This window comes from Erythrolamprus reginae, chromosome 10 (genome assembly GCF_031021105.1).
Source record: "Erythrolamprus reginae isolate rEryReg1 chromosome 10, rEryReg1.hap1, whole genome shotgun sequence".
Taxonomy (NCBI): Eukaryota; Metazoa; Chordata; class Lepidosauria; order Squamata; family Dipsadidae; genus Erythrolamprus; species Erythrolamprus reginae.
In genome coordinates, this window is record NC_091959.1 from 35,869,834 (window position 1) to 35,987,868 (window position 118,035).

Genomic DNA, 118,035 nt, shown 5'->3' on the forward strand with positions numbered 1-118,035 from the left:
TTTCAGTATCCTTACAAATGTCCCATTTCATTATCTGCGGGGACATCTTTCCTTGGATTGAAGTCTGGCTCAAAGGTCAAGAATGACCAGGATCCTGTTTTTTTCAAAGCAAGTGTCCTTTGGCACATCTCCAGTTCAGCAGAACTCTGTGTTTCCAGGTTTTGCAATTTTACAGAGATTTAAATTGCAATTCCAGTATGTTAGGCTGGGAAAAAGAGATACAGTAAGACCTCACCTATCGCTGGTGTTACGTTCCAGACCCAGCCGCGATAGGTGAAATCCGCGATGGGGAATTTATCGACTGATAGTACTTATTTAAGTATTTATATTGTAATTGTTTGGTAAGTTTTCATTGTTTTAAGTGTTTATAAACCCTTCCCACACAGTATTTATTTTAGATACAGTATTTAAATACAGTATTTACAATTTTAGATATTTTTTTTTGAAAAATCTGCCGATCAACTTCCTCAGACACCCACGAACCAGCGAAGATTGGCGAATGATTTTTCTCATTAATATTTCTTGAAAACCCGCGATGAAGTGAAGCCGCAGTAGGTGAAGCGCGATATAGAGAGGGACTACTCTACAGTTATACCTCGTCTTACAAATGCCTCGTCATACAAACCTTTCAAGATACAAACCCGGGGTTTAAGATTTTTTTGCCTCTTCTTACAAACTATTTTCACCTTACAAACCCACCGCAGCCGCTGGGATGCCCCGCCTCCGGACTTCCATTGCCAGCAAAGCACCCATTTTTGCGCCGCTGGGATTCCCCTGACGCTCCCCTCCAGCGAGGGGAGCCTCAGTGAAATCGCAGCATCACAAAAACACAGAGGTCTGGAGGTGGCGTTTCAAGGACATCAGTGTTTTTGCGATGCTGTGATTTCACTGATGCTTCCTTCGCTGGGAAACCCCACCTCCGAACTTCCATTGCCAGCGAAGCGCTCATTTTTGCGATGCTGGGATTCCCCTGCAGCATCGCAAAAACCCGGAAGTCCAGAGGTGGGGTTTCCCATGGAGGGAAGCCTCGGGGGAATCCCAGCAGCACAAAAACGGGTGCTTCGGCTGGCAAAAGGGGTGAATTTTGGGCTTGCACGCATTAATCACTTTTCCATTGATTCCTATGGGAAACATTGTTTCATCTTACCAACTTTTCACCTTAAGAACCTCGTCCCGGAACCAATTAAGTTTGTAAGATGAGGTATCACTGTATTTAACAGTGGTCTCTTTTAAAACTTTTTTTCCATTTCTGTACTTGAAACAATTGGGAAGGAAGGAAAGAAGAAAGGAAGGAAGGAAGGAAAGCAGTAGATGGCAGCAAAGTGTTATGTGTTAAATCTTTCCTGACCATAAAGGTACAAAACTTTCTGGACAAGCCTGTATCTTCTACACATTCAATATTGATTCTGTACTGCAAGCTTCCCAGTCTGTTCCCAAATTAGTCCTTTACTTCCCTCAAATCATCAATACAGAGCACTGCACACCAAGACAACTAGACACAAGAACAGTTTCCCCCCGAATGCCATCACTCTGCTAAACAAACAATTCCCTCAACACTGTCAGACTTTTTACTAATTCTGCACTTATATTTCTACTAGTTTTTTTTCTCATCATTCCTATCATCCTTTTCCTCCCACTTAGGACTATATGACTGTAACTTGTTGCTTGTATCCTAAGATTTTTATTAATATTGATTGTTTCTTCATTGCTTATTTGACCCCTATGACAATCATTAAGTGTTGTACCACATGATTCTTGACAAATGTCTCTTTTTCTTTTATGTAGGCTGAGAGCATCTGCACCAAGACAAATTTCTTGTGTGTCCAATCACACGGCCAATAAAATTCTATTCTATTCTATTCTATTCTGTTCCATTCTATTTTATTCTAGTTATATTCTTGTTATATTCTTGTTATATTTTGATACCTCTGCAGTAATCTTCTAGTTTTCACTGTTACATGTTTCATTTTTTTCTTTTAACACAGATTGAGTTTAATTTAATTGATCTAGTAATTAAGGCTCCAAGTTCGAAACCGGGAGACTGAGAGTTCTAGTTCCGTCTTAGGCAGCAAAGTTGACCGGTGACTTTGGACCCGTTTCTCTCAGCCCAGCTCACCTCAGCAAATCCTTGTGGAGAAAATAGCAGAGGGGGAGGAGTTTTAGGCAGGTTATTTTATAAAATAACTTGAGTTATTTTATTAAAACAATAAAAGTGAGATGTTTGTGATAATTACAGTGATTTCCCCCATTTCCCATTCCCCAAAGAGGGAGGGAGAGATAGAAAGGAAAGAGGGAGAGATAGAAAGGAAAGAGGGAGGGAGGAAAGAGGGAGGGAGAGATAGAAAGGAAAGAGGGAGAGATAGAAAGGAAAGAGGGAGAGATAGAAAGGAAAGAGGGAGGGAGGAAAGAGGGAGGGAGAGATAGAAAGGAAAGAGGGAGAGATAGAAAGGAAAGAGGGAGGGAGGAAAGAGGGAGGGAGAGATAGAAAGGAAAGAGGGAGAGATAGAAAGGAAAGAGGGAGGGAGGAAAGAGGGATGGAGAGATAGAAAGGAAAGAGGGAGAGATAGAAAGGAAAGAGGGAGGAAAGAGGGATGGAGAGATAGAAAGGAAAGAGGGAGAGATAGAAAGGAAAGAGGGAGAAAGAAAAGAGGGAGGGAGAGATAGAAAGGAAAGAGGGAGGGAGAAATAGAAAGGAAAGAGGGAGGGAGAAATAGAAAGGAAAGAGGGAGGGAGAAATAGAAAGGAAAGAGGGAGGGAGAGATAGAAAGGAAAGAGGGAGGTAGAGAAACTGTAAGGCGAGCCAGACTTTTTTGACTTATTAAATACATTTATGAATATATTGGATATTGATAATGTTTTTAATCTGAGACTGACAGACTAAACCTAAAGTTCTCAAATACATCTTGGTATTTCTAGAGGGAAAGATTTATAATTTGTAATGGCTGTTGTGAGAGGCTAATCTTAGGTAGCTTGGAGTGTTGAATGATTACTGTGTACAGTGAACCCTCGAGTTTCGCGTCCTCGAGCATCACGAAAGGGCTATTTCGCGAGTTTTCAACCCGGAAGTAAACTCCACCATCTGCGCATGCGTGCCTTTTTTTCTATGGCCATGCATGCGTAGATGGTGGAGTTCCCCAGCTGGGAAGCTGGGCGGCTTCCCTGGGTCTTCCCCCAGCAGCAGCGCGAGCAACGGCGTGGGCGGGCGGGCGGCAGGCGCAGGGACACCCCAGCTCCGCTCCCCAGCTGGGAAGCGGCCCCAGCAACAGCGTGGGCGGGCGGGCGGTGCGCGCGCGCTTGGGGACACCCCAGCTCCGCTCCCCAGCTTGGAAGCGGCCCCAGCAACGCGCGCGCGCTTGGGGAAACCCCAGCTTCGCTCCCCAGCTGGGAAGCGGCCCCAGCAACAGCGTGGGCGGGCGGGCGGTGCGCGCGCGCTTGGGGACACCCCAGCTCCACTCCCCAGCTGGGAAGCGGCCCCAGCAACAGCGTGGGCGGGTGGGCGGTGCGCGCGCGCTTGGGGACACCCCAGCTCCGCTCCCCAGCTGGGAAGCGGCCCCAGCAACAGCGTGGGCGGGCGGGCGGCACGCGCGCGGGGAAACCCCAGGCGCGAGCAACGGGGTGGGCGGGCGAAGGGCGGGCGGCGGTGGAAGTAAAAACACCATCTGCGCATGCGCAGATGGTGTTTTTACTTCCGCACCGCTACTTCGCGAAAAATCGATCATCGCTTGGGGTCCTGGAACGGAACCCTCGCGATGATCGAGGGACCACTGTATTTGAAAATAAACTATTGAAAATATAGAATTATGGATGCAAGAACTTGCTCATGTGTGATAGCATACGCCCACACTTACTTTATTTATTTATTTATTTTTATTTTTTATTTTTTATTTTTTATTTTTTATTTTTTATTTTTTATTTTTTATTTTTATTTTTTTTACTTACTTACTTACTTACTTACTTACTTACTTACTTACTTACTTACTTACTTACTTACTTATTTATACTTATATGCCGCCCAGTCCCAAAGGGACTGCCGCTCAGACACTATACTTTTCCGCCCACACTGGAAAAAAATTAGAGGGAACACTGGTCCAAGTGGCATGATCTTTTGCTGTGGAAGGGCAAACTTTGCATAGGTCGCTCTGTGTTGGGGCTGTTTTGGGAGTTTGGGGGTGTACCAAGTGGGCGAAGGGACTTCTCTTTCACTGGGGCCATCGTTGCTGCTTCTGGTGCTTCATTGGGTTCGCTGACCCCACATAGCCCGAATGCTCCACTTTGCCTTGAGAAGTTGTCCTTGTTGGTAAACCAAGAATTGTGGCTTCCTGTTATTACTTGTGAGCCCAGCCAGTTGTGGATTGGAAAGCAAAGGGGTTGCCAGGCCCTCTTATGACCAAGTACGGAAGGGCAGAAAATACATATCTTTTCCCTAAGGGAACAACTGTGTGGTAGGAAATTATGTAGACCAATGGAAGATTTACAAAATACAGTGGTACCTCTACTTAAGAACTTAATTCGTTCCATGACCAGGTTCTTAAGTAGAAAACTTTGTAAGTAGAAGCAATTTTTCCCATAGGAATCAATGTAAATAGCAAATCCATTAGGAAAGAAATAAAAGCTCAGAATTTGGGTGGGAGGAGGAGGAAGAAGAAGAGGAGGAGGACAGTCGCTGCCCAGAGCGAAGGGAGTGTTTCTTTTCTCGGGGTGCTGGCAGAGGTTTATTCCCTCTCCAAGCACCCGGAGAAAGGAAAATGCTTTGTTCTCTCTGGGTTGCCAAAGCCTCCTTAAGAACCACCAAAAGGCTCCTCTGGCAGCCCAGAAAAGCCCGAGATGGCCAGGATTAAAGGGGGAATGGCAGGAAGCTGGCCGAGCCTTCGTGCTGCTCTCAAATTTCCAGGAAAGTTTTCTCAGGTTCTTAAGAAGAGGCAAAAAAAAATCTTGAACACCCGGTTCTTATCTAGAAAAGTTCTTCAGTAGAGGCATTCTTAAGTAAAGGTGCCATTGTAGTTATCTGCTTTCCTGTTTCTGCTAGTAGAAGGAACGAAATATAGTTGACAAATATCCATCGAGGTTGTTCCTGCTCTTGAATTAAATGTAGTTTATAGACCAAAAGGGATGTTTTGTAAGGGAGTGTGGGATGCTTGCACCAGAATCCCCAGTCATGTTGGTTTCTCCATCTGGACATGAAGACTACCGAAGAGAAGGTTTGGGGGAGGCCTGAGAGCAGCCTTGCAGTGTTTGAGGGGCTCTCACAGAGACGAGGGGCTCGGTCTCTTTCCCAAAGCACCAGAGGCAGGAGAAGAAGTAATGGGGAGAAGAACTTGTGGGCAACACGGTTGAATTGAATGAAGCTTGTTAGTATGTCTCGGTGTAGCTAGGCTGCGCGACCTTCGACATACGCAGAGTTTTTGGTAAGAGTGTGGATGTGTGATACAGCCAGTAACGACACAGACTTAGTATGCTAAACAAGTATTATTTACATATATACATGTGGCTGCCATATCATGTTAGGATAGGATTTAATATCTGGACTTCTAACATAACTGTCTTATACACTTTTATTCCATTAGCCAGAATAGGACTGAACGTAAAAACCACATAAGGACAAGTCTGCATTTCTGGTGAACTCTGCTTGAGGAAGTGACTGGCCATAAAGCGGTTCATGGCAGCCCCCCTTGAATAACAAGAATGTGTCAGCAGGATGAGAACTGTGTGATAAAAGGATGCATATTTACATTTCTTGGGGAAAACAGGACGAAAGCAGCAATAAAAGACCTTGCTTTGTGGTAAACAGGAGATAACCATATTCACAACAAAGGAGCCCAGGAAATTGGCCATAAGAGACATTTGTTCAGTAGAAACTAGTTACGTGCCATATGTAGATAGGAAGGACTCGGAAGTTGTGTCATATTTTAGAGTCATGTTATTGGATGTTTGTATACCACTTGACATATATGTATAACCTTACCCAATTTGCATATTCCCCCAATAAAAGGAAGTGCACGGCCCAAAACTGTGTCATTTCACCCAGAGAGAAATGTGTCCAAGTTTTCTTTCTAGGATTCGAATTCGTGAGTGACCCCACGCATCTGGGTTGCCCTAAGTCTCTCTGAAGACCCTGTTCCCCACAGGGATTTTGCAGCATCCGCAGGTGGTGGAGAATGCGGGCAGCTTTATCCTGCTGTTGACACGTGCCTGAGACCCTCATCGCTTACTGGCACCCTCATCGTCCGTCGGTTGGAGCGGGCAATTTTTCGTAAGTATGGGGGGAGATTTGTCCAAGCCGCAGGCCGGTCACGTGAAGGAGCTTGGACAGATTCTCAGAGCTTTTGAGCCTAAATTTAGACAAGACTTTCTTTTCTCTACTAACCGCGAGTTACGCAACCTTTTAACTTATGTTTGGAAACATTGTCCCTCTTATCCTCCTCACGGCTCGATAAAGCCTGCCGTTTGGATTAAGATAGGTACTTATCTTCACCAGGAGCCTCGGGCTCCTGCGCCAATTCTTTTGACTTGGAAGCCCAAAGCAGAAATGAACAACAAACCGCACATAGCAGCACGAAGCAGAATATGTTCCCCACCTCAAGGTAAAGGCAAAGAACGAATGAGCTCTCCAGCATCATCATCGGGAGAGAGTGCTGGCGCCCTCTTATGGCGAACCAGTGAAAGTCCTTAAAGGTATATTGCATCTATAAAGGTACAAACTACAATTGGTAGTTTACATACATGGCAACCCCAAATACTGGTGAGTACCATGTATTAACAAAGCTGTTTCCTCCAAGATCCGCTCTGGAAGCGGGAAACCCAAGAATGCTGATTGGTTGAACCAGACAGCAGCCCTCTGTTTAAAGAGAGAGATTCCCAGCTGGTTTCTTTGCTGGATCTTCTCCAATGAAGAGCTGTTGGTGACTTCTGCCTCTGGGTCTCTTCAGTTCCAGAACTTAACACACTCCATCACTGGAGGGTTTCAAGAAGAGAACTAATAGCCATTTGTCCAGAATTATAAAAGGGTCTAGAACAGGGGTCTTAAACTCACACCCTGCGGGCCAACTGTGGCCTTTGGGACAATAGTTTGCGGCCCGGGTTTGATACAAATGGCACTCACTATTCAGTACTGTGTGTGGAGCTGAATGTGGTTTCTTCAGTCTTCTATATCTGCTGTATTATTATTATTATTATTATTATTATTATCATCATCATCATCATCATCATCATCATCATCATCATTTTCATTTTATTTATTTATTACTGATTTATTTATTTATTTCTTATGAATTTGTTAATTTATTTTTAGTTTTTTAACACAAAATAAGATGAAAAAATAAAGACACTTGATAACATTGGAATGTTTTTGTAAGAGCTTTGCTTGTGGAAAATCTGATGCAGCCCAGCCTCACCCAGCCTCTACCTCCAGGGCCCCCCGGGTAAATTGAGTTTGAGACCCCTGGTACAGAAGGTTGGACTAGAAGACTGCACATCCTTTCCAGCCCTGTCTCTTTTATGTTCTGCTTTGCATTTAAACTTTCTCAGAAGTGTGAGTGTTTTACTGTGAGTGTTTTCCCTCTGGCCTAGGAAAAGAGCCCTCTAGGCAAAGGTGTACGGTTAATGATGTGTAACTCAGGAAACTGAAGTGTAAAATTTATGGCTTAAAATACAGGAAGATCAACAGGACAATAAAAAAATTCACTTGCAAATTGTTCCAGTGGGCTCCAGTTTTACTATCCCAGATGGAGAGGCAGCATGGTAGAGAGGTTAATATTTGACACATGCTCTCTCCACAATTTCAATTCATCATGTATTATCTGAATTGCAACTTACTTTCATCATGTCCAGCAATTGCAAACTCTAGTAGGTAATGGAAAAACAGACCTGGGAGTCAGGTGGTCGAGGCCATAGGTATGAAACGCGTGGCATTGCGTTGCCGTCATGTGATGTTTTGTGACATTCTCCCCCTTCATGGAGCTGGGAACGGTGTGGCCTGCTCATGATGCATCCTGGTCTAGGCTGTGGAGAGCACTGTTCAAGACCATCGTTGGTCATGAAAGCTTTGAGATTTATATATTTATTTATTTGTTTGTTTGTTTGTTTGTTTGTTTATTTTATTTTATTTTATCTGATCTGATCTGATCTGATCTGATCTGATCTGATTTGATTCGATTCGATTTGATTTGATTTGTATGCCGCTCCTCTCTGGCTAACAACAGTATAAAAAGACAATGTAAACAAATGTAATATTAAAAATAATCTTAAAAACCCCAATTTAAAGAACCACTCATACATACAAGCATACCATGTATAAATTCTATAAGCCTAGGGGGAAGGGAAATTTCAATTCCCCCATGCCTGACGACAGAGGTGGGTTTTAAGGAGCTTGCGAAAGGCAAGGAGGGTGGGGGCAACTCTGATATCTGGGGGGAGCTGGTTCCAGAGGGCTGGGGCCACCACAGAGAAGATTCTTCCCCTGGGTCCCACCAAACGACGTTGCTTAGTCAAAGGGACCCGAAGAAGGCCAACTCTGTGGGACCTAACCGGTCGCTGGGATTCATGCGGCAGAAGGCGGTCCCGGAGATATTCTGGTCCGATGCCATGGAGGGCTTTATAGGTCATAACGAACACTTTGAATTGTGACCGGAAATTGATTGGCAACCAATGCAGACTGCGGAGTGTTGGTGAAACATGGGCATACCTTGGGAAGTCCATGATTGCTCTTGCAGCTGCATTCTGCACGATCTGAAGTTTCCGAACACTTTTCAAAGATAGCCCCATGTAGACAGCGTTACAGTAGTCGAACCTCGAGGTGATGAGGGTATGAGTGACTGTGAGCAGTGACTCCCGGTCCAGATAGGGCCGCTTCCTTACAAGGTTGTGGGGATACCCTAGTCCAGGGGTAGGCCAAGTGGGCTCTTCTATGACATGTGGACTTCAACTCCCAGAATTCCTGAGCTAGCATGATTGGCTCAGGAATTCTGGGAGTTAAAGTCCACAAGTCATAGAAGAGCCCATTTTGCCTACCCCTGCTCTAGAATTCAGGGGTGTCAAACTCAATGCCCAGGGCCCTGTTCCAGCCCGTGGGATAGATCTGGCCTGTGGGGCTGGCTTGGAAACAGCAAAGGATGGGTCTGTGGGGCTTCTGCCAGCAAAAATGGTCCCCTGACCTCCATTTTCACTGATAGAGGGTTGCAGGAAGCCGTGGCAGCTGAAAACTGAGCCTGGGAGTCCATTTTCGCTGGAAGAGCCCTCTGGCCACTACTGGTACCTCCACTAGGAGTGAGATGGAGCTGGCCATGCCCACCCTGAGGTCAAACACAACCCAGATGCAGACCTGAGTGGACTCAAAGCAGCTTACAACAACATAAAATTACCATATAAAATTACAGACAACAATAAAAAGAAGTCAAGAAAAAATTCTAAAGCCCTAATTAAAACTCATAGCAGAGTAACTCAACTATACACACGTACATCCCAAGGTCCCACAGAGTTGGTCTTCTCTGGGTCCCGTCGACTAAACAATGTCATCTGGCGGGACTCAGGGGAAGAGCCTTCTCTGTGGCGTCTCCAACCCTCTGGAATCAGCTCCCTCCAGAGATTACAACTGCCCCTACCCTCCTTGCCTTTCGTAAACTCCTTAAAACCCACCTTTGTCATCAAGCGTGGGGGAATTGAGACATCTCCCCCTGCCTATGTAGTCCTAGTGCATGATATGACTGTATGTATGTTTTTTATATTGGGGTTCCTTGCTTTTAGATTTTTAAATGTACAATTGTTATTTTAGATTCTAATTATTAGATTTGTCATTATATATTGTTTTTATCACTGTTGTGAGCCGCCCCGAGTCTGCGGAGAGGGGCGGCATACAAATCTAATTAATAATAATAATAATAATAATAATAATAATAATAATAATAATAATAATATTATTTATTTATTTGTATGCCGCCCCTCTCCAAAGACTCGGGGGCCACCACAGAGAAGGCTCTTCCCCTAGGTCCCACCAGACGACATTGTTTAGTCGACGGGACCCGGAGAAGGCCAACTCTGTGGGACCTGATTGGCCGCTGGGATTATTATTATTATTAATAATAATAATAATAATAATAATAATAATAATAATAATAATATATTAGATTTGTATGCCGCCCCTCTCCGAGGACTCGGAGCGGCTCACATCAGCAACACTAATACAATATAATACAAATCCAATATTAGAGAACTAAATTAAAACCCATTACTACTAAAAATCAATTCTCCACAATCACACCACTCTCGGATGTTAAAGTCAGAAGTGTGGGGGAGAGAGTTAGTCCCCCCCTCATGCCTGGTGGCATAAGTGTGGCTTCAACATCTTGCGGAAGGCGAGGAGGGTGGGGGCAATTTGAATCTCTGGGGGGAGTTTATTCCAGAGGACCGGGGCCACCACAGAGAAGACTCTTCCCCCTAGGTCCCACCAGACGATATTGTTTAGTCGACGGGACCCGGAGAAGGCCAACTCTGTGGGACCTGATTGGCCGCTGGGATTCGTGCAGCAGAAGGCGGTCCCGAAGGTATTCTGGTCCGATGCCATGTAGGGCTTTAAAGGTCATTACCAACACTTTGAATTGTGACCGGAAACTGATCGGCAGCCAATGCAGACCATGGAGTGTTGGAGAGATATGTACGTGTCTGGGCAAGCCCATGACCGCTCGTGTGGCTGCATTCTGCATGATTTGCAGTTTCCGAACGCTCTTCAGAGGCAGCCCCATGTAGAGAGCATTGCAGTAGTCGAATTGTGACCAGAATGTAAGCCACGGAGTGTTGACGAGACGTGGGCGTATCTAGGGAGGCCCACGATTTATTTTATTTATTTATTTATTTATTTATTTATTTATTAGATTTGTATGCTGCCCCTTTCCGCAGACTTGGGGCGGCTAACAACAATAGTAAAACAGTATATAACAAATCTAAAGTTTAATAATTAAAAAAACCCATATGAAAACCAAACATACACACAAACATACCATGCATAAATTGTATAGGCCTAGGGGGAAAGGGATATCTCAATTCCCCCATGCCTGATGACAGAGGTGGGTTTTAAGGAGCTTACGAAAGGCAAGGAGGGTGGGGGCAGTCCTGATCTCTGGGGGGAGCTGGTTCCAGAGGGTCGGGGGCACCACAGAGAAGGCTCTTCCTCTGGGTCCCGCCAAACGAGGGACCCACAGCAGGCCGACTCTATGGGACCTAACCGATCGCTGGGATTCGTGCGGCTGATTGCTTGTGCAATTCATGCAAACGTACCATGTATCGTGCACATACCATTCATGCAAATTGAGATTGACACCCCTGTTCTAGTTGAAAGGCAGGTTGTAAGCTAGTGAATTATGAGCCAGAAGATGGCTCACCCCCTAGCAGAGACCCCCCACTCCCCCCTGCCTCTGTTTCATGGCTCTGCAGCTTCTTCTGGCCACGCGGCACAGGGCAGGTGAGCAGTAAAAGCCACACCTGCAAGGCAAGGATGCCTTGGAGGGCATCAAACCTGTTCAGAGCCCCTCAAAAATTAACCCCATCGATTCTGACATCACCAGTAGACAGTGCTTGCTCTCCAGCTGAACAGCAAGGATGGCAAAAGTAGAGGGGCTTCAGACCAACGTTGCCCCCCAGTCTGCGGGCAACTGGCCCACCTGCCTCTTGCCTCCTGCTCCCGGTTCAGTGGAAACGTTCAGCGCAGCTTCTCACCTGCCCAGCTAAACATTTGCATCGTGGTGTGTAATGGGTGACCAAGCACACATTCCTGAATTGGAGATTCAGACGGTGCTCCAGCATTCTTCCCAAAGGGTTCCACGGACTCCTCGGGCGCAAGTCTCAAGCAGGATGAACGCACTCCAGCAAGTGGTACAGTCTTACGTTTTATTTGGGGGGGGGGGGGGTCAGCTATTGGACGTAGCGATTCTTCCAGGAATCCATAGGACATAGGGTGTGTGTGTGGAGGTTTATTTTGTTTGTCTGTCTGTCTGTCTGTCTGTCTGTCTGTCTATCTATCTATCTATCTATCTATCTATCTATCTATCTATCTATCTATCTATCTCTATCTATCTATCTATCTATCTATCTATCTATCTATCTATCTATCTATCTATTTATTTGATTTGTATGCCGCCCCTCTCTGCAGACTCGGGGCGGCTAACAACAATAAAAAAGACAATGTAAACAAATCTAATATTAAAAATGATCTAAAAAACCCCCAATTTAAAGAACCAATCATACATACAAACATACCGTGTATAAATTCTATAAGCCTAGGGGGAAGGGAAATTTTCAATTCCCCCATGCCTGACGACAGAGGTGGATTTTAAGGAGCTTGCAAAAGGCAAGGAGGGTGGGGGCAAGTCTGATATCTGGGGGGGAGCTGGTTCCAGAGAGTCGGGGCCACCACAGAGAAGGCTCTTCCCCTGGGTCCCGCCAGACAACATTGTTTAGTCGACGGGACCCGGAGAAGGCCAACTCTGTGGGACCTAACTGGTCGCTGGGATTCGTGCGGCAGAAGGCGGTCCCGGAGATATTCATTCCTCTCTCGTCTGGAGAAGCCCAGGAAGCTCCTCACCCTTCAGGTACAGTGATACCTCGTTTTTCGCGGGGGATGCGGTCCAAGACCACCCGTGAAAAACGAATTTCCGTGAAGTAGAGGAAAGATATTTTTTTAATGTATTTAACGAGTATTTGGACTTTTAAAGAGGAAGAGCCTTCTCTGTGGCAGCCCCGGCCGTCTGGAATCAACTCCCCTCGGAGATTCGAATTACCCCTACTCTTCCCGCCTTCTGCAAGATGTTGAAGACCTATCTTTGTCGCCAGGCATGGGGGGGAATAACTATTTCCCCCTCCATTACCACCTTTTTCTGACTGTAATATATGAGAATGGGGTGACTGTGTAGTAATGATCGTTTTTAATATTTACGGGTTTTAAATTCGTTTTTTTTAAACTTATATTGGATTTGTACTTTGTATATTGTATTGTTGTTGTTGTGAGCCGCCCCGAGTCTTTGGAGAGTCTTCGGAGAGATTAAAATCTAAATCTAAATCTAATCTAAAACCCACCCTTTGCATTAAACCGTCATTCTATAATGTTTCTCAGCTGGAACTACATGGGATAGCCTACCAGTTTCTTTAATAGAGTACAATAGAACTGTAGAAGAATTTTATGAATTTTTAATGGATTTAAATTTTTTAATGGATTTAATGGATTTAAGCCCCCTTTGAAAACCCATGAAATAGCGAATCCATGAAAGATGAACCGTGAAGTAGTGAGGGATTATTGTATTTAACGTTCCCCATTCCTGAAAGGCAGGGGAATCCCACAAAATCTCTGAACAACCATCAAATTCTTTTGACGAGGTCAGTCGGGAGCTGCCGGTCTCAGCTCTTCCCTTTGGCCCCATCCAATGTGGCCGGTCACTTCCCAGGGTCTTCCCAGCCGTTCAGGTAAAGCTGTAGGCCCCCCCACACACACACAAAAGGAGGCAGCCGTTTCACGGGCTCCCAGCTGAATCTTGCGAGTTGGGGAGGAAGGGGGCATTTTTCATTTGATTTTCTGTATTTTATCTTAGGATGGATATATGTTTATTCCAGGCATGTTTAAATTCAGTTACTGTGGATTTACCAACCACGTCTGCTGGAAGTTTGTTCCAAGGATCTACTATTCCTTCAGTAAAATAATGTTTTCTCATGTTGCTTTTAATCTTTCCCCTAACTAACTTCAGATTGTGTCCCCTTGTTCTTGTGTTCACTTTCCTGTTAAAAACACTTCCCTCCTGAACCCTATTTAACCCTTTAACATATTTAAATGTTTCGATCATGTCCCCCCTTTTCCTTCTGTCCTGCAGACTATACAGATGGAGTTCATTAAGTCTTTCCTGATACGTTTTATGCTTAAGACCTTCCACCATTCTTGTCGCCCATCTTTGGACCCGTTCAATTTTGTCAATATCTTTTTGTAGGTGAGGTCTCCAGAGCTGAACACAGTATTATTCCAAATGTGGTCTCACCAGTGCTCTATACAGCGGGATCACAATCTCCCTCTTCCTGCTTGTTATACCTGTAGCTATGCAGCCAAGCATCCTACTTGCTTTTCCTACCGCCCTAACTTAATACAATCAGCACTGCGTTAAATCCATAATAATGAGTTCCTTTGTTTTTTGTTTTTTAAAAATAATCTTTATTAAGTTTTAAAATAATAAGATAACAGAAAACAACATAAAGTAAATCAACAATACATAAGATAATGATTAGTACATTCAAATCATATAACATAAGATAACCTAATCGTGGGGATAACAGAGAAAGAAAAAGAAAAAAGAGGGGATAAGCAATAAAAGAAAGAAATATTGGGAAGGGGTAGAATAGAAGTAATAATAAACATGCCTGGGATAAACTTATATCCATTGTAAGATAAAATACAGGAAATAGTATAAGGGCAGACTAGATGGACCATGAGGTCTTCTTCTGCTGTCAGTCTTCTATGTTTCTTCTAATGAAAAGAAAGATGCAGAATGGAAAAGAAAAAAGAGAGGATGACAGAGGTAGAAGAGGAACCATCTACTTGGCTGGTATCGTGGTTCACTACGACATCAGATTTGAAGATGTAGTTGGAGTACTATTTCCCTTCTTGGTGTTTTGAAGATTTATTCCTAATTTGTGTTGGGCACTGCATTAAATCCATAAGAATAAGCTCCTTTGTAACTGAATAGAAATTTAATTTACATAGTTAGAAAAACTACGTACAGTGGATATGGGACCCCTGTTTAACATGCCAGGTTTTTGATATGTAAAAATATCAGATCTAAGACAAATAACCTCAGAATATTTTCCATCTTTAATATAACATGTTAAACTACAATTGAAAAACAAACTGAAATATTTTAGGATAAAAATGATAATTTTAAACTTACAATAATGTGATTGCACAAAATTGCTACTAATAAGCTTTGTTGAAGCACCTTTTGATTTTATGAGAGCATCCAGGGTAAGCAGCATCTCAGCATGGCACCAACCAACCAAGTTTAAAAAAATTGGGAACCAACCAATTTTCAATGGGATTCAAGCCGGGCCTCTGCCGGGCCATTCCAACACTTATCTTTTGTTGGTTTGGAGGTATTCGTTTTGGGTTGTTGTTGTGTTGAAAGATGAAATTCCTTGCCAGTTGTCCCAACTTGCTCAGTTGCAAAAGGTTAGCCGAAAATGCACGTTACTAAATGTTCTGCCGGCGTGTCTCAACCGACAGGGTAATTAGTCCAGGAAGACACACACCACACGATAAAAGGAAGACCCAAAAGTTTTTATAAACAGAAAAAACAGAAACAGTTCCCTTTTTAAACGTCAAAGGGATTTTCTGGTACACACAAGGCACAGGTGAAATGAAATCCAATTGCTCACCCAATAACTGGGAAATTGAGTCCAATTCTAAAGTCCAGAGAGTCCACACACAATCTTGAACAGCACAAAAACCACGATCTTGACGAAACAATGAATCAGATAAACTGCCATGAGGCTAAAACACCAGGCTGCACTTTTATCTGTAGCACTAATTACAGCAGCCCCACCCAACCACAGGTGGCCTCATTTTCTCTTGTAATAATCCTTCAGTTGTTGTCTCCTATGCATCACTCTACCCATGCGTGGATGTGTCATTAATTCTTGTTCAGAATCCAGGGATGATACGGATGATTGATCTCCTCCTGGGCTGTCTGCCAAACTCCCCTCTTCCCTGTCACTCATGCTTCCTAGGTCATAGGAGGCTTCGTCGGCAGATTCCATCGGGAGCAAAACAGGCCTGCGGCATGTGGATGTTTCCCCTACATCCACCTGCACATTCCTTGGGGCAGGAGCTGGGCCAGAGCTAACCACAACACTAAAGCCAAGTGGTTGCAGAAGAAGCAAAGCTGGGTCTGGGGTTTTCGCGCCCAAACCATTATTTCTTTCCCTCAGTTCTATCTGCCCACCTGGTTATCAAAAAGTGTCCAATTAGGTGCTATCTTGCAACCTGCAACTCCTACACTGCAAGAACATATGGTCTTTGGAGAGTCTTTGGAGAAGGGCAGCATACAAATCTAAATAATAATAATAATAATTATTATTATTATTATTATTATTAAGGAGAAGCAGCTAGGGAAATTAGTGAAATACGAAGATCTAAAAATCGAGCTGCAACGACTCTGGCATAAGCCCGTGAAAGTGGTCCCAGTGGTACTTGGCACGCTGGGCGCAGTGCCAAAGGATCTCAGTGGACATTTGAAAACCATCGGAATTGACAAAACCTCCACCTGTCAATTGCAAAAGGCCGCTTTACTGGGATCGGCAAACATAATTTGCCACTACATCACGCAGTCCTAGGTGCTTGGGAAGCGCCCGACTGGTGATGAAATACGAAATCCATAATAATAATAATAATAATAATAATAATAATAATAATAATAATAATAATGACTACATATCTCAATCAGGGCAAATCAATAGATGCAATTTACATTAACTTCTATAAATGACTTCGACTAAGTGGTTCATGACAAACTACTTCTAAAACTGAAATTCTACGGCATCTCAGGATCCCTACATGGCTGGGTAACGGCATTCCTATCAAACAGACAACAATCCTTTTCTGGCTAACAGCGGCGTACCCCAAGGCAATATACTAGGACTCCTCATACTCTATATAAATGATCTTTGCGATCACATTGCAAGCAATGGTGTTCTGTGGGGTGACATGGGGGGGGGGGGTAGTCACCCCACAGAACAATGAGTCAATCCAGACCAGATATTGTCTGATTCTTTCTGGCTTTGCAACCCTCTGTGTTTGGGGGATTAATATTGGATGCTGTTGTGTTGCTTTATGTGGCGCCAGGGACAATAGCTCCGAGAAATTGCCTGGTTGGTCAGCTGGGGAGCGGGAGATGGCGGCTGCTCCCAGACGCTGAACACAGGTGGAGAGACGTGAGCTGGAGATAAATGAGTGGAAAACAACCCAGGGAACAAACCGACCCTCTTAGCGATACACCAGGAAGACACCAGGAAGTGAGAGTAACTGGTGCTGTGTGAAACTGAGGACGCCGAGGGTGCAGGCCGGTGGGAGCGGTCGGCTCTCGGCGCCGGAGGTGGTTTGCGGAGAGCAGAGGAGCTGGGATGCCGGCTGGTGGGCGAAGAGCAGCAGCCCAGCCCCCTGTACGATGCAAGTGGGTGAGAGCTGCTGGTGCTGAGGGGGACGAAGGAGACAGATGGCCGGAATATGCAGGAAGGAGGCTGAGGCGAGTTGGAGCTGCCCTGTGGAGTGGAGTGTTGGCTGGGATTGGATTGAAAGAACAGAGAGGGCAGAGTTGGGGGAGAGTGAACAATGGAGTCCCCCACCCTCCTCTCCCCTCACTTCCAGAGTGGACAATGGGAACTGAGCTGCCGAACTGCCTATTAAACTGGGGGTATTTGCAAATGTTGAGATCGTTGCTTTGTCATCTCCCCCCCTCCCCCCCCTTTTTCCATCCATCTTCTGTACTGTATTCCCTATTCCCTATCGAATAACATTGAAGACACTGCGCCCCTAGTGGATGACTTTATAACACAGCAGTCTTAAAGAAGGATTTACTAAAGACATTATTATCACCCTGACCTGGATTGACTGATTGATTGATGAATTTTGAACTATTTATTCATTTAAGAACTGATTTTATATTAATTGATTCTAATTTATATTATTGTCTCAGATTAATTTATAAATGACTGGTTAACCTTTTTTAATTAATTAATCATTTTTTTAAATTTTATATATCTTTTAACTATTCTATTGGGGGGTAATTTTAATGATGGATATTTGGGATCAGATGGAAGGTATATATGAAGCGAAGGGAATGAATGATGGGATTAACCTGTGGGATGAGTGGGGTATGGATGGGGTAAATGGTAATTGTAATTTTTATAATATGAATGAGTGGGGTGAGTGGGATGGTATGTATGGGAATAATAGGGTCAGTATGAATGCAGAATTTAGCCTACCTGGCGGTAGAGGGACAGGAGGGGTGGGGGTCATAGTTCCCTCTAAGCTGAGCAGTGAGCAATCGCTCACTTAAAATCATCATCAACTCAGAGTTTTCCAAACCTGTCCAGAAGCCGAGAGGGAAAGTGTGAGAGGGAAGGAGAGAGAGAGGAAGAGAGGGAAACAGATAGAAAAAAGAGAGGAAGGAAAAGAGAAAGAAAAAGAATGGGAGTAAGGAAGAGAGAAAGAAAATCAAAATCTAGTTTGAAACTAGCTCAACTATTTAAGTGGCATTTTGATATTGATAGAGTTGCCCTATTATGAGCTCACTGTTATAGACAGACAGTACACTGTTATAGACAGACAGTTTTCGGAGAGGGGCGGCATACAAATCCAAATAATAAATAAAATAAATAATAAATAAATTTTATTTTGAAATTCTCTGAGACAAAACAGGGTGGGGGTTTTTTTTTGTTTATTTATTTATTTATTTATTTATTATTTCTGTGCCGCCCGAATGGACTGCTGCTCAGACACCATACTTTTCCGCCCCCCCCCCAAAAAAAAATTAGAGGGAACACTGGTGGGGGTACCTTTCTCCGAGGTGACAGAGGGCCAGAATATTTCAGTCTTGCTGGGGAGAGGTAGATATGGCGGGAGCCACGGGGCTAGCCGTTCTGGAGGCAAAAGAGATCGCTGCTTAATAGTGATCCTTTGTTCCGGTCCCATGAGCTCAAATCGGAGCCCTGGTGACGAGTGCAATCCGGGCCCTGGACTCAAGCTGCTGCTGCTCAATGCCAGATCGGTAGTTAACAAAGCCCTCCTCATCCGGGATTTAATCCTGGATGAGGAGGCCGATCTGGCATGTGTGACTGAAACCTGGCTGGGCCCAGAGGGAGGAGTTCCTCTTTCGGAATTATGCCCAGCCGGGTTTCAGATATGGCATCAGCCTCGACCTCAGGGAAGGGGGGAAGTGGCTATTGTAGCCAGGGAGAACCTTCGCCTGCGTAGACTCGTTGCCCCTGAGATTGCGGGTTGTGAGTCACTCCTTGTGAAGTTGGATTCAGGGGTTCAGGTGGGCTTGTTACTCACGTACCTGCCTCCCAGCTGCGTGTCAACAGCCCTGCCTGTGTTGCTCGAGGAGGTGGCCGGGTTGGCGGTGGAGTTCCCCGGACTTATTGTCCTGGGGGACTTCAATCTACCGTCACTCGGCGGTTCCTCTGGATTGGCACAGGAGTTCATGGCCACCATGACAGCCATGGACCTGACTCAAGTAGTTCAGGGTCCAACTCACGAGGGTGGGCACACAACCGATATGATATTCCTCTCGGGGCAATTGAATAATGGTCTGAGACTAAGGGGCTTAGAAGCATTGCCTTTGTCATGGTCAGACCATTTTCTACTGCGGCTTGATATCCCGGCTCCAATCCTCCCCCGCAGGGAGGCGGAACCAATTAAGAGGTTCTGCCCCAGACGCCTGATGGACCCTGAGGGCTTTCAGAGGGCGCTTGGGGTTTTACCAGATTCACTTGTCCACAGCTCGATGGAGTCTCTTGCTGAGGCCTGGAACAGGGCTGCAGTGGAGGCTCTCGACCGAATTGCGCCTTTGCGGCCTCTTTGTGGCACTAGACCCCGTAGAGCCCTGTGGTTCAACAAGGAGCTCCGGGAGTTGAAACGCCAGAAGAGACATCTAGAGAAGTGATGGAGGAAGATTAAGTCTGAATCTGACCGAACACTTGTAAGAGTTTTTATTAAGACCTACAAAGTGGCGCTCAAGGCGGCAAGATGCACGTACCATGCCGCCTTGATTGCATCAGCATTGTTTTGAATTTTCAAACGTGTGTGTGTCTGAAATTTGTACCTGTGAATTTTTGGGAGGAGTCTACAGAGAGCCCGACAGAACAGCACTAGAGCGGACCCTAAACTCCTACCGAGAGCGGCTGAGCACAGAAACCATGCAAACACTCCAGCGCAGTGACTGTGGTGCACCGTGTTGCCGTAAAGCAAACAATTAGGGGTCTGTGGAGTGGGTCTGGGTGTTTGGGTGAGGCCAGGGTCTGGGTCTTTACAGTATTGGGTTGATCTGAGTTAATTATATTAGCCCAGCCCTCTAAAACCATCCCAATTTGTCATGCTGCCGCATGGCAAAATTAATTGCCCACCCCTGCTCCAGAGGGTCCCCTGGGCAAAACTCAAGAGTCAGGCACAGGGCAGGCCAAGGCCAGGGCCTTTCAAAGAAACTGCCCAGAAGCCAGCTTCGCGGGGGTCAGCTACTCTCTTCTCTCCCCCTACCCACTTTCCCTTGGAGTCTAGCCCAACAAGGGGCACTTGGGAGTTTTCCGCTCTGCCTCCATGATCATGTGTGATTGTTTCCCAGGTTCGAGGTAAGATCCTGATTCTGACCATCTGTGCAGCTGGGATTGGTGGCACTTTTCAGTACGGCTACAATCTCACCATCATCAACGCCCCCACTAAGGTAAGGTGGCCTCCTAGATCGCCTCTCATTGGAACACAGGCCCCCAGGCAGTAATGGGCAGCCAAAACTTTTACTGCCACACTGTGGGTATGGCTTATTTTCTGGGTGTGGCTTGATGGTCATGTGCCTGGGTAGGAGTGGCTTGCTGGCCATGTGACCAGGTGGGAGTGGCTTGAATGATCATCCTCGTTAAGTCCTCAATTTACAACCTCACCAGTGTCGCTTGCTGGGGTGACAATTTGCTTCGCATTTCCCACTTTTTTCCTCTTTCCTCCTTCCTGGCCTTGGGAGGTGGCCGCGTGAGGCTGGAGGGGAGTCTGGCAGGAGAGAGGGAAGCTCCTCCGAAGCCAGGAAGGAGGAAAGAGGAAAAAAGTGATGAGCGCACAGCTGCCCTGCATTTTCTTTCTACATCTTTCAATGCAAATTGGGGGCTCTGGGGTGGAACTCCATTTTTGCTACCCCACTGCGTCCCCCCACCCCGTACGGACAGTAGCCCCTCCCTCCCGCTTGTATGCCATCCAACTCCACACAGACTCTGAGCGGCTAACAGCAATATAAAACAATAGATGTATTTTCTTCCTCCCCCTGTAGTTCATCCAGTCTTTTATTAATGAAACCTGGCTGGACCGCACAGGAGCTGCCTTGGATGCCAAGATGATCACGCTGGTCTGGTCCTTCATTGTCTCCGTGTATCCTTTGGGGGGCCTGGCTGGAGCCCTGATTGCTGCCCCCATGGCTGTGAAGATGGGCAGGTGAGCTGGGCCAGCCTCTCTCAGCAGGAGGGGGGGTCTCCTAGGGTCTTCTAGAATTGGATTCAGCCAGAAGCATAAATGCTGCCAGTGCTGCCCACGCCTTCTGCTTGCACCTCAGGTGGGAGGTGGCTGTGTGAGGCTGGAGGGGAGCCGGGCAGGAGAGAAGGAAGCTCGTCCGAGGCCAGGAAGGAGGAAAGAGGAAAAAAGCAAGGAGTGCTGACACAGCAGCAGCAGCAGGGAAAAAAAGGAGAGATAAGCCGAGACCAGTAATCCAGGAAGTGACAGCCGCCGATCAGCTTCATTTCCGCCGCTGGAACTGTGTTCCACCCCGTCCTGCCTGCTGCCCACCCCTGGCTGTGACCACCCAGCCATGCCCACCTGGCTGCTGAGTCATCCCCTCCCACTAATGGGGGAGAAAAGGCCACCAACATGCCACTCCCTGTGGAACCTCTTGCCACTGGAAGCCACTTGCCCCTGTGGCCAGGCGAGGAGCCCCAGGAGCAGCCGTGATGCTGGGGGGCAGCCACAAGAGGCCCAGGAAAGAGGCAGACGGACCGAAACAAGCCTTTGAACCTTTTCTCCCTTTGTTCCCCTGAAGGAAGAAATCTTTACTGCTGAACAACGCATTCGTGGCCCTGGCTGCGCTGCTGGCGGGATTCAGCCGGGTGGCGAAATCTTTCGAAATGATCTTGCTGAGCAGGTTTTTTGCGGGCATCAATTCTGGTACGTTCAAGACATTTCACATGCAGCATTGTGACAAGCAACCTCTGCTCTCTGACCAGGGTTTGTTCCTTGAAGATCAGCCGGGGCTGCAACCTGGAGCCTGTTCTGTCGGGCTCTCAGGTACAAATTTCAGACACACACACACGATTGAACATTCAAAACAATATTCTTTATAATGAAAATTCACTTAAACTAAGCCCTCTTTTGGTATAGCAAAGAGCACTCGTCTCCAAACAAACTGGTAATTTGTACAAGTCCCTTATCAGTTCTGTGATACTTAGCTTGCAGCTGTGAGGCAATTCACAGTCCTTCTTCTTTCACAAAGTGAAACACATTTTGCTCTGGTTTAGTTTCAAAGCGAGGAAAAATCAGCACACAAAAGGTCGAAGTCAGCAAAGCAGTCACGAAACACAATGATCAGATAATCCTCCACAATGGCCAAACCCACAGGCTGCTATTTATAGCATCCTGACTAATTACCCCAGCCCCACCCAACCACAGGTGGCCTCATTTTCTTTGATAATAATCTCTCAGTTGTTGTTGCCTATGCATCGCTCTCCGCATGTGTGGCTGTATCATTAACTCTTATTCTGAATCCAAGGAGGAGCTGGATAATTGATCTCCTTCTGAGCTGTCTGCCACACTCTCCTCCTCCCTGTCACTCATGTCTTCTTGGTTAGAGGAGCCTTCATCAGCAGATTCCACCAGGGGCAAAACAGGCCTGCAGCATGTGGCTGTCTCCCCCACCTCCACAGTCTTTGGGGCAGGAGCTGGGCCAGAGCTAATCACAACAGAGCCAAGAATCCATCAGAAACCATCTGCTTTTCTTTCTCCATCTTTGCCTTCCAATGCAAGTGGGGTGGGCAGGGGGAGGATCTCTCTGTTGCTTTCAATACTATTGACCTCGGTATCTTTTCTGGCTGGCTCTGTGGATTGGGCATGGAGAGACAGGACTTTGGGGTGGTTCTCTTCGCTGGGGTGGGGGGAGGTTCCACTATTGTTGGCTAGGATACATTGATGATACCCAATTGTGTCTTTTAACACCAGACTGGCCAAAGGAGTTTGTCAAGATGGAGGGAGATTGTGATCCCCTTATATAGAGCGCTGGTGAGAGCCCATTTGGAATACTGTGTTCAGTTCTGGAGACCTCACCTACAAAAAGATATTGACAAAATTGAACGGGTCCAAAGACGGGCTACAAGAATGGTGGAAGGTCTTAAGCATAAAACCTATCAGGAAAGACTTCATGAACACAATCTGTATACTTTGGAGGACAGAAGGAAAAGGGGGGACATGATCGAAACATTTAAATATGTTAAACGGTTAAATAAGGTTCAGGAGGGAAGTGTTTTTAATAGGAAAGTGAACACAAGAACAAGGGGACAAAATCTGAAGTTAGTTGGGGGAAAGATCAAAAGCAATGTGAGAAAATATTATTTTACTGAAAGAATAGTAGATCCTTGGAACAAACTTCCAGCAGACATCAAATATATTTGATTATCCACATAACTACAGCGGGCAGGTTAATTTATGTCCAATATTGGAAGAATGAAGCTATTCCTGAGGAGGAAGAGATCATAGAAAAGGTCATACTTTGCACAGAAATTGATAAGTTAACGTTAGAAATCAAAAATAAGGAAGAATCTGACGTGTACAAGTGTTGGGAGAGGTTCTATTGGTGGTTAGAAAAAAAGAAAAAAACGTGGTAAATATACAATCAGAATAATATTTAATTGACAAAGCTATTGCCTGGTATTAGAATTTATTGTTAATATAAAGATATAGAATGTTTTTTTACAATTTAAGATGTGTATTTCCCCCCCCAAAACTGGCATATGCAAATAACTTAACAGAGCTATAATAGAATGTTAACATAGTTGGAACCATTTTTCCTGTAGAATATGCTGCAAATCTGTCCAAATACTGTTCGTTTTTCTTTGTTTTTTCTTTTTGTTCTTTTTGTTTTTTTCTTTTCTTTTTTAAAATGTATTAGTGTCGTTTTATGTTTTGAATGTATATATACATACATATATATACATACTAGAGGCAAAAAGGAGCTGTGACGTTCCTTCAATATACCAGGGTGATCCAACAGAACAAAAAAACATATAGCCCTATCCTGGTACAAAGCTGAAGGGATCAGATCTGGTGGCCTAGATGTTAATTCTCTGCCTTACAAGGCAGAAGCCCCAGGATCAAATCCCAGTAAGGGTATGGCTAGCTGATGAGGCTAGAACAAGGCCGAAATAGTGCTATCCTAGTCTCCCTTAATTTTAAATATTCAGCAAAAACATGTGATATATATAATAAAAAAAGAAAGTTCACTCATTTAGCATGGAGAGCCATGGCTGACCAATCCCTGTTGCCAAAACCCAAGCGGTCATAATAAATGTCATAAAACAAATATGTTTCCTTTCCGTACAGGGGTGGCCATGAGCATTCAGCCCATGTACCTGGGGGAAAGCGCGCCTAAGGAGCTCCGGGGAGCTGTGGCCATGACGTCGGCATGTTTCACAGCCCTTGGCCTGGTGCTTGGCCAGGTGGCCGGCCTCAGGTGAGACACGAAGGTCTGGGGGAACCTGGGGTCATCGACAAGGCACACCCTTTGCCAGGGGCCTGCTGTAGGGCAGCCAGGGCTGGGCTGTGCACTGCATCTTAAACAAAACTCGAGCAATGGAAAGCCACCAAGTGGACAGATGCCCTGCCTTGGAAGCTCCTGCCCAAGCCCAGGAAGCACAGGGAAGGGCCTGTGGCCTCTCTTTTGTATGGACTTATGGAGAGACATTGCCGTGATGACAATTGGCAAGTAAGTTGACATTGTTCAGTTCTGGAGACCTCACCTACAAAAAGATATTGACAAAATTGAACGGGTCCAAAGACGGGCTACAAGAATGGTGGAAGGTCTTAAGCATGAAACCTATCAGGAAAGACTTCATGAACTCAATCTGTATAGTCTGGAGGACAGAAGAAAAAGCGGGGACATGATTGAAACATTGAAATAGGTTAAAGGGTTAAATAAGGTTAAATAGGGAAGTGTTTTTAATAGGAAAGTGAACACAAGAACAAGGGGACACAATCTGAGGTTAGTTGGGGGAAAGATCAGAAGCAACATGAGAAAGAGTAGTAGATCCTTGGAAGAAACTTCCAGCAGACATGGTTGGTAAATCCACAGTAAATGAATTGAAACATGCCTGGGATAAACATATATCCATCCTGTTCTGCCGGTGTGTCTCAACCGCCCGTAATTACAGGGTAATTAGTCCAGGAAGACACACACCACATGATAAAAGGAAAACTCAAAAGTTTGTATAAATAGAAAAACAGAAACAGCTCCCCTTTTAAATGTAAAAAGGATTTTCTGGTACACACAAGCACAGGTTAAATGCAGTCCAATTGCTCACCCAATAACTGGGAAATTGAGTCAAATTCTAAAGTCCAGAGAGTACACACACACAATCCTGAAGAGCAAAAACCACGATCTTGATGAAACAATGAATCAGATAAACTGCCATGAGGCTAAAACACCAGGCTGCACTTTTATCTGTAGCACCAATTACAGCAGCCCCACCCAACCACAGGTGGCCTCATTTTCTCTTGCAATAATCCTTCAGTTGTTGTCTCCTATGCATCACTCTACGCATGCGTGGATGTGTCATTAATTGTTCAGAATCCAGGGATGATACAGATGACTGATCTCCTCCTGGGCTGTCTACCAAACTCCCCTCTTCCCTGTCACTCACGCTTCCTTGGTCAGAGGAGACTTCGTCATCAGATTCTACTGGGAGCAAAGCAGGCCTGCGGCATGTGGATGTCTCCCCCACATCCGCCTCCACATTGCTTGGGGCAGGAGCTGGGCAAGAGGTAACCACAACACATCCTAAGATAAAATACAGGAAATAGTATAAGGGCAGAATAGATGGACCAGGAGGCCTTTTTCTGCCGTCAATCTTCTATGTTTCTATGTTTCTACATCTTTTAAATGAGAGCCTACTTCTGTTTCCATAAGTGACTGTGGATTTTAATGCAGGGAAATCTTGGGAGCAGAAGAGAGTTGGCCTATCCTTCTAGCCAGCAATGTGGTGCCTGGGTTGATCCAGCTGGTGTTTCTGCCCTTGGCTCCTGAAAGCCCCCGCTACCTCCTGATTGACCAAGGAGACCAGGATTCATGTATCTCTGGTAAGCAAAGGTGTCCAGACCAGCAACGTGCCCTGAGGGATGCCCAGAGAGCAAACAGTTATGGGGTTGTTGGTTTGGTTGGTTGGCTGGTATTTATCAAACAAAAATGAGAACAAGAAAAAAAAATACAGGGACAGGGACACCAGGCATGTTAGTGCATTAATGCACACCCCCTCTAACTACTGTTCTGTCGGGCTCTCTGGTAGACTCCTTCCAAAAATTCACAGGTACAAATTTCAGACACACACGTTTGAAAATTCAAAACAATGTTCTTTATAATGAAAATTCACTTAAACTAAGCCCTCTTTTGGTATAGCAAAGAGCACTCGTCTCCAAACAAACTGGTAATTTGTACAAGTCCCTTATCAGTTCTGTGATACTTAGCTTGCAGCTGTGAGGCAATTCACAGTCCTTCTTCTTTCACAAAGTGAAACACACTGTGCTCTGGTTTAGTTTCAAAGTGGAAAAATCAGCACACAAAAGGTCAAAGTCAGTAAAGCAGTCACGAAACACAACAATCAGATAATCCTCCACAATGGCCAAACCCACAGGCTGCTCTTTATAGCAGCCTCACTAATTACCACAGCCCCACCCAACCACAGGTGGCCTCATTTTCTTTGATAATAATCTCTCAGTTGTTGCTGCCTATGCATCGCTCTCCGCATGCGTGGCTGTATCATTAACTCTTGTTCTGAATCCAAGGAGGAGCTAGATAATTGATCTCCTTCTGAGCTGTCTGCCACACTCTCCTCCTCCCTGTCACTCATGTCTTCTTGGTCAGAGGAGCCTTCATCATCAGATTCCACCGGGGGTGAGTGGGTGGCAAAACAGGCCTGCAGCATGTGGATGTCTCCCCCACATCCACAGACCTTGGGGCAGGAGCTGGGCCAGAGCTAACCACAACAACTACTTACCATATTTTTCAGAGTATAAGATGCAGCTTACTTTTGGTGGAGGAAAATAGGGGAAAATAAATCTGCCCACCAGGTATTCATCTGGCTAGCGTCCTTAATCTGGTCAGCTTCAGCACATTATTGTATTCCCTGGTTAGGGCTGGAAAAACCTTTTTCAGAAGGAATAGGAATGAAAACACACCTGCAAAGACTTTGGACTGGAAACCCCCCCCCCCCCCTTCTTTGGAGTGAGTAGGAAGCCAGGAACATTGTTAGCACCAAGTTAGGGCTGCGGGGAAAAAGTTTTTTTTTTAAAGCTACATTCGGAGTATAAGATGCACCCAAATTTTCAGTCTCTTTTAGGGAGGCAAAAGGTACATCTTATACGTCAAAAAATATGGTAAGTATGATATAAGGTCCATGGAAGTCAATTTATGACTGAAACTGTAAAAAATTGGAACAACTGAATCAGGTAGAGCAGTGTTTCCCAACCTTGGCAACTTGAAGATATCTGGACTTCAACTCCCAGAATTCCCCAGCCAGCATTTGCTGCCTGGGGAATTCTGGGAGTTGAAGTCTAAATATCTTCAAGTTGCCAAGGTTGGGAAACACTGAGGTAGAGCATTCCAGACTTTGACCTTTCTATTACAGAAACCATATTTTTTACAATCAAGTTTAGAATGATTTACATTGAGTTTAAAGTGGGTTTTGGTGCACGTATTATTGCGATTAAAACAAAGGAAGGCATTTACAGGTAACACATTGCTACATATAATTTTGTATGCAATGCCCAGGTCGGACCGCAAGCATCACAATTCTAAGTTATCCAAACTGAGGATTTCAAGCCTCACAGCCTGGGGGATTCTCTTGTATGCAGAAGAGTGAGGGACTTTTCCTGAAGTACTTCTGAACCCGCATGGGAGGCAATAGAGTTGTGGGGGAAATCGGACTCATTACATGAGGCCATTTTATGTCCTGTGGCCATTTCAGTAATCGTTGTAGCCAGTAATGGGCAGGCAAAAGTTTTACTGCCACACGGTGGGTGTGGCTTATTTTGTGGGTGTGGCTTGATGGTCATGTGACTGGGTAGGAGTGGTTTGCTGGCCATGTGACCAGGTGGGAGTGGCATGAACGATCCTCATCGTTCAAGTGAAGTCCTCAACTTACAACCTCCCCAGTGTCGCTCTCTGGGGTGATAATTTTATTCGTGTTTCCCAGGCTCTCCTTCCTGGGTCGCCCCTATCCACTCAGGATGGATAGCTAGGCAAACAGGTGCCAATCAGCTGTTGAGAAAAGAGGGGGAAGGAAATGGCCCCCCTGCCTTTTTCCGAGAAGGAGGAAGAGGATGGGAGGGGGGGATAGTCAACTGGAGCTGGGCACACAGCTTCATTTCCGCCGGTGGAACTGCGTTCCACCCCGTCCTGCCTGCTGCCCATCCCTGGTTGTAGCCCGCAGGCGTTGTGCTTTCCCCCAAAGGGAACTTCACATGAGGAAGGTGGTCCCATCTGGAGGTCAACAGTGGAATCTGTGACCCAGATGTTCATTGCTAATGTTTCTGCGGCAAGAATAATATTTGCACAATATTGGAAAAATGAAAATGTACCAACAGGGGGAGACATAATACAAAAAATAATAGCATGTGCGGAGATGGATAAATTAACAATGGAATTAAAAAATAAGGAAGATTTGGAATATTATGAATCTTGGGAAAGGGGGGGGCATGTGTGCGCATGCTAGCACATGCACTCACCCATTTGGGCAGGCAAACCAAAAAGGTTTCACCCTCCCTCTGCTAAGGCAACCCATGACATGGGGCTACCTTTGAAGAGTGTTCGGAAACTTCAGATCATCCAAAATGCAACCGGACAAGCAGTTTTGGGCCTTCCAAGACATACCCATATCTCGCCATCACTCCGCGGACTGCATTGGCTGCCAATCTGTTTCCGGACACAATTCAAAGTGTTGGTTATGACCTATAAAGCCCTGCATGGCATAGGACCAGACTACCTCCGAGACCATCTTCTTCCACATGAATCCCAGCAACCGGTGAGGTCCCACAGAGTTGGTCTCCTTAGGGTCCCGTCGACCAAACAATGTCGGCTGGCAGGACCTAGGGGAAGAGCCTTCTCTGTGGCGGCCCCCCCCCTGGAGATACGCACTGCCTCCACCCTCCTTGCCTTCCGAAAGAGTTTAAAAACTCATCTCTGCCGCTAGGCCTGGGGTTCCTTAGATCTTCCCCCCTGACCAATGAATGTTTCCTGGTATGACTGTTGTATGAATTGTTAATGGAAGTTTTAAAATTAGAATTTTTAAACGATTGTTTATGTTATGAATTGGATTGTTTTTGTACTGTTTTATTATGTGTTGTGAGCCACCCCGAGTCCTCGGAGAGGGGCAGCATACAAATGCAATAAAAATAAAAATAAAATGAATCTGAGACTTTCACGTTTCCCAAGAAAGCCAGGGTCACTTTGGGCTTCTTGCAGCTTTGCAGCAACTGAGAGGCACCAGCGACCTGGGATGCGAGGTGAAAGAGATCCTGGCGGAGCAGGCAGCCCTCCAGGGACAGGCGGCTAAAGCGCCCTGGGAGCTGTGGAGTGACCGGGCGATGCGTCGGCAGTTTATCACGGTGGTGGTGCTGAGCAGTGCCATGCAGCTCTGTGGCAACGATTCCGTAAGTCTGGGGGGCTCCCCGCTACTATCCTGCACGCTCTTTTCCCCAACAGGACTGCGAACCGAAATGGGATTCGCCTACGGAACAGCTGGCTTCTCCGCCAGGAGACCGCTGACACAATCCAAGGGGCAGATTAAAATGTGTTCCAGATAGCATCCTCCCCGGCACCCTTTCTTGAGATGAGCTTCAAAGAGAGTTGGGAGATTTTTATTAGAAACATAGAAACATAGAAGATTGACGGCAGAAAAAGACTTCCTGGTCCATCTAGTCTGACCTTATACTATTTCCTGTATTTTATCTTAGGATGGATATATATGTTTATCCCAGGCATGTTTAAATTCAGTGACTGTGGATTAACAACCATGTCTGCTGGAAGTTTGTTCCAAGCATCTACTACTCTTTCAGTAAAATAATATTTTCTCACATTGCTTCTGATCTTTCCCCCAACTAACCTCAGATTGTGCCCCTTGTTCTTGGGTTCACTTTCCTATTAAAAACACTTCCCTCCTGAACCTTATTTAACCCTTTGACATATTTAAATGTTTCGATCATGTCCCCCCTTTTCCTTCTGTCTTCCAGACTACAGTGTTCCCTCGATTTTCGCGGGGGTTACGTTCCAAGACCTCCCGTGAAAGTCGATTTTCCGCAAAGTAGCGGTGCGGAAGTAAAAACACAATTTTTGGCTACGGACAGCCAAAAACTACCCCCACGCACCCTTTTTCAAGGCAGCGCAAGGAGCCGAGCTTGAAATTAGGGCAGGGAGCGACGAAAGTGCGGATGCCGGCAAAGATTGCTTTGAATGTCGGCTGCCCCCGCCCCCCCAGCGCCTCCGGCCCCCTCGCCGCTACCGCCCACCTGCCCGATCCACCCCTCTCACCGGCTTTCTTCGGACACGGGTCCTCCTGCAGCAGCGCTGGCGGCTACGGCTTCTCATCCTCCTCATTCGGCCGGTAGCCGCTCTGAGCGCTTTGAGAATGCCCGCCCCGCCCCTCTCACAGTCCCTTAGGTGAGAGCGCTTTTGTCCCAGCTATCAGCGAGGGGGCTGCAGGAGAGGTGGGGGCAGGCGTTCTCACAGAGAGGGAGAGGGAGAAAGAGAGAGAGAGCAAGAGGGGGGAGAGTGGAAGGTAGAGAGAGAGAGAAAAATGATAGAAAAAGGGAGAAAAAAGAGAAATGAGAAAATGATTGAAGAAGAGAATGACAGGAAAGAAAGAGAAAGAGAGAGAGAAGTAACTCTTGGTGATGACGTATGACGTCATCGGGTGGGAAAAACCGTGGTATAGAAAAAAACCCGCGGAGTATTTTTTAATTAATATTTTTTGAAAAACCGTGGTACAGCGTTCCGCGAAGTTTGAACCCGTGAAAATCGAGGGATCACTTTACACAGATTGAGTTCATTCAGTCTTTCCTGATCAGTTTGATGCTTAAGACTTTCCACCATTCTTGTAGCCCGTCTTTGGACCGGTTCAATTTTATCAATATCTTTTTGTAGGTGAGGTCTCCAGAACTGAACACAGTATTCCAATTGGGGTCTCACCAGCACTCTATACAGTGGGATCACAATCTCCCTCTTCCTGCTTGTTATACCTCTAGCTATGCAGCCAAGCATTCTACTTGCTTTCCCTACCGCCTGACTGCACTGTTCACCCATTTTGAGACTGTCAGAAATCACTACCTCTAAATCCTTCTCTTCTGGAGTTTTTGCTAACGTAGAACTACCAATACAATACTCAGATTGAGGATTCCTTTTCCACAAGTGCATTATTTTACATTTGGAAACATTAACCTGCAGTTTCCATTGCTTTGACCACTTATCTAGTAAAGCTAAATCATTTGCCATATTACAGACGCCTCCAGGAATATCAACCCTATTGCACACTTTAGAATCATTCTTTGCTGCTTAAATTGCAATATGTTTTTTTTATGCTTTACGTTACCATTTTTGTCAGTTTCCTACCTCAGATAAGCAGATTAACTTCCCCTCCTTTGCGTAGCAATAAAAAATAGAGACTCGGTAGCGACACTTGCCGTTTCTTTATTCCTGCAGATGTACTTCTACGCCTCCTATGTGTTCCAAGAGGCAGGGATCCCATACGACAAGATCCAGTACAGCGTCATTGGCACCGGGAGTTGTGAGCTCATCATGTCCATGACTTGCGTGAGAATTTTATCTCCTTTCTTCCTTCCCAGGGTGGTTTTTCTAGATCAGGTGCCGAAAGTGCGTGCACACACACTATTGCGCCTGTGTGAGTGCCCACACCCATAATTTAGTGCCTGGGGAGATGAAAATTGCCTACCCTGCCCCCCCGAGTCCCTCTGGAGGCCAGAAACAGCCCATTTCCCAAAACATGTGATAAACAAATATATATATATATATTTCTATATTTACAGCAGCACGAAGCTTATAACTTCAGCCTGATGATGGTGAATGTGATTTCACCGAAACGTCGCAGAGACACTCAAAACATTACACAGGGCAAAACCCGAACTCAGAACAATCTACATATACATACATACATACATACATACATACATACATACATACATACATACATATTCGTAGGTTTTCACAGGTATATGTATGTAGATTGTTCTGAGTTCGGGTTTTGCCCCATGTAATATTTTGCATGTCTATGCGACATTTCGGTGAAATCACATTCACCATCATCAGGCTGAAGTTATAAGCTTCGTGCTGCTGTATATATATATGTCACATGTTTTGGCTGAATTTAAAAATTAAGGGAGACTAGGATAGATCTATTTCGGCCTTATTTTGGCCTCATCAGCTATCCATACCCTCACTGGGACTTGAACCTGAACCTTTGCCTTGTAAGGCAGAGAATTAACCTCTAGGCTACAGTATCCAATCCCTTCAGCTCTGTACCAGGGAAGGATTACATATTTTTGTGTCAAATCACCCTGGTATATGGAAGGAACATCGCAGCTCCTTTTTTGCCTCCTAGCCCAACCCAGGGCCATTTCCAAGGCAGTTAATTTATTAATTTAATTTTCTCCCTTAATTTTCAAATTCAGCCAAAACATGTGACACATACAGAATATAGTTTGTCGGCTATTAATTAATTTATTTATTAGATTTGTATGCCACCCCGAGTCTACGGAGAGGGGCGGCATACAAATCTAATAAATAAATTAATTAATAGCCGACAAACTATATTCTGTATGTGTCACATGTTTTGGCTGAATTTGAAAATTAAGGGAGACTAGGATAGATATATTTCGGCCTTATTTTGGCCTCATCAGCTAGCCATACCCTCTCACTGGGACTTGAGCCTGCAGCCTTTGCCTTGTAAGGCAGAGAGTTAACCTCTAGGCTACAGTATCCAATCCCTTCAGCTCTGTACCAGGGAAGGGTTACATGTTTTTTTGTTACAAGAAAAGATTCCTTGGAGCTGTTCTAATCCCAAACTCTACAGACCAAAGTCAAGAGGAGAGGATCGATCAGTCGGTCTCTAGAAAGCACCAGTCTATCAACCTCCCCAAATTTCTTTTTCATCTGTTCAATGGGGGAGGGAAAGAGACTCGCCTGTTCAATTGGGAGGGGGGGTCTTTCTGGGGAGTGCCTGGGTGGGCCGCCCATTAAGGGGCTTCCTTGTAATGCTGCTTTCCAGAACCTTCTCATCGAGTGTGTTGGGCGACGGGTGCTGCTCATAGTGGGGTACAGCCTCATGGCCGCCTCGGCCATCCTCTTCATGGTAGCGCTATCTCTACAGGTAAGAGGGGCTCTTTGTTCCTTTGGGTTGAAGGACCCCAGGCCTTCTGATCTAGCAAGGGTCACATGCAGGGCACTTTCTAATCTGCCCATTTCCCTCCTACCCCCCACCTGCCCACTTTTGGCTTTCCAGGACCAACTCAGCTGGATGCCTTATCTCAGCATGGCCTGCATCTTTGCCTACATCCTAAGCTTTGGCATTGGACCAGGTGAGTTACAAAAGCACCTGAGATCTCGACAGGGGCGTGAAAAATCCACCCTAGATGACCTAGGAAAGGTCAGAAACTGGGCTGATGTTGCCATATTTTTATCTTTCTTCTTAGAAAGCAACCTTTAATTTGCATGGTTTCTCTAGCTGGTGTGACAGGAATTATACCCACGGAGATTTTTGATCAGGCCGCCCGCCCGGCTGCTTACACCATCAGCGGTTCTCTGCTCTGGACCAACTTATTTCTCGTGGGCCTAGCGTTCCCTTTTGTTATGGTAAGCGCTCTCTGTTTATATCTCTGCAAGGCATCAGTTAGTTCACGTGGGATGCAGGAAATTGGAGCGACCATCAGCGGAAAGTATTGTCCTAGCGGTGGATTCAAGCTAGCCCCTTGCTCAAGACTAGGTGTTCCTCCTACACTGAATCCAGTTGTGATTCAAGACAAATTCCTTTTGTGTCCACTCACACTTGACCAATAAAGAATTCTATTCTACTCTACTCTACTCTACTCTACTCTACTCTAGTCTAGTCTAGTCTAGTCTAGTCTAGTCTAGTCTAGTCTACTCTACTCTACTCTATTCCATTCCATTCCATTCCATTCCATTCTTGTTTCCAAATTCTATTCTATTCTATTTATTTATTTATTTATTCATTCATTCATTCATTCATTCATTTATTTGATTTTTATGCCGCCCTTCTCCTTAGACTCAGGGCGGCTTACAACGTGTTAGCAATAGCACTTATTAACAGAGCTAGGCTATTGCCCCCACAATCTGGGTCCTCATTTTACCCACCTCGGAAGGATGGAAGGCTGAGTCAACCTTGAGCCGGTGATGAGATTTGGACCACCGACCTTCAGATCTACAAGTCAGCTTCAGTGGCCTGCAATACAGCACTCTACCTGCTGCGCCACCCCGGCTCATACTATTCTATCCTATCCTATCCTATCCTATTCCTCCTGATTGCTACACAGTCATGTGACCCAGGCTCTCCTCCCCTAGCCGGTGGGCGCTACTTTCTCCTCACTTTGTGTAAGAGAGAGCAGATCGCTCTCCGAGGATGACTTTACAGCCAAACTGGCATGCCCCTGTCGACAGGTGCTTCGTATGCTGACCCCTTTCTTCTCTCCTCTCAGGAAAGCCTTGGCTATTACTGCTACCTGCCCTTCTTCACGGTCTGTGTTGGAACAGCTCTCTATGTCTGGTTTTTCCTCCCGGAGACGAAAGGAAAGAGCTTCCTAGAAATCTCAGAAGAGTTTATTAAGTGTAACTTTGGAGGTCAGCCCTGTGACAGCGCTTGGGGGTGTCCAGAGGAGATTGTATCCACCAGGCTGTAGCTTCAAAAGAGAGAGAACAGCTCGCAAAGAACATAAGAACATAAGAACATAAGAAGAGCCCTGCTGAATCAGGCCAAAGCCCATCGAGTCCAGAATTCTGTGTCCCACAGTGGCCCACCAATTGTCCATGGGGATCTTGAGCAGAAAGAGAAGGCCAGACCCTCCCTTTCCCTTGACCCCCAAGAAATGGTACTCAAGGGAATCCTGGCTGCCTCAACCAACATAGAGGCGGCACATGGACATCCGTTTCAATAACCACCAATACACTTGGCATCCATGAATCTGTCTAATCCTTCTTTGCAAAAACTTCCTGTGTTGGAGCATTTACAACTTCTGGAGGCAAACAGTTCCACTGGTCAATCATTCTGACTGTCAGGAAATTTCTCCTTAGTTCTAAGTTGCTTCTCTCCTTGTTTAATTTCCACCCATTGCTTCTTCTTCTACCCTTAGGTGCTTTGGAGAATAGCTTGACTCCCTCTTCTTTGTGGCAACTCCTGAGATATTGGAAGACTGCTATCATGCCTCCCCTGGTCCTTCTTTTCATTAAACTCGCCATGCCCAGTTCCTGCAACCGTTCTTCATATGTTTTAGCCCTCCGGTCCCCTAATCATCTTTGTCGCTCTTCTCTGCACTCTTTCTGGAGTCTCAACATCCTTTTTACATCGTGGCAACTAAAACTGAATACAGTATTTCAAGTGTGGCCTTACCAAGGCATTATAAATTGATAGTAACACTTTGTATGATTTTAATTCTGTCCCTCTGTTAATGCAACCTAGAACTGTGTTGGCTTTTTTGGCAGCTGCTGCACACGGCTGGCTCCTATTTAAATGGCTGTCCAAGATCCCTCTCACAGTTACTACTGTTGAGCAAGCTACTACATATACTGTATCTGTGAATTTTATTTTTCTTATCTAAATATAGAATCTTATTTTTTTCACCATTAAATTTCATTTTGTTTGATAGCGCCTTATGTTCAAGTTTGTCAAGATCCTTCTATATCTTGAGCCTATCTTCTGGAGCGTTGGCTATTCCTGTCAGTTTGGTGTCATCGGCAAATTTGATGAGTTCCCCATCTATCCCTTTATCCAAGTCATTGATGAAGATGTTGAAGAGTACTGGGCCTAAAACAGAGACTTGGGGTACTCTACTGCAGAGGTCCCCAACCGCCGGTCCGCGGACCGGGACCGGGCCGTTGGGGGTTTTCAGCCGGTCCGCGGCGGCGCTGCCCTCCCGGCAGAGAACATTATGCAGGACGGGGTGGGGCGTCGGGCGGTGACGCAGCCCTCCACACTTCTCCACAGGGCGGGGAGAATCAGGAGGCTCCTTTGGCGGCTGGGGGCTGCCTGGCTTTGTGATTTTGGCTGGGGGGGGAGTTAGGAAGGTCCTACTTCTCCCCCCCCAGCCAAAAATTCAAAGCCTATCTGCTGGATACGGGCGATGAGTGGGACAGAGCGGCGCGGAAGCCTCTTGCAGAAGCTGCCACAGCCACCGGCTTCGGCGCCGTTCGTCCCGCCCATCGCCCGTATCCAGCAGAAGCTGCTGCCCGAGTGCTCTTGGCCGGCGGGATTCAAAGTGCTGGGGTGGGGGTGTCCTGACAGCCCCCCCACCCCAGTGCTTCGCCTCCCGCTGGGACACCCCCCACCCCAGCACTTTAAATCCCGCCGGCCAAGAGCACTCGGGCAGCAGCTTCTGCCAGACACGGGCAATGAGCGGGACGAACGGCGCCGAAGCCGGTGGCTGTGGCAGCTGCTGCAAGAGGCTTCCGCGCCGCTCTGTCCCACTCATCGCCCGTATCCAGCAGATAGGCTTTGAATTTTTGGCTGGGGGGGAGAAGTAGGACCTTCCTAACTCCCCCCCCCAGCCAAAATCACAAAGCCAGGCAGCCCCCAGCCGCCAAAGGAGCCTCCTGATTCTCCCCGCCCTGTGGAGAAGTGTGGAGGGCTGCGTCACTAAGCTCCACCCCTCCATAACCCCACCCCCATATGACCAAAGCCCCCCCCCCCCCCACCGGGCCGTGGAAAACTCGTCTAACTTAAAGCCGGTCCCTGGTGCTAAAAAGGTTGGGGACCTCTGCTCTACTGCATACACCCCTCCATGTAGATGTAGTTCCATTGAGCACTACATGTTGAGTGCGGTTGGTTTTGAATCCATCTGGTGGTGTTGCTATCCATCCCACATTTTTCTACTTTACGTAGTAGTAGGTTATAGTCAGTAATGGGCAGCCAATTTTTTTACTGCCACGCTGTGGGTGTGGCTTATTTTGTGGGTGTGGCTTAATTGTCATGTGACGGGGTAGAAGTGGCTTGCTGGCCATGTAATCAGGTGGGAGTGGCTTGAGCGGTCATCAATGATCATCCTTTCCAGTGTCGCTCGCTGGGGTGACAATTTGCTTCGCGTTTCCCGTGCTCTCCTTCCTGGGTCGCTCCCCTGCCTTAGGCTGGGTAGCTAGGTGAACGGGTGCTGCCCGAAGCATAAATGCTGCCAGCGCCGCTTCCACCCACGCCTTCTGCTTGCACCTCAGGCGGGAGGTGGCCGCATGAGGCTGGAGGAGAGCCGGGCAAGAGAGAGGGAAGCTCGTCCGAAGCCAGGAAGGAGGAAAGAGGAAAAAAGCAAGGAGCGCAGACCCAGCAGCAGCAGCAGGAGAACCGAGCTGAGACCAGTAATCCAGGAAGTGACAGCCGCCAATCAGCTGAAGCTGTGCACGCATCTTCATTTCCACCAGTGCAATTGCGTTCCATCCCGTCCTGCCTGCTGCCCACCCCTGGTTATGGTCTACTTTGTCAAATGCTTGATCACCGCCTGATCTTCAAGTCTTCCAACGATTTTCCTGATACTGCATTAAGTCATACTCCGGGTGTTGGATTCCAACTTTTCAAACTCTCTTCAGTTAGCTGACCTTTTCCACATTTCTTCCTAGACAGCAGTTTCAGCATCCCCCGGTTACTGATCAGCCCAAAGGATTACTAAAGTCCAGAGGAGGAGTCCACCCATCTCCAGATCAGATTCTGGCAGTATGCTAAAGAGGAATGAGGGGTGGGGGAAATGGTGACCTCAAGCAGTTTTAATCTGCTTGTTGAAATTGTTAATCTAGCATTGCACGTCATCCTCCAATAACCAACAAGAGTAGAAATCACTGAGTTCTGGGTCATAGTTCTCCTAAATGTCCAGATTCAGTTAATGAAACTTGATCAGCCTGACAACTGCCAGCTGGACATCAGCAGGATCCCTTCCAGAAAATGACAGCCAGTTTCCTCTTGGAGTTTGTGAGTATACCGCCCATTGGGGGTTAACCTCCAGGTCCCCACTTGGAAAGCTAACCCTAAACCAGGGGTGGGCAATTAATTTTGCCATGGGGCCGCATGAGAAATTGGGATGGTTTTAGAGGGCCGGATTAATATAATTAACTTAATTCTACCCAATACTGTATATTATTGGGTAGAACTGAGTTAATTATATTATAATTATAAATTATAATTATATATTTTATATATATATATATATATATATTATTACATATTATAATTATATTATAATTATAAATTAATTGCCCACCTCTTCCTTGCTTCCTTGCTTCCTTGCTTCCTTCCTTCCTCCCTCCATTTCTCCTTCCTTCCTTCCTTCCTTCCTTCCTTCCTTCCTTCCTTCCTTCCTTCCTTCCTTGTTCCCTCATTTCTCCTTCCTTCCTTCCTTCTCCAAATGGAGATAAGCTTCTGTCTGATTTTCTCTGCCTTTTATTTCTGCTTTTGGGCAGTTCTTTACTTCTCTTTCAAAATATTCCTTTCAGGTGCCTCTCTTCAACCGACCTACATTGTCAGTTGAGAAAACATAGTGGAGGCTTTGCCTGAAAGTAGCTTTGGATTCCTTTTCTTCCTCCTCCCCACTTTTTCCCCCTGAGAGGTGGGGTGGTGGGGTTTGCTTTAAATTTCTTGGAAAGGCCAATGAAACCACTGAACAATTTAAAAAATGAGCATTTATTGGACTTTTGCAAAAGGGCATGGAAAGATAATTTCTCCTTCTTTCCTCCCTCCATTTCTCCTTCCTTCCTTCTTTCCTCCCTCCATTTCTCCTTCTTTATTTCTTTCCTTTCTTCCTCCCTCCCTCCATTTCTCCTTCCTTCCTTCATTTCTCCTTCCTTCATTTCTCCTTCCTTCCTTCCTTCATTTCTCCTTCCTTCCTTCATTTCTCCTTCCTTCCTTCCTTCATTTCTCCTTCCTTCCTTCATTTCTCCTTCCTTCCTTCCTTCCTTCCTTCCTTCCTTCCTTCCAACCTCCGTGGGCCGGTCAGAGACAACGGGCAGGCCACACCTTGCCCAGGTCTGCCCTAAACCCTCATCTTTATGGAAATGTGCAAGAATTGTTTCTTAGGCAACTGGGCTGAAATATGTTTTAAGTTCTAAACAGCAACATGCTATTTAAAAATGGCTGGGGGCAGATACCTCCCTGGTTCACTGGGAAATATAGGGTGGAGGTAAGAGGTAGGGAATAAATCTACTCCCTCTTCTATTCGATGAACTTTCTGTCATTGGAAGATGGCTGTTCTAGCATCATACAATTGTCTTTTCTATAGGTTAAATAGCCAAGAGCCACCAGCCATTCCTCTTAAGGCTTGGATTCCAGATCTGTCACCACGACAATATCCTCCTTTTGGATTCACTGTCATGGGATCAGTTGGAATCCAACTAAGAGTGGAACTCTAGCTTCATATGATCTCTACTCCGTGTCTTTCTGAATGTTCCCCAAAGAAGTCTGCTATTTTTAGCAAATTATTTGGCTTTAAAAAAAAAAAAAATCTTCAATTTGGAGTATATTATTCCGACATTTTAAAATGTTTTTTAAATTATTAGATTTGTTATAAATTGTTTTATTGTGTTGTGAGCCGCCCCAAGTCTACGGAGAGGGCCGGCATACAAATCTAATAAATAAATAAATAAATAAATAAATAAATAAATAAATATTAGAACTCCCAGATGTTTTTCTCATAGGCTGCTCCCACATCATACAGGGGGTCCCCGACTTACGACGTTGATCCATTCTTACGTCGCGTCGTAAGCCAAATTTTGGTGTAAGTCGGGACATGCCTGATCTTCCTCCACTTCGCTCTAACGCTCTTTTGCCCGATTCCCCCCAACCCTGAAGCATGGCCAGCTACACTGAGTTCGCATGTTGGAAGGGCCTTGCTGCCCCCGGGTCGCCACATCATGACGTCACTACCATGCCTAACCAGCTATTTTAGGCGACTAAAGAAATGCCTGCTTGCTAAAGTGTTTCATTTGTGCCTTCTTCCCACCCTCGTGCTTCAGAAAGCACCGAAGCGCAATATTTGATTTTTTCTATTATTAATTCATCTTGGGGTGTGTCTTCATTTTTCCACCATTGAGCAAATGCTAATCTAGCTGCTGTGGTGATATGAATAATTAGTTTACCTGATTTTTAAGGACCTTCTGTCTAAGAATACCTAAAAGAAAGCATTCTGGTGTTATGTCTAATTTAAAATTTAAGATTCCGTCCAACCAGATTCCTATTTTTTTCCAGAAAGCCTGCGACTTTTCACATTGCCACCATATGTGAAAGTACGTGCCTTGTTCTTTTTGACATTTCCAGCAAGTAGAAGACAATTTTTTATTTAGTTTAGCAAGTTTTATAGGGGTAATGTGCCATCTGTGGAACATTTTGATCAAATTTTCCTTATATGGGGTGACTAAAGTCAATTTAAAGCTCCTGCTCCATATAAGTTGCCATTTTTCAGATTTAATTTCGTATTTAAAGTCAGAATTCCATTTTTTAATATTGGCTTTTATTTTAGTTGTATCAAATTCATTAGTTGTTAGGCAGCAATAAAAAAATTTAATTAGTTTTCCGTGTGGTCCTAGAAGTATTTTGTCTAGCAAGTTATTTTTTGTGATACCCAGCGAATTTTTATCATTAGTAAATTTTGATTGGATTTGTAGACATTCCCACCATTCTGTCTTTTGGCCTATAGTTTCTAGTTCTGTTCTTGATTTATTTATTTATTTTTATTTATTTATTTATTTATTATTTAGATTTGTATGCCGCCCCTCTCCGCGGACTCCATTAGTATTTATTATATCTTTGTATCTTATTATATTGCTCTTTTTATGTAAGTTAGGGTGTATATAAGCTTCTAGAGGTACGTACCATGTTGGAATTCCTTTATAGACTTGTTTCTTAATTTTTAGCCAAGTGTTTAGCAGAGGTTTTCTAATAAAAAAAAGAAAGCACCGAAGCCAGCGAATGCGGTGAGAGCGAGCCAAGCAAGCACGGCATGGCAGGAGGAGGGAGGCCGGAGGATAGCGTTACTAATAGCTGTATGGATACCAGAAAGTATGCTTTTAGGGATCTAGAAACAACATTACCCCAAGCAAAAACTTTATATTATGACGCATATAAGTACCGCAGTCAGAATTTCAATAGCGCAAATGTGGAAAAAGGAACAAATCCCGTCCGAAAATTTAATTATTGAGAAAGTATATAGATGCGCTGAAATGGATGAGCAAAGACATGCTAGGTGTTGAGGTTCATAGACATCTGGAGACAAATTACTTACAGAATTCATGACGTTTGGCTGACCAACCAAAATTGACCCATTGTAAATATAAAAAAGATGTACATATCTCGCTATGATGAAGGCACATATTTGCGACGAATCCCCACTGCTGCTGTGCAGAATCTGGCCACCTGTGCTGCAATTATGGCCTGTTCATCTTTAAGCATCCACTGGAGATAGGTAGTGTCTGAGTGGCCAGGATACCTTGCAATTAGTGGCAAAATATGTTTTTTCCTAATGTCTGTATAAAAGGAGCATCTCAGGAGCATGTGTCCCTCAGTCTCCACCTCGACCAGGATGTTGTCTTTCCAGGTGCAGTACCGGCAGCTGTTCCAAATGGTGATTGTGTTAGGAATGAGTGGGACCCTCCTTATTGGCTTCCAGGTCTCTGTGATCACCTACCTATCCCAGGTAAGTCACAGAAGTTTTTGCAACTCAGTATCCACAGCCCCAAAAGCACAATATGGCCTTGAGAAAGATGGCAAGGCCTCCATGAAGAGATCATCTACGCAGCTGAACACACAAATCCTAACGCACTCTCCTTTCCTCTTGGTGTCCTTCTCCAGCTACACTCTGCCGCTGGAGTCATCCAACTGTTGCCTCTGCTGGGCCAAAGGTAACCTCTCACGGGCTCTTCTGTCAGTCAGCCACCCACCCTCCCTTCAGCCATCAGATCAGGGAGGCCTAGAGGTGGCATCACATCATGCATCCATCCATGAGCTTTCACATGACTTCTATCTGGGGCAGAGGGCAGACTCTGGTTTTTAAACAATGAATATCCTGTGCAGTAGAGAGTTGGACCCCATAAAATAACAGCTGGCCGGTCACCACTATGATGAGCCCCAGTCTCTCTTTTTTATATATATAATTTTTAATTGATTTTAAAATATAAAGTATACAACACACACACAACATACAACGAGTGCTCAATGATTGGTGCCCACCACCAGACAAGATTCACACCCCTCCACCAGAATGGGGGCATATCTTATATATACCATTTTAACTCAAGAGCAATATATCTATTTACATATTATAAAGTCTTCGGAGAGGGGCGGCATACAAATCTAATAAATTATTATTATTAATTATTATTATTATAAAGTGATTTCAATTTATTCCTTATAGTTTGGTCTCGAATTCTACTAACCATATATCATCTTACCTTGTCCCATCATCCCATCAGTTGTCGCAAATCAGTTTCATTAACCGAATTCATCCTCTTGTCCATAATCTCAAACTGAATACGATCCACCATGTACCGGTACCAATTTTGCATTGTCCATTTTGTCGCATCCTTCCAACCCAAGACTATGACCGTCTGAGCGCTTTCTATCGCTGCTTGTTTTATTTCTCTAAATTCTCCCATCGCATTGCTTTTAACTAATACTGCCATTTCCTTTGTAATTGTCCATCGTATATTTAACATCCTATTAATATCCTCTTGCATCTTTTCCCAAAAATTCTGCACTACTGGGCATTCCCAAAACATATGCATGAACACTCCTTTATCTTGACACCCATGCCAACAATTATTTTTAATATTCTGCTGGAAATATGCAAGTTGAACGGGTGTGTGATACCACTTATGTAATATTTTCCTTCTCATTTCCCCAACCCTTGTATTCTTAATTTTCCTTATATTCTCTACTATATTTCCCATCTCTTGCATATTTACTTGTAATTCACTCTGCCACCATTTAGTCAATTCTTGGGTCACATATCCATCTGACTGCATTAACATCTTATATATATGTTACTTGCTTGCGCCTTGGTACCTGTTTTGTCAAGCTCTCTGGTAGAATCCTCCCGAAAATTCACAGATACAAATTTCAGACACACACACGTTTTAAAATTCAAAACAATGTTCTTTTTTGTACCGAAAATCCAAATAAACTAAGCCCTCTTTTGTTATAGCAAAGAGCACTCGTCTCCAAACAAACTGGTAATTTGTACAAGTCCCTTATCAGTTCTGAGATACTTAGCTTGCAGCTGTGAGGCAATTCACAGTCCTTCTTCTTTCACAAAGTGAAACACACTTTGTTCTGGTTTAGTTTCAAAGCGGGGGAAAATGAGCACACAAAGGTCGAAGTCAGCAAGGCAGGCACGAAACACAACGATCAGATAATCCTCCACAATGGCCAAACCAACAGGCTGCTATTTATAGCAGCCTCACTAATTACCCCAGCCCCACCCAACCACAGGTGGCCTCATTTTCTTTGATAATAATCTCTCAGTTGTTGCTGCCTATGCATCGCTCTCCACATGCGTGGCTGTATCATTAACTCTTGTTCCGAATCCAAGGAGGAGCTAGATAATTGATCTCCTTCTGAACTGTCTGCCCCACTCTCCTCCTCCCTGTCACTCATGTCTTCTTGGTCAGAGGAGCCTTCATCAGCAGATTCCACCAGGGGCAAAACAGGCCTGCGGCATGTGGATGTCTCCCCCACATCCACAGTCCTTGGGGCAGGAGCTGGGGCAGAGCTAACCACAAAAGCACCCTCACTTTTTTCTCTTATTATTTTCTCTAACTCTATCTCTTCACTAAATAGTGCTTCTTTATTCTCCCTTTCATTCAGATATTTGCATATTGCATTTATTTGTAGCCATCTTCCCTTACCCAACCACCATTCTATACGGATGAGACCCAGTCTCCAGTTTATTAGAGATGCCGTGTTGGCAACATCTGGGAAAATATGAATCTGAAAGCTTCCAGATTTTCTCCCCCAAAAAGAAAGTTCAAACCCCTGCCCAGCACCCACATGTCCATCACACGATCCAATCAGGCACCATCCAAAACTGAAGATGCCTCCCAGTCACTTCATCGCAGCTGCCGGGCACAACGGCCTTGACTTTCTGGAAGGAATGTTATTTAAACTACTGCATATCACCCACTCCATATTTTCCCACAGTCGAAAATGTAGCAGGCCTGAATACAAAAATGTAAAAGATCGCTTCCAGCCAGCCTGACGTGAGACTGAACCTTACAGTGGGCTACATTTGTTGGGACTGTTGTATATCACCAATTTTAAAAAATGTTTATTGAATTAAGCCATTTCCTTTACTGACACCATATTCTAATTCATGTTATCTATCCAGGTTATCAAGTTTCATATAATGTAAACCAATACATGAAAAACTGATCCAGGTTGTGTTATGCTCCAAGATTTGCAACCAGTCCAGCAGTTGAACTGACTCTCGTTTGTTTTCCTAGGACATCAAGAGTTTCATCAATGAGACTTGGCTGCAGCGACATGGGGTGTCTCTCCCGCCAGACCGGCTGGCTGTGTTGTGGTCCTTCATCATCTCCATCTATTGCCTGGGGGGCTTTCTGGGCTGCTTATGGAGCGGATCACTGGCTATGAGATACGGAAAGTAAGGGCTTTCCCCCAAGACCAAGTTTTCATGATGGGCTCTTGTTTGATAGTTGTGAGATTTTCTCATATATGTTGGTGACTGTATGATACCGACCCTGTCCTACTGTCCTGTTGCTTAATTTACCTGCACAGTGGTACCTCTACTTAAGAACTTAATTCGTTCCGTGACCAGGTTCCTTAAGTAGAAACGTTCTTAAGAAGAAGCAATTTTTCCCGTAGGAGTCCATGTAAAAGCAAATAATGTGTGCAAAACCATTAGGAAAGAAATAAAAGCTCAGAATTTGGGTGGGAGGAGGAGGAGGAAGAAGAGGAGGAGGAGGAGGAGAATCACTGCCAAAGGAAGAAAGTGAGGGGAGGGGAATCAAAAAACTTCAAAACTTTAATGCTAAAAAAAAAAAGAGGGACTCTGAGACGGCGAGGAGGAGCACGCGCCTCCCATACACTGGCTGCTGCTGCTGCTACCTGTTTCCTCTTCCTTCCCATGCTGAAGGGCTCCCCTCTCCTCTCACTCGCTCGCTTTGTAGCCACTGCCTTTCCTTTGCTGTGGTAACTCCTTGGCCCAGAACGAAGGGAATGTTTTTTTCTGGGCGCTGGGAGAGGTTTATTCCCTCTCCAAGCGCCCAGAGAAAGGAAAACGTTGTGTTCGCTCTGGAGGGCCCAGAGCAAATGGAGTGTTTCTTTTCTCTGGGCGCTGGCAGAGGTTTATTCCCTCTCCAAGTGTACAGGGAAAAGAAAACGCTCCGTTCGCTCTGGGCTGCCAAAGCCTCCTTAAGCGCCACCAAAAGGCTCCAGAAAAGCCAGAGATGACCGTGATTAAAGGGGGAATGGCAGGAAACTGGCCGGGCCTTTGTGCTGCTCTCAAATTTCCTGGGAGATTTTTTCCGGCTTGGGTTCTTAAGTAAAAAATGGTTCTTAAGTAGAGGCAAAAACTGTTGAACACCCGGTTCTTATCTAGAAAAGTTCTTAAGTAGAGGCGTTCTTAGGTTGAAGTACCACTGTACCCACTTTCCTTTTGTTTATGTCTATACCATGCCTGCAATCTTGTATGTGTTTTGACAAATAAATAAATAATTAGAACTGAAAGCCTTGAAACAATAGCTTGACTCACAGAGAAATCACTCAACAGTGGGAATTTACACAGTGGCTGGGGTCTCTAATTAAGTTGTTTAATTGTGGTTTATTTCAGAAAGAAAACTTTAATTTGCAACAATTTTATTATAATCGCGGGAGCTCTTCTGATTGGTTCCAGTAAGATGGCCGGGTCTTTTGAAATTATTCTAATGGGCCGTTTCCTTTATGGCATCAGTGCAGGTAGGATGGAGAGGGGGGCCCAACCTCTGACTGTCGGGGAGGCCAAATTCATCCCCTAAATCAGAAGGGACAGGTGTGTGCAGAGACCTTTGGGTTTAAGTGATTCTTCTTCATGGCAATCATTAAGTGTTGCATCTGATGATTCTTGGCAAAAGAGCCGGGGTGGCGCAGCAGGTAGAGTGCAGTACTGCAGGCCAATGAAGCTGACTGTAGATCTGTAGGTCAGTGGTTCAAATCTCATCACCGGCTCAAGGTTGACTCAGCCTTCCATCCTTCCGAGGTGGGTAAAATGAGGACCCGGATTGTGGGGGCAATAGCCTAGCTCTGTTCAAAAGTGCTATTGCTAATATGCTGTAAGCCGCCCTGAGTCTAAGGAAAATGGTGGCATAAAAATCAAATAAATAAATAAATATACAATTTTTTTTAACATATGTACACTGAGAGCATCCGCACCAAAGGCAAATTCCTTCTCTGTCCAATCACACTTGGCCAAGAAAGAATAAAGTCTTCTATTCTCTTGAAGGACTCTGCCTGAATATCCATGGGCCATATCTCGGCGAAATTTCCCCCAAGAAGTTCCGTGGCTTGGCCACCACCACGGCAGCCATATTTTTCTCCCTTGGAAAAGCGTTGGGGCAAATCTTGGGCTTAAGGTAAGTGCACCACCCAGGAGTCCATTCAGCCAGACAAACTCCTGCCCTCCTCCCCCCTCCATTCCCATCGAAGGCCAAAGACCTTGAACTGCCCAGGGCTGCGGATGGTTCTGCCAATGGGTCCTCTCGTTTCCTTTAGACCAGTGGTTCTCAACCTTTCTAATGCCGCGACCCCTTAATACAGTTTCTCTTGTTGTGGTGACCCCCAACCATAAGTCTAGCACCAATTCTCCAAACAGAGCTTTAAACTGATTGGCAGGAAGGTAAGTAGAACCCACCCCCCAATGTAAACGCCTGATTGGTCGGATTGTAAAAATATGTTCCAAGGCGCCAGAGTAGAAGCTTTCGTTCCTAGCACCATGGGAAATTTGTCTTTTCCGATGGTCCTAGGCGACCCCTGTGAAATGGTTGTTCAACCCCCAAAGGGGTCCCGACCCCGAGGTTGAGAACCACTACTTTAGACTGATTTGCAAACTCCCCTTGAGGCAGTGATGGGCTACCAAAACTTTCACCACCACACTGTGGGCTGTGGCTTATGCATTTTGTTTCAACCCCTTTCAGTGCAAATTGGGTGCTCTGGGGTGGAGCTCCATTTTCGATACCCCACTACGTTTCTCCCATACACACACATCCGGGCAGTAGCCCACCCCTGATTATCTACTATATAAAGTGTATGTACACACACGCTCTTCTAAAATTGTACACATTCAACCTCATTTACTGCAATAGGAAAAACATACCTAGAGCCCAGAAGGGAAAAAAGAAAAAAAATATCAAAATTTTGCTACCAGTTCTGCATACATGTAGGAGCCCATCACTGCTCTGTGGGATATGTTGCTCTCCCCTTTGGGGTACTCAAGGGGTCCTCAGTGCTCGGTGCTGCTCTCGGGTTTCTTTGGCCAAAGGGAGGGTGCCCACTTCACCCCCTTCGCTCCTTTGGCTCTCTCCAACTCCACCAGAGAGAAAACTCCGTCTCTTTCTCCACCATCTCCCCAGAGACCTTCTAGGCACCGAGGCTCTGTGGCCCCTCCTGCTGGCCCTGTGCGGCTTCCCAGCCCTGCTACAGCTGCTGCTCCTGCCCTTCTTCCCGGAGTCTCCTCTGTATCTCCTGAGACAGAGGAAGGATGCCGATGCCTGCCGAAAAGGTGATCCACACTGTCCGCTCGAAAGGACCTCCTTGTGCTTATTATTATTATTATTATTATTATTATTATTATTATTATTATTATTATTGTCATTATCATTATTATCGTTATTATCGTTATTATCGTTATCGTTATTATCGTTATCGTTATTATCATTATTATCATTATCATCATCATCATCATCATTATCATTATCATTATCATCATTATCATTATCGTTATTATCGTTATTATCATTATTATCGTTATTATCGTTATTATCGTTATTAGCATTATCATCATCATCATCATTATCATTATCATCATTATCATTATCATCATCATCATTATCGTTATCGTTATTATCGTTATTATCGTTATTATCGTTATTATCGTTATTATCGTTATTATCGTTATTATCGTTATTAGCATTATTATCATTATTATCGTTATTATCATTATCATCATCATCATCATTATCATCATCATCATTATCATTATCATCATCATCATTATTATCATTATCATCATCATCATCATTATCATCATTATCATCATTATCATCATTATCATCATTATTATCATTATTATCATTATCATTATTATCATTATTATCATTATTATCATTATTATCATTATCATCATTATCATCATTATTATCATTATTATCATTATCATCATTATTATCATTATTATCATTATTATCATTATCATTATCTGAAGACTCAGAGCGGCTCACAACAAAATACAAAGCACAAATCTAATATTAAAAACAATTATAATAACCCATTATAAAACAGTCACACCATCCAATTAAACCATACATAAAATGAAACAGCTAAGGGTCAGTTATGTCCCCCAAGCATGGAGGCATAGGTGGGTTTTCAGTAGTTTGCAAAAGGCAAGGAGGGTGGGGGCAGTCCTGATATCCGGGCTGAGTTGATTCCAGAAGGCCGGGGCCGCCACAGAGAAGGCTCTTCTCCTTGGGTCCGCCAGACGACATTGTTTAGTCGATGGGACCTGGAGAAGGCCAACTCTGTGGGACCTGGTCCGTTGCTGGGATTCGTGCAGCAGAAGGTGGTCCCGAAGGTATTCTGGTCCGATGCCATGTAGGGCTTTATAGGTTATAACCAACACTTTGAATTGTGACTGAAACTGATCGGCAGCCAGTGCAAGCCGCGGAGTGTTGATGAGACATGGGCATATTTAGGAAAGCCCATGATAGCTCTCGTGGCTGCATTCTGCACGATCTGAAGTTTCCGAACACTTTAACTATGCTCCAAATGCTTAACTAGTGGAGGCCCAGTAATGGGCAGCCAAAATTTTTACTGCCACACTGTGGGTGTGGCTTATTTTGTGGGTGTGGCTTGGTAGTCATGTGACCAGGTGGGTGTGGCTTGCCAGCCATGTGACCAGGTGGGAGTGGCTAGGACGATCAACATCATTCAAGTGAAGTGTTAAGTCCTGGACTTACAACCTCACCAGTGTCGCTCTCTGGGGTGGCAATTTCCTTCGTGTTTCGCGTGCTCTCCTTCCTGGGTCACCCCACCGCCTCAGGCTGGGTAGCTAGGCGTTTATGAGCAGCATCTCTCTTAATTTTATTCTCAAACTTGAGTAGGTTTTTAAGGAGAAAAACTGAAAGTGTTTGTCAGAAATGCTTTTCAGGAAAGAGAAAAATCCCCATTGATGGCAATGGATGCCAGTGATTCAGAAAACGGGGGAGAGATGCTTGCCCCTCTTACCACTACCACCACCACCACCCCCGGCTAAAATAGAAAGTATGAAAGTGTCATATTTTTGTTGCAGTTTTAGTATTGAAAATGCAGAGGGCTTAGGGTTAGTAGTTTAGTTTAGTTTAGTTTAGTTTAGTTTAGTTTAGTTTAGTTTAGTTTAGTTTAGTTTAGTTTAGTTTAGTTTAGTTTAGTTTAGTTTAGTTTAGTTTAGTTTAGTTTAGTTAGATTTGTATGCCGCCCCTCTCCGAAGACTCGGGGCGGCTAACAACAATAAAGAAAACAATGTAACAAATCTAATATTAAAAAGTAATCTTAAAAAAAACAACCCCAATTTAAGAGACCAATCATACAAACAAGCATACCATGTATAAATTCTATAAGCCTAGGGGGAAGGGGAAAAAAATTTCAATTCCCCTATGCCTGACGACAGAGGTGGGTTTTAAGGAGCTTGCGAAAGGCAAGGAGGGTGGGGGCAATTCTGATATCTGGGGGGAGCTGGTTCCAGAGGGTCAGGGCTGCCACAGAGAAGGCTCTTCTCCTGGGTCTGGCCAAATGACATTGTTTAGTCGATGGGACCCGAAGGCCAACTCTGTGGGACCTAACCGGTCGCTGGGATTCGTGCGACAGAAGGCGGTCCCGGAGATATTCTGGTCCGATGCCATGAAGGGCTTTATAGGTCATAACCAACACTTTGAATTGTGACCGGAAATTGATCGGCAACCAATGCAGACTGCGGAGTGTTGGTGTAACATGGGCATGCCTTGGGAAGCCCATGACTGCTCTCGCAGCTGCATTCTGCACAATCTGAAGTTTCCTAACACTTTTCAAAGGTAGCCCCATGTAGAGAGTGTTACATAGTCTCTACTCCTTTTGAAAATTGAGACAATATTTGTTCTCCTCCCGTTTTGCGGGACCTTCCCATCCAGGGTCTGCCAAATTGCTTAACATAAAGCAATTGAATCTGCTGGAAACCAAACCTACATTTTGGCGCAGTATCAAATATGGAGCTCTGCTTGCCAGATGTAGTTACAAAAAAGTGCAAGGAATTTTTCTTTAAAATGTTATCATGGTTTTGAGGTGGATTTTTAAAAAAAATCTGATTAATACTGTAGTTATACAGAATCTCCACAAATATAACAGAATATAAAGGGTGCTTATAAAACAAATATCCAGATAATTGAATGTGATATTTCAAAAGTCAGTTCCAATTCTATCCAAAACAAATAAGGCACAGGAAACCAGAAAGAGGAACTGGGTTCTGGGTATAAATTTATTCTTTATTTTTTTTTCAACATACAATAAAACAACCAAAGCAATAAAAAACACAGAATCAATGCTTAAAATAATAATTAATGATATTTCTTTGTTATGTTAAACATTCAGAAAGAAAAACGCTAATAATACTTTCAATGTGTACTTTTTCATCCTCTTCTTTGCTAAGTTAATTAAAATTAACCATACATGAGATATATTTCATCTACAAATAACGATATTATAAAATCTAGTCCCTTATATTCCCAGTTTCTAATAAAACATAAACATCTTAACATCTTAGCTCAATATCTAATGTAATCCTTTCATCTCTGTTAACTCCTTACCCAATGCTGCCACCTGTCCTTATTTCGTCATCTGGGTCTTTAATAGATTAAAATTAAATCATCATGTATTTCTTCAAAAGCACACAACAGATTTAAACTTAATATTAACCGCTCCAAACTTGACTGTAAAAAATATGACTTCAGTAAATGAGTTGTCGAAGCGTGGAACTCATTCCCGGACTCCATAGTGTCATTCCCAAACCCCCAACACTTTACCCTTAGATTATCTACAGTTGACCTATCCAGATTCCTAAGAGGTCAGTAAGGGGCGAGTACACGTGCACTAGGGTGCCTTCCGTCCCTTGTCCTATTCCTCTCCTATATCTCCTATACCTTTCTTCTATTCCTATATCTCTTCTTCTATTCTTTCATTGATATGTTCTACTACTATACCTTCTTTTCTATTCTTTCTTAGATATATTTTACTATGAGTATCTCCTCTATAACCTTCATCACGTATTTTACTATGTGTATATAGATATATACCCACTAAAACCCTCCTTGTGTTTTGGAAAAAATAAATAAATAAAATAAATAAAATACTTCTCAATTATTTTTAGTTTCCAACCATTCATAAAACGAGGAACTGGGTTCGAAGCACTAAGAGTTCATTCAGCTACCTATCCATAAATATCTGATCTACTAATGGTCAAACCAAATTGGTGCTAGATAAGGGTCAATGGAATTCACAGGGAGCTTAACTTGGGTCTTATTGTGGCTGCACAGAGATTTCAAACTGATGTCCTATTTAACCCTACGGAAATTTCTCTTGTTGAATCAGCTGAGCGTGATTTTTGGGGGATGGATGAACATTGGAACTGTTTTTCTCTCCCTTGCCCCATAGCAATGAAAGACCTCTGGGGAGAAAGACAACAGCAAATGGAAATTGAGGAGGCACTGAAGGAGATGGCCATGACAGGTTCCAAGGACTTGAGTATCTGGGAAGTGGTGAGACAGCCCAGTTTGCGATGGCCGTTGTTCATCACCATTATGCTGATCACGAGTTTCCAGCTCTGTGGCCTGAGTGCAGTTGAGTAGAATGTTTATTTTATTTATTGTATTTTATTTATTTATTTATTTATTTATTTTATTTATCATACAAATATAGTATTGTATTATAGTATGTTTAACATAATACAGTAGTACCTCTAGATACGAGTTTAATTCGTTCCAGAACGGAGCTCGTATGTCGATCAACTCGTTTCTGGAACAAATGGCTTTAGACTTTGTTTCCTCCCCCCCCCCCCCCCCGCGGAGATAACCAGAAGCAAGGATTCTTGTGCCACCTAGTGGAAGCTCAGCTCGTATCCCAAATTTGAGCTCGGGTCTGGAACAGAAATTTCGCTCCCGTCGTGGCTCGCAACTTGGAATACTCGCATGTGGAGCAACTCATATCTAGAGGTACTACTGTATAAGTATAAAGTAGAGATAGAAAACATAAAAAAGACATTAGGACAGGAACGGTAGGCACAAAGGTGCACTTGTGCCCACCCCTTACAGACCTCTTAGAAAAGAGCCGGGGTGGCGCAGCAGGTAGAGTGCTGTACTGCAGGCCACTGAAGCTGACTGTAGATCTGTAGGTCAGCGGTTCAAATCTCATCACCGGCTCAAGGTTGATTCAGCCTTCCATCCTTCCGAGGTGGGTAAAATGAGGACCCGGATTGTGGGGGCAAAAGGCTGGCTCTGTTAAAAAGTGCTATTGCTAACATATTGTAAGCCGCCCTGAGTCTAAGGAGAAGGGCGGCATAAAAATCGAATAAATAAATAAATCGAATAAATAAAAGGGGAAAGGTCTATTTTAGATAATGTAAGGTTGAAGATTTTGGGATTGGGGGAAGAAATGACAGAGTCCGGTAGTGAATTCCAGGCGTTGACCACTCTATTGCTGAAATCGTATTTTCTGCAGTCTAGTTTGGAGTGATTTACATTTAGTTTGTATCTATTGCATGCTCTTGTGTTGTTGTTGTTGAAGGTGAAGTAGTTGCTAACAGGGAGTACATTGTGATGTATAATTTTATGAACAACATTTAAATCAGTTCAGAGGCAGCGTAGCTGTAAATTTTCTAAACATAGTCATTGAAGTCTGGAAGAGTAAGGTAATTTGTTGTGTGAGGAGAAGTGCAGATTTAGTAAAAAGTCTGACAGTGTTCAGGGAATTATTTGTTTAGTAGAGTGATGGCATTCGGGGAAAAATTGTTCTTGTGTCTAGTTGTCTTGATGTGCAGTGCTCTGTAGTGACGTTTTAAGGGTAGGAGTTGAAACAGTTTATGTCCAGGATGCGAGAGGTCAATAAATATTTTCCCTGCCCTCTTTTTGACTCGTGCAGTATACAGGTCCTCAATGGAAGGCAGGTTGGCAGCAATTGTTTTTTCTGCAGTTCTGATTCTCCTCTGAAGTCTGTGTCAGTCTTCTTGGGTTGTATAACCAAACCAGACAGTTATAGAGATGCAGATGACAGCTCAATGATTCCTCTGTAGAACTGTATCAGCAGCTCCTTGGGCAGTTTGAGCTTCCTGAGTTGACGCAGAAAGAACATTCTTTGTTGTACTTTTTTGATGATGTTTTTGATATTAGGTGACCATTTTAGGTCTTGAGATATGATAGAACCTAGAAATTTGAAGGTCTCAACTGTTGATACTGTGTTGTCTAGTATTGTGAGAGGTGGAAGGATGGAAGGGTTTCTCCTAAAGTCTACCACAATTTCTACGGTTTTGAGTGTGTTCAGTTCTAGGTTGTTCCGGTCACACCACAAGGATAGTTGTTCAACCTCTCGTCTGTATGCGGATTCATCATTGTCTCGAATGAGTCTGATCACTGTTGTATAGTCTGCAAACTTCAGTAGTTTAACAGATGGATCGTTTGAGATGCAGTCATTAGTGTATAGAGAGAAGAGAAGTGGTGAGAATACACAGCCTTGGGGGGGGAGCCCTGTGATAATGGTACATGTATCTGATGTTATTTTTCCTAGCTTCACCTGCTGCTTCCTGTCTGTTAGGAAGCTTGTGATCCTCTTACAAGTGTGTTCAGGTACCGCTAGCTGATTTAGTTTGGTTAAGAGAATGTCCGGTATGATGGTGTTGAATGCTAAACTGAAGTCTGCAAAGAGGACCCTAGCGTAGCTCATTGGAGATTCAAGATGTTGAAGGATGTAGTGTAGAGGAGTGTTTCCCAAGCATTCGCTGGCTGGGGAATTCTGGGAGTTGAAGTCCAAATATCTTCAAGTGGCCAAGGTTGGGAAACACTGGTGTAGAGCCATATTAAAAACATCATCTGTCGATCTATTTGCTCGATATGCAAGTTGGAGGAGGTCTAACAGTGGATCCGTGATGGTTTTCAAGTGGGACATCACTAGCCTTTCAAAGGTTTTCATAACTACAGATGTTAGAGCAATTGGTCTGTAGTCATTCAGTTCCTTGATAGAGGGCTTTTTCAGCACTGGGATGATAGCAGAGTGTTTGAAGCAAGAAGGAACATAGCACAACTCTAATGATTTGTTGAAGATTTGGGTGAAGATGGGGGCCAATTGGTCAGCACAAACTGTTAAGCAAAAAGGAATTATCTTGTCTGGGCCTGGTGCTTTTCCAGGCTTCTGTCTATGAAATAGATCTTTCACTTCCTTTTCTGTGATCACTAGGGGTTGTAAACCCAATGGGATGGGTTCAGTTGTAGAAGATTTGGCTGTTGTTGGTGTGTCTGGGATGGAGGTTGTGCAGATAGGTGGTTGTGGTTTCTTTTCAAACCTGTAGTAGAACACATTCAGGTCATCTGCCAGTTGCTGATCTCCTTCAGCTTGGGAAGGTGGTTTGCTGTAACCGGTGATGTTTTTTTTAAAGAAAATTTTTATTTACATATATATACAAATATTACAAACATAACATAGACATACAAAGTTAAAACTCACAAAAAACGGGCAAGTGCGCAACAAGTCTGTATTATAATGTGAACTATGTACAATCTCTATGGCCTAACTTGAATAGCTTAATAACAATAAATACTATTTGGTGCTATTACTAATAAAATTAACAAAAAGTAAACAAAAAGAAAGAAAAAAGATAAATTGATTCCCCTCGGCCACTCTGTTTTATGTATGGTTTGTTTGGATTGTATGATTGCTTTTAAATCAAGGTTTTTTGTTTTTAATCATTGTATTTGTATTATGTATTGCTGTTGTGAGCCGCTCCGAGTCTTCAGAGATGGGCGGCATACAAATCTAATTAATAATAATAATAATAATTATTATTATTATTATTGTTGTTGTTGTTGTTGTTGTTGTCCAGCACATACACAAAAACTGCCGTCCATGAACCCCACTTGCTCTGCCTTCCAGATATACTTCTATGCTTTTGAAGTTTTCCGCACTGCCAGGCTTGAAGAGCCAATCATCCCTTACGTCACCCTGGGCATTGGCCTCTGCGAATTGGCCTCTGTGGTCCTGTGCGTAAGTACCGATGGCTTGCTCACTCATTTTGCACCCTCAGCCCCCCCCCAAGAGAAAGGGCCAGGGGAGCAGGGGGCAGCAGCTGGGTTGAGGCCCTGGCGGGTTGGCATCCGTCCATCCAGACTGGGGTCTTTGAGTCAGAAGTCAAGGCAGGAGGTGGCCACAAACTTCAGGCAGCACCTTGGGGTGGGCTTCGGTTTGGAGTGACCATCCCTTTTGTCCTCAGAGCTCCATCATTGACCGCCTGGGCCGGAGAGTTCTGCTGTGGGGCGGGTTTGGCATGATGGCCTTGACCTTGGCCCTCCTCGTCCTCACTCTGTCTCTCCAGGTAAGCAAGTCCCACCTGGGTCATTCCTAGTCCTGTGGATCAGGACTGTTAAATCGGAATACAGTGGTACCTCGACATACGAGTTTAATTCGTTCCAGACCCGAGCTCGTAAGTCGATCAACTCGCATCTCGAACGAATGCCTTTAGACTTTGTTTTTCACGCCGAGATAACTGGAAGCAAGGAGATTCTTGTGCCACCTAGTGGAAGCTTGGCTCATATCCCGAATTTGAGCTCGGGTGTCGAACAGAAATTTCGCTCGTAACTTGGAATACTCGCATGTGGAGCAGCTGGTATCTAGAGGTACTACTGTAATTGGAAGGACACGTTGTGGCCTGATTCATGTTTATTAGGAAATGGCCTGTGTGACAATGTAGTCAGTTAACTTGATACAGTTAAAGTTCACGGCAAAAAGACAAGCGGCAGGGAGACCAGCACCGGCAGGAGTTGCAGGGGGCCCATTTCCTCCCCCCTCTTCCCTCAACAGCTGATTGGCACCCATTCGCCTAGCTACCCAGCCTGTGGCAGGGGGCGACCCAGGAAGGAGATTGCAGAGCCAATTGTCACCCCAGAGAGCGGCAATGGTGAGGTTGTAAGTCAAGGACTTAATAGTTCAGTTGAACGATGATGATCGTTCAAGCCACTCCCACTTGGTCACATGGCCAGCAAGTAGTGATGGGAGAACCCAACAGTGTTTGGGTTCGGCAAGTTCAGATGAACTTTACGCAAAATTCGGCCGAACCCGAACCGAACTCAAACTCAAACCGGAGCTTTGACATCACCGGCAGGTTGCTAAGGACACCAAGGTGATCACTTCCTGGAAATGTAATAAATAATAATAATAATAATAATAATTCCAGCTAGCAGCTGTGAAGAAACTTCACACTTCTTCTTCTTCCAACGAAGTGAGACACACACACGTTGCTCTGCTTTGTTTTCAAAGACGTGAAAAATCAACAAGCAAAGTCCAGAAACCCAGGATTCCTGACGAACTGCGATCAGATACTCTTCCACAAGGGCCAAACCCACATGCTGCTATGTATAGCAGCAGCCCTAATTACTGGAGCCCCACCCAAACACAGGTGGCCGCTCTTATCTCCTGTAATATGTCCTTACTTGGTCTCTTGTACACATAATTCTGCACTTGCGTGGATCCAAAACGTCTTCATCCGAATCAATGGAAGATAAGGGAGATTGACTGCCTGGGCTGTGTGCCAAAACCCCCTCTGCTGAGTCACTCCCACCTTCTTCTTCATCCAAGGAAACTAAACTCTGAACTGACTCTGTCGGCAATAACACAGGCCTGTGACATGTTGAAGTTTCCCCTGCATCCACCTCCACATTCCCTGGGGCAGGAGCTGGGCCAGAGCCAACCACAACAATATACAAATCCAATATTAAAACAGTCTTTTTTTAAATAAAAAACCCCCCTATTAAAAACAGTCATACAACCCAAACACACCATCCATAAAGTCAAAGGCAGCTAAGGATATATCAGTTCCTCCACGCCTGGCGACATAGATGAGTTTTCAAAAGTTTGCGAAAGGCAAGGAGGGTGGGGGCAGTCCTACTCTCCTGGGGGAGCTGATTCCAGATAATTGCTAGCTAAGCTTCCAAGAAAGCTAGAACCGGGCATTGTTATGATTTCAGGCTGATTCATATAATACTTGGAACAATTGAATTCTCAGGGCATCTCATTGTAAAACATATCTTCTTTAATTTCTCCTTTAGCACTTCAACTCTGCACAGTTTTCTTCTCTCATCATTACTATCTCGGCAACTAAGTAGATAAGCTTGGCAGTAACTTAAAAGACATTCCACAAGTCATTCTAAAATTTATGGCTATTTAGAGCTAGCTGGTAACTTACGCTTCAGAGCAAGTTCTTATTTTGCAAGATTGAACGAATTCAGCGTCTCTTCCATTTTACACCCGGATGTGAAGTAATTCATTAATTAATTACTCTCTAATATCTCATCCCTCTTTCTTCCAAGTGTTTCTGAAAATTTCTGAAACGAGCATCCCTCCATCTGTGATCTCCCCCAATTGAGTCACTCGAACTCATGTCTATGTCATTAGCTCCATGGTCTTCACTAACATTGCTAACAGTTGGTAGAGCAGGGAGATTTATGATCTCTAAATCACACTCATTATCCGAATCTGAAAACTCCTCACGCTGCAAGGGAGTACACACAACAGGCATGGATAGCCTAGAGAAAAGAAGGGCCAGGGGGGACATGATAGCAGTCTACAGGTACTTGAGGGGTTGCCACAGAGAGGAGGGGATCACGCTGTTTTCCAGGGCACCAGAGGGCCAGACAAGGAACAACGGTTGGAAGCTGACCAAGGAGAGATTCAACCTCAAAATAAGGAAGAACTTCCTGATGGTCAGAGTGATCAACCAGTGGAACAGCCTGCCAGCGGAGGTTGTAAACTCCCCAACTTTGGACATTTTCAAGTGGGGATTAGACTATAATTTGGCTGGGGTGCTGTAGGATTTCCTGCTTAGCAGGGGGTTGGACTGATGACCCGCAAGGTCCCTTTCAATTATAAATAAATAGATAGATAGATAGATAAAATTAAGATTAAAATAAATTAAAATAAATTAAAATAAATTAAAGTAAATTAAAGTAAATTAAAGTAAATTAAAATAAATTGAAATAAATTAAAACGAAACAAAACAAAACAAAACAGTTAAATTATTAAGTTAAATTAAAAAAATAAAATAAATAAGAATGAATGAATGAATGAATGAATGAATGAATGAATGAATGAATGAATGAATGAATGAATGAATAAAGTACAAGACGAGCAACTGGCAGTCTGCTAACTCAGAGGCATCCCGGGACTAATAACTGCCTAGGGCAACTTTAAGACTTGTGAACTTCAACTCCCAGAATTCTTCAGCCAGCATAATTCTCCAGCATAGCTATCTGGAGAATTCTGGGAGTTGAAGTCCACAAGTCTTAAAGTTGCCAAGTTTGAGGACTCTTGGCCTAAGGGTTATTCAGTGGAACCGCTATCACAGCAGCAGCTAAATCAATTGCAAGGGAATAATTTGAGTTCCCCATTTCCACAGTATCCTACACACACACAGGCTGCAGAAAATATCACACGGGGGTGGTGGGGACAATGTCTGGCTCTAAACTTTGGTTTGCTGGCAGTCGGCCCTCATTTTAATCCCACCCGCTCTTGTTCCTCCCATTTAGGATCAATCTCCCTGGATTTCCTACAGCAGCATCGGCCTCATCTTTCTCTTCGTAACTTTCTATGGAAGTGGTCCATGTGAGTACAGCAAAATCAAATACGGATCTTCCTTTATTGCAGTGTTTCTCAAATTGGAGGGGGGGCGCAGAGCAATGCCAGGGGGGCTCATGGCCCCGGGGAAAACATGGGGGGTTTTGCCACTGGGAGTAAAAGTTTTTTGCACCAAATAATAGAACACAGCACAGAGCAGTGCAGATAGCAGACCCTTAAGAGACAGCATGGAAAAATATTTAACAGGGATGAAAAGAAAGGAGGAGAGAGACGGAGATAATGAGACAAACGTAAGTCTCCCAAAAGCTAAGACGATGAGGAAATATGACTAAGAAGCGTAGGTAGCACTTGGCTTCGCTGTGACTACGGTGGGAGCCGAGGAAAGACCGGTAGGTTTACTGTGTGTAAAAATGTTGGCAGTGGACAGCACAAAGCCAAATAAATTAAGGCGTCACTTAAACACATTACATCCCCCCCCTAATCACGCTAATAAACCACTTGAGTTTTTTCAGCGAAAATGTGCCATATATTGCAAACAATCACCCTTCCGAGGTGGATAAAATGAGGACCTGGATTGTGGGGGCAATATGCTGGCTCTGTGAAAAAGTGCTATTGCTAACATGTTGTAAGCCGCCCTGAGTCTAAGGAGAAGGGCGGCATAAAAATCGAATAAATAAATAAATACATTTAATGTTTTGAATACCTAAACCTTGGGAAAGATGTGTGGATCCCAGCTGGGATCAGAACAATAGTGACCTCTGACAGGGAGGAAGATGAGGGCTCCAGGGCTGCTCAGGAGAGGCTCCTGATATTCCATGGCTCTTTCTTCTTTCAGCTGGAGCCATCTTCTCCGTAATCGTGGAGATCTTCAGTCCCGATGCCCGGCCATCCGCCCTGGCCCTAGCCGGCTTGTTCAGCTGGTCAGGCCTCTTCGTCATCGGTATAGGCTTTCCCTTTGTGGTGGTAAGTGGGGCTGAAGACCGTGAGGGAGGGAGAAATGAATTATTATTCTGCTGCATAAATCCCAGCGGCCAATTAGGTCCCAGAGAGTTGGCCTTCTCCAGGTCCCGTTGACCAAACAATGTCGTCTGGCGGGACCCAGGGGAAGAGCCTTCTCTGTGGTGGCCCCGGCCTTCTGGAATCAACTCCCCCCAGAGATTCGAACTGCTCCCACCCTCCTTGCCTTTCGCAAGAGCTTGAAGACCTATCTATGTTGCCAGGCATGGGGTACCTAATGTATTCCCTTTTCTGACCATTAAAGTTATGAGTGGGTATGATTGTGTAGTATCGATTGTTTTTAAGATAATATGTTTTAGTTACAGTTTTTAATTGTTAGATTTGTTCTAAATTTTTTTTATTGTTGTTGTGAGCTGCCCCAAGTTTTCGGAGAGGGGCGGCGAGGGGCGGCATACAAGTCTAATAAACCATTTGGATTTGCTTCTGCTGTACTTCAAGAGTCTTAAAACGAGTAGCTTACTATAGTATTTTTTACTATTTCTTTCAGTCATTTCCAAAAATTGAAAGAAAGATTCCCTACCCACCCCTCTTCTTTTTTTTTTTTAAATTTGTTAAATTTTATTTACAAGAATATATACAATAAACAAAACATTACAAATAACAATACAAATATTTAGACAAAAAAAGAAAAAATATTTAAAAAGAGGGCAAACATCAATGAACAGCATACAATAATAACATACCCACTTCCATTTTTAGACTGGGGATTCATTAAAAAAAGCTAGCAATACCATTTTTATAGATGAAATTCTTAAAAACATGGAATTCTTAAAAACAGCTAGCAATACCATTTTTGGACATGGAATTCCACTCCAGAAAGGGGTTGAGCTGCTCCTGACTTTCAGCTACACATCCATGATGGAGACTCTACTCAAAAAGAGGATAAATCAGCACCTAAAAAACAATAACTTATTGGACCCAAATCAGCATGGCTTTACTGAAGGCAAATCATGTCAGACTAATCTCATTGATTTCTTTGACTATGTCACAAAGGTGTTGGATCAAGGTGGTGCCGTGAATATTGCCTATCTGGACTTCAGCAAAGCCTTTGATACGGTTTCACATAAAGAGCTGATAGATAAATCAGTGAAGATTGGACTTAATCCCTGGATAGTTCAGTGGATTTCAAGCTGGCTGAAGCGTAGACATCAGAGAGTTATTGTTAATGGCGAATATTCTGAGCAGAGACTGGTTACAAGCGGTGTGCCACAAGGGTCTGTTCTGGGTCCTATTCTTTTTAATATGTTTGTGAGTGACATAGGGGAAGGTTTGGTAGGGAAAGGTTTGCCTATTTGCCGATGACTCTAAAGTGTGCAATAGGGTTGATATTCCTGGAGGGGTCTGTAATATGGTAAATGATTTAGCTTTACTAGATAAATGGTCAAAGCAATGGAAACTGCAGTTTAATGTTTCCAAATGTAAAATAATGCACTTGGGGAAAAGGAATCCTCAATCTGAGTATTGCATTGGCAGTTCTGTGTTAGCAAAAACTTCAGAAGAGAAGGTTTGCCCAGGTTCACCTGGTGCACCAGTTGCGGCCCTATTTGGACCGGGACTCATTGCTCACAGTCACTCATGCCCTCATCACCTCGAGGTTCGACTACTGTAATGCTCTCTACATGGGGCTACCTTTGAAAAGTGTTCGGAAACTTCAGATCGTGCAGAATGCAGCTGCGAGAGCAGTCATGGGCTTACCTAGGTATGCCCATGTTTCACCATCACTCCGCAGTCTGCATTGGCTGCCGATCAATTTCCGGTCACAACTCAAAGTGTTGGTTATGACCTTTAAAGCCCTTCATGGCACTGGACCAGAATATCTCCAAGACCGCCTCCTGCCGCACGAATCCCAGCGACCGATTAGGTCCCACAGAGTGGGCCTTCTCTGGGTCCGGTCAACTAAACAATGTCGGTTGGCGGGACCCAGGGGAAGAGCCTTCTCTGTGGCGGCACCGACTCTCTGGAACCAACTCCCCCCAGAGATTAGAACTGCCCCTACTCTCCCTGCCTTCCGTAAACTCCTTAAAACCCACCTCTGTCGTCAGGCATGGGGGAATTGAAACACCTCCCCCGGGCATGTTTAATTTATGCATGGTATGTTTGTGTGTGCGTCTGTTAGTATATGGGGTTCTTTTAAATTTTGTATAAATTTTAAAGTTTTCTGATTATTTATGATTTGTTCTATCTTGTTGTGAGCCGCCCCGAGTCTTCGGAGAGGGGCGGCATACAAATCTAAATAATAAATAAATAAATAATAAATAAATAAATTTAGGGGTAGTGATTTCTGACAATCTCAAAATGGGTGAGCAGTGTGGTCGGGCAGTAGGAAAAGCAAGTAGGATGCTTGGCTGCATAGCTAGAGGTATAACAAGCAGGAAGAGGGAGATTGTGATCCCCTTATATAGAATGCTGGGTGAGACAACATTTGGAATACTGTGTTCAGTTCTGGAGACCTCACCTACAAAAAGATATTGACAAAATTGAACAGGTCCAAAGGCGGGCTACAAGAATGGCGGAAGGTCTTAAGCATAAAACGTATCAGGAAAGACTTCATGAACTCAATCTGTATAGTCTGGAGAACAGAAGGAAAAGGGGGGACATGATCGAAACATTTAAATATGTTAAAGGGTTAAATAAGGTTCAGGAGGGAAGTGTTTTTAATAGGAAAGTGAACACAAGAACAAGGGGACACAATCTGAAGTTAGTTGGGGGAAAGATAAAAAGCAACGTGAGGAAATATTATTTCACTGAAAGAGTAGTAGATCCTTGGAACAAACTTCCAGCAGACGTGGTTGGTAAATCCACAGTAACTGAATTTAAACATGCCTGGGATAAACATATATCCATCCTAAGATAAAATACAGGAAATAGTACAAGGGCAGACGAGATGGACCATGAGGTCTTTTTCTGCCGTCAGTCTTCTATGTTTCTATGTTTCTATCCATGTCCGGACCATTTGAGCTCCCTTGAATTTGTTCAACCTCTTTTCAGTCTGAGCCACTGAATACTTTTGTCCAGGACTTTCTTATTCTCCAGCCCACCCACTGTCCATCGGATTCGCTCAGTGGCTTGGATCTAATTAGGTTTTCAGCTCTCCGTTGCTTTCCCCCTTCAGTCCCAAACAATTCTGCAGGGGAGGTTGTGGTTCTGGGGTGGGAGCCTTTCTGGAGAAAACCAGAAAGTCTCTTGATTTCATTCAGAAAGTCCCAAGCAGTGGTGGGCTCCTACGGGTATGGTCAGATACGCAGTACTGGTAACAAAATTTTGATTCCCCCCCCCCTTTTTTCCCTTCTGGTGTCTGGGTATATTTTTCCTATCACAGTAAATGAGGTTGAATGTGTATAATTTTAGCTGTGCATACGTGTGTGTACATACACTTTATATAGTACATAATCAGACGGGGGGGGGGGGGAAACACAGTGGGGTAGCGAAAATGGAGCTTCACCCCACAACACCCAATTTGCACTGAAAGAGAAGGATTTAGGGGTAGTGATTTCTGACAGTCTCAAAATGGGTGAACAGTGCAGTCAGGCGGTAGGGAAAGCAAGTAGGATGCTTGGCTGCATAGCTAGAGGTATAACAAGCAGGAAGAGGGAGATTATGATCCCGCTATATAGAGTGCTGGTGAGACCCCATTTGGAATACTGTGTCCAGTTCTGGAAACCTTACTTACAAAAAGATATTGACAAAATTGAACGGGCTACAAGAATGATGGACGGTCTTAAGCATCAAACTCATCAGGAAAGACTTCATGAACTCAATCTGTATAGTCTGGAGGACAGAAGGGAAAGGGGGGACATGATTGAAACATTTAAATATGTTAAAGGGTTAAATAACGTTCAGGAGGGAAGTGTTTTCGATAGGAAAGTGAACACAAGAACAAGGGGACACAATCTGAAGTTAGTTGGGGGAAAGATCAAAAGCAACATGAGAAAATATTATTTGACTGAAAGAGTAGTAGATCCTTGGAACAAACTTCCAGCAGACGTGGTTGGTAAATCCACAGTAACTGAATTTAAACATGCCTGGGATAAAGATATATCCATCCTAAGATAAAATACAGAAAATAGTATAAGGGCAGACTAGATGGATCATGAGGTCTTTTTCTGCCGTCAGTCTTCTATGTTTCTATGTTGAAACAAAATACATAAGCCACGCCCACAGTATGGTAGTAAAAATTTTGGTAGCCCATCACTGGTCCCGAGTGAACTGAGGTGAGAGAGGGAATCTGCCACCTTCAGCCATGGGAAATTCTTGCCCTTCCTAGAGTCCTGCAAGACCTCCGTGGCACCTCAGTCTCCTCTCCACTAATGCCCTTCTCACCTCGAGGTTTGACTACTGCAATGCTCTCTACATGGGGCTACCTTTGAAGAGTGTTCGGAAACTTCAGCTTGTACAAAATGCAGCTGCACGAGCAGTGTTGGGCCTGCCAAGACATACCCATATCTCGTCATCACTCTGCAGACTGCATTGGCTACCAATCTGTTTCCGGACACAATTCAAAGTGTTGATTATGACCTATAAAGCCCTACATGGCATCGGACCAGACTATCTCCAAGACCGCCTTCTGCCGCATGAATTCCAGCGACCAGTGAGGTCCCACAGAGTGGGTTTCCTTAAGGTCCCATCGACCAAACAATGTTGGCTGGTGGGACCTTGGGGAAGAGTCTTCTCTGTGTGGGCCCCGGCCCTCTGGAATCAGCTCCCCCTGGAGATTCGTACTGCCCCCACCCTCCTTGCCTTCCAAAAGAGTTTAAAAACTCATCTTTGCCGCCAGGCCTGGGGTTCCTCAGATCTTCCCCCCTGACCAATGAATGCTTTAGTTTGGTTGTTGAATGAATGATATTGATAGTTTTTTAACTGGAATTTTAAAGATCGTTTTTTAATGTATTAATTGGATTGTTATTATTGTTTCTTGTTTTTCAGTACATGCTGTGAGCCGCCCCGAGTCCTCCGAGAGGGGCGGCATACAGATCCGATTAAATCTAAAATCTAAAAATCTAAAAATACAAACCTCAGCCGAGAAACTCATCCTGACCTCTGGTTTTCTGTCCCCAGGAAGCCCTTGGCCACTACTGCTTCCTCATCTTCTTTGGCGTCCTCATTGGAATGGGACTCTTCACCTACCTCTTCGTCCCTGAGACAAAGGGGAGGTCCATCCTGGACATCGCAGAAGACCTCAACCGGATCCCTCTGGGGAAGAGGCGCACATTGCCTGCTCTGGGAAGCAGCTCCAGCCTGGGCACCAAGCTATGACCGCAGCCCTGCAAACGCTGCTAAAACGGGCTCTGACCAGGGGTGGGCAGCAGGCAGGATGGGGTGGGACGCAGTTCCACAAGTGGAAGTTTATTTATTTATTTATTGGATTTGTATGTCGCTCCTCTCCGAGGACTCGGGGCGGCTCACAACTCACAACTTCAATGAAGCTGTGTGTCCAGCTCCAACTGACCATCCCACCCTCCCGTCCTCCTCCTCCTCGGAAAGCAGCAGGAGTTGCAGGGGAGCCATTTCTCCCCCATCTTTTCTCTCTTTTAAAAAAAATATTTTTAAATTAATTTTTAACAAATTTAATATACACACAACATAAAACAGTGCATAGTGAAAAGTGCCCACCACCCCAATACACACACATACCCCACCACCAATCGGGGGTGTTTCTTATATAATCCACTTTGACCCAAGAGCAATATACAGTATCTCTTTACATATTATAGAGTCATTCCAATTTATTTCTTATAGTTTGGTCTCGGATTCTACTCATCATATATCGTCTTACCTTGTCCCATCGTCCCATCAGTTGTCTCAATTCAGTTTCATTATCCAAATTTATCCTTTCCCCCCATCTTTTCTCAACAGCTGATTGGCACCTGTTCGCTTAGCTACCCAGCCTGAGGCAGGGTGCAGCCCAGGAAGGAGAGCGCGGGAAACGTGAAGCAAATTGTCACCCCAGAGAGTGACACTGGTGAGGTTGTAAGTCGAGGACTTACAACAATTGTCAGACATGGGAGCCGTCTTTAACCTTTGAGCAATGGTGTAATCCAAATTATTTCACTACCGGTTCTGTAGGTGTAGCTGGGTGGGTATGGTGGGACTTGGGCATGACAGGGGAAGGATACTGCAAAATCTCCATTCCCACCTCACTCTGGGGCCAGCCAGGGGTGGTATTTGCCAATTCTCCACTCCAAATTTCCACTACCGGTTCTCCAAACTACTCAAAATTTCTGTTACTGGTTCTATAGAACCTGTCAGAACCTGCTGGGTTTCACTCCTGCCTTTGAGCCTTCAGATCTGCCACAATTACTACTTTGGGAAAATGGGAAGGCAGTTTGTATGGAGTGGGTGATAAGTAGTAGTCTAAATAATATTCCTTCCAGAAGGTCAAGGCCACTTTGCCCTGCAGATACGAAGAAGTGGCTGGGTGGTGGTGTGGTTAGCTCTGGCCCAGCTCCTGCCCCAAGGAATGTGGAGGTGGAGGTGGGGGAGACATCCACATGCCGCAGGCCGGTTTTGCTCGCAGTAGAATCTGTCGACAAAGTCTCCTCTGACCAAGGAAGCGTGAGTGACAGGGAAGAGGGGAGTTTGGCAGACAGCCCAGGAGGAGATCAGTCATCTGTATCATCCCTGGATTCTGAACAAGAATTAATGACACATCCACGCATGCGTAGAGTGATTCATAGGAGACAACAACTGAAGTATTATTACAAGAGAAAATGAGGCCACCTGTGGTTGGGTGGGGCTGCTGTGATTAGTGCTACAGATAAAAGTGCAGCCTGGTGTTTTACTTTCATGGCAGTTTATCTGATTCATTGTTTCATCAATAATCATGGTTTTTGCTGTTCAGGATTGTATGTGGACTCTCTGGACTTTAGAATTGGACTCAATTTCCCAGTTATTGGGTGAGCAATTGGACTGCATTTAACCTGTGCCTTGTGTGTACCAGAAAATCCCTTTGACATTTAAAAAGGGAGCTGTTTCTGTTTTTCTATTTATAAAAACTTTTGGGTTTTCCTTTTATCGTGTGGTGTGTGTCTTCCTGGACTAATTACCCTGTAATTACAGGCAGTTGAGACACGCTGGCAGAACAGGTGGCATCTTCAGATTTGGATGGTGCCTGATTGGATCATATGATGGACATGTGGGGGCTGGGCAGGGACTTGAACTTTTGTTTTAACATCTCTAATTGGATTAATTGTACTATTGTGTCTTTGTAAATGCTGTGAGCCGCGCCGAGTCCTTGGAAAGGGGTGGCATACAAATCCAATTAAACTTAACTAATAAAATTTAGCTTTGAGGAAACTCAAGCCTCGGAGTGTGATTTCTTTTGGAGTGTTACTCAGAAACCTGACATCAATAGCAATACAGTATTCCCTTGACTTTCGCAAATCCGACCTTCACAAAAAGTCTATACCACGGTTTTTTTAAAAAAATTAATTAAAAAAATACTTCACGGGGTTTTTTTCTATACCACGGTTTTTCCCATTGCTGATTGGTTGAAATCTCGGCCAATCTTGAATAAAATCTCAGCTCAGGTCTCCTTTTTTTCTCCTGCTGCTGTTGCTGTGTCTGTGCTCCTTGCTTTTCTCCTCTTTCCTCCTTCCTGGCCTCGGACGAGCTTCCCTCTCTCATGCTCAGCTCTCCTCCAGCCTCACGCGACCACCTCCCGCCTGAGGTGCAAGCAGAAGGCGTGGGTGGAAGTGGCACTGGCAGCATTTATGCTTCTAGCAGCACCCGTTCGCCTAGCTATCCAGCCTGAGGCGGGAGGGCGACCGAGGAAGGAGAGCACGGGAAAACGCGAAGCAAATTGTCACCGCAGCAAGCAACGCTGGTAAGGTTGTAAGTCGAGGACTTAACAGTTCACTTGAACAATGTAGATTGTTCAAGCCACCCCCACTTGATCACATGACTGGCAAGCCACTCCTACCCAGTCATATGACCCTTAAGCCACACCCACAAAATAATCCACACCCAGAGTGTGGCAGTAAAATTTTTGCTGCCAGTGCCGTTTCCACCCACTCCTGCTGCTTGCACCTCAAGTGGGAGGTTGCCATGTAAGGCTGGAGGGGAGCCAGGCAGGAGAGAGGGAAGCTCGTTCGAGGCCAGAAAGGAGGAAAGAGGGAAAAAGCAAGGAGCGCAGAGGCAGCAGCAAAGAAAAAAAGGAGAACAGAGCAAAGACTAGTAATACAGGAAGTAAAAGCTGCCAATCAGCTGAAGCTGCACACTCATCTTCATTTCCACAGGTGGAACTGTGTTCCACCCCATCTTGCCTGCTGCCCACCCCTGGCAGAACCACATCTGTTGGCACGCGAGCCATTACCCTAGCTAAGCTCAAATGAGCATCTGCATGCCAGCCAGCTCCTGGAAGGGCATTTTCGGCTTCCAGAGAGTCTCCAGGGGGTGGGGGAAGGCATTTTTGCCTCTGGAGCCCGGGAAGGGTGAAAAATGGACCTATCGGGTCCACCAGAGTTTGGGAAATGGGCTGTTTCAAGCCTCCAGAGGGCCTCTGGGGGCATTGAATTATGTGGGTTGGCACTCGCGCATGGGTGATAGCACACGCAAAGCACTTTCGGAACCCGAGGGAAAAATGGTTTTTGTCATCCCGCGAGTGTGTGTTCATTCACCTGACTGGGAAGGGAGGGGACGTTGGGAGACGCAGAAGAGGCCGAGTGGAAATCCCCTCTCCAGATGCCCCTAAAGGTCAGGAGGACGTGAAGCGTCCAGGAGTCCAGTGAGGCTGGGATTTCCAACAAGTTCAAGCCAGGAAACACAGCCGGGGCAGCAGCCTTGCCTGCGCCAGGGTTGGTTGGCACACTGGGATTTTGTGCCTCAATGAGTTTCAACTTTCTGCCCTCAAGCATTCCACTCTTTTATTCTGCATAGATTAATGGACGAATTCTCCAACAATCTCGCCTTGCCCAATGAGCGAGAGGGATAGAAGCAGGCAAGGTTAATGATCCCTAAGTGGCGGTAGTTTCTGCAGCCCAGAGGAATGAAAAGCGGTGGACCTCCCTCAGCCAAAGCTCTCTGGGGGTGAAGAGGAATTGCAGGAGGATGCAGGGGCTCTTCTCCAACCTGGTGAGTAGGCAGGCGGTGAACGTGGCCGTCTGCAGCTGAGCTACACGGAGCCCAAAAGCTGACCGACCCATCCTGGGCAGCCCTGCAGTCCACCTCTGGGCCAGCTGCTGGCTCCAAGGCCAGGATTGCCATGCTCTGCGGCTTTGCCCAGCATGATGTGGATGGCCTTGTGGTTGTTTGGCTGGTTCTAAGAAAGTCTAGCTAACATCTGCCCACCATTCCTACTTGTCTCTCTTGTCCTATGGAATCCCTCTGCCTTGCTACAGTATGGATCACCAACACCCATAGAATAGAATAGAATAGAATAGAATAGAATAGAATAGAATGGAATGGAATGGAATGGAATGGAAGAATGGAATGGAATGGAGTGAATGGAATAAATAGAATATATAGAACAAATAAAATAGAACAAAACAGAACAGAATAGAATAGAATTCTTTATTGTACACACAAGGAATTTGTCTTGGTGCCGATGCTCTCAGCATACAAAAAAGAAAAGATAGAATAGAATAGAATAGAATTCAATTCTTTATTGGCCAAGTGTGATTGGATACACAAGGAATTTGTCTTTGGTGCAGATGCTCTCAGCGTACATAAAAGCAAAAGATACATTTGTCAAGAATCATGTGGTACAACACTTAATGATTGTCATAGAGGTCAAATAAGCAATGAAGAAACAATCAATATTAATAAAAATCTTAGGATACAAGCAACAAGTTACAGTCATACAGTCCTAAGTGGGAGGAAAGGGATGATAGGAATGATGAGAAAAAACTAGTAGAAAAAGAAGTGCAGATTTAGTAAAAAGTTTGACAGTGTTGAGGGAATTGTTTGTTTAGTGGAGTGATGGCGTTCGGGGAAAAACTGTCCTTGTGTCTATCACAATGGCCCATCACTTGCCGCACGAATCCCAGCGACCGGTTAGGTCCCACAGAGTTGGTCTCCTCCGGGTCCCGTCAACTAAACAATGTCGTTTGGCGGGACCCAGAGGAAGAGCCAACTCCCTCCAGAGATTAGAACTGCCCCCACCCTCCTTGCCTTTCGTAAACTCCTCAAATCCCACCTCTGTCGTCAAGCGTGGGGGAACTGAAACATCTCCCCCTGCCTACATAGGGGTTTTTTGTGTATAATATGACTGTATGTCTGTTTTTTTATTATTATTTTTGTTATTTTAGATTCTAACTATTAGATTTGTCATTGTATATTGTTTTTGATGTTGCTGTGAGCCGCCCCGAGTCTACGGAGAGGGGCGGCATACAAATCTAATGAATAAGAATAAGAATAAGAATAAGAATAAGAATAAGAATAAGAATAAGAATAAGAATAAGAATAAGAATAAGAATAAGAATAAGAATAAGAATAAGAATAAGAATAAGAATAAGAATAAGAATAAGAATAAGAATAAGAATAAGAATAAGAATAAGAATAAGAATAAGAATAAGAATAAGAATAAGAATAAGAATAAGAATAAGAATAAGAATAAGAATAAGAATAATCACGCTTCCTGCCATGGGAGGCTATTCTAAGCAACCTTTGAACATGTTTCCTTCTAATCGCAGGACTTGGGATTCTGTAGCCCTGAAGGTTTCCCAAGGTCAGAGGTCGTCTATCTAAAAAATCTGTCGGGGGGGACTTTTGTTTTCGTTCTCACCCATGCTTTGCTCTCTCCACAGGGCCACTACCAGAGGTTTTTCCAAATGATCCTTGTCCTGGGGATTGGTGGGAACTTTATCGTTGGCTATCAGATTTCTGTGATCAATTACCCCTCTGTGGTAAGAGATATTTTAAGTTGGTAGATTGGGGAGGCCAGATAGTATCCATCGGGGTTAGCGTTAGGGGCTCGTCCAAGACTGATTCGTGTCTTTTCTGAATCCAGAAGGCCACCTTATGGGTCTCCAACCCCACCGCCATGAATTAAGACAATTCTCTTTCTGCATGTTGAATTGTGTCATTCGAAGTCCAAGTAAGCAGGTTAAAGTAGATTGCAGCCCTTCGTTGCCATATTGCAGATGGAGGCTCACTCAACCCCAACAAGATGGAGCTGTTATATGGGTTCTGCCTTCCAAGGATAATCCCACTTGTTGATTGTTTTTAAGATAGCGGGTTTTTAGTCATAGTTTTAACTATTCACCCATGTTTCTGCAACACTCCGTGGCCTGCATTGGCTGCCAATCAGTTTCCGGTCACAATTCAAAGTGTTGGTTATGACCTATAAAGCCCTTCATGGCATCAGACCAGAATATCTCCGGGACCGCCTTCTGCCGCACGAATCCCAGCGACTGGTTAGGTCCCACAGAGCTGGCCTCCTCCAGGTCCTGTCGACTAAACAATGTTGTCTGGCGGGTCCCAGGGGAAGAGTCTCTGGAACCAACTCCCCCCGGAGATTAGAACTGTCCCCCCCCCTCCTTGCCTTCCATAAACTCCTTAAAACTCACCTCTGCCATCAGGTATGGGGGAATTGAGGCATTCCCCCCGCCCTCTCCCCCGGGCCTATACTATTTATGTATGGTATGTCTGTGTGTATGTCTGGTTTAATAATGGGGGTTTTAAATGTTTTTTAAATTTGTTAGATTTGTCATGAATTGTTTAATTGTATTTATTTATTTGTTTATTTATTTGTTTGTTTGTTTATTGATTGATTGATTGATTGAATTTTTATGCCGCCCTTCTCTTTAGACTCAGGGCGGCTTACAACATGTTAGCAATAGCACTTTTAACAGAGCCAGCATATTGCCCCCACAATCCGGGTCCTCATTTTACCCACCTCGGAAGGGTGGAAGGCTGAGTCAACCTTGAGCCGGGGATGAGATTTGAACAGCTGACCTTTAGATCTATAGTCAGCTTAAGTGGCCTGCAGTACAGCACTCTACCTGCTGCGCCACCCCAGCTCTGTATGCTGTGAGCCGCCCCGAGTCTACGGAGAGGGGCAGCAAACAAATCTAATAAATGAATGAATGAATGAATGAATGAATGAATGATATGAATGAGTAAATAAATAAATAAATAAATAAATAAATAAATAAATAAACAAACAAACAAACAAACAAACAAAACTAACTAACTAACTAACTAACTAACTAACTAACTAACTAACTAACTAACTAACTAACTGGGTGTCTCATCTTCCCTCTGTTCTCAGTACATCAAGAGGTTCATGAACGAAACCTGGCTGGAGCGCACTGGAGCCCCCCTCGGTGAAAAGACGCTGCTCTTCCTGTGGTCCTTCGCCGTGTCTGTCTACGGAGTCGGAGGGATGCTGGGCTGCCTCTGCAGCGGATTCCTGACCGTGAAATTCGGGAAGTAGGTGGGCCCAGCAGATGCCGCCTGGGGGGGCAGAGCTGAGGAGCAAATGCACAAGGAGCCATTTGGGCTGCTGGTCCAGAGGAAACAGGGGAGGCTATAAAACAGCTGCAGGCACCAGCTGTTCTCTTTCTTTTGGTCTAATAAATAGAGGAAACCAGTGAGTTTGTTCAACAAGCAAATGCAAAAGGGATTTTGAAAGGGACGTGTCCTGCACTGTTTGTGGGATGCTGCCTCTCTTTCAGAAAGCCATCCTTTTAAACAAAATTTATTTATTTATTTATTTATTTTGTCCAATACACAATACATATTGAAGAGAATAGACATGAAGTATTATATATAAAGAGAAGATATAAAAATAGAGGAGAAGATATATGAAGGAAGAAAAGATATATGAGATATGAGATAAGGAGAGACAATTGGACAGGGGCCGAAAGGCAGGCTAGTGCACTTATGTACGCCCCTTAGTGACCTCTTAGGAACCTGGAGAGGTCAATCGTGGATAGTCTAAGGGAGAAATGTTGGGGGTTAGGGGTTGACACTACTGAGTTCTACCCTTCGACAACTCGATTGCTAAAGTCATATTTTTTACAGTCAAGCTTGGAGCGATTAATATTAAGTTTGAATTTGTTGCGTGCTCTTGTGTTGTTGCGGTTGAAGCTGAAGTAGTCATTGACAGGCAGGGCGTTGCAGCATATGATTTTGTGGGCAATACTTATTCTGGTTCACTCTTAAGCCTTCGTTCTCCCACACTTGTGATCTGACTCCCTGTCACTTTTAGATGGGCAGGCAGGGGTCTTTTGGGGCCTGCTGGCAGTAGCCCTTCCCAGCCAGGGGCGCCTGCGGGGAGCAGTGGGTATAGGAGGCACCCCACAAAAGAGGCTGGCAGGCGAGGCAGCCCAAGGCAGTGAGACCACTAATATGTTACTTTTCTCTCTCCTCCCTTTGCTTGGACGTAGGAAGAAATGCCAGCTGAGCACAGACATCCTGGTCATCCTGATGACGGTGGTGATGGCCTGCAGCAAAAGAGCCAAATGCTTTGAAATGATCCTGCTCGGACGATTGGGCTATGGGATATGTGCGGGTAAGGAGCCTTCATGGGATTTTTTTTTTTAAATAAACTTTTATTGGAAGGACACATGGTTGCCTGATTCTTCTTTATTAGGAATCGGCCCATGTAACAAGGTAAAAAGTAACAAGAGTATAATTGAAGTTCGCGGCAAAAGACAAGGGGCGTGGCTTGGGTCTCTCTTTTTAAAGGGCTTTCGTACTGTAGGCGCGGCTTGGACAGCCGTTTGGATTTTTCCACCCGTGGCTCGGCCAATCCGCAGCCAGCATGTAGATGAGTTAGTTTAAACATGTATTTAAATAACCTATTTACATATTCTTATTTACATGGATACATAACACATAGATAACATAACATAGATCCTTGGAACAAACTTCCAGCAGACGTTGTTGGTAAATCCACAGTAACTGAATTTAAACCTGCCTGGGATAAACATACAGTATATCCATCCTAAGATAAAATACAGGAAATAGTATAAGGGCAGACGAGATGGATCAGGAGGTCTTTTTCCGCCGTCAATCCTCTATGTTTCTATAGTTCTATAACACCTTCAATGTTGGAGAACCCACAGCTTCTGGAGGCAAGCCATTTCACCGCTTGATGGTCCCGGGGTGGATTCTGGCTTACCTCGCTATTGGTTCACTTCCTGACATGCCTCGTGGGTGCACGTGGACGGTACTAATAACTTAGGTTCTGCACATGTGCAGAAGCAAAAAACAAGATGGCGGTGCCTATGGGGCTGCCAAGAGAGCCAGTTTGGGGGTGGGGATGTCCAGACAGTCATCGCTGCTGGTTTGGCACATGGAGGAAATTCCCCCTACCGGTTCTATAGAACTGGTCCGAACTGGCAGGAACCAACCTCTGGGTTGTTGTCACTAATAGGAAATTTCCCCTTACTTCTAGGTCGCTTCTCTCCTTGATTGGTTTCCACCCATTGCTTCTTATCTTGAATTCTGGTGCTTTGGAAAATAAGTTGACTCCCCTCCCCTCTTCTTTGTGGCAGCCCCTCAAATACTGGATGATTCTATCATGCCCCCCCCCCCCCCGTCCTTCTTTTCCCTAGGCCTACCCAATCCCTCCAACCGTTCTTCATATTTTAGTCTCCAACCCTTAATCAGTTGCTCTTCTCTGCATTTTTTCCAAAGTCATTTTTTAAATAATGTGATGTCCAAAACTAGATGCAGTATTCCAAATGTGGTTTTATAAAGTGGTGCTAATATTTCATGCGATCTTGATACAGTAGTCCCTCGCTATACCGCGCTTCACCTACTGCGGCTTCACTTCATCGCGGGTTTCTGAGGAAGTCGATCGGCAGATTTAAAAAAAAAAATCTAAAATTGTAAATACTGTATTTAAATACTGTATCTAAAATAAATACTGTGTGGGAAGGGTTTATAAACACTTAAAACAATGAAAACTTACCAAACAATTACAATATAAATACTTAAATAAGTACTATCAGTCGATAATTTCCCCATCGCGGATTTCACCTATCGCAGCCAGGTCTGGAACGTAACACCAGCGATAGGTGAGGGACTACTGTACTTCATGTGATCTTGACTCCATCCCTCTGTTTATGCAACCAAAGATTGCATTAGTATTTTTGGCTGCAAGTGCTCACTGCAATAAATGATTGTCTGCTAGGTCTCCACGCTCTAATAAACTGGGCAGTTGGCTAAGGATGGTGGCAACAGAGGAGCCTCTATCAGATCCTGGGGAGAAAAGGTTAATTAAGTTAAATTAAAAGTTAAAGTTAAAGAGCACTCTCAGGACTCTCCAATGGGTGCCCCCGTGATCTGATGTAACTCTTTTTTTAAAATAATCTTTATTAATTTTCTACACATAAAAACAACCAAAACAGACAAAATATACATAGAGATACACATCTGGTATAAAATCTTTCTTTTTAAAAAAAATAGATGTACGAGACATCGATATATATGCTAAAATTAGACTGGCTTTCTTAAAATCTCTTTATCTTGATTTATTCAACACTTTCTTTTACTTATCTATAATCTTAAAATATTAGATATAAGGAAATGAGCTACTGAAAATATATCTAGTTCACAATTTTAATACAGATCTATCATACACCTGCCCACCCTTTCCGTTCTTTCACTCTTCTTTTCCTTCTTCCTTTCTTCCTTTTCTCTCTGTATGTCTGTATGTCTGTTGATGTTTTTTGTTTATTTGTTTCTGTCTATTGTCAAATGCATATTGTTTAGACTATAATTCCACATAATTATTGTTTTAATCTCCAACTACCCATTTCTCGTATTCCTTTTTCCCCTGTATTTTGACATGTCTATATTGTTAATTGTAATTTAAATGTATTTATTGTATCTTTGTAAATAAAAACTTTTTAAAAAAATTTAAAAAAAATACATAGGGAAAAAATTGAATAAGGGTGAAAAAAGACAAACAAATGTGTTTAAATCATATAAAATGTTAAATTTCAATAGTAAAAAATATATAAATCGTCAACCATGTTGTTGACTATCATTGTCAAGCGACCTTATGTTGGGTATTTATGTCTAGGGTATGGAATTGTATACTTATTTCCTTTAATTGTAAGTGTTGTGTTTGTATTTGTGTTAGGGATTTCTGGAGGGGGTACGAGTTCTTTTTTGGGGGGAGTTGAGTTCTATCGATTTGTGGTGCAGTATTTCTATATTTATCATTGCGTTTGGATATGAGAGGAAGGAGTATCTAGTATTACTATTCCGTTAGGTTTCTTTTTTTTCATTTTTCCTGTTTAAGCCATTTATACCAGCTTTCCCATATTTTGTAGAATTCGTATTTGTCCTTTTCCTGTAGCTCTAAGATCACTCTAACTCTTGTTGTCCACTTAAGTCAGCATGGTGTCTGGATGGGTGTCAACAGACTCAAACCCAACCCTGATAAGACGGAGTGGCTGTGGGTTTTGCCTCCCAAGGACAATTCTATCTATCCGTCCATCACCCTGGTGGGGGGAATCATTCATCTCCTCAGAGAGGGTCTGCAACTTGGGCGTCCTCCTCGATCCACAGCTCACATTAGAGAAACATCTTTCAGCTGTGGCAAGGGGGGCGTTTGCCTAGGTTCGCCTGGTGCACCAGTTGCGGCCCTATCTGGACCAGGAGTCACTGCTCACAGTCACTCATGCCCTCATCACCTCGAGGCTCGAATACTGTAATGCTCTCTACATGGGGCTACCTTTGAAGAGTGTTTGGACACTTCAGATCGTGCAGAATGCAGCTGCGAGAGCAGTCATGGGCTTTCCCAAAAATGCCCATGTAACACCAACACTCCGCAGTCTGCATTGGTTGCCGATCTATTTCCGGTCACAATTCAAAGTGTTGGTTATGACTTATAAAGCCCTTCATGGCACCGGACCAGATTATCTCAGGGAACGCCTTCTGCCGCACGAATCCCAGCGACCAGTTAGGTCCCACAGAGTGGGCTTTCTCCGGGTCCCGTCAACTAAACAATGTCGTTTGGCGGGACCAAGGGGAAGAGCCTTCTCTGTGGCGGCACCAGCCTTCTGGAACCAACTCCCCCCAGAGATTAGAATTGCCCCCACCCTCCTTGCCTTTCGTAAGCTTCTTAAAACCCACCTCTGCCGCCAGGCATGGGGGAACTGAGATATTCTTGCCCCCTAGGCCTTTACAATTTTATGCATGGTATGTTTGTATGTATGTTTGGTTTTATAATAAGGGTTTTTTAGTTGTTTTAGTATTGGATTGTTAAATGCTGTTTTTATTATTGTTGTTAGCCGCCCCAAGTCTGCGGAGAAGGGCGGCATACAAATCCAATAAATAAATAAAATAAACAACTCTGCTCCTGGGACTGTGAATATTTCACATTTTATTGGTTTCTGTCTGTCCGTTGTTTCCTTCTAGGTCTCTGCCAGAACATTCATTCTCAGTACGTTGGAGAAATTTCCCCCAAGAAATGGAGAGGACTTGCCAATGCTACCTCAGGATTCTTTTGGTCTCTGGGGAAATGCTGGGGCCAAATCTTGGGACTCAGGTACAGAAGGAGCCGGGTGGGCAAAGAGGGAGGGGGAGGCTGTCCCCCCACCCACAACTTCCGGGACCACCTTCTACCGCACAAATCCCAGCGACCGGTTAGGTCCCTCAGAGTGGGCCTTCTCTGGGTCCCATTGACGAAACAGTATTGTCTGACACGACCCAGGGAAGAGCCTTCTCTGTGGCGGCCCCGACCCTTTGGAATGAAGTCCCCCCAGAGATTAGAACCTCCCCCACCCTCTTCGCCTTTCGCAAACTCCTGAATACCCACCTCTGCCATCAGGCACAGGGAAATTGATTCCCCCGGGCCGTTCCCGCTTCATGTATGGTTTTTGTCTGGGATGTATGACTGTTTTTATATTAAGGGTTTTAAATTGCTTTTTTTAACTATTGGATTTGTACTGTGCTTTTTTGTTGTGAGCCGCTCCGAGTCTCCGGAAAGGGGCGACATACAAATCTAATAAATAAATAAATAATTCAATTCAATTCAATTTATTAGATTTGTATGCCGCCCCTCTGCGTAGACTCGGGGCGGCTCACAGCAATAACAAAGAACAATATACAATAACAAATCTAATATTTAAAAACATCATGGTCAAAGCAATGGAAACTGCAGTTTAATGTTTCCAAATGTAAAATAATGCACTTGGGGAAAAGGAATCCTCAATCTGAGTATAGTATTGGCAGTTCTGTGTTAGCAAAAACTTCAGAAGAGAAGGATTTAGGGGTAGTGATTTCTGACAGTCTCAAAATGGGTGAGCAGTGTGGTCGGGCGGTAGGAAAAGCAAGTAGGATGCTTGGCTGCATAGCTAGAGGTATAACAAGCAGGAAGAGGGAGATTGTGATCCCCTTATATAGAGCGCTGGTGAGACCCCATTTGGAATACTGTGTCCAGTTCTGGAGACCTCACCTACAAAAAGATATTGACAAAATTGAACGGGTCCAAAGACGGGCTACAAGAATGGTAGAAGGTCTTAAGCATAAAATCTATCAGAAAAGACTTAATGAACTCAATCTGTATAGTCTGGAGGACAGAAGGAAAAGGGGGGACATGATCGAAACATTTAAGTATGTTAAGGGGTTAAATAAGGTTCAGGAGGGAGGTGTTTTTAATAGGAAAGTGAACCCAAGAACAAGGGGGCACAATCTGAGGTTAGTTGGGGGAAAGATCAAAAGCAACATGAGAAATTAATATTTTACTGAAATAGTAGTAGATCCTTGGAACAAACTTCCAGCAGACGTGGTTGGTAAATCCACAGTAACTGAATTTAAACATGCCTGGGATAAAAATATATCCATTGTAAGGTAAAATACAGGAAATAGTATAAGGGCAGACTAGATGGACCATGAGGTCTTTTTCTGCTGTCAGTCTTCTATGTTTCTATGTTTCTATCTAAAAACCCCTTATTTAAAAAAGCAAGACATACACACAAACATACCATACATAAATTATATAGGCCTGGGGGAGGTGACTCAATTCCCCCATGCCTGACGGCAGAGGTGGGTTTTAAGGACTTTACGAAAGGCAATCAATGAATAAACCTCCCTTCTCCTTCCCTCCAGGGAGCTCCTGGGGACTGAGTCGTCCTGGCCTCTGCTGCTGGCCTTTCCTGGTGTGGCAGCATCCTTCCAGCTGCTCCTTCTGCCCTTCTTCCCCGAGTCTCCTTCGTACCTCTTGATCCAGGAGGGAGACGAGGAAGGATGCCTGAAAGGTAAGTTGTCATCCTTAAAAACATTGGCCTCACCGCGGAAGGACCAGAGCGGAGCCAGTCTTGGCAAAGGTGTCGTCCAAACCTTTGACTGGCCAGGACTGAGGAGGGTTAGAGGTGGTAGGGACTCCAGCTTCCCTGCCCATCTTTGTATCATCATCGTTGTCATCTTCTACATGGTCCTTATAGAAACATAGAAACATAGAAGACTGACAGCAGAAAAAGACCTCATGGTCCATCTAGTCTGCCCTTATACTATTTCCTGTATTTTATCTTAGGATGGATCTATGTTTATCCCAGGCATGTTTAAATTCCGTTCCTGTGGATTTACCAACCACGTCTGCTGGAAGTTTGTTCCAAGGGTCTACTACTCTTTCAGTAAAATAATATTTTCTCATGTTGCTTTTGATCTTTCCCCCAACTAACTTCAGATTGTGTCCCCTTGTTCTTGTGTTCACTTTCCTATTAAAAACACTTCCCTCCTGGACCTTATTTAACCCTTTAACATATTTAAATGTTTCAATCATGTCCCCCCTTTTCCTTCTGTCCTCCAGACTATACAGATTGAGTTCATGAAGTCTTTCCTGATACGTTTTATGCTTAAGACCTTCCACCATTCTTGTAGCCCGTTCAATTTTGTCAATATCTTTTTGTAGGTGAGGTCTCCAGAACTGAACACAGTATTCCAAATGTGGTCTCACCAGCGCTCTATATAGCGGGATCATAACCTCCCTCTTCCTGCTTGTTATACCTCTAGCTATGCAGCCAAGCATTCTACTCACTTTCCCTACCGCCTGACTGCACTGTTCACCCATTTTGAGACTGTCAAAAATCCCTACCCCTAAATCCTTCTCTTCTGAAGTTTTTGCTAACAAAAACTTGCTTATCTAGGGCTTCTGTTGAAGGGTCCAGAATGTGTTGTCCCATAAGGCTCTTGTGGGGTGAATGTTAAAGGGAGAGGCAATACGAGTGGCTTATTTGGCTAAATATATGTGGGTGTGGGTGTGTTCTGATTTCAGGCTCATACTGAATATACTTGGAATAAATGATTTCTCAATGCATCTCATTGTAAAACACATCCTCTTTATTTCTCCTTAACACTTCAACTTGCACGCAGTTTTCTTCTCTCGTCATTTCTATCTCAGCAATTAAATAGATAAGCTTGGCAGCAACATAAAAAACATTCCACAAGTCATTCTAAAATTTACAGCTAATTAAGGCTAGCCAGGAGTCATTTAAAAAGCCAGTAATAAATCATACATGACAGCTTAGGTTTCGGAGTAAGTTCACAACCATCTTTAGATTGCAAGATTAAATGAATACAGCGTCTCTTCCATTTTACAACCGGATATGAGGTAATTTATTAATTAATTCTTCTCTAATATCTCCTCCCTTTTTCCTCCAGGTGTTTCTGAAAACGTCTGAAACGAGCATCCCTCCATCTGTTCTCTTCCCCATGATTAGTTTCTTAAATTGGGGTTTTTTAAATTACTTTTAATATTAGATTTGTTCATATTGTCTTTTTACTGTTGTTAGCCGCCCCAAGTCTACGGAGAGGGGCAGCATACAAATCTAATTATTAAAATAAATAAAATAAATAATAAATTTGAGTCACCCGAACTCATGTCTATGTCATTAGCAATAAAAAACACAGAATCAATGCTTAAAATAATAATTAATGATATTTCTTTGATACGTTAAACATTCAGAGAGAAAAAAGCTAATAATACTTTCAATATGTACTTTTTATCCTCTTCTTTGCTAAGTTAATTAAAATTAACTACACATGAGATATATTTTATCTACAGATAACAATGTTATGAAATCTAGTCCCTTATATTCCCTTTTTCTATTTATAATAAAACATAAACATCTTAACATCTTAACTCAATATCTAATTTAATCCTTTCATCTCCTTATCCAATGCTGCCACCAATCCTTATTTCCTCATCTGGGTCTTTAATAGATTAAAATTAAATCATCATGTATTTCTTCAAAAGTAATTAAAAGAAAATACTTCTCAATTATTTTTAGTTTCCAACCATTCATAAAACTTTCCCCAGATCTTAGAGTAATCACACTCCTCTTTATCTTTAAGTTTTAAAGTAAGCCTATTCATTTCAGCACAATCTAAAATCTTACGTAATGTTTCTCTTTTGTCTGGAATTTTATTCAGCTTCCAAGTTTCTTAAGCCTTGAAAGATGACATTTAGGGGGTGACTTGATCGAAGTGTATAAAATCATGCATGGGATAGAAAAAGTGGATAGAGAAAAATTCTTTTCTCTATCACACAATACTAGGACAAGGGGGCCCTCCCTAAAGCTCATAGGTAAGAAAGCGAGGACAAATAAAGGGAAATATTTCTTCACTCAGAGGCTCCTTGGTTGATGGAATCCAGCTGTCAGCCTGGATAGCTTCAAGGCAGGATTAGACAGATTCATGGATGCCAAGTGTATCGGTGGTTATTGAAACAGATGTCCATGTGCTGCCTCTATGTTGGTTGAGGCAGGCAGGATTTCCTTGAGTACCATTTGTTGTGGGTCAGGGGAAAGGGAGGGTCTTGCCTTCTCTTTCTACTCAAGATCCCCATGGACAATTGGTGGACCACTGTGTGACACAGAATGCTGGACTCGATGGGCTTTGGCCTGATTCAGCAGGGCTCTTCTTAAGTTCTTATGTTCAGACATGTGTCAGGCCAAAGTCTTCACGTGGAGTTAGAGAGTTCAACCTGGCACAACACAAGGGGGGATGGGAGGGGTAGTGAGTAGTCAGAGGGGAAAGTTACTAGACACAACCAAAGATTCCTTTCTCCAAGCCAAGGCCACCGTTTGTTCTGCCTCAACTGAAGAGAAGAGGAAGTTGATAAGCCCCTGCACACAGACTGGCTCTTGTGATGAACTTGTGGGTGTGGGGGATGTAAGATGAACCTTAACCTAGGTGGGATTCTGGGAAGTATTCAGAATCAGAATGAGAATGGTGTAGGTAACATGGTTCTGTTAATAAATCAAGCTCTGATTGAGAGAATTGGACTGGGACTTGTTTTATTTCTCAGATGCTATTTAGAATGCTGACAACATGTCTGTTTTGCTACCCAACCAGCCCAATCCTTAGCAAGCTGTGAGCTAGGGCAGCGGGTCTCAGCTTCAGCAACTTAACCATCTGTGGATTTCCACTCTCAGAGTTCCTCCTCCCCAAATCATAGAGTTGCAGAGGGGGAGAAGCACTGAGCCGCAGGACCAACCCAGGGGGCAGTTTTCCCGCCCCAGTGACCGCTTGGAGGTCAGAGCAGCTGCCTGCTGTTGCAGTATAGCATAAATGTTAGAATAGGATTTATATCTGGACCTCTAGCATAAAAATACTCTGCTTGCCCTGAATCTATTATAAGCCAGGATAGGACAGCACTAATGTTATATCTGCCTGACGACCGGCAGCAGGGGAAGCCGCGGGGATTGGCGCCTTCTCCAAGGTGCTGATTGGCCGCGCTTACTAAGTAACAATGCAGGCGGGAGATTATGCTGTTCTGTATTGGTTGGCTCCTCAGCCTGTCTGCTGTATAAAATGTTATGCTTGTGCTGAAACCTTTCATGTGTGTATCTGCCTGCTCTGGCATGAGTTCTTAAAATAAACGGCCTGAATTATACGTGAGTTCCAGTTATTACATTTGGCGACGAGGATTCCTACTATTGTGGGTAAATATACTTACCACAATGTCTACCCACGTATCTTTTCCCCCCTTTGATCCACAAGGGGAGACCTGGGACTCATACGTGGCCAGGTTTGACTGTTTTCTAATTGCAAATGGATTTTCAGAGATTTCTGGTGACCGCAAAAGGGCTTATTTCCTCGGATTTTGCGGCACGGAAATGTTCGAGACAGCTCGAGCGTTGTTTGCCCCGGTTTCCATAAACAATGTGCCCTGGGACGAGTTTCTAAAAACTCTTCAAGATCATTATGCCCCGGCTCCCTCCCGTTGTGCTCGACGGTATAAATTCTATCAGAGGAATCAAGGTGAGGGGGAATCGATAAATGACTATGTAGCTGCCTTACGCAGAGCAGCTCTTTATTGTGAGTTTTTGGATTTGAACGATTACCTCCTTGATAGACTGATATTTGGCATAAGAGATGGTCGCCTCAAACGGCGTTTATTGGCCATCCAGGATTTGTCATTTCACACGGCTTTGTCAGAGGCCAGGGCATTTGAATTGTCCACTCAATCTGTGGCAGCCATGGACTCCTCAGTCAATGTCACCTTGCCAAGTAGCCCTTCCCCAGACAAGCCAGGGGTTCCTGCAGATGCGGACGGTGCAGCGGCGCCTACTGAGGAGGAAGTTTGTCGGTTGACTGCGAGTCGTGGACGGGAGCAGCCACCCACCCGGCCCCGGGCTCCACTGTCTCCTTGCCGAGGGTGCGGAGGGGGACACCTCAGAGTAAATTGCTCTTTCCGTGGTGCTTCTTGCTGGCGCTGTGGTGCAAAAGGGCACATTGCTAAGGTTTGCCGGTCCCGTAGATCTCCTCCGCCGGCTCAAAGGGATCAAAAAGACTATTCTAACTCTGGCTCTCGGTGGCAGAGACGGTCCTCGTATTCTCGCCGGGAAGACTGCAATGCTATTTTCACTTCTCCGCGTTCGACTACAGCGTACGTGCGAAAGACGTCCTCCGCGGTGGACAAGATTTCTGTGTGTGTGCGCCTGGGCCACACTGTTTGCCCGATGCAAGTCGACACTGGATCCGCCCGGTCCCTGGTGTCCTGGTCAACGGCAAAACGATGTTTTCCTGCGCTACGGAAGTCTCAGCTTCGGCCGTGTCAGCTCAACCTCAAGGACTATCAGGGAACTCTCATTCCTCTTGTGGGGGAGGGTACCTTTACGGTTCAATTTAAGGCTTTTTCTGGCAAATTACCTTTAATTATTGTGAATGGGCCTTTTGCCAATTTGTTGGGTCTGGACTGGTTTACTGCTTTGGGGTTATCTGTGACGGGAGTGAATACTGTACGGGAGGAGACGGGTTTTGACAGGTGGGCCAAGGAATTTCCCTCGGTGTTTGACTCTAGCCTGGGCTGTTACAAGGGCTCTTTGATTTCTTTTAGCTTAGACCCTAGTGTCCCAGCTGTCCGACTTAAACCCCGCCGTGTACCCATTCCTCTGAGGCCCAAAGTGGACGAAGAATTGGATAGATTAATTAGCCAAGGGGTTTTGGAGCCTATTGACCAGGCAAAATGGGAAACCCCAGTAGTTATCGCGGTCAAAGGGGATGGGGGAATTCGCTTGTGTGGCGATTATAAATGTTCTATCAACCGGGCGCTTGCACATCATTCCTACCCCCTGCCAGTGGTGCAGCAGCTGCTCCACTCACTTGGGAAGGGCAGGTTGTTCGCGAGGCTGGATTTAACGCAAGCGTACCAGCAGTTACCTGTAGACCCCCAAACTGCTGAGGCGCAATCGATAATTACTCACCGGGGGGTGTTTAAGTGCAACCGACTTCAATTCGGGGTGTCTATTGCCCCTGGAATTTTCCAGGGGCTCATGGAGCGGTTGCTCTACGGAATTGGGGGAACCGTCCCCTATTTCGATGATGTATTGGTTTCTGGGGGGACGGTGGAGGAGTTGGAAATGAGAACGAGACAGGTACTGTCCAAGTTTAGAGACGCTGGCCTTAAGTTAAAGGCAAAAAAGTGTGTTTATGGGGTCCCGAGTGTGGAATTTTTAGGTTTCACAGTAGATGCTGAGGGAATCCACCCCACAGGGGACAAGACGAGAGCAATTAAGGAGGCGCCGAGGCCACAGTCAAAACAAGAGCTGCAAGCTTTTTTAGGTTTATTAAATTTTTATGCCGTATTTTTGCCTCACAAGGCATCGGTCGCTGAGCCGCTCCATAGACTGCTAGATAAGGAAGCTGTTTGGCATTGGGGGCGGAGGGAAGAGTCCGCATTTTTGGCGGTAAAAGAAATTCTGACTTCCAACAGTGTACTTGCCCAGTACTCCCCAACGTTGCCTTTAATTCTTACATGCGACGCTTCACAGTTCGGCGTGGGGGCGGTGCTGAGCCATAAGTTGCCAGATGGGAAGGAGGCTCCATTGGCATTCTTCTCCCGCACTCTAGCTAAGGCAGAACGGAATTATGGGCATATCGATAAAGAGGCTTTGGCTCTGATTGCGGGGGTGCGGAAATTCCACAACTATCTGTATGGCCGGCACTTCGAGCTCGTCACGGACCATCAGCCTCTGTTAGGGTTACTAGCTGGGAACAGGCAGAGTCCGATTGTGTTGTCTCCGCGCATGTCGCGCTGGATAATATTTTTAGCCAATTATTGTTATACGTTGACTTACCGGCCTGGCCGTCACATTGCTCACGCGGATGCCTTGAGTAGATGTCCCCTTACTGAGCTCCTGTCAGATCCTGCTCCAGCCAGCACGGTTTTGGCCATTGGGGATGAGCCTGTTTTATTGGCAGCTCCGGAGGTAGCCAGGGAGACGGGGAATGATTTAATTTTGTCCAGGGTTAAGCAGTGGATTCTCCGAGGCTGGCCTGCCTCTTCTCCTGGGGAAGAATTTGCCCTATATTTTCGTAGCAAGATAGAGCTGTCAGTGGAAAGGGGTTGTGTGCTCCGTGGGAGTAGAGTAGTAATTCCCCCTAAGCAACGTGCACATGTACTGTCTGTATTACACAAAGGACATCCCGGCATTGTCCGTATGAAAGGGCTAGCTAGGGACTATGTGTGGTGGCCTGGCATGGATAAGGAGATAGAACAGCGGGTGGCAGCTTGCCAGGTGTGCCAAGAGAGTAGGTCTCTTCCCCCCAGAGCAGAAGCGTTGAGTTGGGAGCCACCTGCGGGGCCATGGGCAAGGCTACACATTGATCTGGCCGGTCCTTTTTTGGGCGAGAATTTTTTAATAGTGGTGGATGCCCACTCTAAGTGGCTGGAGGTGGCCCGCTTGAGGTCTACTCAGTCTATGGCTATTGTGGCAGTTTTGGAAACGCTGTTCGCGTCTCATGGGTTCCCTGACATACTTGTCTCGGACAATGGCCCTCAATTCACTTCTGTGGCTTTTGAGTCGTTTTTAGCAGCTGTGGGCATCAGACATGCCCTGGCATCTCCTTGGCATCCCGCCGGAAATGGGCAGGCGGAACGCATGGTGCGCTCTGCCAAGGATGCCCTCAAACGGATGCCACATGGGTCATGGCACCAGAGAGTCACGGAGTTGCTAATGGCTCAGCACTCCACGCCATGTGTGGCAACGGGTAAGACTCCGGCCGAATTGTTAATGGGCAGGAAGCTGAGGATTACCCTGGACAGGTTACATCCCTTATATGCCCCTGCTGCACAGTGGCCAGAGCCAGCGGGAAGGAGAATAGAGGTAGGTGACAGGGTGTATGTGCGGGCATTCGCAGGGGGGCAGAACTGGAAGCGGGCAACCATAAGTAGAGCATTAGGGCCTCGTTCCTTTGAAGCAATATTAAGGGATGGCCGGGTTTGGAAAAGGCATTTAGACCAAATCAGGGTGGACCGGGCAAGAGATCAGGAGGGCACGGAGAGAGGGGAAGGCTTGCTGGAAAGAGAGGTGTTCCCATTACCACCCCAAGTTAGGGATTTAGGAAGTCCTGCCCCAGACATCTGTGCAGGAGTGGCTTCTCCGCACAGGGAAAGATTGACAGAGGGGGAGGCCCAGCCGGCGTGTCAGGAAGGACTCAGACGCTCCAGCAGGATTTCAAAAAGACCCGCCTATTTGAAGGATTACGTTTGCTCCATCCAAGAAGAAAGGAGTGTTATATCTGCCTGACGACCGGCAGCAGGGGAAGCCGCGGGGATTGGCGCCTTCTCCAAGGTGCTGATTGGCCGCGCTTACTAAGTAACAATGCAGGCGGGAGATTATGCTGTTCTGTATTGGTTGGCTCCTCAGCCTGTCTGCTGTATAAAATGTTATGCTTGTGCTGAAACCTTTCATGTGTGTATCTGCCTGCTCTGGCATGAGTTCTTAAAATAAACGGCCTGAATTATACGTGAGTTCCAGTTATTACAACTAACTTGCCTAGTCTGTATTCCTGGTAATTACTACAGGGAAACAAAAGGGCTCCATAAACATCTCACTGATAAACAAAGTTTACATCACTCCGGACAGGACGTTATACGATCAAAGGGGGAGATTTACATTGCCTGAAGCATACACAGGATGAGAGGGTGATTAAGGAAGATTAGTTGTGATAAGGCAGAAGGCTTCAGAGAAATTAGGTGTGAGAAACATTTGCTCTGAGGAAGAGTATCTAGGAAATTGGTTTGTGATATCTGTGGGAAAAGGAAGAACTCAAAGACATGTTTGAAGTTATGTTATTGGATGCGTGTATCACTTGACATGTACGTGTAATTATCCCCATTTGTTCATGCTCCCAAATAAAAAGAAGTACATGGCTCCATACTGTGTCACTTCTCCCAGAGAGAGAATATGTCCAAGTCTTCTTTCTAGGATTCGCGTTCGTGAGTGATCCCACACGGCTGGGTTGCACTTAGTCCCATTGAAGACATTGTCTTCATCAGGGACTTTGACAGCATCCACAGCCTGCCAGGATAAGAAGCGATTCTGTGGGACCCTCGTGGCCTGCCGAGCCTTTCTGGCTGTTGGGGAAAGGGTGCTGCTGCCCAGGAATGACGTGGCTAAACTTTGTGTCCTGCCTCTTCTCTCTTTCCCAGCAATGGACCAGCTGTGGGGCCAAAGGAATCACCAGGAGGAACTTGGAGAACTGAAGAAAGAAATGGCCCCGGGAGGGCAAAGGAGCAAAGTGCTTCGGCCAGCAGAGTTACTCTGCGATGCATCGCTTCGCCAGCAGCTGAGCATCCTAGTGGCCGTCATTGTCACTGTGCAGCTCTGTGGCATCAATGCGGTTAAGTATCCCTTCCTCACATCATCTCTGCAGAATTGAGGGGGGACAGCTAGTGCCTGCAGCCTAGAAACTGCCCCGCAAAAGCCCCTTGAAGGGGAGCCTGGTACATTGGTCTGGGGGGTGAGGGGGGGTCTTTTGCCCACCAGCCACCTCAGAGAGTAGCAGGGATCTTCAGCACAACTTCAGTGCCCTATAGAGGAAGGAACATTTTTGGGTGTTATGCCGGGCCCTTGGCAATTAGCCCCCAGTGAGTTTGGAATGAAATTCAAATACACACACACACACACACACACAGAGTCACGAAGCAGTTAATGTCGCTCACGAAGCAGTTAATGTCGCTCACAGTCCTTGAATGCATGAGCTTGCCAAAACAATAGAGCAGATAAGACAGCTGTAATCTCCACAGCCACACACACCGTTGGTGTTGTAACGAGCTCTGCCGAAAGGAGGTAGATCTTTGTTATGTAGAATAGACTGGGCCACGCTATTAACAGGGGGGGATGAGTTTCTGCTTCTCTAAGTTTCTTCTTCTCTTTTAGGAGAAATATTCTGCATTTTTTTAAAAAAAGGAAAGTTTATTTAATTTAAGTTATTAAAAGGGGTGGGGAAGAAGGGGTCAATGAAATAGAGGGAGTGGGAAAGGATAAGCATTACACAGTAGAAAATCAAATCTTAAACTATACATAAAGTAATCTATATCACTATATTATAATCACAATTACATTACATAACAAGAGGTATAGAATACGTATACGTAATATATAATATTAAATATATAAAATACAAAAGGAGAGAAAAGAAGTCGAGGAGAGGGGAAGGATAAGAAAGGAAAGTAGAGGGGAGATGTAAGTGAAGTGAAATTGGGGGCAGAGGGAGGGGTAGGGAGAGTCTGCAAAATAGCAGACGTTTTCAGGATATGTGACATGGTAATATAATAAGGTTAGGTCAATGGATCGTATTTATGTTGTGACGGTATAGATCAATTGTTGTTTCAAGATGGTTAGTGTTCTGTCGGGCTTTCTGATAGGAGCCTCCCGAAAATTCAAGGATACAAATTTCAGACACACACATGTTTGAAAATTCAAATTCTTGTGAAAATTCTTTATCACAAAAGTCAAAATAAACTTTTTGTATTGCAAAGAGCACTCTTCCCAAAACAACCCGGTAGTCTGTACAATGTCCCTTAAGCAGTCATTACTTATCCAGCAACTGTGGAGAAACTTCACACCCCTTCTTCTTCCAACGAAGGGAGACACACAAACACACTGCTCTGCTTTGGTTTCAAAGGCATGAAAAAGCAACAAAGTCCAGCACACAAGATTCCTGACGAAACTGCAACAGATATTCTTCTACAATGGCCAAACTCACATGCTGCTATTTATAGCAGCAGCCCTAATTACTGGAGCCCCACCCAAACACAGGTGGCCTCCCTTATTTCCTGTAATATGTTCTTACTTGGTCTCTTCTACGCATAATTCTGCGCTTGCGTGGGTCCAAAATGTCATCATCTGAAGCTATAGAAGATAAGGAAGATTGACTGCCTGGGCTATGTTCCAAGCCCCCCTCTGTCGAGTCACTCCCATCTTCTTCTTCGTCCGAGGAAACTAAACTCTGATCTGATTCTGTCGGCAATAACACAGGCCTGTGACATGTTGAAATTTCCCTTGCATCCACCTCCACATTCCCTGAGGCAGGAGCTGGGCCAGAGCCAACCACAACAGTTAGCGAAGGGTTAAAGAGAATATGTTGTTGTTGTTGTTGTTGTTGTTGTTGTTATTATTATTATTATTATTATTATTATTAATTAGATTTGTATGCCGCCCCTCTCCGGAGACTCCGAATAGCTTACAACAACAATACATTACAAATCTAATGGTTAAAAAAAAACAGTTTAAAACCCTTATAATAAAAAAACAGTCATGCATCCCAAACAAACCATACATAAAATGAAACGGCCCGGGGGAATCAATTTCCCCATGCCGGATGGCAGAGGTGGGTTTTTAGGAGTTTGCGAAAGGCAAGGAGGGTGGGGGCTGTTCTGATCTCCGGAGGGAGTTGGTTCCAGAGGGTCGGGGCCACCACAGAGAAGGCTCTTCCCCTGGGCCCCACCAGATGACATTGTTTCAAGAGTCTATCTTCAAGGTCAAGTTAGTTGTACTCGGTATTTGGTCTTATTCTGTAGGTAATTAATCATTTAATTTAGAACGGTAGAAGAGGAGGCATATCCGAAAGTATTTCAGTCCTCTAGGAGTTTAACTTCCTAACTTCCTTCAATTATCACCTTCTTTTCCCCACTTAGGTTTATTTCTATGCTTTTGAAGTGCTTCAGAAGGCAGGTGTAGAAGAGAGGCTGGTCCCCTACGTTTCCCTGGGCATCGGCTTCTCGGAGCTCTTCTCGTCTTTCCTCTGTGTAAGACTTTTCTGAATAGTTTGTTTTATTCTGAAAACCTCCCATCCTTACTGTTCTGCCGGCATGTTTCAACTGCCCGTAATTACAGGGTAATTAGTCCAGGAAGACACACACCACACGATAAAAGGAAAACCCAAAAGTTTTTATAAACAGAAAAACAGAAACAGCTCCCTTTTTAAATGTCAAAGGGATTTTCTGGTACACACAAGGCACAGGTTAAATGCAGTCCAATTGCTCACCCAATAACTGGGAAATTGAGTCCAATTCTAAAGTCCAGAGAGTCCACACACAATCTTGAACAGCACAAAAACCACGATCTTGACGAAACAATGAATCGGATAAACTGCCATGAGGCTAAAACACCAGGTTGCACTTTTATCTTAGCACTAATTACAGCAGCCCCACCCAACCACAGGTGGCTTCACTTTCTCTTGTAATAATCCTTCAGTTGTTGTCTCCTATGCATCACTCTACGTATGCGTGGATGTGTCATTAATTCTTGTTCAGAATCCAGGGATGATACAGATGATTGATCTTCTCCTGGGCTGTCTGCCAAACTCCCCTCTCCCCTGTCACTCATGCTTCCTTGGTCAGAGGAGGCTTCGTCGGCAGATTCCATCAGGAGCAAAACAGGCCTGTGGCATGTGGATGTTTCCCCCACATCCACCTGCACATTCCTTGGGGCAGGAGCTGGGCCAGAGCTAACCACAACACCTACCAACTTAGATGCCAGGAAACCTGCCCATGTTTCTCTTATGTGCCCTCTCCAGATGTTTACCATTGAACAGTATGGACGGAGGCCGCTGCTGTGGAAAGGCTGCGGTTCAATGGCCCTGGTGCTCTTCTTCCTCACGGGGACCCTCTCTCTGCAGGTAGGAAGGAAAGGTTTGCCTGGACATTGTTCTACCAGGCTCTCTGGTAGGAGCCTCCTGAAAATACAAGGGTACAAATTTCAGACACACACACATTTGAAAATTCAAAACAATGTTCTTTATCACAAAAGTCAAAATAAACTAAGCACTCTTTTTGTATTGCAAAGAGCACTCGTCCCAAAACAACCGGGTAGTCTGTACAATTTCCCTTAAGCAGTCATTAAGTACTTAGCTAGCAGCTGTGAAGAAACTTCACACCCCTTCTTCCAACGAAGTGAGACAGACACACACACACACACATACGTTGCTCTGCTTTGGTTTCAAAGGCGTGGAAAATCAACAAAGTCCAGAAAACAGCAACACATGATTCCTGAAGAACTGCGATCAGATACTCTTTCACAAAGGCCAAACCCACACACTGCTATTTATAGCAGCAGCCCTAATTACTGGAGCCCCACCCAACCACAGGTGGCCTCATTTTCTCTTGTAATACTCCTTCAGTTGTTGTCTCCTATGCATCACTCTACGCATGCGTGGGTGTGTCATTAATTCTTGTTCAGAATCCAAGGATGATACAGATGATTGATATCCTCCTGGGCTGTCTGCCAAACTCCCCTCTTCCCTGTCACTCACGCTTCCTTGGTCAGAGGAGGCTTCATCGGCAGATTCCATCGGGAGCAAAACAGGCCTGCGGCATGTGGATGTCTCCCCCACATCCACCTGCACATTCCTTGGGGCATGAGCTGGGCCAGAGCTAACCACAACAGACATCCTCTGATCTGGCCAAGGAGACAGCCTGGTTACCCCCGTTTCCTGTATCTCCTGTAGGAAATGGAGGCTTAGTTGCCATGCTGGGGAAACACAGCCTCTTCCCTTTAAGGTGAATGTTTGTCTAAAGTGTTTTGATAGTCCTCTATAATTCCAGTGATCAAATCCACTGGAGCATGCTTGTTTCCTGGATGAACTGCTAACAAGAGCTTACAAAACATTTGTCAGACCAATCCTAGAATACAGCTCGCCTGTATGGAACCCTCATTGCATATCTGACATCAACACAATCGAGAGAGTCCAGAAATATTTCACAAGAAGAGTCCTTCATTCCCCTTCTCACAACAAAATACCTTACTCCGCCAGACTTGAAATTCTTGGTTTAGACAACTTACAACTCCGTCGTATCCGTTCCGACTTAATTATAGTTTCATAAAATCATATACCAAAATGTCCTACCTGTTAACGACTACTTCACCTTCAACTGCAACAACACACGAGCACAAAATTGATTTAAACTAAATGTCAACCGCTTGGAGCGGTTGGCCGAGACACGGGCGGAAAAATCCAAACGGCTGTCCAAGCCGCGTCTACAGTAAGAAAGCCTTTAAAAAGAGAGACCCAAGCTATTTTCTTTCTTTCTTTCTTTCTTTCTTTCTTTCTCTATCTATCTATCTATCTATCTATCTATCTATCTATCTATCTATCTATCTATCTACCTACTTTGTCCAATACACAATAATACACAATGAAGGTTATAGAGGATATATAATAGAGAAGAAATACGAGATATAGGAGAGACTATAGGACAGGGGACGAAAGGCACTCTAATGCGCTTATGTACGCCCCTTACTGACCTCTTAGGAACCTGGAGAGGTCAACCGTGGATAGTCTAAGGGTAAAATTTTGGGGGTTAGGGGATGATACTACAGAGTCCGGTAATGAGTTCCATGCTTCGACAACTCGATTACTGAAGTCATATTTTTTACAGTCAAGTTTGGAGCGGTTAATATAAAGCTTGGATCTGTTGTGTGCTCTTGTGTTGTTGTGGTTGAAGCAGAAGTAGTCTTTGACAGGCAGGACATTGCAGCATATGATCTTGTGGGCAATACTTAGATCGTGTTTTAGGTGTCGTAGTTCTAAGCTTTCTAGACCCAGGATTGTTAGTCTGCTTTCGTAGGGTATTCTGTTTCGGGTGGAGGAGTGAAGGGCTCTTCTGGTTATTTTATGGAACTGTATAATCTCTTATGAATCCAATGACTTGGAAATAAAAAACGGTTTATTATATAACTTTGTAATTACTGTTTTGACACTTTGTCGTGTTTTATTGTTGTTTGTAACATGAAAATTTGAAAATAAATAAAAAAATTTAAAAAGCTTCCAGACTGCCTGTTCTCTTGTTCCCACCTCCAGAAAAACCTCCCCTGGATGTCTCTCTGCAGCGTCATCCTGATTTTCTTGCTCGTCATCATCTTTGGAGTTGGACCAAGTGAGTATACAAGTCCTTCCATGAGTACAACGTGGGAAGAGAGAGAGGCCTGATGGAGGGGGTGGAAGGGGGGGGTGTCCTGCCAAGCCACAGCATTGGTGGAGAGAAATAAAGGCAGGAGCGAAGGGGCATCGATGGGTGAGGACAAGCCTGGTTAAGAACAAAAGGGACGAGTACAAGTGCACTAGAGTGCCTTCCGTCCCCTGTCCTATTGCTCTCCTGTATCTCCTATACCTTTCTTCTATTCCTATATTTATTTATTTATTTTTTATTTATTTATTTTGTCCAATACAAATTGAAAGTTAAAGAGAATAAAAACGTGTACAGTGTTCCCTCGATTTTCGCGGGGGATACGTTCCGAGACCGCCCGCAAAAGTTGAATTTCCACAAAGTACAAATGCGGAATTAAATACACTATGGCTATGGACAGTATCACAAGCCTTTTCTTAAGACTTTAAACCCCTACATTACCATTTCTCCATTCCCTTAACAACCATTTACTCACCATTATTACTGGTACACACAGTGATCCTGATATTTATAAACATAATTATTTATTAACAATAATTAATTTTTTTGTTATTTATTTGCAAAAATTATTAGTTTGGCTATAACGTATGATGTCATTGGGCGGGAAAAACCGTGGTATAGGAAAAAAACCCGCGATGTATTTTTTAATTAATATTTTTTTGAAAAACCGTGGTATACGCTATCCGCGAAGTTCGAACCCGCGAAAATCGAGGGAACACTGTAGTAGTAAATATCAGGGAAGGGATAGAAGAAGAGATATGAGAATAGAATACATCAATGAAGAGTAGAGAAAGGATATATGGATGGGAGAAAAGATATATAAAATATAGAAGAGACAATTGGACAGGGGACGGAAGGCACTCTAGTGCACTTGTACTCGCCCCTTACTGACCTCTAAGGAATCTGGAGAAGTCAACCGTGGAAAGTCTAAGGGAAAATGTTGGAGGTTGGGGGTTGACATCACAGAGTCTGGTAATGAGTTCCACGCTTCAACAACTCGATAGCTAAACTCATATTTTTTACAGTCAAGTTTGGAGCGGTTGATATTAAGTTTCAGTCTGTTGTGTGCTCTTGTGTTATTGCGGTTGAAGCTGAAGTAGTTGTTGACAGGCAGGATGTTGCAGCATATGATCTTGTGGGCGATACTTAGATCATGTTTAAGGTGTCGTAGTTCTAAGCTTTCTAAACCCAGGATTGTAAGTCTAGTTTTGTAGGGTGGAGTGAAGGGCTCTTCTGGTGAAGTATCGTTGGACCTTTTCTAGGGTGTTGATGTCCGAAATTCAGTGTGGGTTCCAGACAGGTGAGCTGTATTCGAGGATGGGTCTGGCGAAAGTTTTGTAAGCTCTGGTGAGTAGTGTGACATTGCCAGAGCAGAAGCTACGTAGGATCAGGTTGACAATTTTAGGAACCTTTTTGGCGATATTGTTGCAGTGGGCTTTGGTACTTAGGTCATTTGATATTAGTATTCCAAGGTCTTTTACTGCGTAGGGGTTGTTTGTCAGAGTTTGTTTATTTAGTTTGCATACGAGGTTCAGATTCTTTTTGCCGATGAACAGAGCATCTCTTCTTCTATTCTCTCATTGATATGTTCTATTACTACATCTTCTTTTCTATTCTTTCTTATATATATTTTACTATGAGTATCTCCTCTATAACCTTCATCATGTATTTTACTATGTGTATATAGATATATACCCACTAAAACCCTCATTGTGTATTGGACAAAATAAATAAATAAAAATAAAATAAAATAAATAAAATTAAATTAAAAGGTGGAACAGAAACGCTTTGGTGGAAGAAAAAATCCATCTCCTGTTCCAAGGCAGGAAGAGAATAGGGGCTGCTTAAGAAGGTTTATGCTGTTGGTGGTTCTGGGACAACTGAAAAATTGGTTGAATGAGTGGGTGGGTCTTTATAGGCTGATGGGGGTTGTGCAGGGTCTGAATTGCCTCCAGGCCAATGGTTTCCAACATGGGGCCCATACCCTACAGGGGGGCAATTTTATTTTTAATGGGGGAAATTAAACCAAGTCAATGGCCTTTGAGGCTTCCTCCTGAGGAGGAGTTCACTTTTTAAATAGTGAGAATTATAAGTCACGGGGGTGGGCAGGAGCATCAGGATTTTAAGAAATGCTTAGATGGGACATGGCCAAAGAAAAGGTTGGGAACCACTGCTCGAGGGGGTTGTGCAATGCAGTGAGCTTTGTGTATAATAATAATAATAATAATGATGATGATGATGATGATGATGATGATTATTATTATTATTATTATTATTATTATTATTATTATACACAAAGCTCACTGCATTGCACAACCCCCTCGAGCAGTGATTCCCAACCTTTTCTTTATTAATAATAATTATTATTATTATTATTATAATAATAATAATTATTATTATTCACTAATTTCTCTAGCTGCTTCTCCTCAATTCCCAGGAGACAGCAGAATTGAGGAGAAGCAGCTAGAGAAATTAGTGAAATACGAAGATCTAAAAATCAAGCTGCAATGACTCTGGCATAAGCCAGTGAAAGTGGTCCCAGTGGTACTTGGCACGCTGGGCGCAGTGCCAAAGGATCTCAGCGGACATTTGAAAACCATCGGAATTGACAAAACCTCCATCTGTCAATTGCAAAAGGCCGCTTTACTGGGATCGGCAAACATAATTCGCCGCTACATCACACAGTCCTAGGTGCTTGGGAAGCGCCCGACTGATGATGAAATACGAAATCCAGCATAGTGATCTCGTTTACTGTGTTGTACTGACATAATAATAATAATAATAATAATAATAATAATAATAATAATAATAATAATAATAATAGTAATAGTAATAGTAATGGGAATGGGAATGGGAATGGGAATGGGAATGGGAATGGGAATGGGAATGGGAATGGGAATAGGAATAAGAAAAGGAATAAGAATAAGAATTTATTAGATTTGTATGCCGCCCCTCTCTGTAGACTCAGAGAGGCTCACAACAAACACAACAATATACAAATCCAATATTTAAAAAGAAACAAAACATTTAAAAAACCCATCATTAAGAATCATTCAATACAATCATACCATTCATAAAACCATATGGGCTCAGGGGTATCTCAATTACCCCATGCCTGGTGACAAAGGTGGGTCTTAAGTAACTTGCAAAAGGCAAGGAGGATGGGGGCCATTCTAATCTCTGGGGGGAATTGATTCCAAAGGGCCGGGGCCTCCACAGAAAAGGCTCTTCCCCTGGGGCCCGCCAGATGACATTGCTTAGTCAACGGGACCCAGAGAAGGCCAACTCTGTGGGACCTTATCAGTCGCTGGGATTCGTGCGGCAGAAGGCGGTTCTGAAGGTATTCTGGTCCGATGCCATGTAGGGCTTTATAGGTCATTACCAACACTTTGAATTGTGACTGGAAACTGATCGGCAGCCAGTGCAGGCCGTGGAGTGTTGATGAAACATGGGCAAATCTGGGAAGTCTTGTGTCTTTTGCCCAGAAGAAGGACGTGCCACTGCTATGCTACTGCTAATGGTTCTCCAGGTAAATGAATTTCTGCTCATCCTGGGTTAAAGGGGGTTTCTCTGGGTCTGAACATATTTCTCTATGTTGTCCCTCTCAGATGGAGCCACATTCTCTATTATGATGGAAATTTTCAGCCAATCCGCCAGGCCAGCAGCATTCACAGTCGGCGGTTGTCTAAACTGGGCAGGACTCTTCCTTATTGGAATCACCTTCCCCTTTGCTGAGGTCAGTTTTTCCTCCAATTCTGTCCGGAGTGGACTCCACGTGGCCACCATGATTGCTTCAGGCACTGCAGGGGTTGGGCTGAAGGTAGGAAGACCTACCACACAGGGTCCCACCTTGTTTGCTCAAATAGGCCCAAGGCAGTCACTTATAGTGGTCTGAAGCTGCTAGAAAGAGCAACAATGCCAACAAGTTGAAACAAAGATGCGACAATAAATAGTCTTGAACCAACCGGGCCATCCAAGCATCACCCAGAGCAACTTTGAAGTGGTGGCACCTGTGCACTCTCCCTAGCCTGTGTTGTGGTTGGCTCTGGGCCAGCTCCTGCAGGTGGGGATTTTGATGTAGATTTATGGGAATCCTCGGTTTATCTTTTCTTTTTTTAAAAATAAATTTTATTGATTTTATAGGTTTACAAAAAACAAACATATAACAGTGCACAGTGCATGTGCCCATCACCAAACAACACACACACACCGTCACCCCCACCACCCCTATAGGAGGATTCAAAGACTTTTAAGTTATTTGTCTATCTATTGATCCTTGGCTCTATCTTGAACACTTTTTTTACTAAAAGAGTGATTGTAGTTTATTTTTCGTATTTACATCACAGATTCTACTTAACATATAATCTTTTACCTTGTTCCATCGCACCATCAGCTTCTCTAGTTTATTCTCATCAAAATTATTTAATCTTATTTCCATAATTTCAAAATGTATGTAATCCACCATGTACCAATACCAATTCTGTAGTGTCCATTTTGTAGAGTCTTTCCATCCTAATACTATCACCGCTTGAGCACTTTCCAATGCTACAATTTTAATTTCTTTAGATTCTCCTAGTTCCCTATATTTAATTAAAATTGCTGTTTCTTTTGTAATTATCCAATTAATGTTTAACATTTTATTAATTTCATTCTGGACTACCTTCCAGAATTTCTGTATTTCTATACATTCCCAGATCATGTGCATAAAGATTCCTTTTTTCTGGCATCCATGCCAGCATTTACCTTTCTCTTTCCCCTGGAAGTATGCAAGTTGTGCAGGTGTATAATACCACTTATGTAAGATTTTTCTTCTCATCTCTTTAACTCTCGTGTTTTTAATCTTATATATGTTTACTATTATTTCTTCTATTTCTCTTTCGTCTATTTGTAAGTCATCCTGCCAACATCTTGTTAAACTTTTAACTACTTCTTCTTGCCTCTACAATAGCATTCTATATATGTTACTGGCTTGTCCTTTACTTTCATTTATCTTTACCCTTATTATTTTTTCCAAGCTATTTTCTTCTCGTAAGAAGGCTTCTTTATTCTCACTTTTATTTAAACATGTACATATTGCATTAATCTGCAACCATTGCTGTTTACCGATCAACCATTCCAATCTAGTTCTACTAACTCTTCCATCTTTCTCATATAACTGTTCCATTCTCATTACCCCTTTACTATTTAATATTTTAATAATTCTAATTAAATTAGCCTCATCCCCTATATTCAGTGCATGCAACGTTGATAGCTTGGATAACTTTATTCCACTTGTCCTCTGCCATTTAAGCCATATTTCTAAACATGCTTTAAAAGAATCACTTAGGGTACTGGTTTCAATTCTATTCCAACTTTTAAATAATAATTCTTTATTATTTATATTATTAATTTCTCTTTCTAATTCTACCCATTTCTTTTCCCCCCATAACTGTAGCTCGATTAACCTTTCAATTTGAAATGCATTTCTATGTAATACTAGAGATGGGCTTCCCCAACCTCCTTCTTTTTCTTGTGCATACTGCCAATGCTTCCTTATTCTAGATTTTTTCTCTCCTTCAATCCAAAAGTTTAGTCTATTATCCCATTCTCTTAATTTTGCCTCAGGAAAACTGCCCGGTAAAACTTGAAACAAATACATCATCTTTGGTATTATCATCATCTTAAGGGCCCTTATCTTAGCCATTCTTCCTAAATTTTTTCCCTTCCAATTTTTGATCTGCTTCTGGATTTTTTTCCATATTAAGTTATAATTGGCCGTTGTTATTTTTGATGGATTTTTAAATAACCAAATTCCCAAATATTTCATTTTTTTACAACCTAATTTCAATCCTGAGATTTTTTGAATTTCAATTTGCTCTTTGGGGCCAGTATTTAAGCATATTATCTCTGATTTTTCTATATTAACCTTAAGCCCAGATTGATCTTTAAATTCTTGAAGTAATATCATTATTTTTTTCATCATTTCAATTGGGGTTTCAGACATTACTATAGCATCATCTGCAAATAAGTTTAATTTCAATTCAAGTTCCCCTATTTGATAGCCTCTCCATTCCTTATCATTTCTAATTTTATTTGCTAAGGTCTCGATTGCTAATGCAAATAGCATTGGGGATAATGGGCAACCCTGTTTAGTTCCATTTTGAATTTTAATCATTTCTGTTCTATTGCCATTTACTCTAATTTGAGCTACATTATACTTATATATTGTTTCTATAACTTTACAAAATTTATTTCCCATATTTAAATCTTTACATAGTTGAAATAGGTATTCATGATTAACTTTATCAAAGGCCTTATAAACATCTAATTTTAAAATGCTTAATTTCCTTTTGGTACTGGTAGCATGATGTAGAACATTAATCACGTTTCTTATTGGTTCAAAGATTTTCCTTCCTTTCACAAATCCATATTGATCTGGATAATCCTCGGTTTATCTGTTTGGTTGCCAGCTGAATCAGACAGTGAGGCTGGCTTACAAACAGACGCAGACAGTGGGGGAGAGGAGACAGACAGGGGGATGGGTACAGCCAGTTCACCAGTCAGTTCTACAGTTAGGGAGTCATCGGATTCTGAAGGGGACGCTATTTTGGAGGACCTAATTTTGGATCCCCGTGTGCACAGGATTATGGCACATAGGGACCAGTTGCGCAAGCGTCAAAGAAGAGAAGAGCAGAAAGCTGTTCAAGAGGTAATTAAGCTAATATGTTCATGATAAATAAGGGAGGTCAGGACTTAATAAGGGAGTCTCTGGAGAGGGGCGGCATACAAATCGAATAAAATGAAATGAAATAAAATGAAATGTTGGGGCGTTTATCCATTTGGAGAGAGAGAGTTTCAGAAGAAGATTAAAGCAGTGTAAAGTGCTTTCTGTCTTCAAGGACTCGGGAACTTTGCATATTTCAGGGTCAAAGAGCTTTGAGGATTTTGGCGTGTGCGCGGTGTGGTTTTACAGCTGCATCATTTACTCCTTTTATTTATTTATTTATTTATTTAATTTTATTTATTTTTTTTTTTATTTTATTTTTTTTTTTTATTGGATTTGTATGCTGCCCCTCTCCATGGACTCGGGGCGGCTAACAACAGTGGCAAAAAACAGAATGTAAAAATCCAATACTACAACAGCTAAAAACCCTTGTTATAAAACCAATCATACATACAAACATACCATGCATAAATTGTAGAAGCCTAGGGGGAAAGATAATCTTAATTCCCCCATGCCTGATGGCAGAGGTGGGTTTTGAGGAGCTTATGAAAGGCAAGGAGGGTGGGGGCCATTCTAATCTCTGGGGGGAGTTGGTTCCAGCATCAAAGGACTTTTGGGTGAGAGTAATTTGACTCCTCTTGGGGATTGTTTTTCAAGACTGTCTATGAACTTGATTTATTTTTACTGACTGTGTGTTTGAAATTTATTCTGAACTCACTGGGGGCTAATTGCCAATAGCCCGGCATAAGAGCCTGATTGCTGGATTTGCTCATTTTCAGCATTCACGCCATAAAGCTATAAAGCTGAAAGCATCACAGGCTCTTAATGAAGTCAAGAAATCAAAGTCAATATCATCTGAGGCGCCCATTCCTCCAACCTCTGAGTCTTCGGAGAGGGGCAGCATACAAATCTAATAAATTATTATTATTATTATTATTATTATTATTATTATTATTATTATTATTATTTTTTTAATGCCCCAGAGTACCTTTCTCTAGGTGCAGTTTCTGTTTTTTCACCACTAGACCACAATTCCAGCTTGAACTTTGGAGATGATAAAAGAGGGAATTTGTTCAATGGCTTCAACCACTAATGAGACTGTTGCTGTTTGTTGTGTCCATTCCAGGAAAGCCTGGGTCCCTTCTGCTTCCTCCTCTTCGCCACCGTTCTCTCTGGCTGTGCGATATTCTTCTACTTATTCCTCCCGGAGACGAAAGGCAAATCTGCGGTAGAGATCACAGAGGAATTCAGCACATCGTCTTTGGGAAAGAAACTTGCTGCTCTCAGAAAAAATTTCAGTGAGGACCATTCAGTCTACTCCAGTTTCTAAATCTGCCCAGGAAGATATAGGAAGGTCCGGGCATCGTGGATGAAGGGCTCTGCTGCCAAGACGAATGTCTCTCCTCCCTTGTCACGCGGCAGTTTGGGCTCCTGGGAAGGCCCATCTTCATTTTAATCTGAACAAAATGGCCGCCTACGATTACAGGCAGTCATCCTGTAACCCGCACCCTTTATTTCTGGCTGAGCACTTCTAGATCCCTCCCAACAGGTTGCCTTTGCTTGCTGGCTTCATCCCTGCTCAGCTCAAATGCTTTTCCTGCTTGTTTTTCACCCGCTGGAAAATCAACTCGTGGCCCTACTCGAATCTCAGCTCAGCCAGTTGTGCCAACCTAATTAATGTTGAAAAACGGCTGCTTAAGCGTTGCTGCTTGGAATTATTTCCTTCCATTCTTTTTCTCTTTCTTTCTTTCATTCTTTCTTTCTTTCTCTTTCTTTCTTTCTTCCTCTTTCTTTCTTTCTTTCTTTCTTCCTCTTTCTTTCTTCCTCTTTCTTTCTTTCTTTCTTCCTCTTTCTTTTTTTCTTCCTCTTTCTTTCTTTCTTTCTTCCTTCCTCTTTCTTTCTTTCTTTCTTCCTCTTTCTTTCTTTCTTTCTTCCTCTTTCTTTTTTTCTTCCTCTTTCTTTCTTTCTTTCTTCCTCTTTCTTTCTTTCTTTCTTTCTTCATTCCTCTTTCTTTCTTTCTTTCTTTCTTCCTCTTTCTTTCTTTCTTTCTTCCTCTTTCTATCTTTCTTTCTTTCTTTCTTTCTTTCCTTCTGTCCTGTCGAGCTCTCTGGTAGACTCCTCCCGAAAATTCACAGATACAAATTTCAGACACACACACGTTTGAAAATTCAAAACAATGTTCTTTATAACAAAAATTCAAATAAACTAAGCACTCTTTTTGTATAACAAAGAGCACTTGTCTCCAAACAAACTGGTAATTTGTACAAGTCCCTTATCAGTTCTGTGATACTTAGCTTGCAGCTGTGAGGCAATTCACAGTCCTTCTTCTTTCACAAAGTGAAACACACTTTGCTCTGGTTTAGTTTCAAAGCGGGGGAAAATCAGCACACAAAGGTCGAAGTCAGCAAGGCAGGCACGAAACACAACGATCAGATAATCCTCCACAACGGTCAAACCCACAGGCTGCTATTTATAGCAGCCTCACTAATCACCACAGCCCCACCCAACCACAGGTGGCCTCATTTTCTTTGATAATAATCTCTCAGTTGTTGTTGCCTATGCATCACTCTCCGCATGCGTGGCTGTATCATTAACTCTTGTTCCGAATCTAAGGAGGAGCTAGATAATTGATCTCCTTCTGAGCTGTCTGCTACACTCTCCTCCTCCCTGTCACTCATGTCTTCTTGATCAGAGGAGCCTTCATCAGCAGATTCCACCGGGGGCAAAACAGGCCTGCGGCATATGGATGTCTCCCCCATCCACATGCCGCAGGAGCTGGGCCAGAGCTAACCACAACACTTTCTTTCTTTCTTTCTTTCTTTCTTTTTTCTTTCTTTCTTTCTTTCTTTCTTTCTTTCTTTCTTTCTGCTTTAGGACTTAAGGTATTTAACCTTAAACAAATAACATACCCAAGGGTTTTATTAACACTTTATTTCTGTGCAACTTGGAATGTGCTAACAGCATAATAAAAAATGTTAAAAAAAAGAAAAGAACAGTAACTCAATTCCAAAATGCTCCCAGTCCAATTCACTCAAAACATGGGGTGTACAATGGAGTTTTCAGCCAGGGGACCGAATACACAGCTTGACTACATTCTTGGGTTATTTCTTCTTTCTAATCTATAGCTAAGTTTTCATTAAGTAATTTTATCAAATTTCCACTTAGAGCAGGGAAAGGTGATTTTTACTTCAGAATTCAGGTTTGGGCTCTGACAGAGGATCTTTCAGGAGCCCAACCAGAAGTGAAATTTGGCAGGTTCTGGAGAACCAGTAGCAGAAATTTTAAGTAATTTGAAGAACCAGAAAATACCACCTCTGGCTGGCTCCTAAGTGGGATGGGGGTGGAGATTTTGCAGTGTCCTCCTCCTGCCACGCCCACCAGGCCATGCCCACCGAACCGCTAGGGGAAAATTTTGAATTTCATCCCTGAGCCCAACTGAAGATAAATCAGTCATATTTAAAGATCCTGGAGTACCGGGAAACTACCAGAGGACTCGAAAAGAGCCGATGACCTTCCCATCTTCCAAAAAGGAAAATATATATATACAGAAAATTACAGCCTCGTCAATACCTGGGAAGATTCTGGAAAAGATAATCAAGCAACAGATTCGCAAATACAGTGTTCCCTTGACTTTCCCGGGGGGTGCGTTCCAAGATCGCCCGCGAAAGTCAAATTTTCACGAAGTAGAGATGCGGAAGTAATTACACTATTTTTGGCTATGAACAGTATCGCAGGACATCCCCTAACCTTTAGATTATTACTCACCATTATTACTGGTACTCACCATTGAAGAAGATACTTAATGATCCTGATAATTATTAACATAATTATTTATTAACAACAATTTGGCAATGATGTATGACATCACAGGCGGGAAAAACCATGGTGTAGAAAAAAAGAGTGAAATATTTTTTAATTTTTTTTTTTTTAAACCCCGTGGTATAGACTTTTTGTGAATGGCGGACCCGCGAAAGTCAAGGAAACACTGTACCAAGAAACAAGCAGAGCTATTACCATCAAGCAATGGAAACTGCAGTTTAATGCTTCCAAATGTCCTCAATCTGAGTATTGCATTGGCAGTTCTGTGTTAGCAAAAACTTCAGAAGAGAAAGATTTAGGGGTAGTGATTTCTGACAGTCTCAAAATGGGTGAGCAGTGTGGTCGGGCAGTAAGAAAAGCAAGTATTTGGAATACTGTGTCCAGTTCTGGAGACCTCACCTACAAAAAGATATTGACAAAATTGAACGGGTCCAAAGGCGGGCTACAAGAATGGTGGAAGGTCTTAAGCATAAAATGTATCAGGAACGACTTAATGAACTCAATCTGTATAGTCTGGAGGACAGAAGGAAAAGGGGGGACATGATCGAAACATTTAAATATGTTAAAGGGTTAAATAAGGTTCAGGAGGGGTGTTTTTAATAGGAAAGTGAACACAAGAACAAGGGGACACAATCTGAGGTTAGTTGGGGGAAAGATCAAAAGCAATGTGAGAAAATATTATTTCACTGAAAGAGTAGTAGATCCTTGGAACAAACTTCCAGCAGACGTGGTTGGTAAATCCACAGTGACTGAATTTAAACATGCCTGGGATAAACATAGATCCATCCTAAGATAAAATACAGGAAATAGTATAAGGGCAGACTAGATGGGCCATGAGGTCTTTTTCTGCCGTCAGTCTTCTATGTTTCTATGTTTCTATCAGATAATATGGATTTCTCCAAAACAGATCACACCACAGAAACCTTTATCTTATCTTTTAGGTACACTGAGAGCATATGCACCAAGACAAATTCCTTGTGTATCCAATCACACTTGGCCAATAAAATTCTATCATTCTGTTCTGTTCTATCCTTTGATTAAAATGATTAAATTTGCAGAACAACAAAATCAGAATAGAACTGGAAGGGACCTTGGAGGTCTTCTAGTCCAGCCCCCTGCTCAAGCAAGAAACCCTAGACCAGGGATGTCAAACTCATCGCCCCTGGGCCGTTTGCATCATGTGTTGGCCACCCCTACCAAAGGTTTACCAAAGGGTGGGGAATCACGACACGTCACATGACGAAGATGCAATAATGATGAGGATTATTATTATTATTATTATTATTATTATTATTATTATTATTATTTATTAGATTTGTATGCCGCCCCTTTCCGGAGACTCGGAGCAAGTCACAACAATTACAGCAATATAACAAATCCAATAATGAAAAGACATTTAAAAACCCATCATTAAAAATCATACAACACAATCATACCATACATAAACTATGTGGGTCCAGGGGTGTCTCAGTTGCCCCATGCCTGGTGACATAGGTGGGTCTTCAGTAGCTTATGAAAGGCAAGGAGGGTGGGGGCGGTTCTAATCTCTGGGGGGGAGTTGATTCCAGAGGGCCGGGGCCACCACAGAGAAGGCTCTCCCCCTGGGGCCCGCCAGACGACATTGTTTAGTTGACGGGACCCGGAGAAGGCCAACTCTGTGGGACCTTATCGGTTGCCTCTGATTCATGCAGAAGACGGCAGAAGACGGTTCCGAAAGTAATGCCAGGAGTTTGACACCCCTGCCCATTTCAGACAAGTGGCTGTCCAATCATTTATTTATTTATTTATTTATTTATTTATTTATTTTTGTTTATTTATTTAGATTTGTATGCCACCCCTCTCCAAAGACTCGGGGCGGCTAACAACAATAAAAAAGACAATGTAAACAAATCTAATATTAAAATAATCTTAAAAACCCCAATTTAAAGAACCACTCATACATACAAGCATACCATGTATAAATTCTATAAGCCTAGGGGAAAGAGAAAATTTCAATTCCCCCATGCCTGACGACAGAGGTGGGTTTTAAGGAGCTTGCGAAAGGCAAGGAGGGTGGGGGCAACTCTGATATCTGGGGGAAGATGGTTCCAGGGGGTTGGGGCCGCCACAGAGAAGGCTCTTCTCCTGGGTCCCGCCAAATGACACTGTTTAGTCGACGGGACCCGGAGAAGGCCAACTCTGTGGGACCTAACCGGTCACTGGGATTCGTGCGGCAGAAGGCGGTCCCGAAAGTATTCTGGTCCGATGCCATGAAGGGTTTTATATCTTTATTTTTATTTATTTATTTATTTATTTATTTATTTATTTATTTATTCTTTGTCCAATATACAATACATATGAGAGAGAATAGACATTAGGTAATATATATAAAGATAGGAAGTAAAAAAGAAGAGAAGTGGATAGGAAGAGAATATATATAGAGGAGAGAATATATAAGATAAAAGGGGTAAGGAAAGAGAATTGGACAGGGGACGATAGGCACATCAGTGCCCTTACTGGCCTCTGAGGAATCTGGAGAGGTCAATCGTGGAGAGTTTAATGGAGAAGTGTAGGGGATTGGGGGTTGACACTATTGAGTCCAGTAATGAGTTCCACGCTTCGACAACTCGATTGTTAAAGTCATATTTTTTACAGTCAAGTTTGGAGCGGTTCGTATTAAGTTTGAATCTGTTGCGTGCTCTTGTGTTGTTGCGGTTGAAGCTGAAGTAGTCATTGACCGGAAGGACGTTGCAGCGTATGATCTTGTGGGCAATACTCAAATCGTGTTTTAGGCGCCGTAGTTCTAGGCTTTCAAGGCCCAGGATGGTTAGTCTATTTTCGTAGGGTATTCTGTTTCGAGTGGAGGAGTGGAGGGCTCTTCTGGTGAAGTATCTTTGGATGTTTTCGAGAGTGTTGATGTCTGAGATGTGGTGGGGGTTCCAGACAGATGAGCTGTATTCGAGAATGGGTCTGGCATAGGTTTTGTAGGCTCTTGTGAGTAGTGTGAGATTGCTGGAGCAAAAGCTGCGTAGGATCAGGTTAACAACTCTGGAGGCTTTTTTGGCGATATTGTTGCAGTGGGCTTTAGCACTTAGGTCATTTGATATTAGTATTCCAAGGTCTTTTACTGAGTGTTGGTTGGTAGTGAGGATTTGTTTATTCAGTTCATATATGTGGTTTGGATTATTTTTGCCGATGTGGAGGGTAGAGCATTTGTTGGTTGATATTTGAAGTTGCCAGGTGTTGGACCAATCTGAAACGAAGTCAAGGTCTTTTTGGAGAGTGAGTGTGTTGTCAGTGGTGTTGAAAAGTTTCACATCGTCGGCAAAAAGTACACAGTTGCTTACGATATTATCGCAGAGGTCATTGATGTATAGGATGAAAAGAGTAGGACCTAGTACGCTGCCTTGGGGAACGCCGCTTTTGACAGGGACAGGGGAGGAAATGGCGCTTCCGATTTTGACAACTTGTTGTCTGTTTGACAAGAATGCGGTAATCCAGTTGTGGAGGAGACCTGAGATGCCATAGGATTTGAGTTTTAGGAGAAGTTTGTCGTGAACCACTGAGTCAAAGGCTTTGCAGAAGTCGATATAGATTGCATCGATGGATTTTCCTTGATCAAGGTGGGTAGTCCAGATGTTTTTGCAGTGGAGTAGTTGTAGGTTGCAGGATAGTTTCTTTCTGAATCCAAATTGTTTTTTTGATAGTAGGTTGTTAGATTCTAAGTAAAGAGTGATTGAACGATTTATAATTGATTCCATGATTTTACAAGGTACACAGCATAGTGATATTGGTCTGTAGTTGTCAACTAGTGATGGGTCTCCTTTTCTGAAGATGGGGATGACTACTGCTTTTAACCACAGTTTGGGGAGAGTGCTGGTCATGAAGGAATTTTGGAAGATAATGCTTAGGGGTTCAGCTATGGCAGATGAGAGTTTTCTTAGGAAGTATGCACAAAGACCATCTGGTCCGACAGATAGGGAAGGTTTGAGATCACGGATTGCTTTTTCAACGTAGTCTGTGGTGAAGATGATTTGGCTTAGGTTATTTAATGAGTTAGGAGTGCGATTTGCGAAGAGGGGGGATGAGTCATTACTGTTAACAAAAACGGAGCCAAAAAAGGAGTTGAATAGATTTGCTTTGGATGGGTCGTCGTGGTACTCTTTGTTGTGTGGTCCAATGAGAGGTGGAATAGGTCTGGAGTCGTTAAGTTTGTTGTTGACGAAGTTGTAGAAGGCACAGTTAGATTTGGTGCGTAGGAGGTTTTCCTCTTGTTCACTGTGATAGTTTAGACATTCTACTTTTATTTGTTGGCATATTCTTCTGTAGCGGTTTTAAAAGTTGTTTACAGGACCTTTTTTGTTTCTACGCCAGAGGGATCGTTTTTTGGTTTGTAGTTTCTTTAATTAGATGGGAACGTTGTTCTTCTGTTTTCTTCTAGGAGAGGTAATTGGAACATACAGATCTATAAGTCTATTGATTTGGAGTAAGAACGTGTTGTAGAGGTCATCGATGGAGATGCAGTTGGAGAAGAGGGATTGCCAATTAATAAATGAGAGATTGACGTCTATGAGTTCGTAGTTGGCTTTCCTGAAATTGTACTTAGGTGTCGCGTTGTTCTGTTGAGTGTTATGATGGCGTAGGTTGAGGTTGAAGTTGATCATACTATGGTCGCTGTTGGAGAAGGGTTCTATGATATGCAGTCCATAAATAGCACTTTTACTATTGCAGAAGATGAGGTCGAGGCAGCTGTTGTAGATGGCGGTATGTATAGGTTCGGTGGAGCATTCATTTAGTGTCCAGTTGATGTGTGGTAGGTTGAGGTCACCTAGGAAGATGATGGGGTAGGGGCAGGAGGATGCCCATGTTAGTAGGGAAGTTAATTTTGATGCATGGGAAGTGTCATAGTTTGGAGCTCTGTAGCACAGTAAAAAGCGGAGAGTGGTGTTGAGGGAAAGATCGCAGATTAGGGTTTCAGGAAGGAATAAATCTTGTGCGACTTGAATGTTTTTTAGATTGAGTGAGCTTTTGTAGAATATGGCTACACCACCTCCTCTGCGGGATTCACGGTCGGACCGGAAAACCAGGTAGTTTATTTATTTATTATTTATTTATTATTTCGATTTGTATGCCGCCCCTCTCCGAGGACTCAGGGCGGCTCACAGCAGAGAAAAACAAATCATAAATAATCTGAATACATTTAAAACATTTAAGATTTAAAAAGAAACCCCATATAGTACATACACACTCACAAGCATACCATACACAATTTAAACATGCCCAGGGGGAGATGTCTTAGTTCCCCCATGCCTGATGGCAAAGGTGGGTTTTAAGGAGTTTATGGAAGGCAGGTAGAGTAGGGGCAGTTCTAATCTCCGGGGGGAGTTGGTTCCAGAGAGCCGGTGCTGCCACAGAGAAGGCTCTTCCCCTGGGGCCCGCCAACCGACACTGTTTAGTTGACGGGACCCGGAGAAGGCCCACTCTGTGTGACCTAATCGGTCGCTGGGATTCGTGCGGCAGGAGGCGGTCTCGGAGGTATTCTGGTCCGATGCCATGAAGGGCTTTAAAGGTCATAACCAACACTTTGAATTGTGACCGGAAATTGATCGGCAGCCAATGCAGACTGCGGAGTGATGGTGAAACATGGGCATACCTAGGTAAGCTTTTGTGTAATGATGGAGTCAGGAAAGGAACAGTTCAGCCATGTTTCACAAACAAAGATTATGTCAAATAAGTTGGTGTTGAGTAGAAGGAGGAATTCTGATAACTTGTTGATTAAACTTCTTGCATTGATTAGTTTGCATTTGAGGTTGTGTTTGTGTTCAGGAAGGGGATTGGATTGGGTTGAGTTGTGGCAGGATTAAGGCGAGGTAGTAAGGGGTGCATTTTCCTATTCATTGCTGGAGGTGTTGGGGAGGTCCGATTGTTGATGTGGGATGGTGGGTGGAGAAGTGTTGGCGAGTTGAGGAGGGGTAGTGGGTTTGACGATAAAGGGAGGGTTGTGGGTTTTGGTTCTGATGCAATCAGAGCGGTAGTCCATGTAGAGGTTATTTTCGCCGAGTTCGCACCGTCTCCTGAGTTCGGCGCGTAGTTCACGGGAGCAGATACGTTGAAGTAATGTTAAGTCAGGTCTGCATCTGAGTTTGTTGTATTTGGTGTTGTTTCTGGCAATGGTGTTCATGGTCCTGATGAATTGTTGTTTGGAAGTTTCATTAGTGCAGACTATTCTGCACAGTCGGGGAGCCGTTGATCCGTCGCTGTACTTTAGTGTGGGGCCGCTTCTGGAGACCTCTAGGATGACATCCGGGGTAATTGTTTGAGGATGTTGATTGTGGATAATGTTTCGTATATTTGTTAGGTCAGATTCTCCGTTTTCCTCGAGGCCAAAAAGGATGGCATTGTGGCGTTTTTGTGCCCTTTCCATGGCATCGTTCACCCGGGTGGGGATGTTGGTGGTAGGGTTTGGAGGAAGAGGTTTTGGTGGCCTAGGTAGGGAGTAAGGTGGTGGTTGTGAGGTGGTGTGGGGTGCTTGATTAGGTGTTTTAGTGTTAATCAGGTCTTGGATGATTTTTTCTAAGGAGGCGATCCGTGGTTCGATATTATCAGTGTAGGATTGTTGGGTTTTGGAGACTGCAGATGAGATTACCTCGGACAAGTTGTCGAAGGAGTCCTGTTTGGGAGTGCAAGATGGGCAGGAATAGTAGAAAGAGGGGTTGTCGTGTAGAAAGGTGGCAACATGTTTGTTGATGTTTAAGCAGGTATGGTGAGCTGATTTTTTGCAGGAGTGACACTTTGTGGTTCCTTCTTGGGAATTTATATTGTTGTTGCATATAACACAATTATTAACAGAAATGTTAACTTGGTTTGTTTGGGGTTTCTTCTTGGATGGCATGGTTGCGGGGGTGGGGTTTGTAAGTCTGTTAGAGGGTTCTGAGTGTCTTGCGTTGATGTGATAGCTGGGCTCCGGGCGAAAAGACAGACTAAGTTGGTTTACAGGTGACTTCTGTATGTGCGATTATTATTGTTATATTATTATGGTCTTCAGGTTATGTTCTGGGCGTCTTCTGCTTTCTACTTTGGCTGTGTGCTTGGTTGGGTGTGAAGGCTGGGCTAGGGGGGGGTCAATTTGGCTTTCCCAGGGGAGTGACACTCGACAGCTGGGTGATGGGTGAGGCCGGCAATTATGAAGGGCTCCGTGGAGGGCTCTAGGCAGTTTCCGTTCAAGCTGGGCTAGAGCTTCTTCCTTCACTGATGTCTGGGGGTTCAGGGAAACCTCCCATGTCAGCTAGGTGTAGGATGCCAGCAGGGTCGCAGGTTAGGGCTTCTTCTGCTGTTTTGTTGGTAGAGGAGGTTGTGGGAGCGAATCTGGGTCACAGAGCGGGCTTGGGCTTCTTCCACTGACGTTCCTACGTCAGCTGTAAGCAGGTGTCAAGCTCCGCTGTCAGCAGGGTGTTGGGATAGCTGTTGGGGGTAAGAGGAGGTTGCGTGTGCAAGGCCAGGTTGTGGAGCTTGGGCTTCTTCCGCTGACGTTCCTATGTCAGCTGTGAGCCAGTGTTGAGCTCCGCTGTCAGCAAGGTGTTGGGATAGCTGCTGGGGGTAAGAGGAGGCTGCGGGTGCAAAGCTGGGTTGTGGAGCGGGCTTGAGCTTCTTCCGCTGACGTTCCAATGTCAGCTAAATGCTGGTGCAAAGCTTCGCTATTTGCTGAGTGTCAGGATTGCAGCTGGGTGCAAGGCAAGGTCGACGGGTGCAAGGCAAGGTAGCGGAGCGGGCTTGGGCTTCCCCCGCTGACTTCAGGAGCACTGGGGAACCTCCTGAAGTCGAGTGCAAGCCGAGCTCAGCTGGGCGTCGGGTCGAAGGAAGGGCTCTGGGTATTCTCCGCTGACGTCAGGGAGAAGCCCCTGCATCAATCCGGCGTGCTTCTGGAGCCTCCGCTGTGCTTAAGATGGCGGACTCGGCTCGTGGACTCAGGAGGGCTGGGTTAGTGCTCGTGGGCTCAGGAGGGCTAGGCTAGAGCCTTCGATGAGAGCAAGGTTGGTGCCAGGAGCGTTCAAGGATGGTGCGGGCCGAGCTCCGTAGTCAGCTGGGCGTCGGGTGGAGGGGAGGGCTCTGGGTAACCTCCACTGACGTCAGGGGGAAGCCCCTGCGTCGTTCGCGCGCCTGGCTTGCTCCTGAAGCCTCTACTAGGCAAAAGATGGTGGACTCAGCTCGTGGTCCCGGGAAGGCAAGGTTGGTGCCGGGAACGTCCCAGGAGGGCAAGATTTGTTGCCAGGAGCGTCCCAGCAGGGTAAGGTTGGTGCTGGGAGGGTTTGCTCATGGGAGTGGGAGTGGGGGCGGAAGTACTTGGCTCGTTGGGTTATTAGGAGGGTGGGTTGAATTAAAAGTATTTTTCCGGAGTAGAGGAATTTAGAGTGCACTTACAGAGGTTCCTTGTTGTGCTGGGTTTTGTTTGGTTTTTGGTTTTCTTTTTCTTATGTGTTGATTTGTCTCTGTCAGAGTCTGTTTGTCTTCTTAAAAACCTCCACGGATCAAACAACCAGGCCTCCCGAAGGCAACTTCTGTTCCGCTGATTGATTGTTCTCTACTTGTTAGAGAGTTTCTCCCTAATTCCAGGCCCTTCTCTCCTTGATAGATTTCCACCTGTTGCTTCTTGTCTGCCTTCTGATGCTTTGGGAAAGTTTATCTTGATGAGCTCTGCTGTATATAGCACAATCAGACTGATTTTCCTTTATTTCTTTGTTCTCATGATGACATTGAGGAAATATCAACATTGAGAAAACGTCCTCTATATAGGCTGACAAACCATAGAGGTACAGCCAAGGAAACAGTCAGTTCACTAACAAGAAAACATGGCAAGGGAATAACAGGCAAGAGAGAGAAAGCAGAGTTGCTTAGTTCATTCTTTCCATCAGTCTTTATTCTGGTCCGATGCCATGTAGGGCTTTATAGGTCATTACCAACACTTTGAATTGTGACCGGAAACTAATCGGCAGCCAATGCAGGCTGCGGAGTTTTGAAGAGACGTGGGCAAGCCCTTCATGGCACCGGACCAGATTATCTCAGGGACCGCCTTCTGCTGCACGAATCCCAGCGACCAGTTAGGTCCCACAGAGTGGGTCTTCTCCGGGTCCCGTCAACTAAACAATGTCGCTTGGCGGGACCCATGGGAAGAGCCTTCTCTGTGGCGGCCTCGGCCCTCTGGAACCAACTTCCCCCAGAGATTAGAATTGCCCCCACCCTCCTTGCCTTTCGTAAGCTTCTTAAAACCCACCTCTGCCGCCAGGCATGGGGGAACTGAGATACTCTTTCCCCCTAGGCCTTTACAATGTTATGCATGGTATGTGTGTATGTATGTTTGGTTTTATAATAAGGGTTTTAACTGTTTTAATATTGGATTTTTACATGCTGTTTTTATTACTGTTGTTAGCCACCCCGAGTCTACGGAGAGGGGCAGCATACAAATCCAATAAGTAAGTAAGTAAGTAAGTAAGTAAGTAAGTAAGTAAGTAAGTAAGTAAGTAAGTAAGTAAGTAAGTAAATAAATAAATAAATAAATAAATAAATAAATAAATTTGAGTAGCCCCATAATAGCTCTCACTGCCGCATTCGGCACGATCTGAAGTTTCCGAACACTCTTCAAAGATAGCCCCATGTAGAGAGCGTTGCAGTAGTCAAACCTTGAGGTGATGAGGGCATGAGCGACTGTGAGCATTGACTCCCTATCCAAATGGGGCCGCAACTGGTGTACCAGGTGAACCTGGGCAAATGCCCTCCTCGCCACAGCCGAAAGATGGTGCTCTAATGTGAGCTGTGGATCGAGGAGGACGTCCAAGTTGCAAACCCTCTCCGAGGGTGTCAATAATCCCCCCCCCAGGGTGATGGACGAACAGATGGAATTGCCCTTGGGAGGCAAAACCCACAGCCACTCGGTCTAAATTTGTAGACCAGCAAAATGCTGTGGACAATGCCCTAGCCCCAGGTAAAACTATAACGTATAAGGTATTACTGGATGAAAAGGACCCACTAAAATCCAAAGAGGTATTAATCTAGATTGGCTACAATACTTTCAAATTAAATCAAGATACAATAAAGACAAGGTGAAACTAGGCTTTTAAAAAATGAACATCTTAGACAAACTTCTTTTTTTTAAAGAAAATATAATCTTTATTGAATATAAATCGGGGAGGGGATACATAAAGCAAAGGGACTATTCGAATATTGGTACAAATGTATATAGGTTTTGAGTATATAGTTATAAGTCGAAATACACACATATATATAAAAGGAAAGAAAACTAAAGAATGAGAGAGAGAGAGAGAGAGAAGGAAAAAAAGGAAAAGGAAAGAGAAAGAAGTGAAACGAAGTGAAAAAAGAAATTAGAAAAGAGAGAAGAAAAGAAGAGGTAAATTCATATCTATAAATTTATCAGATGTCGTAAATAGTGTCAACTTATCTGTTGACCCAATTACAGCTTTTAAGATCTTTACTATCAGTATAAATGAAAGTTTTGAATTTCTAAACTTGAGTTAGAGTTTCAATTTTGTCATTTTGAATTTGTTCATCCTTTTATCAATGATTCGTAATGTTATTTTATGGATTTGTGGGATAGTTGTTTGGGTGGAGGGTAAGAGGGTCATGATGGCGTTATATGTTGTCTTTTCTCCAGCCAAATGTACCATTTATTCCACGCTTTGTAGACCTCTGATTCCTCTTTGTCCTGTAGGGTCATTTTCATCAGCTCAGCACATTCGTGAGTTTTGTTAATGAAACTTAGGGTAGATGGGGTATGATCCAATTTCCAGGTTTGGGCGAATGTTATTCTTGCAGTAGTTAAAATGTTTAGTAGTAAGTATCTGTCGCCTTTATTTAATTGCTGTCTAATTATGCCTAAAAGGAATTAACTGGATTGGTTTCTGTATAATTTGATCAAGGTATTTTTTAATCTTTAGCCAAAAGATTCTAACTTTGGGGCACGTCCACCAAAGGTGGTAGTAGGTCCTTATTTTTTGTTTCCATTTCCAGCAGAAAGGAGTTGTAGTTGGAAACATTTTAGATAGCAGGGCTGGAGGAAGGTGCCATCTTATAAATGTTCTCTCTAAAGTTAGTGGCTATGGTTAATTTGTAATTCTGGGTCCAGATTTTTTCCCATTCTGATAGATTTATCATATAACCAAAGGTTTGGACCATATTTCCTTTAACCTTTTCTTCAAAAAGTTAATATTGTAATAGAAATTTATAAAGGGTTGATATTATTTGTTTATCTGGATCAAAAATAATTTGATCTAAGACATTCAGTTTTTGAAAGCCTAACCTTGCCCAAAAAACAGAGCCTTTTGGCTAAAAATTAAAAAATACTTAGATCAAATTATTCAGAAGTCAATCCCACTAAAGACGGAACTCTTCCTACTAGGGATAATTAGACAACAGCTATATAAAGAACATAAATACTTATTAATTAATATATTAACAGTTGCAAGAATAACCTTCGCACAAACTTGGAAACTGGACCATACCCCAGTGACCTTAAACTTTATTAACAAAATATTGGAATGTGCTGAACTGACAAAAATTACTGTAGAACTACAGGACAAAGAAGAAACATAATTTTACAAAGTGTGGAATAAATGATATATTTGGCTGGACAAAAAAGAATACAGAAATATAACATGAATTTCAGAAGTCGCATTTAGTATAACCACTCCATAAAGTACTAAGAAGCTATAAGTTAACATAGTCAACAGATAGGTTGACAACAAGCATAGTTTTTTATAGATTTATAGATATAAATTTGCCTTTCTTGTTCTTTTCTTTTTCTCTTCTTTTTCTTTTCCCCCCTCTCTCTTTCTTGTTTTCCTCTTCTTTCCTTTCTTAAATATTCTTTTCCATTTCTAATATGTAATGTGAGTTAATACCATACATTCAAAGTTCAATTTGTATTTGGACCTTCTCTTTATTATGTACCCTTTCTCTATTTATTGTTAATAAAGATTATATCTTTATTTTTTAAATGTTGTGGACATAGATATTGACAACCTACTTCTTGGAAAAATAGAAAAATATGGGATAGACAGCATCACCACCATTTGTAACTGGCTGACAAACCGTACTCAGTGAGTAGTGGGGTACCACAAGGTTCCATCAGGGTCTTGGAGTCATAGAATGATCATTTAAACATGAGCCAGTCGTGTTTGGCCGCAGCCAAACACAGCAAATACAATCCTTGGTTGTATAAACAGAGGTATGGAATCAAAATCACATGAAATGCCTTCAGTATCATTTTATAAATGTGGACATGGTGTACTTGGACTTTGGCATTTGGACAAGGTAGACTTCCAAACCAATGTTTTTAACAAGGCTTGGTTATTAATTTGTTTATTTCTAGGTGTTGGCAGATCTGTTTTTTGATGTTTAGGCTGAATGGTCTGTAATTTCCTGGGTCTATTTTCCCCCCTTTTTTGAAGATGGGAACTATATCAGCTCTTTTCCCAAGTGGCCCAGGTTTGCCGGGTGCACCAGTTGCGGCCCTATTTGGACAGGGAGTCCTTGCTCACGGTCACTCATGCCCTTATCACCTCGAGGTTCGACTACTGCAACACTCTCTACATGGGGCTACCTTTGAAGAGAGTTCAGAAACTACAAATCATGCAGAATGCGGCCGCACGAGCCGTCATGGTTCTCCCCAGATACATCTATGTTTCTTCAACACTCCACAGCCTACATTGGCTGCTGATTGGTTTCCGGACCCAATTCAAAGTGTTGGTGATGACCTGTAAAGCCCTACATGGCATCGGACCAGATTACTTACGGGACCGGCTTCTGCTGCATAAATCCCAGCGGTCGATAAGGTCCCACAGAGTTGGCCTTCTCCAGGTCCCATCAACCAAACAATGTCGGCTGCCGGGGCCTAGGGGTAGAGCCTTCTCTGTGGTGGCCCCGTCCCTCTGGAATCAGCTCCTTCCAGAGATTCGTACTGCCCTCACCCTCCTCGCCTTCTGCAAGACACTTAAGACTCATCTCTGTCGCCAGGCAGGGGGCAGCTAGGTCACGCCCCCTTCTTCTCTGACTGTTAAATGTTATGCATGGATGTTATTGAGTAGACTGGCTGTTTTTTTAATATAATGTTACTGTTTTAACTATTAGATTTGTATACATATTGTTTGCCCAGGTTCGCCTGGTGCACCAGTTGCGGCCCTATTTGGACCGGGAGTCACTGCTCACAGTCACTCATGCCCTCATCACCTCGAGGCTCGACTACTGTAATGCTCTCTACATGGGGCTACCTTTGAAAAGTGTTCGGAAACTTCAGATCGTGCAGAATGCAGCTGTGAGAGCAGTCATGGGCTTACCCAGGTATGCCCATGTTTCACCATCACTCCGTAGTCTGCATTGGTTGCCGATCAGTTTCCAGTCACAATTCAAAGTGTTGGTCATCACCTGTAAAGCCCTTCATGACACCGGACCAGGCTATCTATGAGACCGCCTTCTGCCACACAAATCCCAGCGACCGGTTAGGTCCCAAAGAGTTGGTCTCCTCCGGGTCCTGTCAACTAAACAATGTTGTTTGGTGGGACCCAAGGAAAGAGCCCTCTCTGTGACA

General features: G+C 44.0%; 3 protein-coding genes across 7 annotated transcripts; all 3 read left to right on the top strand.

Moving 5' to 3' along the window:
* The first annotated feature begins 11,743 nt into the window (after positions 1 to 11,743).
* SLC2A11 (solute carrier family 2 member 11) lies at positions 11,744 to 35,902 on the top strand. Of its 4 annotated transcripts, none has more exons than XM_070762485.1 (12): positions 11,744 to 11,859; positions 20,355 to 20,453; positions 21,045 to 21,205; positions 21,804 to 21,928; positions 24,353 to 24,482; positions 25,956 to 26,104; positions 29,484 to 29,671; positions 31,716 to 31,826; positions 33,298 to 33,399; positions 33,532 to 33,607; positions 33,754 to 33,881; positions 34,742 to 35,902. In XM_070762485.1, the coding sequence occupies exons 1-12, from the start codon at positions 11,839 to 11,841 to the stop codon at positions 34,940 to 34,942; spliced, it is 1,491 nt and encodes a 496-aa protein (XP_070618586.1). In that variant the 5' UTR covers positions 11,744 to 11,838; the 3' UTR covers positions 34,943 to 35,902. The 4 variants fall into 4 exon arrangements, with proteins under 4 accessions (XP_070618586.1, XP_070618585.1, XP_070618588.1 ...); XM_070762484.1 differs by lacking the exon at positions 11,744 to 11,859 and adding an exon at positions 16,451 to 17,258; XM_070762487.1 differs by lacking the exons at positions 11,744 to 11,859; positions 34,742 to 35,902 and adding an exon at positions 16,451 to 17,258 and having other exon boundaries at positions 33,722 to 33,836.
* Positions 35,903 to 38,075: 2,173 nt separating this feature from the next.
* Positions 38,076 to 67,632, top strand: LOC139173041 (solute carrier family 2, facilitated glucose transporter member 11-like). The gene is made up of 12 exons (XM_070762495.1): positions 38,076 to 38,205; positions 41,819 to 41,917; positions 44,721 to 44,881; positions 46,070 to 46,194; positions 46,718 to 46,847; positions 47,844 to 47,992; positions 52,147 to 52,331; positions 55,630 to 55,740; positions 55,967 to 56,068; positions 59,274 to 59,349; positions 60,158 to 60,285; positions 65,395 to 67,632. The coding sequence occupies exons 1-12, from the start codon at positions 38,179 to 38,181 to the stop codon at positions 65,590 to 65,592; spliced, it is 1,491 nt and encodes a 496-aa protein (XP_070618596.1). The 5' UTR covers positions 38,076 to 38,178; the 3' UTR covers positions 65,593 to 67,632.
* A 1,134-nt stretch (positions 67,633 to 68,766) lies between these two features.
* LOC139173037 (solute carrier family 2, facilitated glucose transporter member 11-like) lies at positions 68,767 to 103,633 on the top strand. 2 transcript variants are annotated; one of them, XM_070762482.1, is made up of 12 exons: positions 68,767 to 69,408; positions 71,082 to 71,180; positions 72,548 to 72,708; positions 73,668 to 73,792; positions 77,659 to 77,788; positions 79,351 to 79,499; positions 88,181 to 88,371; positions 90,671 to 90,781; positions 91,552 to 91,653; positions 93,835 to 93,910; positions 97,549 to 97,676; positions 101,770 to 103,633. In XM_070762482.1, exons 1-12 carry the CDS (start codon positions 69,385 to 69,387, stop codon positions 101,971 to 101,973), a joined length of 1,500 nt encoding a protein of 499 aa, XP_070618583.1. In that variant the 5' UTR covers positions 68,767 to 69,384; the 3' UTR covers positions 101,974 to 103,633. The 2 variants fall into 2 exon arrangements, with proteins under 2 accessions (XP_070618583.1, XP_070618584.1); XM_070762483.1 differs by lacking the exons at positions 68,767 to 69,408; positions 71,082 to 71,180; positions 72,548 to 72,708 and adding an exon at positions 72,715 to 72,868.
* Positions 103,634 to 118,035: the final 14,402 nt, after the last annotated feature.

Coding starts and splice junctions, on each gene's coding strand:
- LOC139173041 (XM_070762495.1), top strand. CDS start 38,179: ATGACAGCCAGTTTCCTCTTGGAGTTT. Junction 52,332..55,629: donor AGCTCTGTGGCCTGAGTGCA/GTTGAGTAGAAT, acceptor TCTGCCTTCCAG/ATATACTTCTATGCTTTTGA. Junction 59,350..60,157: donor TTTCTATGGAAGTGGTCCAT/GTGAGTACAGCA, acceptor TTCTTCTTTCAG/CTGGAGCCATCTTCTCCGTA.
- LOC139173037 (XM_070762482.1), top strand. CDS start 69,385: ATGCAGGGGCTCTTCTCCAACCTG. Junction 77,789..79,350: donor GGCCAAATCTTGGGACTCAG/GTACAGAAGGAG, acceptor CCTTCCCTCCAG/GGAGCTCCTGGGGACTGAGT. Junction 79,500..88,180: donor CGAGGAAGGATGCCTGAAAG/GTAAGTTGTCAT, acceptor TCTCTTTCCCAG/CAATGGACCAGCTGTGGGGC.
- SLC2A11 (XM_070762484.1), top strand. CDS start 17,229: ATGGCCGGAATATGCAGGAAGGAGGCTGAG. Junction 21,206..21,803: donor ATGGCTGTGAAGATGGGCAG/GTGAGCTGGGCC, acceptor GTTCCCCTGAAG/GAAGAAATCTTTACTGCTGA. Junction 21,929..24,352: donor TTTTGCGGGCATCAATTCTG/GTACGTTCAAGA, acceptor CTTTCCGTACAG/GGGTGGCCATGAGCATTCAG.